Source organism: Miniopterus natalensis, chromosome 8 (assembly GCF_054644295.1).
Source record: "Miniopterus natalensis isolate mMinNat1 chromosome 8, mMinNat1.hap1, whole genome shotgun sequence".
Classification (NCBI taxonomy): Eukaryota; Metazoa; Chordata; class Mammalia; order Chiroptera; family Miniopteridae; genus Miniopterus; species Miniopterus natalensis.
In genome coordinates, this window is record NC_142088.1 from 82,194,483 (window position 1) to 82,317,130 (window position 122,648).

The window sequence follows — 122,648 nt, forward strand, 5'->3', positions numbered from 1 at the left end:
GCATGTATCTATCTTCCCTGTGGTTCCCTCCCCGTGATTTGCAGGGAACATGCCTATGCTTGGCCCTCCCTTTGCTCCTTTCCTATTATTAACTAGTTAATTACAACAGTACCAGTCTTCCCATTGTTGGCTGCAAGATGATTTCTCTAGGATGTGTCCTAGCGGGGAATTATTGTCGATGGAATTAAATCTATAAAAAATTTTATAGCTCCAGTTATTTTCATGTTGCTTTCCATAACAGGTAGTACAAACTTCTGTTACTAGGAGTGTGACCATGCCAATTTCACCAGAAATTTCCCAGCAGTGTGTTATGATTGTGATTTTTGTTTTACAAATCTTTTAGGTATAAAAATGGTAGAGGAAAGTTGAAATTCCATGATTACTAGGAAGCATGAACATTTTCTCAAGCTTACATTTATATTTTCTCTTATGCTGACCAGTTTCTTTTAGGATCTTTTGAGAGAAGTCCTTTTGTCTTTTGGAACTTCTGCTTGTCAAAGGATGTATTCCATGGTCTCTGGGAGGTTTAGATGCCACTCCTTTAAGGGGGTGGGATGGGGATCAGTTCCTGAGTTGGAATTAAAGGTTTTCCTGAAATGGCCAGTAAAGTTTTAAATTTATTTTGGTTAAGTTGGCCCATTTTATTAAAAAGGCTCAAGAGGAAGAACCAAAATGTTTGTATATATAACTAGCTAGGGTTCCCAAGGAAGGAACTTTTTTGAGGAACTTGGAGAGTGAGGGCCCCATATTGCTGGCATGGGACAACACCCCCCCCCCCCACACACACACACACCCTTGAGGGGAAAACCCCTATAGATCTTAAAGGCATTTAACTTCAACCCAAAGGAGCAGAGTCTTAACCAAAGTGGACTTCATGTGCAGTATGTGGAAACAGTGAGCACAAAACAGGCTCTTGTAGGTACTGTACCCAGTTCCAGGGGATGCAGTTCATGAAGGTGAGGGCATTTTACACCCACATGAGACCCAGATATGTTAACCTAAAAACAAAAGACCAAAGTGAGACTCAACAAGCATTTCTTTGAGATCCAAAGAATGGCTATTTGGGAAGCACTGATTTGGGCAGAATCACAAGGCCTTTATGAGAAAAGAAACAATTATACCAAATACATCAATAGAAGGAAGGCATTTTTATTGGTGCAGATAAGCTAACACAGTGGTGCTAAGGTAGTCTAATATCCCGTTCTTACCATCTTTGAAACAGTTCCTTGGAATACAATGTTGCCTAGGCCCAGTCCAAAGGATATTTTGCCATTTGAACATCCAAAGGTTTGAGGAGTATGACATGCGAGGCAGTTCCTCTGGGATGGCAGCTCCAACTCCATTTTAAAGTGGCTCCATTTATAGTATTCTTTGTAGTGCCAAGAAAAAAAGAGACTGAGAGATGCCCTGGGAGTTAGGAGAAAGAGCAAAGGAGATTTGAGATGGTACAACTGGTTCTAGGTACTGTCCTGGAAGCCATGTGTTGGATTTTAAAAGGGAGTGAGCAACTGAGTGGAATATTCCTGTAAATTTAAGGAGCCTAAGGACTGAAATTTTCACTGGACTTGGCAAAAGAAGTATTTGGTGGCTCTGTCACGAACACTTTTGCTGACGTGATGGAACGAGCAGGTTCAAGGCACAATGGAGGCAGGTGGCAACCCCACGCTCTCAGGCTGCTGGATGAGCTGTTGCAGCAGCTGGGGGATAGGGTTGGGAAAGGGTTTTACTGTGTCCTTTCAGGGCAGGAACCAAAACAGAGCAGGTTTCTGGCTTTATAATTCTATCCCAGGGAAGTGTTCTGTAATATAAAGGGAAGCTCACAAGGTTAAAAACTGAAACTCACAACCCTGCCCTCTCACCAGTTTTTTGGGTGACCTTGGGTAGGTCATTTAACTTCTTAGTAGTTCAGTCTTCCTCATCTGTACAATGAAAAAAACAACCCGTTTTCCATCTCGCAGCTGTGTCAATGATTAGGTAACATCATTTACGTACCACCATTCTACTTTCTGTCTCTATGCTCTGAACTAGGTGTTCACCTCTGTCCCTAACCTGTTTCACTTAGTATCCTATGTCCTCAAGGTGCATTCATGTTGTATGTCAGAATTTCTTTCATTTTTAACACTGAATAATATTCCGTTCTCTGTATATACCACTATTAAATCATTGGTAGGCAGACTCTTGGGTTGATTCCACTTTCTGGCTACCGTTAATAATGCTGCTATGAACATGGTGTACAAGTACCTCAAGACCTTGCTTTAAATTGTTTTGAATATATACCCAGTAGAATTACCGAGTCATATGGTAATTCTATCTTTAATTTTTTTAGAAACTGCCATACTATTTACCATAGCAGCAGTACCATTTTTTATTCCTAGCAATAGCGTTCCAATTTCTCCCCATCTGGCCAAAACTTTTTTGGGGGGCTTTAAACTTTTCTTTATAGTAGCCATCTTAATGACTTTTGCCCACAGTAAGCGATGATCACTATTATCAAGTGTCAAAGGATTCCAATCTAAAATGGAACCAGAGGATATGAAACGGGGACTTTCAAACCAGCACCCTCAGGAAAACAAAACTTTAAAACAGGGAAAGTGACTTCCCCAAGTGTCTGATTGAGAGACTGAAACTTACTTCGTACCAATGGACATCCGTCAAGAATCCCCTCCCTCCGCAAGCCAAGGAACGCGCCGCTCGGCCTCCGGCCGCCCGCTCCGCGCCCGCGACACGTCTCACCCCCAACCCTCAGGAGACTCGCCCCCCGCTTGTGACACTTTGAGTTTTAAGTCGTGCATGTCTGAACTTCTACAAAAACTTACCGAGATACTGCAGGTTAGCCTACGACGCTAGGAACAGGTCCCCGCGTACCCCTGACCAGGTTCCCCGGTAACACCCGCAGGGCCGCGGGGCCGCCGGAGGGGGGCAGCCTCCCTCCCTCCGCTTTCCCTCCGCTAGCTACGCCCTGCCCAACTCACAAACGGTCAGAGGCCAACCAGGTCTTCGCATTTATATGAAAAAGCAAAACACCGCCCTCGGGCCAAAGGGTACCGGGTTGACTCCCGGCAAGGGCGCTACCTGGGTCGCTGGGTCGCCCGCCAGCCGCAGCCCGCGCGGGAGGCCTGCTGCCCCGCCCCCTGGACGGCAATGACACGGCCCCGGCGAGGGGGACCAGGGAACCTGGAGGCAGCTCCCCAGGCTCCACCTCCGCCCCGGCGGCCGTGCGGGGGGGCCACGGCCGCGTCTCTCGTGCTTCTGTCCCCCTCCCACTCTCTGGAAAGCAACGGGGGAAAAATAAAATAAAAAAGATACCAACGGTTCATCACAGAGTCCTTCCCGTGACCTCTTGCGGCCACACCAACCCACACCTTCAATCTGATTCCGACGCGACTTACCAGGCCCAGGGCGCCTGGCGCCCGAGAACGAGGCGCGGCGCCGGGAGGGAAGACGCAGAAGGGCCCGCCCCCGGCGCCCAGCCGACCAACAGCCGTCCGCGGGAGCGCGCCTCCGTCAGAGGACCGAGGGGACGGGGCGGGCGACGGCGCGGCCCGCGATGGCGGACATCCACCGCGAGCTGCAGGAGTACCTGGCGCAGGGGACAGCCGGCGGGCCGGCGGCCGCAGAGCCGCTGCTCGCCGCAGGCAAGGCGGACGAAGCCGGCGCGGGCGCGTGGCTGGACCGCGCGGGCCTGCGCTGGGCGTGGGCGCGGAGCCCCGCGGAGCCGGAGGCGGGCCCGGCGTGCCTGCCGAGCGCGACGCGCACGCAGCAGCTGGCGGCGGGCGGCGTGTGCCTGCTGCTGGCCGCCCTCTGCTTCGGCCTGGCCGCGCTCTACGCGCCGCTGCTGCTGCTGCGCGCCCGCAAGTTCGCGCTGCTCTGGTCGCTGGGCTCGGCGCTGGCGCTCGCGGGAGGCGCGCTCCTGCGGGGCGGCGCGGCGTGCAAGCGTCTGCTGCGCGGCGAGGAGGCGCCCTCGCGGCCCGCGCTGCTCTACGCCGCGGCGCTGGCCGCCACGCTGTACGCGGCGCTGGGCTTGCGCAGTACGTTCCTCACGGCGCTCGGCGCCTGCGCGCAGGTGGCCGCGCTGGCGGCCGCGCTGGTGGGCCTGCTCCCGCGAGGCGCCGGCGCCGCGCTCCGCCTGGCGCTCGGGCGCTGGCGCCCCCCCGGCGGCCTGGCCAGGGCGCTGCCCGTGTGAGGGGCGCGGGGCTCGCCGCCGGGCAGGACGCCGCCGCGCCGCCTGTGACTTGGAGCGCCGTTTAAAACTGAGACAAGCCGTTTGGAAGAGCCTCCGTCCCAACTTCTGTTCCGCCCTCGGGGGCCTGTGCGCTGAGCGGGGCTCGGTCGTTGGGCGGACGCGCTGCGAAACATGGACGAGTTGTGTTGGCGTTGACCGTGGGCCGTGACCTTAGTAAAAGCAAAAACTCTTAATTAGCTGCCCTGCGACTGTTCTTGGACCTGGCGCTCCCCTTCCGGGAGCCCCGCCGGGGGCCCTGAGGCGCGCGGGGAGCCCCCGGGCGAGGGCTGCGGGGCGGGGCCGCCGGGCTCGCGCGCCTCCTCCGGCTCTTGGAGGCGGTTTCCCTTCCTCCGATGTGAGTGGATCCATGAGGGTAGCTATTTAAATTTACCCACCAGACTTTTTAAAAGTACTTAAGAGGGTTTATCTCACTTTTTTAAGTGAAATTATAAATGTGCCTTATAAAGTCAGAGGAAAACTTCACTGAAGAGGAAACAGTGGACCTAGAAGTCTGCACTGACGCCCGGCGCACGCCAGTGACCTCGGGGACCCGCCGCCCGCGCCCCCCCGCCGCCCGCCCCGGGAGCGCCCCGCGCCCGCCCGGACGCGACGGAGACGCTTCTCAGCTGGCGGCCCCGTCCCCCTCCCAGGACTCGCCTGCGCGCCAAACCCACGGACAGCATGGGCTGAATATTCGGATGAGTCTGTGAAACTACATGTTTGTCCCCAGTTATATGTGAACTAGAATGTAAAGCGTACTTAGGATTTTAAAATTCGATTTCCATGGTTCTCAGGGCACAAAGAGCCAAACTTCAGGTCGGTTCCGTCCGCGTCCGGGCGCAGAGCTCGGGAGGCCTCGCTCGGGGCGGGCCGGGAGCCGCTCTTCCGCTCGGCATTTGGGGGCTGGGTTCCAGTGTCCCCTACACAGGTGCGTCCCGCACCGCCTCTTGTCCAGCTCAGCACGTGTGTCCTTGGGTCCTGAGGAACGTCCCCGCGGCGAGCAGCAACCCCGAAGCGCGGCGCCCGCCCAGCCCCGGGGAGAACACGCGCGGCGCTGGCGGTTTGGCCCCGTGGTTGGAGCGCTGGCTGCCGGCCGCAGGGTCCCGAGTTCGACTCCAGCCAGGGCGTGTGCCGCGGTTGCAGGCTCGGTCAGGTGCAGGAGGCAACCCATCCGTGCTTCTCCCCCACATCAATGTTTCTCTCCCTTTAAAGCAATGGAAAAAATATCCTCAGGTGAGAAATAAAAAATAATTTAAAAAGAATAATGCCTTGTTCCTGGACCAGTAAATAGGGTTACCTACCTTAAGAGGAAAAACCAGGAGGGTGTTTGTAAAAGCAAATGCAGTTTTCAGGGAGTGATTTATTTTTTTAACTGGGAAATCTTGTGCCCTTGGCTGCTCTTTCTACACCCTAGTTAAATCTCTGTTCTAATTCTCAATTTCTCTAGAATTTTCACAACTGGAGATTATACCATGTTCAGCACATTTTTATGTTGATGTTATTTCTAAATACTGTTTTCCCATTTTCTCAAGAACTCAACACTGAAAATCTAGCTTTTATGAAATTCAAAGCACTATGTATTCTGTCAGTGATGTTTTAAAATGTATATATGTACCTCCTAAGTATTTCATAAGTATATAATGTAGAGATTTTACTTTTTTCTAAATGAATTCATACTCAAAATGCGATCTGGCTATCTGCTTACTGGGGTACTATGTTTTAAAGGTAAAGCCTAAAATGTTAGGACGATAAAGTTTCTTACCACATGAATCTCAGAAAAAGGAGCCTGATCTTGATAGAATCCCTTTTCAGCTTCTCAGAATTGATTACAACTTCTTTTTAAGATACACCAATGGAGGGCAAATAAAGAATATCCACAAACCTGAAGCAGTCTCAAGCCACCTAATCATGTTCAGTGAGGTGCCAATAAATGTTTTTAATTTCAGAGTAAAGTGAAAGTTATTCACTTACAGTTTATAGGTTCTAATACCCTGAAAAGCAATGTGAGTGACTGCCATTTTCTCACTCTGCAGAAATAACAGCTTTTACCATTTTTTACATTAATAGGGAGGCAGTTAAGAATTTTTTTACATGTACTATCCAGCCTTAGAAATGGGATTTTCTAAACAACTACTGAGACTTCCAGCACCAAGTTTGCCCAGCACACTTGTCTCCAATGCCAAACTGAAGCTTTGAATAAGAAAAACTTTCTTCTTCTCAAAACAAAGTAAGGGTCAATATAGAAACTATTACGGAGTCATCTCAAACTGAACTTTTGGCATCCATTCAAATGGGATCAAATGTTACATTTAAAACTAAAGGAATTTGTTGTAGACAATAACTTCTGGCTTACTGTGAGTTAGGACTATCCTCGGCCTTATAAACACTATGTATTTCCACATAACTAGTGTAGAAGAGAAAGAAATTACTGAAGTTTTGCAAGATTGTTGCAGACATTTTGGTCCATTCTTGTCAACTTAAACAATTTGTGAAATGATTTACAATAATCAAAGAGTACATATAAGTTAATTTCTGGCTTACATCAAGTTCCTCTAGTCAGAAACAAGGCAATTCAAGTCTAAGGTGATTACTAGAAGATGCACTCAAGGGGAAACCCCTAGTTGCTTGGATAATGAGAATATTTTTTTTTTCCAGAGTATAATTTTCGATCTGCCAGAACACATCTAAGACTTTGACTCTACAAACTGTGTTATGGTTTTAAGGTATTTCTCACTCTATTACAAAAATAAGTATGACAGAATAACGGTTGGATGAGAATTTGTTTAAAAACAAAGTTCACAGGTGAAATTAATTTAGATGACTTATAGAGGTTCCATCAAGTGTGCTTACAAGTATAAGCACTAACTGTACACCCCTCAGCAGACTGGACGCAATGGGAACTAAGGGTTTCCTTAAGGCAAGCACGTCACAACTGGTTGTTTTCTGAATTCTTGCATAAATCACATTCTGTATTCATACAAAAACAACTTAATGTTTTTTCTCTGACAAACTGTACATATAGAAACAAATTCCCAATTGAACATGAGCTTAATTTTGCAGAGGTACTCCTTGTCTTGTGACACTTAAAAACCTCCAGCTTTTATCTTCACAAAACAGTGTAGGAGCTGGCAGTGAGGGTGTGCAGGACAAGACCAGGAAGCTACTCTGGGCAGCCAGCAGCAGTCTCCATCCCGAAGACCTCACGGGGCTCGCGGAATTCAGCTGCCCCAGAAAAAGAGTTCAGGGCTACAAGGTGCAGGCTTCCTTTTGTTTCTCTTGGTAAGTTCACAAGAAGTTCTTAAATACTGTCCAGAGAGGCCAAGGGATACTCAACCCCAACTTCTACCGACCCCTTCCACCACCCCTTGAAGCTCCCCGCCTTGGTGGACCAGAGTTCATGGTACTCCCTCTACCCCAGTTACTGCCACTCCGGACCCCTCTAGAAGGCGTGCCACTGCCCGGAGGGCCCCCAAAAGGTTCATCTCTGTGGTATCCGTCATGGTGATCTCCATCCAAGGAACTGGAACGCCCGGATTTTGGCACTCTTTGGGAAGGTCCTGGGCCCCCTCGGCCTGAAATAAAACATTGATTTCACATGTGACTTTTTTATATCAGACTACTGATAACTCCTGGTACAAACTTGTACTCTGTGATGACAGTACAACACTTCTGGGTCTTTTAATCTTTAGAACAGTTCTAAGGACAGCATTCAGGGCACTAAAAGTTGTGCCTCCACCCTCTTCATGATCACTGTCTCATTCTCAACGTGGCTTGTGACTGTGCCTGTGCACACCAACTAGACATGTTCCCCAAGGCTGTGTTGCAGAGACAATGGGAGGGCGAGAGGAAAACACAGAGCACCTCTGGGAGTCATGGACACGGTAGGCCATGTCTCCAGGGTACAGGAAGTGTACCCTCACCCATCTGTGCCACCAGGGATATGCTGAGGGAAGTTCTGCACAGCACTGCCTTAACTCTGGAGCGCCTGTGAGGGCAATGACAAGTGCTTCACCAGAATAAGCGCTTACTGGCATTACCTCACAACCATGTGGCACTTTTCATTTCACTTTAAATAGTGAAATTATTTCTTGAAAAACAGAAGCATAGAAAGAAAAACACTAGCTTTTACAATTATTTCTCCCAGGGACAGTTTTATTTGTTCCAGTATTGGACACACAAATTTTAGGTATCACTAAAATTCCGACTTAAAATTTTTTTTCTCGTGAGAGTATAGGATTTGGCCACCTCTCCCATAATGCATTAGCAGAAGATTATTTACAGCTTTATTTTGTCTTAAATTTTTAAATGGAAATGAGTCCAGTTAAGACAGAGGTTAGGAAAGCTAGCTAAAGAAATAATTTTAGCTTCTTTTCTTACAAAGCACAGCCTAGACCCACCAGAAGGTGCAAGGGCAAAGAAGCTGTCAGCTGGGACATCACTTTCACACTAGCCATGTGGCCTTGACCAATGACCCTAAAAGATGTCCTGAGTGCCCATACTGACCAGCAACAAAATGTGTGCTTGGATGGGGAGATCTGGTGACATGATGTAATTTCTGAGGGGTTTTCTCTGAGAAGAACCAAACAACTGTCAAGAACAAAAGCCAGAGATTCCAAAATGGCGGCAGACTGAATGGAAGCTACACTGACCTCCCAGGACCAAATTGGAATTACAACTAAAATATAGGAAAGTCATCCTGCATAATCAACTGAAGACTAGCTGGAGACCCTCATAACCAAGGATGTAAAGCAGAGACCACACAGAGACTGGTAAGAAGTGCGGAGGTGTGAGAGGGCTGGCTGGGCTCCCACAGGCAGCAGCTGAAGGTCCAGAGGGATATCTCAGCCCTGCCACCAGGCTTCCTCTCTGGGTGTGATCAAAAGTTAGGGTGACAACTCAAGAGACAGGGTGGCCTGCTCCCTGTCCCGGCTGCCCCACCTTCACCTCCAGGCGCCATAGGGAGCTGCTGTTGGCTAGAGTGTCCTTTTCAGTCACTCTGCTGGGAGTTTCTTTTTCAGAGGCTGAGAGGGACAAAGAAAGGGGAAGCACAAGGTAGACACCCCCAAAAACAAAGGCCTCTCCTTTCAGGGCAAGAACAGGAAGGAAAAGAAACTCCCTTTGAGTCCTGGAAGGTTCAGATCAAGGACTGAGTTTTTTGTTCACACAAACTAATTTGGCTCCTGAACGCCCTCCACCCAGAATCATGACATCCGTAGCAGCATTTCCAAACAGCCAGGAGCATCCAGCTGAGCAGGAGGCTGCCTTCTGGTGAGGTCACAGCCACATGCCCCCAAGGTTCCTGTGTGCCCCAAAATATCCTACCACTGGCCATCTGGCCTCAAATCCCACTCATATACAGGATTCCTGGGGTGAACACCTTATCTGGAGGAGAAGGGAGGATGGGATTCTGGTCTCAGCCTACAAAACTCCCAGGGCATCCCCTTTGGCCCCGGGCCACTCCTCACCCCAGTGGCATACGGGTGGGCGGGCTTTATTTACACAAGTCAGCTCTCTTGGTAGCAGCAATCTCCTTGAGGCAGACTCCACCTTGTCTCGTGTGTGGCTGATAGTAAATATAATAAACCACAAATAAAATTGACCATTTTAGCCATTTTCAAGCCTACCAAGTCATAGGCATTGAGAACATACACAATGTTGTACAAACGTCACCACCATCCATTTCCACAACTTTTCATCATCCCTAATAGAAACTTGTCAAGTGATGGCTTCCCATTCCTCCCTCTTCACAGCCCTTGCTAAACTCTATTCTACTTTCTGTCTCTATGACTTTGCTTATCCTAGGTACTTTATACAAAGAGAATCATGCATTTTTTGTTCTATTTTGTCTGGCTTATTTCACTTGCCATAATGTTTTCAAGGTTCCCCCATGTTGTAACATGTGTCAGAATTTCCTTCCTTTTAAGGCTGAATAATATTACATAGTATATAAATACATTGTTTATCCATCTTAAAAAAAAAAAAAAAAGAATACATTGGAAGGGATATACAGCAGGTTAATGGAAGCTGAGGATCAGATCAGCGATTAGAGGACTGGGTAGAAAAAAAACATTCAATCAGAGATCCAAAAAGAAAAAACAGGAGGACAGTTTAAGGGAGCTGTGGGACAACATGAAGGGTAACAATATTCACATCATAGGAGTGCCAGAGGAGGTCAAAAGTAAGCAAGGGTAAAGGAACCTGTTTGAAGAAATAATAGCAGAAAACTTCCCTAACCTGGTGAAGGAAAAAAAAAAATCACACAAGTTCAGGAGGCACAGAGTCCCAAGCAAGAAGAACCCAAAGAGGCCCACGCCTAGAAACATCATACTTAATATATCAAAAATTCAAGACAGCGCATCTTAAAGGCAGCAACAGAAAAGCAATCTGTTACCTACAAAGGAGTTCCCATAAGGCTGTCAACTGACTTCTCATCAGAGTCTCTACAGGCCAGAAGGGAATGGCATGAAGTATTCAAGGTAATGCAAAACAAGGATCTGACACCAAGACTACTCTATCCAGCAAAGCTATCATTCAAAATAGATGGTGAAATAAAGAGCTTCCCAGCCCAGCCAGCGTGGCTTAGCAGCTGAGCATCGAACTATGATCCAGGAGATTTTGGTTCAATTCCCAGTCAGGGCACACGCCTGGGTTGGGGGCTCAATCCCCAGTAGGGGCATGCATGCAGGAGGCAGCCACTTAATGTCTCTCTCTTCATTGATGTTCCTTTCTCTCTCTCTCCCTCTGCCTTCCTCTGTCTGAAATCAATAAAGATGTATATTTTTTTAAAAAGAGCTTCCCAGACAAAAATAGGCTAAAGGAGTTTATCACCACCAAACCAGCACTGCAAGAAACATTAAAGGGACTGCTGTAGTAAGAAGTAGAATGCTTGGTAGAGTACCCCTGTGAAGCCATCTGGACCAGGGCTTTTGTTTGCTGGGAGTTTTTTATTGCTGCTTCGATTTCATCAGTTGTTATTAGCCTATTCAGGTTTTCTGATTCTTCCTGATTCAGTTTTACATGATCTCACTCATATGTTGGATCTAATGAACAAAATAAACTGATGAATAAAATAGATCCAGAGACATAGAAGCATGGAACAGACTGACAAATCTCAAAGGGAAGGCAGGGGTGGTGGAGTGGGAGGGGAGAGACTAATCAAAGAACTTATATACATATATGCATGACCCATGGACACAGACAATAGTGAGGTGAATGACTGGGGCAGGTGAAGTATAGTAGGGGTCAAGGGGGGGAAATGGGATATCTGTAATACTTTCAACAATAAAGATAAATTTTTTAAAAAAAGAACAACAACAAAAGCCAGAACTTTGTCAGGGAGGCCAAAGCCTCCCTGACAGAAGCCCCCAAACCACACCACATATGCAACAGCACAGCCTAACCTTGAGACCACAGTTGTAGTTAGCATTTAGTGGCTACTAACCCTGGCTAAAAGTTAGTGCTGCACCAAAAATAAAGATCCAAAAGTTGTAGAAATACTCTTATTGCCCCCACTTAAAAACAACCCCTTCCAGACTGTGTTCCCCAAAGTCTTTGTAACTATGGGCACAAGTAGCATTCCTTCTGGGCCCACACTAAAAGAAACCCAGATCCTGGGAGAGGACAATTCCACCAGCCACTCACTGAAGAGACCCTCCAGGGCTCAGATGAGTCATCAGTGGAGAACAATCTGCCACTTAGAGCAGGAAGTACCATCAGCAGAGACAGTGCTGGGCACACTGACAAAAAGCTAAACTTGAGCAAAGCAGAGAGTGAGAGAGAAAACAACATTGATGCGAGAGCAAAACATCCATTGGCTGCCTCCTGCACACCCTTTACTGGGGATCAAGCCCATAACCCTGCATGTGCCCTGACCGGGAATCAAAACGGCCACCTCCTGGCGCACAGGACGATGCCCAACCAACTGAGCCACACCAGCCAGGGCAAAGCAGAGATTCTTGAAAGCAAGTGGAGGAGACTTGTGCCGAAGGCAAACTTGCAGTCCTGAGTGAGAGCTCCGACTGGCTGTGGGGTGAGCCCAAGAAAACTGCATCTGTACCACATTTGGGACCATGTACCTTCCCACAGCCTAGGCCCTGGAGGGTAGAATGGTGCCCTAGCAGGGGAGAGATAGAACAGGCATTCCCTGGGATGGGGCTGGCCTGGAGATGAGGCCTCCAGAGGCCCCTGCAGCCTTCTTGGCAGGGCTGTGGCAACAACAGCTCCCAGAACTGGAATCACTGGCCTCCACTTACCTTTGCCTCCTCGATCCTCAGAAGGACCCCCTGGGGTTTCCATTTCTCTGTGCTCAGAGGCCCCTGGCCCATCATGCCAGGGGCGCTTTCGGGGTGGCAGGGATGCCATGTCCATGCCTTGGAGAGAAGAGGAACGTTCTCTGCTAGCTGGGGAATGACCATCATGAGGGGGATGGTCAGGGCGGGGAGCATCACGGAAATGTTCATGACCTGGCCCTGAAATGGAAACACAGATGGGCAAGGCTGAGGATCTGACAATCCCATTACATTACAATGCAGCCAACAGCAGGCGGCAATTATACTGTTAAGAGTAAGGAGCAATGTGAGAAACAACATTCACTCGTGCAGGAAACACACCACGAGTACGTTTAAAAAAGGTCAAGACTAGAAGTCGACCTAGCATCTAAATTAAGGGGAAGGTAAAGTCCAGAAAAGTGGACCTCTAGCTTTTTAGTCTCAGGATATCTTAACGCTCTTAAAAATTACTGAGGACTCCAAAGAGAGATCATTTATGAGAGTTATAACTAATAATATTTGTCCGTTTTAGCAATTAAGACTGAGAAAACTTTAATTCATTTAACTGTCTGGCTCAATAGAACAAAGCCAGTGGATCCTGTCACCCGTTTCTGCGCTCCACCTCTCATCTCCTGCGATAGGGCGCTGTTGTTGGCTGAAGGATGTGAAAACAATCCGACCCCCAGTGGAGAGTAGGCTGGAAAAGAGAGCACCTGGTGGACCTTCGGGCCCAGGGGTCCTTGGCCAGCTGTCTGAGTCCCCATAAGCCACAGGCAGCCCCTCCCTACCTGGCTCTCGGCCTCCGTCCCAGGAGTCCGGTTTGCGTCCTCCTTCAAACCGAGGGAACTCGTCAGGGGTGGGCAGCAAACCCTTCCTTCCTCCTGCACAAGGGAGCAGAACACCACCACAGGCAGGCTATTTCAGGGGTGTTCCCAAACAGGTCCCTCTCCACCCGCCCTTCACAGAGCCCAGTGTCCTCAGCACATACCTCGTGGGGCCCCCCGACCTCGTCCCCGGAGATCTCTTCCTCGGGCAGCTTCATCAGAAGCATCAAAACTCTCCTCTGGACCAAAGTCTTCAGGACCAGGAAAGCCATCCCTTCCTCTTGGGGGAGCCCGGCCTTCATGTCTCGGCGGGGCTCCTCTCCTGAAGCTGTGAGGGAAAACAGCAGAACGTCCGCCTATGAAACACCTTACAGCTCTTAGTTCATGTTTCAGAGAAGCACATGATGTAAGAAAACATGATACAACGTTAAATGGGAGAAAAACAGTGAAATTGTGCATTTTTAAAAGTACATATTTTACAATCCCAATATTACAGGCAAAAACAGGCAGGAAGTAAACATATCAGAACGTAGAATTGAGGAATAATCATCGCAGTGAGCATTTTTAACTGCTTCTATCAATGCCAAGTGCTTGACATCCTTCACTCCATCCATCCTCATAACCACATGAAGCTGGCACTATGGTTAACTCTATTCTACCCATGAGCACACAGAGGCAGAGAGAGAGGAAGTCGTCAATTTTAGGATACACATAAGTGTTCACATTTGAACTCAGCCAGTCTCGCCCCTCATCCCAGGCTCTTTACTACTGCCTCCCAAAGACTTTTTATTATCATTTAAATATTTATAATGAATATTTAATACTTATATAATCACAAAAAAGGAGTGTGTGGATTCCTGCCTGCCAACTGTCACAGAGCTGTTTGGGGGCATCCGCTCTGCCATCTGCCCTGGCCCACCCGGTCTCTACTCAGGGTGGCTATTAACTTCACCAGTGGCCTCGTTCCATGGCTGGCTGGCGCCCTGGCTGGTGAAAAATTTCACTGCCTCTAGGAATTCTGGAACTGAGAAACTGGGTCAGCCGGGAGTGTCGCTGAAGCCGAGCCGTTATGAGGGAGGACCAGCACTGTGGTGGAAGCCTGTGAAGAAGCAGGATGCGGGGCCTGCAAGCAGGAAAGGTGCATGCACCAGAGAGGCCACAGGAGGTGAGAGATGTCAGAAGGCAGCACGGTCATGGGGCTCATCTGTGGGAGTCACCTGCCCATGGCTTCCGTCAGGACAAGACTTGCTTTTTCTTCAGTCTTTTCAATTTTCTTTTGCTCCATTTTATTTAGAAATATTTCCAATTTACAGTAAAGTTAAAAAAATAGAACAAGCCCATACATCCATCACCTGGAGTAATCAGTTCTTAAGATTTTACCTTTTTAATAAATATGTTATCATTGATTTTTTTAGGAAGAGAAGGAGAGGGAGGGAGAGAGGGAGAGAGAAAGAGACATCAACATGGACGGGCTGCCTCCTGCATGCCCCCGACTGGGGACCAAGCCTGCAACCCAGGCCTGTGCCCTGACCGGGAACTGAACCACAATCTCCTGGTGCATAGGCCAATGCTCAACCGCTGAGCCACATCAGCTGGGCAATGTTGTCTTCTCTCTATCCACCTGCTCCCAAATTCATTTTCTAAATCCTTCTACAATCAGCTGCCGTTGCATGCATCACCCCTGAATACTTCAGTATGTTTCTTCTAAGAACACTATTTCTCCTATAAAATACTATTATACTCTAACATGTAATATTATTTATTCTATAGTCTCATTCAACTTTCTTCATTTGTCCTCAAAATGTCCTTTATAGTTGTTTTAAAATATGAATTTCAGTTCTAATCACACACTGTTACTCAGTAGCCATGTGTCTGTGTTCTACTTTAATCCAGAACAGTACCCCTCCTATATTTTATCTTTTGTGATCTTGACTTTTTGGAAGGTCCACCCAGGTGTTTATAGAATGTACCACAATTTGAATTTTTCTGATTGTTTCCTCATGATTAGATTCAGGTAAACATTCTTGGCTGAACAATTTATACCTTCTCAGTGACACCACTTTGTCCCATTGTTTATGATGCAAAGTGGTGTGGTGACCAGATTTCACTGCTGCAAAGGTACATCTTCTCCTTTGCAGTTAAGTGATCTGGGGGTGGTTCTGTGGCACTATGAGACTATCCTGTTTCCCCACAATCTCTTACCCAATGGTTTTAGCACTCAGTGATGATCCTTGCCTGAGGTAACTTATGAATCATGTCCCTGCAAACAAAGGGGTGTGTGACCAGCACACTGGCTGAAATAACATAAGGGTAGAACTGGCCAGGAGGAGGAGATGAGGGGGACAGGCAGAGTAAAGCAGAGAGACAGACTCAAGGGAGAATCTGCACACACAGCAGGACTCTTGTCCAGGCATCCGCCATACGAATGCCCTAGCTATAAGAGAACAGAGAGAATCTAAGTTGCCCAAATTAGAAAACAGCGACTGTTATGGTCTACACATTTGTGTCCCCCAACAAAATTTATATGTCAAAGCCCTAACCCCAATGTGACGATATCTGGAGATGGGCCTTTAAGAGATAATTACAGTTAGATGGGGCATGGGGGTAGGGCCCTCATGATGGAATTAGTGTCCTTATAAGAAGAGGCACCAGGGAGAGCTTGCTCACGCTCTCTTCCTGCAAGCCAGGAAGTCTCACCAGACACCCATCGTGCTAGATGTTGACCTTGGACTTCCAGCCTCCAGAACTGTGAGAGAATAGATTTCTGTTGTTTAAGCCACTCAGTGTGGTTTGCGGTTATGGTGGCCTGAGCTCCTAATAAGCTGACCTCTGTGAAACCCCTCTCCTTCCTTATTTAACAGGTTCCCTTAATCAAGCTACTGAGCGCCTGCTGTGACACCACTACTGCTCCAGGTAATGAGGACACAGAGGTGGGTAAACACAGCCCCTGCCCTCAGGAAGCTGTCCTGCTTCTAGAAATACAGGTGATAAAAAAATAAACACAGTGCCCTGCCCAGTGTGTCTCAGTGGTTAGAGCACTGGCCCTCGCACCAAAGGGTCACGGGTTTGATCCCTGGTAGAGAGCATGTCCCTCAGTTGCCAGTCAATCCCAGGCCCCTGTTGGGGCTCATGCAGGAGGCCACCAATCGATGTGTCTCTTTCACATCAATGTTTCTCTCTCTCCTCCCCCCATCCACTCTCTCTAAAAAGCAATGGGAAAAAATTTCCTTAGGTGAGGGTTGAAGAAAAACAAAGAACACATTACTAGAGTCGCACAACGCTGAGTGCTGCGAGCTGTAAAGCAGAGTAAGGGAGCTGGTGTAACAGGAGGAGGTCCAACTGACGGGAGCCCAGGCATTTGGGAAACTGAGTCCCGGGCAGAGGAAACAGCAAGCACAACAGGAACAGGAGCCTGCTGGGCATATCTGAGGAGCGGCACAAAGCTGTAAGCAGCACGAGAGTTAGGCTGTGAGTCTGTCACTGACAGATGAAATATAGTACAAAGTGAGGGTTAGTAAAATCTGAAACTTTGCACAAGATGCAGAGATTCAAGAAATCAATGAAAGTCACGTTGATGCCAAAGCCACTGGATATGAGGCACTTGCAGATATAAAAAGCCACTTCAGAGTGAAGACTTGGATACCATAAAGACAGACCCTTCTGAAAACTTGGAGCCCTTAAATCTTTTTTCCCCCCAAAACTCCCTTCTGATAGCTACTTTCCTTAACCATCTATTTCACCCTCTATGGCCCCTTTGCTAGCCAATCTTTTCTAACCCATCCCGTGGGTTAACTCAATCACCTACTAGCAACACCAGTGAGAACTGTGATGGGAAAAGACATGGGAGACTGATGTGGTGCAGGCAGGAGTGCGGACAGCTCGGCTCTGCAGCCTCCAAGGTCAAGAGCTGCTGGTTCTCAGTGTGCCCCTATCTGTGAAAGGCTGCACTGTAACGACTAAATGAGGCTACCGTCATTAATTATTCTGCGTCTCACTTGAAATCTCATTAATTCTTGTTTTTTCCTCCATATTTTTAATTTTTTCTTCTGTTCTTTTTATCCCCTCCATATTTCTCGTGTTCTTTTTTACCCAAGCAAGCTGAGTGTTCAAGCCTGACCTAGACCTTGTTTAACAGGAAGATTACTTTTCAGCTTTGATTTGGTTTTGTTAGGATCTTTAGGCAATTTTACAAAAACTACTTAACAATTCCTTTATTTTTAATCTATAGATCTGTCTCTTATTTCATCACTCTAATCCAGAGAACCTGGAGATTTCTTATCAGATCCAAGAAACTTTATAGTATACAGATCCTCCCATCACTTTAAAACAACCAAAAAATTAAGCAAAAAGAAAATTATTTCTAAATTGTAAAGATAAGAAGAAACATATGAAGGTTAAAAAGCATAATTTTTCTAAGTCTAAATTCAAAATGTGGAGAATGTGGGGCTACAAATAAAAAAGAAAAGAGACTTTGTGGGGAAAAACAGACAAAAGCTCCCGGGAAGAAACAGACCTACAGAGTATCTGCCCCACCTTTCTTCTCTGCGCCCTCGAAAACGTGGGTCCTCAGGATCCCGAGGGAACCGCTCGTCTCCAGGTCTGCGGCCTTCCCATGCCCCTGGAGGACCCCGGGCTGAGCCTCGGCCATCCCCCTCACTGAATTCCCTGTGATCAGGAGGAAACGGAGGCCCAGGCCCCCCTCGCCTCCACTTCTCTTCTTGTGGTAAAGGTCCTCCTCGCCCCTCGAATTCACGTAATCGGTGGCCAAAGCGCTTGTCAGGATGGAAGTCATCTGGTCTGCTGAAGTCGTCAGGAAAGTCAGGGTGAGGGCCACGCCTATCAGGGGGACCCCTGCAGTCCTGGCCGCCCCGGAAAGGTCCCCTGTCTGGACCATGCTCAGGGCCGCTGCTCTGCTCATGCCGCCTCTCAGACATTGGGCCCAGGTGGTGGTTTGGAGGGCCCCGGGAGTCACCTACAGGAAACAAAGCTGCTTTTATCAGGATTTCCAGGAATCCTGCCAACACAGGTCTGATTTTCAGCATCACAATATTTCAGAATGCATTCTTTTATTTAGAATGTGTTCCCTCCTTGGTTCTCATCCTCCTTAAGAGATAAATATCTCGAAGGCACCATGTAAAGAACTAGGGTCTTGTGGTACAGACTTCAACTTCATCTCCCACTGGCTAAGCAACCCGACATAAGGCAAACTGCTCACCTCAAATGGCATTAGCAACACCCACCTTCCAGGACAGAGATTCATTCAGAAAACGTAAGAAAGCCTCACGAGAATAAGACTGAGCTTCCTTCCCCACCCCTATTCTCTCAGTGACACGCAGGGAGGGGACAGGACAAAACCCACGCTGCAGGTCAGGCAGCCCAGCACAGGCACTCACCTCTGCACCTGTTTAAGGGCTGGCAAAGCCCATCAGAGGGCACTGAAGCTACCTCCCCCCGTCTATGATATCACTCCTTTAACCCCTACTTCATTTAACTTGATTTGTTAACTCACACTTTGATTCTTAACAAAATCTTCTGTAAGGCATAGGAACCATGGGCTTCTCTTTAACTGCTTGGTGACCAAACAGCCTCGTTGTTCCTCAGGGTCAAGGTTTATACGAACACTTTTTCCACCCTCTCTAGGAATGATGTCCCTCTTCTATAATATTATCACCACTCTTTGCAAAGAGTATTTAGAAACCCACTAAAGAATTTTTAAAATATTTGAACATGTAATATATTTAGAGTACTGAGTAAAAATGGAAAGAGACCAATTAAATTTATGCTGGTTAACTTAGTTCATCTCCTAACTCTTTCCCGGCTACTGAACTACTGTGGCCATTATAAATGAATACTTATTTTCTGTCAACATACAATTTAAATCACATTTCTGAAAAGTGGATAGCAAAGGGACATTCCTTTCTCTAAAACAACTGTTTAAATGAAATTCCTCCATCGCCCAGCTCATGCCTTTACTCTTTATCCTGGCAATAAAGATGAATCACATTTGTCCCCGGGCATCACACACAGGCAGCCGCAATTCTCCCCTTCCAGTGCCCTTCCTCTTTCATTTGTGCTCATTTCTCTTGGCCATGCCAACCCCTCCTCGCTATTCAAACGTGCCTTAAAAACTGGGAAGTCTCGAGATAGAAACACACCACTTGAAGGGTTCTCCCTTTCCTCCATGAACCAGTCCTCTCCGTGCTCAGGAAAGCACCTTCTGCGTTGTCTCTGTTCAGTTTGCAACTATCACAGACCCGTTTCCGCCTCTCAGCGTATAACTGTACCTAATGGCTTCTCTCTGACATGCTGCTTGAACTCAGTGTGACCTCAGCCACAGCAGACCTCTGACCTGAGGAGCTGAACATATTCCATTTGGGCTTACCTATGAATATTTATCCTACCATTACCTCTATCTGTTTAAAATAACCCTGTTTACCCAAGGAAAGAAACCCACCACTACAAATTAGAAGGGATGTGGCCACCGGTGATGGGGCGGCAGCGCTGGTAAATCCAGTAGGGGATGGCAGGGCCCCTTTCTCGGCTCTCCCTTCTCCCTTTGGTCCCTGGGAGGAAAAAGAGAGGAAGAAAGAAAGAGAAAAAGAGAAGGGGGGAGAGAAAGATGGGGGGGGAGGGAGGGGAGGAGGAAAGGAGGGGAGGGGAGGGGAGGGGAGGGGAGGGGAGGGGAGGGGAGGGGAGGGGAGGGGAGGGGAGGGGAGGGGAGGGGAGGGGAGGGGAGGGGAGGGGGACAGGGGAGGGGAGGGGAGGGGGACAGGGGAGGGAAGTAGGCGGAGAGACAGGGCAGGGGAGAGCAAGAGAGGCAGGCTCTCAGTTTGCTGACAGCTATACCTCGTGGATAAAAGGCTCTTCTTTCTTAGGGTTGCCAAACCCAAAGATTGGCTCTTGATGCTTGCTTTTTTTTTTTCCCCTGCAGGCCACCACCACTTCCATAGGATGGGATTAAAATAAATGTTCTCCTAATTCCTTTATTCCTTCCTTTATGGCTACCTCTAATGTCTCACATACATTCAAGACTAAGCTTTACATTCCCAAAGTCCTAGGGCTGTAAATGCTGACAAGGACTTTTCTTAATCTGATAAAACCGTAAGAACCCTTAACATTTACAACAGGGTGCTGTTGGCTCAGCCAATCAAAATGAAAAGGAGTGAAGTTCTTTGAAATGCAATCTCCACAGTACTCACAGTTCTCTGGTGTGTGACCACCAACCTCCTAACTTTCCTCCATCCACGCACCCGCAGGCCTCCCCTAACTCTCCAACTGCCTACAGCCCACTTGACCCTGTTCCAACTCTTCACAGGCTGTTTGAGAGCTCAACCCTCAGGGAACAGGGGACTCAGGCTCCCAGCATGTGCTCTTTCAATTCCTAAGATTAACTCTTAATTTCTAAATAGCCTCACATCTAACTAAATACTGAAAATTCTCATCTCTGTGCTTTCCATAACTATCACCCTGAGGCATGACACAGCAGTGCACGGCTCTCTTCTTTTCAAATAGTGCAGAACAATGTAACCAGCTAAATTCAATACTAGACACAATTTGAAGGGAGAAGGGGTGGCATTAAAAACACTGCTAACATCTCTGAATTCTTTATCCCATCAGAACATTTGAAATGAACCAGTTCAGCTCTCCAGCTGCTAACAGATACATTTGCACCGGATGGGCACAGGCCATGCTCCCATCCTCACAGACGGACGGGCCTGCGGTCCAAATGGTCTCACCCCCAGGTTCAGGCAGTGAGGAGCTTACTTCCTCCAGGCAGCATTTTTGGCTACCTAAAGCAAATCTATGAATGAAAGCAACATAAGACAAAGCTATTCCCTGAAACAACTATGCTCCTATTTTTTCTAGAGGTTCAAATGACCATTCTATCAATTACTTACCAATAAAACTATTTATTGCAAGATTTACCCAAAGGTGGTAAAATACAGTGTCTTATTCAGCCAAGCAGATATTTACCTTTGTTTGGGCCAGGTCCTTGTCCAGGGTTAAGAGGGGGGATGCGACCTTGTGCTCCCTGCTGTCCTAGGCCTGGTATCAGGGGCGGGGGACCTGTGCTCTGTCCTTCCTGAAAAGATGTTTTTAAAGAGGGGGTGTGAAACCATAGGCTTGTGCTTCATTAATAGCAATTTTATTACAATGTGACAAGATAAACACCTCCAGTAGTAAATGTATAGCTAGTGACCTCATAGCAAAACTGTCCTTAAATTGGGGGAAAGGAGATACTTCTCTTACCATAATAAGAGGAAACACAAATATTTTAAACCTGCTGATAGGTTTTATTTAAAGCTAGATCTTTACTTGTTATGCTAAGCGAGAACTTCAATGGAAAGCCAGAAATCGTGACATAATGAGGGCACTTGCACAGAGGAACTCCTGCCAAAAGGAAGGCAGGCAACTCCCAGGACAGGTCACCTCTCCTCTGGCATCCGCAACTCCTTTCCAGCTGCAGGAAGGCAGCAGGGCTGGGTTTGAAAGGGGGAGTGGGAGAATGAGAAAGGACTGGGCTCTTGATGAGTGAGGTGCTCACACGAGCTTTCTCCTTTCACCTCCCTCTCATCTCTACCTTCCAGACTCCTCTGTCCTTAGCATCCTACTGCTCAGTTACCTGGCATCTTGTTGGATTCATTTGGTTCTTGCAGCTTCTGTCTCATACAAACCTGCTGCTCTGACGCTCTCAATCTCCTTGCTCTGGACCCCACGCTTGTCCCTAGTTCTCATATTCTGTATTTTTATCTAGCCATGTATAAATTCTGATTCCCCACACTGTCCAGGGAACTTGGATCAGGTCTGTTGTCAAACACACACACACACACACACCCCGACTACAGGAATAGCACAGCTTAAAAAATCAATAGCAAAGTTGTTTTCACATTCCAAACTAGCTTACATAAAAGAGCAGTCTTATAGGAGGGATGGCACTACAGCTACAAACATAATACCAGTCATTTCTATACTCTTGTTTTCCGTACATTTCACCCAAAAACTACTCTTATCAGCATCTTTCATGCTGTTAATTTAACACCTAAAAGCAATTCCAGTAAATTAAAACAATTGGTTTAAATAATTTGCCTGATCAAAGTGAAGAAAGTCAGATTTCAGCATGTAAGAAATATGAGCAAAGATTTTCATTAGGCAACCTTTGAGATATGAAATGCCCTATTTCAAACCTTCACATTCATTCTACCAATATTTCTGTCATTTAAATCTTTACAGCCACTATGCTTTTCATTTATAAAATCTTTTACAAGAGAAAATAAAAACTCTTAATAGCCAGGCTAGCGTGGCTCAGCGGTTGAGCATTGACCTAGGATCCAGAAGATCAAGGTTTGATTCCTGGTCAGGGCACATGCCTGGGTTGCGGGCTCAATCTCAAGTAGGGGGTGTTCAGGAGGCAGCCGATCAATGACGCTTTCATCATTGATGTTTCTCTCTCTCTCTCCCTTTCCCTTCTTCTCCCTGAAATCAATAAAGACTTTTTTTTTTTTTTAATAGTGCACAATAAATTCTGGAAATAAACTCAAATGCCATCAGATTCTTCATTGCTATGACATTTTTAAGTTCTGGAAGATCTACTGAAGAGTAACACATAATCTACTTATTTAGCTAGTTATTTTAATTCCATAAATCCAATGGTCATCTTCACATTACAAACTCCCAGAGCTGTTAACAAAGTGTTTTCTACACACAGTACCCGAAGCATAGCCTCCCCAAGTGAATGGCGTGCCAGGGAGTCGACGTTGGCTCACTCTCTCTGAAATTTACAAGAGCATAAAAAACGCAGAGCCCAGCAGTGTTAAACCCATCCATGCTCATGCAATCCTTTCTCCCCAAGTGATCTGAACTCTCCTCACACCGCCTCTCCAAAACAAGTTCAGGAAATGGGCAATATAACTTGGTTGATAAAAGCAGAACTGTCAAAAAGGTCAAGAAAATTTCTGTAGAAATACTCCCTCCTGTAAATATTTTTGTAAGTAAACTGAAAACAACTTGGACAGAATTCCAGCCACAGGGTCCCCATCTGAGAATGCAGAATTCTGGCCTGAGAGAGCTCTGAAAGCATTCACTGAAATGAAAACAGTGAGATCATGGGCTACAACGGACTTAAACACCTATACTATCTTAAAAAGTAGAGCTGGCAGGCCCATGAAACACCATGCTACAAAGTAAAGGACCCAGAAAAGGGAGCACGACAGGCTCAGCAGCCTGCGAGCTTCCTCCCCAGGGACACAGCTCTTTTGCAGTCCTGGAACAATTATGAACTGGATTCAGTTGAAATCTTTTCTGGAAGAACACCTATTAAAAAATAGGTTGAGAAGTAAAGATTCAATACTGTGACACGTTTAATGGTCTATTTAATTATTCTTATCACCCTCTTTAGCTGTGATTCTACTCTCAGGCCACTATCACCACTAGAGACATTTCTATTGGCTGTGACTGCTTTGCACAGCATTCAGTGCAGCGTCAGTCAAAGCATTATTTTCCCCATGTGTAATGCCCACAAATTGGAAATAAATACCTGATTGAAGGGGGCCCGGGGCCCATCACCTAGCAGAGCTGTTTTCTGCTGCTGAAATGGTATTTGCCCTTGAGATGGATGTGGCCCTCTTGCTGGGTTCTGCTGTCCCTGAGGTCCAGGGGGCCCTTGCATGCCACCCTGGGGTGGAGGTCCCAAAGAGCCCTGGGGCGGCCCCTGCTGTCCTTGTGAGCCTGGAGGCCCACGCAATTCCTGGGGAGGGCCCAGCATTGATCCTTGAGGTGGAGGCCCCTGCATGCCTCGCATCTCCTGAGGACCTCTCATTTCCTGAGGGCCATGTCCCAATAGTCCACTTGGAGGGTGAGGTCTCATCTCTTGAGGTGGGTGGCCCATCATCATGCCTTGGGGACTAGGACCTTGATTCTCTCGAGGGCCTGGAGGACCCTGCATTCCTCTTGGGTTTAATCCCATCAGAGGTCCCTGAGACACAGGACCTTGGATCCCCTGAGACCCTGGCCCACCTTGTATCCCATGAGGATGAGGAGGTCCTTGCATTCCTCTGGGACCCGCTGGCCCCTGCATACCTTGAGTACCAGGAGGTCCCTGAGGGCCCATGTGCCCCTGGGGACCAGGTGGGCCTTGGGGGCCAATGTGACCTTGTGGGCCAGGTAGACCTTGGGGACCCATATGACCTTGAGGACCAGAATTACCCTGTGGCCCAGGTGGTCCTTGAAGTCCCAAAGGGCCATGAGGTCCAGGATGCCTTTGCATTCCTTGGGGCCCATGTATGTCCTGAGGCCTTGGCAACCCTTGGGGTGGGCCCTGGGGCCCTTGTGGTCCCATAAATCCTTGTGGCCCTCCGCCTCCCTGATGCAATGGAGGACCTTGCGGTCCCATTTGTCCCTGGGGTCCAGGGGGTCTAAACTGTCCCTGTGGCCCTGGAGGCCCAATCTGAGCCATGTTCATTGGCATCTGCTGAGATGAATGGGGCTGTTGAAAACCTTGAGGAATCTGAGACATTGGACCTTGTCCTGGGAAGGGCTGGGGTCCAAGAAGAGGAGTGCCAGATGAAGGAGGAGGTGGAATTTGTTCAGCCTGTTTCTGTGCAAGCCTTTCAATTTTAAGTTGCTAGAAAGAAAAAAAAACAAAAAACAAAAAAACACACTGAAAAATGAGTCAGAAGATGACAATGCTGCTGTCACTTATTTTGCTGGGGGAGTCTCAAAACAAACACAAGGCATCAACCTCTTAATACTCCCAGCAGTAACTAGAGTCCATGTAGCATTCAGACATTCGGAGGGCATTCCAGCCTCCAGACTCACTCTAGACTACTTCTGAGCAGCTGGGAAATGACAGTCATCCTGACCAGAAAAAGCCCAGTATTTACCAGAGTTTTCTCCTTCTTGGTAGCTGTCAAAGGTAGGAAAACTAAGAACTACCTGCTTTAGAGCTGACAGGAAAAGAAAAATTACCTTATCTGTAGATAAATAAGTTAATTCAAATTTAAATGATGTTGGCTTTATTTTTTCTATTAAAAATATATATTTAACTTAGGTCTACTCACTACTTGACTGATCCAGTTAGAAACTAGCTCCCTACCACAGCAGTAAGAAGTGGTGGTGCCCATGAGACCCATCCGAGAGCCCACCCCTTCTCCCTATGAGCATACCAACCAACAGTGTTACCACTGCCTTCTCAGAGCACCCCGACTCCCCCAAGCGCCCTCACACCTCCAGAAGCTGGGGGTTAGTATACTGCAGTGTGGCCATCTCTTGCTCGATTTCTGCTTGTGTTTTTTTCTTCTCTTCCAACTTAATGTCCTCTTTTCTGTCATTCAGTACCTCGTTTGGGGCAGGAATTGGAACTTTATTTTGCATCCAAGCCTTGGGAAAGAAGAGAATATTAAAACATACCTCAGTGTGTAAATTATGACAGAATGAAAAAACCGTTCTGTAGTATCATTGGCTCATTCCAAGCTCCCGAATACAAGTTGGCTCACCTGGTGTACTGTCTTTATTTCTAAGGAGTGGAATTTGGCAAGCACACTACTAATTAATAAAAGCTGTAAGATCTTGCATGTTATTAAGAATGTGAAGCTTGCCTGCCTCTTCAAAAGGGCACACATACTTTGTGCCAAGGGCACAAATAAAGCAGAAGACAGACAATGTAGGAGAGTCAACATATACTCTCTCTGCTCCATGCCTCTTTTCCCTCCTTCCTCCAATAGCATCAATGATAATAAGTAGGTGAGAGTAAAAGATCTAGAGAAGATTCATGACAAACTCAGCACTAACTGCAAAGCAGCAGACGGGAACTACGTCTAGGAATGCCCAAAAATGTGAAAAATGCTCCAAAAGCTCTATAGTACAGAAATATATTCAACAGACGAGCTAATCCAGACTCACCAAGCAGAATCTCCAAAGCGCAAATGAGATGGGGCCACTCACCTGCTGGAACTGAGCAGGAATAGGTTTTGCATACGGAACTTTCTTCTGAGGCACTTTTTTCTGATCCTTCTGCATCACCTCCTCCATTCCCCAGTCTAAACCTGGAATTGTCATCTCGATCTCGTTTGACTCATCTTTCCCTGTAACCATCCAGGTAAGTATTTAGTCAAGGAAGTGAAAGGAAATAACCACTTCATCAATGGACACATTTTTCAAAGAACAGATTAAATGTTATGCAGTTTACATGTATCAACATTTCTCAAAATAAATTATTTCAGAATTTTCAAAATAACTTAGTATCATGAAGATAAGAAACAGAGCTATAAACATTTTATAAAAAACAAACGTGAGGCACGGCCCCTCTTACCCATCTGCTCTTGTTCCATGGCTAGCTTGAGCTGTTCCGGGATTCCCATTCCCGGGATCACCGCCAGGCTATTAGGTTCAAGGTCATCTGTAAGTAGGAATACACTCACTATCAACAGAGATTTAAAATTAGCACTTTTATAAAAATGAAACCTATCGTGATTTACAAATCAATAACCTATAAAACTAAAATTCGTTTTGTAAAATCTTTTCAAAACCTAACACTTTTATGACAGAACATCTAATTTCAAAGGACAAGACGCAGAGCCTCACCATACTCTACGCCATCTTCAGACATTCCTGGCAGTAGGTTTAGATTGTATCGGTCTCGCATTTTATCGCCTGGTCGGTTTCGGGTCCAGAATTTGCTGCAAAATAAAAGTAATGGGATAGGGAAGGGAGGAGCATGATTTTAGTGTATTTCTGGGCACTTAACAGGATTAAACAGCCTCCTGGTAAACATAACAATTTTATAATGAGTCTCTTCCAAAAATTTAAAATGTAGATAGATTTTTTTCTAAATCAGAAGGCAAAACAAAATTTGAATAACAAAGTCATAATCAATCTCCTTCTTATAATATATGTGCTTATAAAACATCACAAAAATGTTCCTAAGCCCAACATAGAATACAAATTAAAACATCAACCTATCAATAAAAAATGTATATGTTTATTTCTATCTGCTCCATGAATACAGTAATTCCTTGTGTTTGTTTTTTTTTTAATATAAAACTTACCTAGTATGGTCATTTGAGCCTGAGCAGAGAATATGTCCAAGAGGATGCCAAGCCAGACTCCAGATCATCCCTTCGTGCGCCATCTCCATCCCACCCACTTCCTTCTCTACCCTATAACAGCACCACAGAAAGAAGTCTTTTTCACAAAAGTTATATGCATATTAAAAAAAAAAAAAAAAGACAGTTTAGTATGACATAAAGCTACCAAAGCCTGTTACTTTGAGTCTGTCAATTCCACATGATCCAGTGGTAAAATATGTTATTTTACCCAAAGAGGGGGAAATGCTTCAAGAATGATTTCACCAATAAGAAACAAGAAAATCTATTTTATTTGCTCTTAATGACTTCCACATCCAAAAATAAATGTGCTAAGTTTTCTATTCTGAGCTGGGTTTCCAGAATTGAAAACTGCAGGAAGTCTCTGATATAGGACATAGGAACACTTGGAGAAAATACAAACGGCATCATGTTTTACACTTTCAGGTGCTCTCTTCATAAAATATACAACTTCTTTACATAATAAATGTTCCATACCCAACATGCCAGAAGAGTAAAGAGCCATCAGACCCTCCACTGGCAAAGAGTCCTTCATGAACAGGATGCCAGGCCACAGCTGTAAACAAAAACACAGGGAAAGACAAAATTGTTAGGACCTCAGAATGCCACAGGCAAGTCAGAATGAGTGTATCTGACAGCCACTGACCTGTGGCTTCTTTCTTATGACCTCGGAAGACTTGAAGCTCTTCTTTCAGGTTTCGGATATCAAAAAGTTTACAGAGATGGTCACGTGATGCTGTGAGTAGCCAATTGCCGTTGAGATTTAATTTTACTTCCATCACTGTGTTTTTATGGGCATGACTAGAAACAAAGTACCAAGAAAATAAACTAAGAATTAAAAACCAATCCAAATCCACACAATGGCCAATTCTGTTGAAAAGCACATTGGTCAAGATGGCAAGAGGTTTAGCCTGGAAGTAATAAAGCATGAAGAAATAACATTACAGGACCACCGTTAAAAGTACATTTAAAATAAATAGGTCTGCCCTGGCTGGTTTGGCTCAGTGGTGAGCGTCAGCCGGCTGACAGAAGGGTGCCGGGTTCAATTCCAAGCAAGGATATGTATCTTGGTTGCAGGCTCCATCCCGATCCCTAGCCCTGGGCAGGGCCCATGTGGAGGCAACCCATCGATGTCTCTCTCACATTGATGTTTCTCTCTCTCTCTCCCTTCCACTATCTGAAAAAGCAATGGAAAAAATATCCTCAGGCAAGGATTTAGAAAGTAAGTAAAACAAATTGGTCAGTGACAGAAATAGTGTCCATTATCTAAGCACTGCTTTCTTTAACCAGTTAAAATAGCAGCAGAGCTTCAACTGCATATAAAAGTTTATCTTTGAAGCAGGGGAAGCATCTGAGCATATAAATTACTATTCAATAAAGCTCATTAAAATTTTTTAAATTCAATGAACCTCCTCTCATTAAGACACAGCATAAAAAAGAGCATGAGATAGTTCAAGGGTTAATTTGAACTCAAGACACTGCCAAGGGCCAAGGCATGCACAGTGCACATCTCCAAGCAGCAGCGCTCCCAAGGCATTCGGGTTGACTGCAGCCCCTGGGGTGTGCACCATGGAGGCCTGCTCCAACCAGCTCACTCTGGGTGTGGCTCACTTCCCAACCAGAAGGACCAGATACAGCTGCTCAGTCAAAAAAAACATTAACAACATCTTTGTATCACTGTGCATGTTTACAGATAATTAAGAGAGAATTTTATTATGTAGCTGCATCATAAGCAAGCACCTCAGACAAAAAGAAAGAGAACTGATTCAAAGGTGGAGGAAAAACTTCTCTAAAATAGACATAGTAAGATGGAGAAAGCTGGGCTGTATGTCTGGTAAGGGGCATACACATCAACTCCATATAGTGCCAAATGTATTATAATGAGGAGAGACAGTAAGTCAGGACAGTAATAACCACCTCATTCTCAATCTCTTCCTCACCCTCCACTCCTTTGATACCCACATTAAATTTAGATAGATGTGGCAGAACAAATGAAAAATTATTTCATTGAGAATTCAGAGATAAATCATAATTAATAAGAAAGTTATTGATACACGTCCATCTGTTGTCTATACTACTTTTTCAAAAATACATGAGGAGAGAAAGCTAAAAGTAAAGAATACAGGCAGCTTCGTTCCCCTGTGTTTGGGGACCAAGGTGGGGTTCCTATCACTTACAGTGTTGCAAGACTCTGCCCAGTCTTGGGATCCCAGAACTTGATTGGCTGTTGGCTATCTTTACTTCCTGAAACAACTAACCCTTTTGTTGGATGCCAGTCTACACACTTCACATCAGCACCATGCCCTGTCGGAAACAAGTTAAGATAAAAACCTAATCAGTCATATAGATTTAAAGCAAAACTCCATTCTAATTTGAAACAAAGTAGAGACACCTATTAAATGTTTTGATCCTGGCGCTCTTAAACTTTTTAAGGACTCTGGCCTTTGTGTCTGGGGGCCTAATGGATCCATGGCAGCCCCTCTTTCCAGGCAAGACGCACAGGAGCCTTCCTCTTCTGGAATTACGTGCACCTTCCTGCCCACTTGCTGGTGGTCTAGTCAAGGCTCTTTGGAGCTGTGCCTCTCAAGCCCAGTGTTTAAAGCTTTTGAAACTTTTCATGCTGTTCACATATTATCCTAATTATTAGGCACAATTCTTGCCCTTCACTTTAGTTTTCCCACCTGACAGTAGTCCTTAAGACAAAAGTCCTAAATTCAGGTTCAGACACCACTCTCTAGGTGTGATGGAAGGAAGAGTATTCCACCTTTCTGACCCCATCCATTCAGATGCAGAATGACAAAAATAACCCCTGCTTCATTCACATCTGTCAGATGAGATGCTAATAAAATATACCCTATTAATTATTAAATGCTGGGCAACGTACTGAGCACTTGTAAGTTAGGATCACCTCTTGAAATCCTAACAAAATGCTGAGAAGACTATCATGACCTCCATTTTATAAGTGAAAAGAGGAGGACTGGAAGGGTTAAGTAATGTCCCAGGTTCCAAAGCCAGTCAATGGGAACAGGAGCTGGGATCGGAGCCTAGTCTATAGAATTCCAGAGACAGTTCTCCTAACCACTGTGCTAGAACATGAGGTCCAATGTGATAGATTAACTGTGATTAAGAATCACAAAAGTGAAAATCAGAATCTATAAAACTGAAAGAAATGACCTTTGAAAAATTGAGTGCTGTCCAAAGAGAGTTCCCAGAATATGTTATACAGCAAAATGCACTAAGCAGCAGGTAAGAAAGAGGTAAAAGCAATGGGAACAGCTTCTTCTCCAACCTGGGTCAAGTCCAGCTCCTATGAAGGTTTAGATGGGAAAGAGGGAGGGTGCAGGAAAACAGAAAGCGGAGGAGAAGGAAGAGGCGGTTCCAGAGGCGATGGAAAGTGAGCATGTACTAACTCAGAGGGGAGTGATTCCCATCTCAAATAGGCACAGGCTCTCTGAAGACAGCACCCCACGCTGGCAAGCACGCAGGGAGGTACCAACTATCTGGAAAATAGTTTAGCAATGTGTACCAAAAGCAAGAAAAAAGTATATAGCCTATAACTCTATAATCCCATTATTTCAGAAAGTATCATAAAAGAATGGATGTCCAAAAAACAGTTGTGTACAGGATATTTACGATACTTATTTTTTTAAAATATGTCTTTATTGATTTCAGAGAAAGGAAGAGAGAGAGAGAGAAACATTAATGATGAGTCATTGATCGGCTGCCTCCTACACACCCCCTACTAGGGATAGAGCCCGAAACCCAGGCATGTGCCCTGACTGGGAATCGAACTACAACCTCCTGGATCATAGGTCGACAATCAACCACCGAGCCACACCGGCTGGGCTATAATATTTAATTTTAGGTGATAATGGTCCATTAAGTTTTAAAATTTCCTAGCCATGTCTTTTTAGGATCAAATCGTTGGTAGCATCAAAAGTTCTTTTTTAAAATATTTTTTAAAATTTTATTTCAGGGAGAGGGAGAGAGAGAGAAACATCAATGATGAGAGTCATTGATCAGCTGCCTCCTGCACACCCCCTACTGGAGATGGAGCCCACAACCCTGGGTATGTGCCCTGACAGGGACTGAAACCATGATCTCCAGGTTCATGGGTCAATGCTCAAACACTGAGCCACGCTGGCCAGGCACAGTAAAAGTTCTTAAGGCAAGCAGTAGGCTGGAGGCCTGAATTGTATTTCTATTTAATTTGTTCATCCTCAGTTCTTTTAAAAGAAAAGAACCACGAACTCTCTCTTCCCCTTTCCCTCCTTCAGATCCCCATTTCAAAATAATGTACGTTCATTGTAGAAAATGTAAAATCAGAAAACACACAGAGAAGAATTACCTTAATTCCACTCCTCGGCTTAATATTGTTTCTGTTAACAGTCTGATATCTAGACAACTTGCTTTTTTTCTGTCTGTAGAAATATGTACAGTCACTCATGTTAATTGTCTTTTACAGTGATGTCATCAGGAATGCTGTACACACAGGTGTTTTTTGTTTTGGTTTTTTTAAAAAAAAAATTAGTATCATGAACGTTGTAATGCCATTTAATTATCTATAGTATCATTTATAATAGGTGCACCATATTCCATTGAGCAGATGTGCCATAGTGAAACTTATTTTGTACTGTATTTGTTATTGCCTATTCAAAAAGCAGGCTGTATCATCAGGATGGTGTGGCTCTGTGGTTGAACATCGACCTAGGATCCAGGAGATTGAGGTTCAATTCCCGGTCAGGGCACGTGCCCAGGTTACGGGCTTGATCCCCAGTTGGGGGCGTGCAGGAGGCAGCCGATCAATGGATCTCTCATCACTGATGTTTCTTTCTCTCCCCCTTCCCCTCTCTGAAATCAATAAAGACATTTTTTTAAATTAAGTATTATACATAGATATGTATCTATTTTTACCAAATTTTAGGGGGAAAAGCATACGAAAGCACTTTTAAAATGTGACATACTATGCAAAAAAAGCTCATATTCTTAGCAGCCATCTCTACACTCACCTTCTCTGGGATACTTTCATTACATAACAAAAGCATGTCTGTTTAGTTTAAACAAATATATGCAAAAACATAAAAACTATCAATTCATAAAAAGGAACAACAAAATATTTTTTAGTTGCTTTAGTTGTGTTTTGTGACGTTTTCTAAAGTGTATTTAAGCAGAATTCAAGCAAGTGATGAATCCTGTCCATCGTTTTGTTAAATGAATTTACCCACATCCACATACACCACTAATAGAAGTCAAATTACACTGATTCTTGGATAGTATTTTATTAGTCACTGTCCTTAATAATAAAAATACTACTACTAGCAGCTGGCTGCTGTGGCTCAGCAGCTGAGTTGACCTAGTATCCAGGAGATCAGAGTTCGATTCCCGGTCAGGGCACATGCCCGGGTTGCTGGTTCAGTCCCCAGCAGGGGGCGTGCAGGAGGCAGCCGATCAATGACTCTCATCATTGATGTTTCTCTCTCTCTCTCCCTCTCCCTTCCTCTCTCTGAAATCAATAAAGATATATGTTTTTTTAAAATACTACTAACAAACATATATACTTCTTATTTATGGTACTATTCTAAGCAAAGTATACATAGACTCACCATCTTACGTAAGAAGAGTACAAAGTACAGAGAGGTTAAATAGCTTGCCCACAATCACACAGGTGGTACGTGGCAGAGTAGACATCCTAATGCAAGGAGCTAGCCCTGAGCCACTGCCCTCACATGTACCCCACACTGCCCTCATGTTTGCCCTACACTGCCTTATTAGATGTGAACAGGTTATTTGAAGACTTACAGGAGGAAAGGAAATCAAAACCATACACCATCTCATTTGCTTCGATAATGCACAGACTTGATGAAAGACAGTGTGTAGCAGACAGGGAACTAGGATAGGAGGGGAAGTAAGTATTCAAGCGTTTATATTATTTCATTTTTGAACCATGAGCATATTATTATATACTTTTTAAAAATTAAATACAAAACATTAAGAAAATATGTGCAAAAAAATATATGCAGCATGTTAACATTTGTGGCTTAATGAGACACACATCCAAACAGCACACACATACATTTGCTCAAAAATGCACAAAGTGTGTCTTGAAAAGTACACAAAAATCTGACAATACTAATTGCCTCCAAGAAGGGGAACTAAGTAGTGGAGGAAAAAGGGTAAGGTGTTTTCACGGTAAATTGTTTGATAATTTTAAAATATTGAAAAATGGGAATAATCTATTGAGAAAAATAATTTACTAAATAACAGTAGATTAATTACGTCTGGAATGTGAGTAGGAAATCTTTATAGGTAGCATATAATATTTTTATAAATTTTTTTAAAAATGAAAAAAGAGGCTGCATGGATCTAGAGGATATTATGCTAAGAGAATTCAGTCAGAGAGAAAAAGACAAATACTGTATCATTTCACTTATACATATAATCTAAAAAACAAAATAAATGAACAAAACAGAAACAAACTCACAGGTGCAGAGAACTCATGATCACCAGATGGAGGGTGAAGGGGGCGAGGAAATGAGCCAAAAAGGTGAAGGGATTAAGTAGTACAATTGCCAGTTATAAAAATAGTTGGGGGATGTGAAGTGCAGCACAGGAGCAACAGCGGCTAGTCTGGTAACAGTGCGCACGGTGTCAGGTGGGCACTGGACCTACCGAGGTGATCACTTCGTAAGGTATACAAATTTCTAGCCACTGGGCTATCCAACTGAAACTAATATCATATTGTATGTCAACTATAATTTAAAATAAATTTTTTAAAAGGAAAAAAATTTAAAAGGAAAAATAAATTGAGCACAGATGCAGATGGATATGCAACTGCTCCGTTCCTCAGAGGAAAAAGTCACTGAATCCCCAATGAGGTAACAAAAACTACTTGAAATGACAGAATTCTACGCAGTCATGTCAATGTCGATATATTTAAATCCACAAGGATCAGACCAGTAAAAACTTATCCTAAGAAAATAATTTTAAAGGGTTTTAAAAAAAACTTTTATATTTAAAAGATTGTATTTGAAAGCTTGTTCATAATTGTGGAAAAGTAGAAACAAATTTTAGAAGGGAAATGATTGAGCTCTACCAGCCAAAAAATGGGAGAAACATACAACGATAGAGATGAAGACTCTGGGAACAACAACAAATACTCAGGAAATAATGTCTTTTAAAAAGCAAAACAAAGTAAGACATGCACAAACTATGCATATGGCACGAGGGCGATTAAAATGCATATATACAATTACAAAAATGTAGATACAGATAAGCAGGAAATGAAAATTATATTGGGATAGTAGGAAAAAAGTAAAGTTTTCCTGTTCACATGTACTCTGTCATATTGTGGTTTTAAGCATAAACAACATGGATTACGTTTCTTCTGTGTGTGAACTTCTTGATATGGTTTTAAAATGAGAAAAAACAACAACACTGAATGTAAGTTACTTTGCTAGGTAATATTTTCTTTACCAAATTAGCACAAATTGAATTTGGTGACACCCACTGTTAATAAGAGAGTAATGGACCCTCTCATCCATAATCGGTTGAAAAGTAAATTAGTCCCCCTTTGGGGGAGACCATTTGCCATTCGTTACAGAAGGGAGGGCTACAGTGCACAGCCTCTCCTCCTGTAACTCCTCTCCTAGGAATTTACCCCATGTCTGTAGCTATACATACACCAAGATTTATGTACAAAGATATTTATTACACCTCTTTTGAATTTCAAGACTGGAAAGAACCTAAAAATGAAGCTCTGAGGGGTGATTTAGGAAAACTTAAGTAAACCCATATATTGAATTCAATACAGCTGTTAAAACCGACGCAGAAAGAGGAAACTTTTGGGGGTGACAGAAACGTTCTGTACCTTGAGTATAATGGTGGTTACAGAATGAAGCGGAGAAAAGGGACCTTTGGGAGGGAATGAAATGTTATATATCTCGATTATGATGTATATATTTGTCAAGGGTCATAAAACTGTACACCTAAAAAGGGTGAATGTAATCATGGGTAAATTATACCTCAATAACTGACTTTTTAAAATTATAAGCAAATAGCAAGGTGTAATTCAGTCCCATGTGTGAAAAGGAAACTTAACCTGGTAATGGTTTTTTCAGGGAGAAATGCTATGGGAATGAGAAGGCATTTATTCTTCTGCACTATGGGATATTTCCTTTCTACTGGTTTCTAACATGTGCTTTTATTACTTTACTTGATGGAAACTGCCCTTAGTTTCCCTCTATTATATCAATTATCGCCCCCATCTTCCAACACAGAACTGGCCAGTGCGTTGGTCTGGGAGACGTGCTGCAGAGCCTCCGTGGGGCGTTGTGTTACCACTGAGAGTTCTTGGACTCAGTATGGCTGAGTTAAGTTTCAAGGATACCATGGGTTTTGTGGTCTAGTATGCCAATACATACAAACTTAAATTTAAATAAATTATTATGTCATAGAAATAAGATCACATGTCAAACACATGGCTTATCAGTTTCGACCACTAACCCTTAAGAATGCCTCTGCACTTTTATCATTTCAAAGGTCCAGAACTTCAGGACAAAATCAAAGTTCTTTGTGATGCTCACACACAGAATATCCAGGAATGTAGTATTTGCAATACTGAAGCAAGGAGACTTAATGATAAATATATTTAAGTAACAACTGGTTTTATAGTCTAGTGACCTAGTTTTTTTTTCTTCCTTCCTTTATTGATTGATTTTAGAGAGAGAGGAAGGGAAAGAAACATTGATTTGTTGCTCCACCTATCCATGCATTCATTGGTGTATGGGAGGACACTCCAACCGAGCCACCCAGTTAGGGCCTAAAAAGATCTTGCTCAAGATTTTAAGACTTAAAACTTTAGGACTAAAAACTTCAAGTACTTAAAAAAGTGGAATGTAACTAAACTTTTCAGAATCAAGCTTGTAAAAGATAGGAAGATAAAACTCTCACCACCACCAAACCTGCTCTGGATCGTGTAATGCCTCCTACAGGAACTGATGTGGCCCTGTGTGGACTGACAGTAACCTACAGGTTGAGTAGGAGAAGCACAGTCCTCAGCAGGACGGCAGAGCTTTCAAGAAGCCAGTGAGATAGGCATGGGGTTACCAAGTGGACTGTGGTGTCCTGGGGAAAGGTCACAGTGCCTTATCTATACCTGACAGCAATTAGAAATAGAGGGCGTGCTTAAAGAAAGATTTCAATGTTGAGGCCTGCCAAATTCTAAATTAAGAGATTCCAGCTGCAAATCACTAAAGAACAAGATTGTCATATTAAATCAACGTGAGGAATTTCCTTTGAATACTTATACTTAAGAATTTAACCTGCACTGCCCAATACAGTAGCTATTTAGCCACATGTGGCTATTTAAATTTAATTAAAGTTAAAATTAGGCTCCTCAGTGACACTAGTGACATTTCACAGCTCAACAGCCATATATGACTAGCAGCTAGCATATCAGAAAGCACAGATACAGAATATTTCCATCAAAAAGCCCTATTGGACAAGACTGATTCAAAGTATAGTTAGCTATTTTAAAGAAAGTGTCTCCTTAAATTCCCATAATCGTGTTACTTTTATTCACTATCTCAGCTACACAATAAACAGCAATAACAAAAAAAAAATTATCTGCAGTTGACTAGAGCTAGGCAGGACTGCAGTTATCCTGCCCTGTAACTGACACACTTCCGTACACCTTGCCATGTCTCAGAACCATACAAGAAAAAATCAGGGGTAAAATCTAAAAACACACATAACTAAGAAGTACTTCTTTTAACCATCCGAGAAATAATCAGATTGCTTCTGAAAACCAGGGTCTTGAACCTAACTCCAAAGAAATTCCAAATTAACCTAAACAGAGTGGGTCTATCTTTAGAGGTTAAGCCGGGAGGGCAATGAATTTTGCATCATTTCTTAGCTAAATATTCCCTCAGAGTCTGAGCGAAATTATAGTGACAGGACTAGCACCTCTTGAAGACAGGTGGCATTGCTTTGTGGATTAACCTGTGCCTGATATAGCGGAACTGTTTAACTTATTTCATAATAACTATTTGTAAAAAAACAGATATTAACTGTACATTATAATTTATTCCAAACGGAAGATAAATAATTTTATTGATTCTACATGATCATTCTTTCACTCATTAATTTAAAACAAGTGTGCACGACATATACTGGGCTCTACCGTGGGTGCTCAATCTCTAAAATATGTGATTACACAAAATGAGGATTGGACACTGGAGAAGTATTTGTAGAATCACACAGTCCAGTTATAATCACTTTTAAGAAATTTAACACTTAGAATAAAAAAGATGTCTGAAAAAGACTGAAATTAAGCTAACAAAATAACTAATGCAGGTTTTGGAGAGACCTCCACAAAGTAAAAACAGAAAAATCTTTTTTTCAAATGTTACATAACTGCCTGAAATAGCAAGGTACAGAATACAAAAAAAAGATTGTCCTAACTAATGAAAAAATACTTAATGGGTATGTTTTTTAAAGGAGATCCTAAAAATACAGAAACTCCTTAATAAACCCTAAATTCTAAAACTAACAGGGTAGATGGGGTAGTCTTTAGCTACTTGGTGAACAAACAGTCCTAGACTTACTTTCTACTCCAGAAAGTGGAGCCTTCCCTGTCATTTCCTCTCAGGCCCGTGAGTGTGCAGTGCAATGAAGGACAGGAGCCGGTAAGGAAGGACTGGTTCTGAACGCTTCCCTGGCTTCTGTGGAACTGTATGTAAACTTTGTGTCCCTCAGCAGACCCTGCGCAGGGAAACAACCCTGCCTCAAGACAATGATTTGACCCCAAGGCTGGGTGAACAGTCTGAAAACCAATATACAGAGTTTTATTTGAAGGTCAGAAATAGTGTCCATTTTCCCGTTTTATTTTTCCTGGATCAGACCATTATATGAACAAATCTTAAGAAAAATTTCTTTTATACATAAATTACAAACAGCACCAAGATTTTCTAATACAGGAAGAAAAAAAGTAAACAATTCAAGTACCATGTTGTACAACATTAACAGCTGAGTAACTTATTCAAGAAAATGTGTAAAACATTAAGAACAAACTCAGGCTACTTCTAGCCACAGAACGTAAAATGTTAACAGGTCAGTTTAAGGCAAAGGGTATGTGTAGCCATGGTCCACAGCCAGACACCTCAGTAGATCAGGGAACTCATGAATTTAAAAATTTAAGGAGCATAAGTAACTTGTATGCTGGTCAATTTATTAGCACTTTACCTGTCTTTTTTGTAAAATTACTTTAAACTTGACCCAACAGTTAACATGAACTGGAAGTGATTACTACCAGTAACTTTGTCATCTAAATCTAGAAAGTTACATTAGTAAGAAACTATAAAGTTAATTAGAAAGTCAGTTCTGGAAAGAGTACACCTCTAGGCAGTGTTTTCACAGAGCATGTTCCAAGGAGTAATAGAGCACAGATTGATGGGGAAAGGGGTTCTGTGGTCAAATAATTGGACAATGCTTAAATTCAAAAACTGACAAGTTTCTTTCCATGTCTGAGAGCCCCTTCAGTGCTTTCAAAATAGACTGCAAATCTGTAGGTGAGAGTGGCCATGGGCTTCTTTTCTCAGACCACCTCCAAGTCCCTCAGGAGACGAACCTGGGAAATTTTGAAATGCTAGCTTATTATGTTGTCTGGCAACAAGCCTAAATTCAGGAGAGTGGAAACCTCTGAGGAAGGAGAGGAAGGCATTCGGGAGGAACCTGTAAAGGGACCTTTAACCATACCTGTAATGTTTACTTCTTTTAAAAATATCAGAGGTATCGCAAAATGTAAGGATATCATAGCCGAGTGGCAGCACAAAAGTGTTTATCAGGTTATAAAAAACTGGGACATGTACAGTGTCAGACGAGCACCCAAATAAACTCAAATGGAATAAGGAGACAGGTACATGATAAGTTTCCAATCTCTTACTCAAGTCACACATTTAATTTGCAAATGCAAGTAAAATGGCTTCTATTTATTTGTATTATGTTTTTACATGGGAGACTAACAAAGGCTGCCCGAAAAGAAATTGTCAAGCAGGTTAACAATTAAAATAAGCATACATCTTGCCCAGTCAGAGGGGCTCAGCGGTTGAGCCTCGACCTAGGATCCAGGAGATTGAGGTTTGATTCCCGGCTGGGGCACATGCCCAGGTTTTGGGCTCGATCCCCAGCTGGGTGCCTGCAGGAGGAAGCCGATCAATGACTCTCTCATCATTGATGTTTCTCTCTCTCTCTCTCCCTCTCCCTTCCTCTCTCTGAAACCAATAAAGATATATTTATTAATAATGAAATAAAATAAACACACATCTTGTAAGATCAATGCCATATAACTACTTCCGGCATCAAAGTGAAAATTTTTTATAAACATATGACTAAATATGTAATTCCTGAGTCCAATAAAAACATATATAGGCATAAGTTTTGCTGAAACTCACTCGTGAGAATTCTGTCAAACATACATTACGTGGGGGAGGTGCATAAACAGAGGAAAGCACTATTTCCGCCCTGGCCAGTGTGGTTCTGTGGTTGAGCGAAGGCCATTGGTTAGATTCCTAGTCAGGGCACATGCCTGGGTTGTGGGTTCAGTCCCCAATTGGGATTTGTACTGGGGGCAACCAATTAATGTTTCTCTCTCACATCAATGTTTCTCTCTCTCCCTCTCCCTTCTTCTCTCTCTAAAATCAGTAACTTTTTTTTTAAGAAAAATGGAAAGTGTTTTTTTAAAAAAGTACTATTTCCAAGTTTAAATATTATATTTAGAAAACTCTTGAGGCGTATGAAAGGGAGAAAAACAATCAGGAAATGATTGACATGACATTTCTTTCCCAAGTCAATCCTTGATAGTCTTCAGTTACAATAATCAGAAAGCAGCAACTCTGCGGCATGGTTTGTGCCAACCAGCAAATTCCTCTTTGTTGGCTTTTTTTTTTTAAGTATTTAAAAAATTATAAGACTGTTTTGGATAATATTCATCAAAGAAGCTTAAAGGGAAGGAATGCAACAAACCAATATTCCTTGAACCTCATTGCTGTTGTACTCTCCAACTGCTTATAGTAACAACCAGTATGACAAAGCACTTCAGGCATCTGCCGGGGCTGGAAGACACCGGAACCCCATGTGTAATGCAGAAACCAGCAGCAAAGTCCTTTGTAAGAGGGTATGCTGGGGGGGGGGGGGGGGAGGGGGGTCAGGTGATTAAAGGTTCTCTAGTAACCCTTTCTGTACACACTCATGACCCAATAGGAATATAGAGCTGATATAAAATTCTTCTAAAGGGTTAAGAAAAGCAGCATATAGTCCTGACTTGAAAAACTGAAGATATGTTAAAACCAAAAACACTGTCAAAGAATGCTGGGAGTCTGACAGTGCCAAGACCGCTAGAAAGAGCAGTGCCTACGCCCCCTCAACAGTGGAGTCACTGGTGACAGCAGATACGCTGGCCAACAGTGAAGAGAAGCCGTGACTGAAACCCCTACAAGAAACTTTAAATGATCCTTTAGGGAACTTCTAGGGTGGACTTTCCTTCTGAAAATGATGTAAAGAAGTAAACTGATTCACCCTCAGCTGGATTAAGGACAATTTTTTAAATGTGAAAATTAAGATACATAAGAGTATCAAACAACTCTGCCAAAGATCCTACAGTCTTCATAGCCATGCAGGCACACCACCAACTGGACTTGGACTCTCAGTGTTGCCACAGTCCTTTTGGCTACAATTGCACCATTTTGGTAAATGTGGGTCCCTGTAATCCTGTCCATCTACTACCGCTCACCTCTTGGAAGGATGGTAACAATGGCAACATTATGGAAATTTACCTGTATCTAAACAAAGTTATGTGAATCCCTAAATTCTGCTAGGGGTGGGTGTCTATCACATGATGCCCAGCAGACTGTGTAATTCCAGCTATAACTAAGAATTTTTTCTATATATGAATAAATTGAGATGGCATTATACTCCAATTAGATTTTTGTTATTAATCCTCACACATTTTTAGAGAGTAGAAGGGAGGGAGGGAGAGGGAGAGGGAGACAGAGGGAGGGGGAGAGAGGCGGAGACTCGGGGAGGGGGGGAGAGAGAGAGAGAGAGCGAAAGAGAGAAACATTGATGTGAGAGATACATATTGATTGGTTGCCTCCTGCATGTGCCCTGACTAGGGCAGGGGATTGAACCTGCAACCCAAGTACGTGCCCTTGACCAGGAATCGAACCTGTGACTCTTTGGTCAATGCAAACGGCTGAGCCACACTGGTCAGGGCTCCCATTAGATCTTGATAATTATCTCTGTCTCAAAGAAGAAATCAGATAACTGAGAAAACTTGAACTGGGAGCTAGTTATATAACCTAGTTTCCATCATAGTACCAATAAAATATCTACGAGTCCATGATCATATCAATCATTGAATAAATAAGAGGGAGAGAAGAGTTGAATCTCTAATTCATGAAAATACCAAGTAACTTTAGTTACTCAACCCTCAGGGATATAAAACCTAAATCCCTACCTCTTCAGTGTGAACTGTGCACCATGACTTCCTTCCACAGACTACAGTATGGAAAGGGGTTGGGGGAGAACTAGCCTTACACTGGAGAACTCTGGGAAACACTGGCTCAACCTGGTATCAAGGTCAACATCAAGGCATGCTGATAATCTACACCCTTCTTCTGAGGCGATGAAAATGGCACTTCACCTCTGATCTTCCTCCCAAAATCCCATAAAAACAAACCCATCATGAGAAGAAAAAAAATCAGCTAAATTCCAATCGAGGAGCATCTCAAATTACCACAAACTTCTCGTCAAGACAGCAGGTAGACAACAGTGGGACAAGTTCTTGACAGCGCTCAAGTAGGGGGAAAACTTTGAGGCTAGAATTCTCTATCCAAGAAAGCCTCACTGTAAATGTAAACATGAAATAAAGACTTTTTTTTTTTTTTTTTTAATTTTGCCCATAGACCTCAGAAAGGAAAAAAATGAAATGTGAAAAACAAGTAATGCTTATTAGGAAATGTGAAAATCCAAACCACTTCAAATTAAACATAAAAAATACCAGTATTTCCTTGTGGAGGTGTTTAAAATCTGCCATCTTCTTTACCTTATTGAATGAATGGATGAATGAAAAAATATCGAGAGAAGAAATACATTTATACACATAGTATTAAAAACTACAATTGTGTTCTTAGGGAAAACAAATCAATGTTTTATTCTCCCCTCCACACTGAGAGTTCCAAGAATAAATTACGAAAATTCTTATTTCCATGTGCAATCTGCTATCCTTCCCTCCATAAGACGTAACCAAGAAGCAAAATCAGCTTTCTTCAAGAGGAGCACAGGTGCAGTGTCAAAACACTTTTATTTGGAATTAAGGATATGTTAAATATGATTTAATTCATATATGGACTATGTTTAGTGCTCATATGTGATACAGTGGTTGATAGTAAATCTGGAGTGAACCTGATTCGTTTAAATCTCAGATCTCACCCCGACCGGTGTGGCTCAGTGGCTGAGCACTGACGCAGGATCCAGGAGATCACAGTTCGATTCCCAGTCAGGGCACATGCCAGGGTTGCAGGCTCCATTCCCAGTCGGGGAGGGGGGGGGGGAAGCAGCCGATCAGTGACTCTCTCATCATTGATGTTTCTCTCTCTCTCCCCCTTCCTCTCTGAAATCAATAAAGACTGAGGGAGGCAGAGGGGGAGGGGGGAGGGAGGGGGGACCACTAAATCTCAGATGTCACTTACCATTTATGGCCTTGTGCAACGTACTTAACCCTTGTTACGCCTTAATACTCTCATGTGTAAATTGAAGGTTACTCAATGATTGCATTATTTCAGGAATCACTAGCATCATGCCTAGCACACATTTTGAACATGAATAAAAGCTCTTATTTTGAAATAATCTCTGCCCTGAAAAAGCTCATCATGAGGATAGTTATTTCCATACACTCAGTTATCCAGAAAGAGCTGTTGAACAGAGTATGGGAAAGCAGAAAATGGCTCAATTTAAGAGTACTTTCCCAAAGTGAGACTTCCTAAGACTTCGCTTAATTTTAGTTTTCAAGTGACCCATGAAAAAAAACACTGTTCTAATTAACATCCAATCCAAGTATTACACTTGATCTAGTGCCATCCCTCCTCAGAACTGGAAAACCTAAAAAGGGGGCCATCATTGTCTTAATTATGTTTTAAGTAACTAAGGAAAACAGATAATACTTTTGATATAACAATATTGATTCCACTAAATTAAAATGTAGTCTCCAATAGTAAGATAATACCAATCACTTCCTTTTATATTTATGGAGTCAATGTTTGAAGATTCCCTCTACAGCACCGGCCCTCACACCGAAGGTTGCAGGTTCAGTCCCTGGCCCTGGTCAGGGCACGTGCGGGAGGTAACCAATCAATGTCTCTCTCACATAGATGTTTCTTTCTTTCTCTTTGTCTTTCTTCCTCCCTCTCTGCCTCTCCCCCCAGCTTCTACTCTCCCTAAAGATCAACGGAAAAATATCCTTGGGTGAGGATTAATGAAATATTAACTCATTTCTAGGGAAAAAGAAACCTATAGGAAAAATACTAGGTTTAACTCAAGTATCTCTCTCAATTATTTTACTTGATCACTTACCTCTAAATCCCCCAGTGCCGTGGATTATCTTAAGCTTCAAATACATGATTAAAAATTTAAATAGATACCCTGGTCGGCGTGGCTCAATTAGTTGGGCGTCGTCCCATGCACCAAAAAGGTCACTGGTTCCATTCCCGGTCAGGGCACATGCCCAGGTTGCAGGCTCAATCCCCAATAAGGGGCATGCAGGAGGCAGTCAATGGATGTTCTGCTCTTACACTGATGTTTCTCTCTCCCTCTCCCTCCCTCTCTCTAAAAATCAATAAAAATATTTTTAAGAATTTAAATATGTACTATTTCTTGAGAAATGGAGTAAGAAGACTACCAGGAGAGAAGAGAAATTGTGTGCCTGGGAATAAGTCATGACTTCAGTACTCAGTGAGATGATATATGTAAGTTCCTTCCCAAATTACTGTCAAAGAATTACAGTGATGCACTTATTTCCCAAGACTGATAATGATGCCAAATTTTATCAAAATTTGAAAAAACTTCAACCCAAATGTGAGCATAGCTCAAACACAGATGGGGTCATTCTGATGAATAAACCAGAACAGAGAAAAATAAAAACCCAAAATACAAAGAAGGTTGTTAGGGCCTTAAAAAGACTCTAGACTCTGTCACAGCTCAATGACACAGGCTATAACACTGGAATGAGGGTAATTACAGAACTCTCCACAGAGCAACTTGCCAGGCCCCTCCTGACTTCCCATTTATATAGAACAGCTTCCCTTAGCTAAAGCCAGACAACTAAATCTAAACAAAGCAAAGTAAAAGTTTGGGAAGAAACCCCATAACTGGATTTAAGGTTGGAAAGGAAAGTAGTACACTATGCCCCTGAAGGAAGGAAAGGACAGGAGAGAACCAGAGAAAGGAAGAAGAGACAGGAGAAGGAAGGAGGAAAGGGAAGAGGCAGAGAAGAGCATGAAAGGCAAGTCCACCCAAGAGTTGGGCGCACAGGAAGCAGCCTTTTTAAAAAAAACTACACCTATACATACAGTTAAAAAACCACATTCAGAGAGAAAAAACAGGTTACATACAAAATAATGAGACTCAGAATTATATCTGACTTCTGATCAGCAAAACTGACAGAAGATAGCAGAGGCCTTTAAAATTCTGAGAAGAAAAGATATGCTGTTTACAAGAGACCCATCTAAGAACAAAAGACTCAGGCTGGAAAAAAACCTTCTGGAGAACTTTGAGAGATTGACAGCAATCCAGTCACAGTAGGGGGCTTTAACACCCCACTGGCTTTACTGGATAGATCTTCCAGACAAAAACTCAACAAAGATATAGTGACTCTAAATGACACACTAGGTAAGATGGATTTAATTGAGATTTACAGAACATTCAACCCCAAAGCTGCTGAATATACATTCTCAAGTGCACATGGGACATTCTCAAAGACAGACCACATGTTAGGGCACAAAACAATTCTCTACAAGTTCAAGAAGACTGAAATCGTATCAAGCATCTTCTCGGACATTCACACCATGGAATACTATGCAGCTGTGAAAATGATGGATCCCTTACCCTGAGACAGCATGGTGGGACCTGGAGAGTATTATGCTAAGTGAAATAAGCCAGTCAGAGAAAGACAAGTGTCACATGATCTTATTCATATGAGGATTCTAATGAACAAAACAGATCCAGAGACATAAAAGCATAGAACAGACTGATGAATCTCAGAGGGAAGGTGAAGATAGGGGGTGGGTAGAGAGAGACTGACCTAAGAACTTACATGCATGTAAGTATAACCCATGGACACAGACAATAGTTTGGTGAAGGCCTGGCCAGGAGGGTGGTGCAGGGTGGAGGGAACATCTGTAATACTTTTAACAATAAAGATAAATTAACAATATAAATAAATAATAAATAAATAAAATTACACAGGAAGCCCTGGCCGGTGTGGCTCAGTTGGTTGAGTGTTGTCCTGGGCACCAAAAGGGTGTGGTGTGGGTGCAATTACTGGTCAGGGCCCATGCCTGGGTTTTAGGCTCAACCCCCGGTAGGAGGCATGCTAGAGGCAGCGGATTGATGTTTGGCTCTCACATCAATGTTTTTCTCTCTCCCTCTCCTTTCCTCTGTCTCTCTAAAACTCAATTTAAAAAAAAAAGAAATCTTTCAAAAAAATTCTGAGGGAAAAGCATTCTGAACCAAGAATTCTCAACCTAGACAAACTGTGAGTCAAGTATAACGGCAAAACTGAAGATCCACACAAGACTTTTTAAATTAACCTCTGAAGCACTAAAAAGATTGTGAAAAAAAATTTTTTCCACTAAACTGGAGAGGAGAAAAAAAATGAGTGGCCTTAACAGGGGAAGGCAAAGAAATTCCTGTATGACTGCAGTCACGAGCACAGGACACAATTAGTCCAAATAAGAGTGGACATCATCAAAGAACCTGGTCAAGAATGTCTTTGAAAGTAAAAAAAATCCATTTACTATATTGCAAAATTAAAAAACTTACTTTTAGTAACATTAAGAAAAAATAATTAAAGCTTGCAAGAAAAACTACAGCAAACTAAATTGTGGCATTATTTTCAACAGCTTATAGGATGACAGATTTAAGAAAACAATCTCACGTGATCTGTACATTCTTCAAGTAGAACTTTTTTTAAAATTTATTTTTATTGTTGAAAGTATTACAGATGTCCCTCTTCTTTCCCCCATTGATCCCCTCCACCCCACCTATAAGTTCTTTGATTAATCTCTCCCCACCCCCACCTTCCCTCTCAGAATCCTCAGTCTGTTCCATGCTTCCATGCCAAGGAGAACAACTTTTAACTACCACGGCATTTATTATTATAAACACAATTATACTAATTGGCTCTGCAATCAACAGTATCATTCCTAGTAGTAATACGATTTATTGGTTTTCTCTTTCTTAGAATTTTAAACAGTTAAAAAATCCAAAACAATATTTAAAGTAAAGAGAGATAAAGGGAGAGAAGTAGAAAGACACTGAGGGGCACTGAATTCCTTAAGTAACATAATAGTGGTCAAGGAATGTTGCATAAAGTTGGTGGCCCCAAAAATAAAGAACTTAAAAATATTTAAAGCTATAAAAGAAAATCCATCAGCACAACTACAATTCGTAGTAACAAATCCACAAAGTAGAAAAAACAGTTGGTAGTGTAGGTACATGAACTTCCTCAACTTTCATGACAGAGTAAGAGACACTGTGAGACACACCAAGAAATATAAGTGTATTATTTTAAATTCCAATGGTAATAATAGGAATAAATTTTTTAAATTAGTTTTAAAAGATTATCTCTGGGGAAAGGTAAAAGATGGGCAGGTTTTTGCATTTCAAGTTCCATGCTCTATGGTGTTAGAGAAAACATTTTACCATGTGTGCTTATCACTTAATGATTTTAAAAAGTAATGTTACATTTTAAAATGGTGGAAATTTCCTAAAATGTCAAATTCTATGTTACCTCTAGTTTTTGGCTAGACCACAACATTCTTAAACTTTATCATAAATGACTCTAGACAGCGAGGATAACTCTGAAGTATCTTCCAAAAGTTTAAATGTTCATATTCTTTGATCCACCAAGTTTATTGTTAGGAGATTATCCAAAAGGAAAATTTACCAGTGGTAACAACTATAAAGGTACAAGGGAGCTTGACGCACAACTGTGACTTAGCAAAACCCTCTTGCAAAGCCTAAGTGTCCATCAGTGAGGATGGCTAAGTGAGCGATGGCAGACACTCCAGAGCAGTGATCTAAAAAGACCAGGGCAGCAACAATACGGGAAGATGGCCATGATATACGGTGTCATGACAGAAGTCAAGAGCAAAAGAATGTATGTAGTATAATCCCATTTTGTGTAGTTTAAAAAAAAAAAATCCTTTTGTATATGCATAAGAACTGTGAAAACACAAACACCAAACTATTAACAGAATTGTGATGACCTCTGGATGTGAGACTGAAAAAGTGGAAAAGACGACACTGGCTGTTTACTTCTAATTGTTTGAACTTTTCATGAATATTACCTTTGTAAAAGGCCAAAAATTCTTGAGAAAACAGCTTCGACATTAATCCCACCACGTTCTCTCCTTACTGTCCCAACCCTCCACTCCCCCAGCACTGTCCACCACGGCCCTCAGCCTTCCTGTGCAGAGTGGAGGTGTGTAACCCAGACCCTAAAGTTCCCTCCACACCTTATTTCCATGCGATACACAGTACTCTGGACACCCTGTGTGACTGACGGAAAAATGCCTCTTAACGTTGCCTTTGGTCTTCGGCCTGTTGGTTAGGGAAGGCACTGCTAGTGCAGCCAAGGTGTGCATGGTGCCCCCACCTAGAGGTCATTAACTGATAATGCAGTCAGCCTGGTTTTTATTCACCATCTGTCATCTTCCTGGTGACAGGACAAGGTGTAGAAAGATCAAAGTAAATCCACTGTAACTAGTGGAAACACTTCCTAAAAGATGCACACTGACAGGAGGCTTTACTCATGGTGGTATTCTGACGAAGACATTTGTGTATGTGTATGACCACAGTTTACACATTTCTTTGCCAGTCACCCACATGTAAGTCCCTAAATCATGTCCTCAGTGTTTCCCAGAGCGAGAGTGTTGGTCAGCCAGGTCCTGCAGCAACACTGCCAGGTTGCTCTGCAGGAGCAGTGTGATTTCAGGGCGTGAGAGGCCCAAAGTTCTGTTCTGGTCTTTAATTCTCATCTTCAGCCACCACACTGAACACAAAATCAAAGTAAAGCAGTAGAGGGAAGGCTTCTGAAGATATTGTAAACCTAGTAAAAGTAGCAGTGAAGAGAATATTCTGCTATAAATTTAGAGAATACTTCAGTATATACTATACACATCAGATATGAATTTACCTAACTAGAAGTGGAAAAAAACACAAACCCCAACAAAACAAAAAACCAGCTAGTGGTTCTCAGGAAAGATTCAAATATATTATCTGTTCAAAAAGCAAAGAAGCAAGCACTCAAAGGAAAAGAACAGAACTTTGGGAGCCGAGCATGGGGAGTGTGGAGGAAAGTACTGCCTTAAGGTGACACTGTGGTTCTGGGGTGACAGTGGAAGTGAAGCAGTGTGACTTATATAAAGTTTTAAAAATAAGTCCTAGTTCCATTTTGAATGTTATTTATTTAAATATCGCTTATAATACAATTAATTTTATTCTTAGGTTTATTCTAAACTTGGGAATCACTACTGGAAGCAGGTTAGTTATATATGATACGCCATCCTGACTCCTGATCTAGCAAACAAGCTCCTCTTAAGGAAACCCTTTGTAACACCTTTCCTAATCAACTCCACCTCCTCTTGAATCAAATTACTTCCATACGATACTGTCTCTACACCCGCCATGCTTTCTAGCATCTTTCCTTGCACAGAATTACAGACTTAAGCAACAAACATTTACTTTATGCCTGCAACATGAGTAGCACCTTCTGTGTACTTCTGGGACCCTCACAACAACCCTGTGAGGTAGGTATCATTCGCCGCATGTTACAGAGGAGGAAACACAAACTGAGACTGACTTGCCCAGTGAGTGGCAGAGCTGGGATTCAAAGCCAGACCAGCTCACTCTCAGATGAGTAACGTTTAAAGTAGCCCAGAGGAAAAACAAAGACTTCCCCAAACAAAAGCTAGGACTGTACCTATAATTTTGGAGCAACTGGAGCAGAGGTTCAATAATAATTTCTTCTTCATTGTCACTTAACCACTGTGAACAGAAATTACACTATATTCCGCAATCATTAAAATTTAAAGGTAACAAACAATACACAAGCCATAATTTACCTCACCCTTTTTACAGAAAAAAAAATGACATATTACAGACTCACACTCATTGACTCTGAAAAGACACAGTAAACTGGTACTATTCTACATAACTCCCCGGGTGAGTGGAAGTTATAAAGAAGACATAAATGGAAACCTAGTGGTTGTCGTAAATAACAGTAAGAGTGAATTTTGAGAGGATTATGAAAGTTGACTCCTGCCTAGACAGATTTAGTTTAAAAATATGAAACTTTATCCAGGGACTTTAACCAAGATAATGTACCACAAATCTATACACCTTAATTATACGATGATACATTCTGACACATAATTTAGTCACAGTAAAAAATGGTTACATAATAACTTCCCTACCAATCTTGAAAACTGGGGTAACTCTAGAAAGTCTTTCCCATGCAAAAGTATGTACTGTATTTAGTAAATAAAATCTAAATGATAGGGTGTTTAAAATCTAACATGAACACGTTTTTCTGTGAAATGGTCTTCAGAAGAAAAGCCTTACTTTGAGAAGTTATCACCCTTAGCTTGGTCCAAATCAACAAGACTCGAATGCTACTGCTGCCCATCAAAAGCACCAAGATGTATGAAGTTATGCCATCTACATCCTTAAGAGGTTTTTCAAGGTTCTCAAAAAACACTCAAAGCGATCATGAAGCTATGAAGATTTAAATGACAGGCCATGATGACATTGATTTCTACATGAGAGTTCTGCAGACCAATGGCAGAAACTAGTGCCACAGGAAGAGACCGTTCCTGTCACGTGTCTTGTCTAACGAACGAGACATTTTGAACCCTCTCTTCACGTGACACTACACAAATGTGCTGGGCTTCAGTAAGTACTCACAGTAAGTCTTAACTACAGGCCCTACTTTTCTGGTTTTAAAACGTACTCAGTTTTTACCAAATGATAAAAAGAATTATTAAGTATTATTCAGTATTAAGGAGAATACCCACCATTTATTAATCAAGGTGAAGATACAATAGAAGCCTACGTTGCAGTTTCCTAAGGGACACATTTTGTTCTGAAGGCCTCTGTATTTTATAGGTATCTTCAGATTGGCATGAGTAGAAGCTCCAAAAATATCTGATTTTAAAGTTACCGTTTTGCCCTGGCCAGTGTGTCTCAGTGGTGTCAGCCCATGGACCCAAGGGTTGCAGGTTCAATTCCCGGCCAGGTCCGCGCGTGTACAGGAGGCAACCAATCAATGTCTCTCTCACATCGATGTTTTTCTCTCTCTCCCCCCACCTTCCCCCTCCCTCCCTCCCTCTCTAAATAATATCAATGGAAAAACTATCCTCCAGTGAGGTGATTTATTTTTTTGATTAACAAAACAATAAATTAAAAAGTTACCAATTTTAAAGCAACAAAACTATAAAAACTACCTCATGAATCACAGATATTCTTCTATGTACTATAATACAATCCCTTGTACTGCTCATGAGGAAAGGAATGACTGACCCCGTCCACCACACCCAAGGCCAGGCCCCTATCCGGCACATAGCACACAGAAATTATTTGAATAAATGAAATGAATACAAATTTCCTTTCTGTGATCGTTGATGTATGCACCTAAGCTGGAATGCAGCTGTGAAAACATGGTCCTTTTGCCTCAGGTCAACCTGACAGTTCATAAGGAATTTTACAATTATAATTTTTAATTGTAAGGTATGTAACAGTTCATAAGTATTAAAAACTAAAAATCCCTTTGGTATTTACTGCTTTGTATTAAAATAAACATTAAAGAAAATGAACAGCTGACTCTTCCCAGATGTAAAAATAACTCCTGAAGCACTAAAAACTAATTCCTGGACAGTAAATTTAGTGGAGTAAACCCCAGGCTCCTCCAGAGAGATTAATGCAGGAAAACTCAATCATCTTGTTTCTTAAAAAGAACATGTTCATATTTTACCCACAAACTACTGCCAGTCAGTTGAAAACGTGTGTGTAACATGTTTCCCAACTGCCTGCTCTATAAGTGTGACTGCTGGTGGTTCCAGTGGCATGCCCTATGTCACCACTTCTAAACCCTGGCCGCCTCGGCAGGTCCCTACATGGTAAGAAGCCAGTTGAATTTAAATACTTTTACGGGGGGGGGGGGGGGGGGGACGGACCAGCCCTTGACCTCTGAGAACTAATTTGATGCTCACAGCTAAGCCTCAATTATTATGTATGAAAAACCGATTTGACACTTACAGCTGAACTTTTACATTTTGCTCTCCTGTTGGACAATCTCACTAAACAGCTATATCAAATTAAGTCATCCTGAGACCATGCAGAAGACAAAAACAAGGTCACGGCACAGCTCACAAAATACCAAAGAGCACTTTTATGCTAAGTCAGTGACAGCTCTTTCTTCCTTGAACCCTCACCTTACCCAAAGCCCAAGTCCTGTAACACAAGCTTTAGAACCTACTCTTCCTGAGACACCCCATGGTTCCCCATGATCTGTGTTCTTTCCTACGAGTAATAAATGGAAACTGTTCAACTGAAAGTGTGTTCCTGGTGGTCTTTGCCTGAAGGGTGCTGACCCTTGTGAATACTAACTGTGGAGTAAGACTAAGACTGAATGTCCTAGGGTTACAAGGTGACTCTGATGCACGATGTATTAACACACACCTCACAGTCCATGAGGAGGGCGGCTGGGAGTGACTCTGGAGTAAGACATATGCCATTTTTCATTCAAGGTCAAGACCGTACTTAAAACATGAAAATTCAGATAAAGTAAAAAGCATTTCTCTCCCTCTCACCCTTTTTCTAAGCGTGCTCTCAGATGAGAATTTAAAAAAATTATCTATTTAAAAAAAAAGATCTCTCTGGCCAAGCTGAGTAGACTGAGCAAGAGTTCATCAGGAGTCACTTTCACTGGCGATGTGCTCAAGTGTCTGGGCTACACTAGATTCACAAGGATTTTAAAACGAAAACTTCAGGAAAATACCCAATAATAATAAAACCAAAGGTATAAGGAAAAGGTAGAAGAGGGTTTTTTGTTTTTTTTAAACAACAGTGCTTACTGTAACTATTGGAAAATCTGAATAGGTTAGTTGTAAGAAGAAAATGAAGGAAAATTTTCACATATACTCTGTCACGGAAAGACTTGGTTTAATGTGCAAAGTCTCCCACTTTAAAGCTCAATGTCGCCCGGCCAGGTGTGGCTCAGCGGCTGAGCTTCGACCTAGGATCCAGGCGATCAGGGTTCGATTCCTGGTCAGGGCACATGCCCGGGTTGTGGGCTCAATCAATGACTCTCTCATCATTGATGTTTCTATCTCTCTCCCTCTTTTTTCCTCTCTCTGAAATCAATAAAGATATATTTTTTAAAAAATTAAAATTAAAAATTAAAAAATAAATAAAGCTCGATGTCATTTTTGTAATATTGATCACATCCAGACAAAGGGAGAAAAACAAGAAGGCCAATTTAGACACAACACATTTCTGTAACAGACAAATCTACTGTAGACAGTAAAATGAGCATTTTGTCAAAAAAATATTTTAAAACTAATCTGTTCATAATTATATATGTTTAACACAAAAGTTAAAAACTGGAAGTCTTCAAGAATCTGAGGGGAGTAATAAAAAGCCCCTCTCTGCCCCAAGCAAAAGGTAGAAATACCTTTTTAATTGTAAACTATAAAATCAGCTTTTAAAGTAACCTTTCAAAAAAAAACAAAAAACCACCCATCACCTACTTTCCAGATAAAACTGGATTTTTTTTTAAATTAATCCTCACCTGAGGATATTTTTTCCATTGCTTTCAGAGAGAGTGGAAGAGAGAGGGAAATAAACATCGATGTGAGAGAGGCAGATTGGTTGCCTCCCGCACGCACCAAGACCTGAGTGGGGGATGGAGCCTGCGACAGAGGTACGTGCCATTGGCGGGAATCGAACCCAGGATCCTTCAGTCCACAGGACAACGTTCTAACTGCTGAGCCAAACTGGCCAGGGCAAAACTGGAAGATTTTAATGTAAAGGGGTGAGGGCACAGGGAAAGCTTATGCCAATTTCCCAAGTGCATACTCTGTCCTTCCTGGCCCTGGGAGATGTATGTTTGGAGCTTTATTCTGAGATCCCAAACACGAAGGTCACTGTCTTCAAAGGCACATCATTACTTAGGAACCTGCCTGTGTGGAAGCTTGGTTGAGAGAACAGGTTTTCACTACCACTGCCCTCTATTTTGTGTGACAACCTGATCTCCCGTTAGACACACATCACCACTTCTTTTGTGGGCCATGAAAACTGGTTACTCAAGGAGTAGGAGGAGCAACTCTCAGCTCACCTTCTCCACCATGCATCAAAAAGCATGACTTCAGCATAACCACGAGAACCCTTTTTTAAAAAAATATTTAAAAACTTATTCAGACAATATGTACTATACAAGTCAGTCTGTGTAACCTACAGGAGGGACAGGAGGTTTGAGGTCACCCTGAGTCCATGTGATGAGTGAGGTATTAAGAGATATTTTAGGGAAAAAGGAGCTCAATATTCATACATTACATTTATAGGTTTATTTCCTTTCACCTGATTTTGTATTAGGGTATTGAAAGCAATCCAATAAGCCGGCCAGTGTAGCACGGTGATCGAGCATCGACTCAGGAACATGGAGGTCACGGTTCGATTCCAGGTTCCGGGCTTGATCCCAGTGGGGGGCGTGCAGGAGGCAGCGTGAGAGAGAGCTGTTTCTCTCTCATCAATGTTCCTTCTTTCTATCCCTTTCTTCCTCTCCATAAATCAATAATTTTTAAAAAGTCATCCAATAAGAAGGTTGAGCTTTTCGAGTAAATGTGACCTCCTCTGTAAATCTCTTCTAAATTTTTTAAAGAAATGCAGATTTATTGCACATGTTTAATTCCAATGTGATTCCAAAATAATGATAAAGGAAATCCACAATGCTGACCAAGCTCTCTTTACAGTCTAGACCTCAGTAACAGCGCCACGCCTTATCCTTTACATGATCTGTCCTCGGCATGCCTCCAAAGGACTGAAATTCTCCTCCACCATTCTGAGTCTTTCAAATACCTATCATCTCACCAGCTTCACTCTACTCTCTAGTTCCTAAATCAGAACTGTGTCATCATCTTATTTCCTCACTGTGGGAAGACAGCAGATGTTTTTGCACATTTTTTTCCTTACAGAGGTCCAAAACAGAAAGGAAAAAACTACAGTTAAAACAGTTAATTCAATAACTTAAAGTATTTTATAGTAGCTGATTTACTGATTTCTCTGCTAGTATTTAATAAACCAAATAAAAAGCCTAACAAATACTCTTAAAAGGTTTTTGTTTTAATGAACATCTTATTTTCACCCAAAGGCTCTTGGTAATGTACATTTGGATGGCAAATTAAAACATTAAATCTGTAAAACTAAAAATGTTCTCAAAAATCAGGATAATATACTTGTAGATGTAAATGGAATAGTTTACATAAATTTCTGAAAACTAAAAGATCTGATTTGACCATTACAAAAAATATGTAAAATATTAATAACACCCAATTTTTGAAGTATTTAATATCCAGGGCCTACAAAAAGAACATTAAAACTGGGCAAAGTACTATATGACATCAAGAAAGAAGCAGGATTTAAGTTCAGAAATCACTCAACTTACAATGCTCTTTAATTCCTAACATCTCCTTTAATACCGGCCTGTTTGCTCTTAGAATCACTTCACCAGTTGGGCCCATATGTGCTACACCCTAGTAAGGATTTAGCTCCCATTCTGCAACAAATTCCACGAGAGACGTTGGGGAGAGAAGAGTTTACACCCAGCCAGTCTGCTGTCAGCTGGCCAGTTTGATGGGGTGGGGATAGAGGGTTTTTATAAGGCCCAAACATGTAAGATCTTAAAAAGGCCAATTATAAGTGCTAAATTTTTTACATTTATGACAACTTTGTTTAGTAAGTGGTCATATTTACGGACTACCTATAAATATAAACCTGTACTGAAGTAATTACTAGTGATAATGGCTGAAAACATTTAAATAAGTAACACGCACTTCTAAAATAACCATTTTTATCCTTTAATAGCCAAGATGAAAGCAGCTCTGAAATTAGCTTTGAAAATGACATAATAATAGGTAAAATCAAATGCTCTTTAAGGCCCTAGTTGAGTGCGTCTCATGCATTACCCCATTTAACTCTCGAGGCCACTCAGTAAGGTCAGTACTATTATTAATCCCCCTTCTTCAGATACAGACACGGACACAGCGATGTGACTTGCCTCCATGTCACATGGCTGCTAAGGACTAGACCTGCGACTAACACCTAGGTTCCAGGGCCCATTACTGTAAAATATACAATACTATCTCTTGACATACTGACTTGTGTTGCTTTTAGTAGCAGAAAACAAGTAAATGAAGCTAATCACAAAAAAATGGCCCTGGCCAGTGTGGCTCAGTGGAGAGCTTCAACTTGTGTACTGGAGGGTCATGGGTTCAATTCCCAGTCAAGGGCACAAACCTAGGTTGCAGGTTCAATCCCCAGCCACAGATGGAGAGTATGCAGGAGGCAACCAATCAATGTGCCTCTCTTGATGTTTCTCCCACCCCCCACCCCGCCTCTCTCTCCCCCCCTCCTTTCCTCCTTCCCTCCCTTCTACTCTCTAAAAAAAAAAAAAAAAAAAATCAATTCAAAAAATATTGAGTCAGGATTAACAAAAAAGAAAAATATAAAACATTTTTTGTCCAAAGAGGACAGAGGCAAATCAAAAAAAGAAAATTAAGACAGCTCTACTGAACACACATGATAGAAAGCATAAAACAACAAAATAAGCTTGAAGAACAGTAGAGAAAAAGAAAAACTAATTTAACAAAAATACTATTGAAAGTCTAAACTACTGAATAAAAGGCTTAGGTTGGAAAGAGGCATGAAGAAATCTTTTGAGCATTGAAAACATTCTGTGTCTTGATCTAAAAGTTCATTAGTTACATGGGTGTGTAACTATGTAAATGTACATCATACTGCACACTTGAGATTTGTGCACTTTACTGTGTATATATATGCATGTGCATGTAATTTAAAAGTATGAATAAATGTTTAAAAATAGGTGGTTTTGAGGCTACTTCAAGCAATAGGGCTAATATTTTGTCTCAACAACAAAATAATTTGGAGCAGAAGTTGGCAATTTTCCTCCTGGGATATATCCCATCCACTTAACCCTTTTGTGTCTATCCTACAACATGAAATTATAGTTAACAGACAATCTAATCTAGGTTAATTATTATGAAATCAAACCATCCCTCTGGAAAAGCAATGTCTTCTACAGTCTCCCTCACAGGTGGCAAGCTAACGATGAAGTTTCAGTAAAGGAAAGCCTAACAGCTCTCACAACAGCCTCATTCTCTTCCTACAGGAACAAGTTTTCATAATTAAATCCAAATATGAAGTCCCAGATCCTCCCCACCCCTATATTCTAGACCTATATACAATAAACATAACCCTACGTTCACACAAAGTCCATTAAGTGTCTGCAAATGACTCTTCAGCCCCCCTTATCCACTGAGCGCTACACATCCCTTCACTCTTCGCATGACTTCCAGACGCTTCCCTATACTGACCATTTCCCTTCAGTAACTAAGGGCCCTCATTCTAAACATCCATTTTTACTGAACCAGGGAGGGCATGGCACTTCAAGGACTCACACTAATCACCTAAAGCCCACCAGTGTTTTTATATGAACTCTCATAAACCAGTCTATCAACTCTAGAATTGAGGTTGAAACCTAAGTACAGGCCGGCCACTGTGGCTAAGTGGCTGAGCGCTGACCCATGAAACAAGAGGTCACAGGTTTGATTCCCCATCAGGGCACATGCCGGGGGTTGCAGGCTCAACCCCCAGCAGGGGGCGTGCAGGAGGCAGCCGATCAGTGACTCTCATAATGGATATTTCTATCTCTTCCTCTCCCTTCCTCTCTCTGAAATCAATAAAGACATATTTTAAAAAAATAAAAATAAAACCACAGAAGAGGTTAAAATATATTTAAGGGGGAAAAACACAAAGAAGTCTCAGCAAATGGGCTTTGAGAGACTTTATAGTGCACTGTGGAAAAATTAAGATTATTTTGTGAAACAATCTGTAAAAAACAACAAATGACCTAGAAACTAACATTTCTTCCTTCAAACAGAAATTCTTATTCTGGTCTCTTTATAACTAAAGTGATTAGAGCACTGTAGATGCTTCTCAGAAATTCCTGAAATGATTTAAATCAAACTTTAAAATGGTTTTTTGGTATATCATAAAAAGGTGAGTTAAAAAGTGAATAAAACAAGATAGTATCTTTTGTGGTACTTAACCACTGACAATTCTTTTTATACCATATTTTAATCATATACTTTATTATTAAATACCTACCTTCTAACAAGTCAAAAGCCTATTATATACTTACCTAATTTTATCACCTCTTCCCAAAGCTCTGAATTTAAACTTAAAAAACTATCAAAGGCCTAATTAGCTGGGAAGCTCTACAATATAACAGGGTAGCTAAATCATCAGCAAATGGAAATTTAAGTCTCATCAGTCAAAATTAACTGAAGCAGGCAACTACAGTATATTTAATAAATGCAAAGGTTCTTTTTGAAAATTGGCTTCCTACATTTTTAATCATAGTAATTTGTCATTGTCAAAAAACTGGAATCTTTATATACAAGTGTCTGGGAACTGCTCTCGCCTCAGGTGAAACCCTGGATAGGACTGCAGCAACATGAAGCTCCGCAATCCCCTAGAGAGCCACAGATCTCTTTCCAACAAGTTTTTGCCATGGTATGTGCAATATTTAAAACAATGAAAGCAAAGTATAAAAATCTAAAACAACTCCTGTGAAACTTAATGCATCACATAAAGTATTTTAGGACCTTACTGTCTTCAAATAACGTGCTCAGAAGTAAATAGCAGGTCCCCTTTCCTCTCACAATACACTCAGGTAGTTACTTATATCCGAGAAACAACCACAGTCCAGTCTTTTCAGGAGAGCAGAGGGAAAAGACCCCTAAATCCACTCTTCCTCAAAATAAGGAAACACAGATAGAGAAAATAGGTGTTCCTATATAAAATGCAACCACATGGTTGGTTGGATAATTCAGTAAGATGTGCCTGAAGTGCTTTTAATATTAAAACACACTCTGTTATAGAAGGAGCTACTCTGCTACCAGCTATTGCAAAGGAAGACGGGTGTCTGTTTTTCATCGTGGGGAGAACTGGATTCTGTGGAATGTTTTGTGAAAAAAACAACTAAGGTCCTTTAAATCATAAAGTACGTGGTTTGTCAATTTTACTTTAATAAGTTAAATTACTTCCAATAAAAAATATCAGAGTCTTTTGAAACACTCAAGACACTGTCAACATGTCTTCACACAATTCAAAAACACACTGCTAAACCAAAAAAACTTTGCAGAAGGGTTGGTCTTGTTTATTAAAAATCAGAGTCAAATGCAACCAGGAAGGAATACACAGGAACTTCTCAAAAGTACTCATAATATTATTTTTCTTAAGTGGTATATACTCGCGGGTTTGTTTCCTCTCCATGAGTGCCACACTTAAAAACTGAAAACAGATCTTACACCTCCTGAGTAAGTCTCAGTATAACTCCTTATGTCCATGTTCTATTTATATAACCCAGGTATGTATCTTCTGCTTTAATTGATTCAGAGAGAGGAAGGGAGAGGGTAAGAGAGAAACATCAATGATGAGAGAGTCATTGATCGGCTGCCTCCTGCATGCCCCCTACTGGAGATCGAGCCCGCAACCCAGGCATGTGTCCTGACTGGGAATCAAACCATGATCTCCTGGATCCTAGGTTGACGCTCAACCACTGAGCCATGCCGGCCAGGCACTAGTATGTACCTTATAACCCATATCTGCAGCTTGAACAATTCATTGTGATTCAATTTTTTTGTTGTTGCTAAACATATTATACACTGAAAATATGTAACCTCTATAAATAGTTTTTTAAAAGAATAGTAAAACAAACTTGAGTACCTCAATGAGTTCCCTGTACCCACACCCCTCTAATCTTCAAAAAACTCTACGATTCTGTCATCACAGCTCAGGAAAACATTATTGTTGTTACTTTTAAAACATAAAAGAGGCAGTTTAACATAGTGGTTAAGAGTATGAACTCTGGAGCTAAGCAACCTGGGTTCAAATATGACCTTGGGCAGGTTTACTTAACTTTTCCTACCTTGGTCACTTATTTGCAAAATGTGGATGAAAGTATTTATCTCATAGGGTTATTAGAAAGGTTAAATGAAATACTTAGAACATGCCTGATACAAAGGAAGTGTAATGTGTCAGCTATTATTGTTAAAATCAGGAAGGTGAAACAAGATTCAAGCATGCAAAACTTGCAGCCTGAATTCTTTTTAAGAGTATTACGACTTTTACTGAAATTCACTTCAGTATTCTTACTGATTCCATTTTTTCAACCCTTCTCATTGACATTTTAGCTGGTCCTAAGTGCTCTGACTCTGACTCTACACTGATAAAACTACACTTCTAACACTATCATGACTCTTCTCAGGTACTTTCCATCATCTGAAATTTGTGAAATGCTACCTTCCCTACTGAACTTTAAGCAGCACAATAGGGGTCACAACTTGTAAAGAAACTTCTACGTAGTGTATATAGTATATACTAATTAAATAAATCCATTTTAATAGGTCTATTTCACTTGGAGTCAAATGCATAAATGTCAGTAACCTAGAAGTTCCTGACTCCTGGTGCTGAAATGTTACTTTAACCAAGTCCACACACCGAGAGCTGTAGCCCACTAGAAAAGGGTACGCGGGTACGAGTGCTACTGACTTGCTGTGGGGGAACATACACATGGTAGTTTTCAATGCTGCACTACACTCAATTTTATAAGTGTCTGTTTGTTATCCCTACCTATGGACTAATCATCAAAACCTTTTGAGTAGCAAGTCTCCTGACAACAGAACTATGTTCATCATAACCTTAAAAATACCGATTTTTCTTATGTAAGTTCTTCCTTTTCCAAGAAGCCTTAGAAAAATCTCAGAAAGGACACCAAAAAGCAACTGCAAATTCTGTATTTGACAGTATGGTATCGTAGCTTCTGCCAGGCACAGGGAGCCGTGCATGCTTACAGCGGGAAGGCTACACTGAGAACACACGACAGCAGTCTTCAAATACTCCAAAAAGTGCCATAGACAAGAGAGTACAGACTTAATTTTTCATGTTCCAGAGGCAGGACAAGTTGTAAAGAAGCAGATTCCTGGTAGAACGAAAGAACTCTCTGAAAATGAAGAGTTATGTAAAGCAGGAAAAAGCAAGCATGTAAAGCACTGAATACTATTATCACTAAAAACATCTCCATAGAAGGCCAACATTGAGGAATGATGTGGAAAAGATAATATTTACAATGAAGAGTTGGACCACATGAAAAATGTTCTTGAATTTTCTTAATACTTAATCCTAAGCAAGGGCCTAATGTACAGCACTAACCTGTGCTTACCTGCCTGAGGTTGCAGAGTGTATGTGGGACACATGAACACACCACTTTCACACAGGGCAACTGACATTTTAGAAGTTGGAAGATCCTATCTCTATTTGTTTGACTTAGTGAACTGGAGTTCCATCATCCCATGATCCCCAACCCACCAAGTGAAAGACAGAAAAATTATAAGAGCATTGATTTCAGTATTTTATAATCATCTCTAATATTCAGAAAAGTTACAAAAATGAGGAATGACAGAAAATGGGTATTTGGAGTCTAATAACTTATTCACTATACCAGACTTGCTATTATATTAAAACCACTACTTGGGTGGTATAATTAACTTGGTTTAAAACAGTCATATTTATCCCATATACTCACTGAGATACTAAGAAAAAAATCATAAATATACAGTAAAATATATATACTTTTTAAAGCACAAAACATGGCCCTGGCCAGTGTGGCTCAGTTGGCTGGAGCATTATCCCATACATCGAAAGGTGGTGGGTTCAATTCCCGGTCAGGGCACATACTCAAGTTGAGGGTTCAATCCCCAGTTGGGGCACATTCCAGAGAGAACTGATTGGTATTTCTTTCTCACATCACTCTCTGTCATCTGTCTCTTTTTCTCTGTCTCTCCTCCTCCCTCCTACTCTTCCTCTCTCTAAAATTATTTTATTTAAAAAAAGGGGAAAAATATGAATACACTAGAACATATATCCTATAAGAACATGAAGGTACATTATACTTTTCTGCATGTCTGAAATTTCCATAGTCAAAACTTAAAATAAAAAGAGTGCCCACATAAAAAACAAAATTCAATACTCCAATCAATATAAACAAAATAGTGGGGTATTTTTTAAGCGATAGGAAGAACAGGAAATGAGTCTACATCCACTTCACTATATCCAAATTCACCTGGACTCAAATCTGAAACTATTTAACTGCTATTTAATATCTCATATACACTCTAAATTTTAGAGGAAAGGTTGTTAAGAGCTATTCAGAAATAGTTTCATTGCCAAAGTTGAATAGCACTTCATTAGAACTTGAGATTGAAAAATGTTACCATATAATAACAGGTTTTCTTCTTTTTTTTTAAATTCAAATTGCACAGCAGTTTTGTATCTGACTTTAGGTATTACAGTCTTAGACAACTGTAAAATTGTTTTTGATAATTTAGAATTGCTTTTAATAAATAATTTTGTTTCCTCTATATTTTTTAGAATTTTCAAAGCCTAGAAAAAGTTGTTTATCTTATTTCTGTTGAACAGCTAAGACTTGTACTAACAATGAAGAAAGAAGAAAGAAGAACAGTGCAGCATTAGGCTAGGAGTCAAGTGGTAAGATTCTAGTCCTAGCTCTGGACTTATTTTACACTGAACATGTCACTTAAGCCTTCCAGGTCATAGTACTCACCCATAAAACAACTCAAACCTGATGACTTCAGAGACTACATCCAGTTCTGAAGTTGTACAATATTATGACCTTCATAGCAAGTGCACTCCTTCATTATGATAGGAACTATATCCTTAAACTAGCTGTCGCCACATACGACTATGGATGAACCCACATAAAATGTGTAAGGCCAGGAATGTTTAAGCAAATGTGATTTTTAAAAAATACTGTATTGAAATATGGGTTAAATATCAAAAGCATTTATTTTCTTGTCTAGAATGCACTGATGCTACATGCGGCAAATAAAGCTCTGAAAAGTTGTAAGAAACTTACAGTTCAACCAAGACAACTCTGCTGACTCTTAAACAAAAAGGGAAATCTCTGAATAGTAATTTCTTGACACCCAATACCTGTGGCATCCACACCCACGGAAGCTGTTCCTTTTGTGGCACATTGACATCAAGAGTGCAAAGGAGAATGCACTCCTGGTTAAGTCAGTGTGGGTTCAAATTAAGCACTTGAGAAAACTACCGTCCTAGTTAGTAATAAACTCATGAGATTTTGCTAGAAGTGTAAATGTTTGTGTTTAAATGTGTATATTGCATATATAAAACACAAAGTTAGTTCCCTACCTCTAACACCACTCAAGTCACATCACTGGTGTTCATGTACTGATAGCACTTCAACAACCCACTTTATGAAGTCTAAAACTAAGCTATTCCAAGTGAAAATACAGACTTCTCTTGTAAAATGGGGTAATTAATAGATGTTAGGTTGTAACTACGAAATCAATAAAAGTAAACAAGGACCTTCCAAAATTTAGTAACAAATGGCCCATGTACTACAAATATGATATAATGAAAAACCACCAGCTTTCAGAAATAGCAATACTAAGAAGTATAGCTATGGACACACGAGTTAATTCATATTGCAGAAAGAGTGCCAGGAGAATGTGAGACATCTAAATAAAATTATAGTGTCAGCATGTTGAACAAAGGTATCCTAGGTACCAGACAGGAAAAGCCCTAAAAGATGCATACAGATAAGCAAGTAACTGGGGGGAAGGGATCAAAGGGAAACACCTGTATTTAATTTATACCTCAAAGAATTCAAAGATGATGTTAATAGTAAAAATCTACAAAATGACTGTGAACCAAAGTGAGAGTTCAGGTTCTTTAAAGAGCCTAAGACAGTGTATATGGAAGAAAACTGAATGGAGATGTAAGCTAATATTGTGGTGCTGTGATTTAACCACAAATGCCTTCCTATTTAAATATTCCAATGAGTACTTTTAGTACACGTACCTCGGAGAATTCTTTCCTCATGGCAACGAAGAAAGTCCCAGATTCTAACAGTGCCGTCATCAGAGCATGTAGCAAATTTATTATCCGTGGGTGAGAAACTGTTACATGAAGACACACAGCAGGGGAAAGAAGTCAGCATTTAACAGATTATCTGTGCTTCTCAGACAGGGAAAAATAAACACGCTGTGCTGCTTTATAAATAGAAGAGGGAAGTATCCACCCGTGAAGGCGCCTTAAAGAGAATGTTGTCACCTAACCATCGCATCCCACCAAAACAAGAATTTAATACAGTAGTTGCTTCTTAGTTTCCGATCGTCCATACTACTACTGCTCTTCATGTTCCCCACAGGACAGGATTTCCTGTTGTACCAACAGAAAAACATGGAGCTAATCTAAGTGTAGAAACTAAGTGAATTCCATTTCTGCAATATTCCTGTAGACAATCTTAAATCACAAAGGAACACTGCTCAAAAGTTAGCATCAGCTTCTACCTCAGACACTTCATGAACAATGATAAACTGAAAAAATCTGGGCAGGCTTTTTAAAGACTGGTTGCTAAATATTCCTACACATGATGTCTCCCATTTGTTTAAAAGGTCTACAGAAAACTTTTAAACCTTCTTCCTGGCAGGCTATCTCATGAAGGTTGCACCTTTTGACGAAAATGTTAACATAGGGACATTCAGACTTGTGTTTAAAGCCCAAGAATCTGCTGCAAAGGAGAGAGCCATGTTTTCCTCTCTGTGGTGGAAGACCATAGAGTTTCTCATCTAACCCTAAGAACTCCCTTGAATTTTTTAATCCTATGACTAAGAAATGACCAATTGTGCAAACTCAATGTATGGGGAGGACACTATAGCAAAGTCTTTGCAGAGGCATGTTTATCCACCAATTTTTGTTAAGATTCTGAAAGTAGAAACAATGACTGCAGTGGATGATGATTCTATAAAGATGTCCACCTCTCACCACATGTGTGCGGCACAGCCACAGAGAATGCTGCTCAGCTTTATTCTGAGGCTGCAGCAACTCTTCAGGCTGGTTTCTGAAACTTCCTTTTTCCAGTTTTACTGTACATATCTCATTGATATGCGCAAATATATACAACTCACTGAAAATATTTTAAACTGCACTTATTACACATTTGCATAACTGATGATATCAACAGTGAATTGGAAGAAAAGTCCTAGAGTCTTCTTGACAATGACCTGCTTACAGTTTCAAAGCTTGAAGAACCCATTCATTAATCCATTAATGTTTGCCACATCCAGAGTTACTTGTGAGAGTTTTTAGACCTACTGTACTTTCCTTTGAAGTCGTGGCATAACCAAGCCAACCAGGTCTTCACTTAAGCCTTTTTTCTTGTATTTTGTGTGAACTATGAAAGTGTTTTCTGTAGGCTTTAGATTTTATTCAGTTGTATAATTAAAGACTGAATTCTTTATTTGGAATGAAATATTCTTGTCTTACACAGTAGGTAATAAAAAGGAGTAACGTATACACATTATTAACCATAAATGAAAAGAGAAAACCAGTGCAAAATGCGGCAGACAATACATCTCTAACATATTGTAAAGGCAGATACCAGGACAACACTACTTCAGAAAGGCGCCAGCAAAATGGTGAATGTGTGAAAACAAAGAAAAGTATTGTGTTTATAGGGTGCAGAAAGTTTCCTGGAATCCCATGCATCTCTGCACCCAGAATACACTTAGAGAATAATTTAACCATGACAATAGGGACTACAGAAAATGGTATATTGTGTATAAACCTGGCCTCTCTAATCGCCTCCTTATGTGCCTGGAACATCTTGACGTTGTTCATGTTCGACTGCCAGTATTTCACGTATCCTCCGTGGTCTGCTGTCAACATCCACATGTCATTATGTGACCAAGTCATGGCCCTCACTGGGCTATCGTGAGCCTGTGAAAACAAAACATTTGTAACATTACATACAAGAATATATGATGGAAGGCTTTAGAGGAGCATATATCAACTCACAACAATGATTTGTCTAACTGTAAGATTAAAATGCCAATAAAGTTACTAATCTCAACTTCTTTACAGTACCGCAGAATGAGGCTACCATCTGATGATTACTGTTACCTGTAATATTGTTTCAAAATTAAAAGTCAGTCCATTCCACAAGGTGAACTCTCCGCTAGAAGCTCCAGTGACCAACCGTCTTCCTTCTGGAGTCCACTGGGAAAGGAAAAAAACAGATTACACAAGGCCACAAATCCTCAACCTTAATTAATTTTCAAAACACTTAGAAAGTCTTTATTTACAAAATACCCAATAATCAACATTAAGTAGACAATACTGACTTTCACTTAAGTGTAGCTCAGATTTATAAGCAAGTATTTTGTCAGAAAAAAACTTTATTAACACAGTGCAGGGAAAGCTATAGCACTTTAGCTCATTAACTAAATTAACAACAGTTAAGTGCATTATGAGGATGTTGCTAAGTTACACAGGCCTAAGCACTTTAAAGTGTAAACAAAATCTGCATAGGCTTCATCTTCCTGGGATACATGGCAGACTAACATAGTAAGATGGTCAGCCATCAAACAAATTCAAAGACTCAAGGAAGGATTTCAACAGCTAGTAGACCAATTCAAGCAGAAAAGTTACCATTGTTTTATGAAAAAATAGCATTAACAGTAAGTACCAATTTAAGGACATCAAGGCTATCAAATTTTTACTGGCAAATAAATGTACTAACAAAAAAAACAACAGCAGCTCTTCAAAGTTCTTCTTCGTTCACAGTATCAAGCAGTAACAAGTCTTATGATGATGTTCTCTCAAAAAAAATACAGCAGATTCATGACAAACACTACACCAATATTTTAATGCTACAATTTTCATATTGAAGAAAATCTGTGATATTTATCAACTCAAAACATGTATTTTTTTCAGTCCTGGCTGGTGTGGCTCAGTTGGTTGGGGAGTCATCTAGTGCACCAAAAGGTGGTAGGTTTGGTTCCCGGTCAGGGCACATACCTAGGTTTTGGGTTTGATGCCCGTCGGGGCATGGACAGAGGCAACTGACCGACGCTCCTCTCTCACATCCATGTTTTTCTCTTTCCCTTTCCCTTTCTGTCTGTCTCTCCCTCCCCCCATTTCTCTCTGTCAGATCAATAAAAACATATCCTCAGGTGAGGATTAAAATATATATATCTTTTAAAACACGTATTTTTTCTTTTTATTTTCAAGTTTCTATACTAGGTTACAAATTCATTTTCCTTAGAAAATACAAATACACAAAATGGCAACACAACCATCCCATTTTCCAAACTAAAAACTGTGACACAGATTTGAAAAATACAAGTGTGCTTATAGAAATAGCAGGATGAGATACATAAAATGAAGACTATTTGGTAAATTATAAAGACATATATGACAACCTGGCTTTTCACTGCTTACCTAAAGATTATGATTTGGATTATTATGAATAAAATCCTCCTATTTTCCTAGTTTCTGTTATCTGCTATGGATCCCAACCCAGTAAATACTACAGGCAACCAAACTTTAGACACAGAACCCACAGTTTCTATGTCTTAATACCTTGCAATTTGGACTATGCCTCTATGTGCAAATTTTTCATAGGATCTCACAGGTTGATCCCAAAATGAGAAATTTACCCATGCAACAAGATATAGGATATAGAATGCTCAGATTTTATTCCTTTCAAAAAAGATTTCTGTGTTATGCTAAGAGGATATTAAAATAGCAGCATATTATGCTCCTTTCCCCAAATTCCCTGGCAAACAAAATTATCCTATACACTAGTTGGCTCTACTAACACATAAACCATTGAAATGTTTCTTTACTAATGTTTCTACTGATTTAGAAGCAAATAGGAGGCCTTAGACCAACTACGACATTTTTATGGAGCTCCAACCAGCCCCCTCGGTTCTCCATGCTGTCCTTATCATGCTTCCCTAATACTAGAAGACTAACTTATTTTGCTCATTTGCCACATTTGCTATGACTGTCTTTTCTCTGTCCCATGTTTTGTTTTCAATTCTTACTTGCTCAACTTTGACTATTAACTAGCTTAGGAGACAGAAAATGGGAAGACTTTTTTTTATTGCAAACCCCTTCAAATTTTAATATTTTGAACCACATCAATGTACTATGTATTTTTAAATTATATTTTAAAAATTTCAGTGAAAATGTATTGAGAACCTACTATATACCTTTGGAACTGACAATTATGGTCTACCATTTGTCTCCAGCTTTTCTCAGGTATCTTCCTTCCTAGTAACACCTAAGAGTTTTCATTCACCTTGAGTTGCTGCTTTCTAAACAACAAAACTATTCCTATTCAAGAGCAAGTCTGAGACCTACTGCAGCATATATTCATGGCCATCTCAGAAAGAATTCTATGGAAATTGCAGTAAGAAAATAATCCAAAAGTAATACTTCACTAAATGTGGATATAGTGGATAACTGGGTATTCCAAAATAAAATTATTAACACACTGATTTTTATCCCAGATATACATTTAAAATAATGTTTAATTTCCTTTGTCCTGTTAAATGTATTTACAGACTAACTCAGGATCAATTTTTCCAAAAATTTCCAACAGAATACTTACCCTAACAACAAATACTGGACACTTTACTTTATTTGTTGATGTTCGAACAAATTTTGTTGTTACTGCATTCATAGGATTATTCAACATCCCTATAGGTGGAACCAGCTATAAAAAAAATACATATATTGGATTTTTAAAGCTCCTGATTATACACAGGACATAAACCAGAGGCATGCAAAGTTATTATTTCAACATTTAAAGACAAATTCAAGAATATAAAGGACTTTCAAAAATATTATAACTAGATTATAATTAGTCTATATTAATTAAATGAGGAAAAGTGAAATACAGAAAAGTTAAATGCCAATTATTACTAGACAAACAACAAAATCTAGTACCAGATTTCCCCAATTACTTCTCAAAGTCAACAATAAGCCAAATTTAACTTTTCTATTACAGGCTTTGAGGCAGTGTAATCTTTTGTTGAACACTGCTTTAAGCCCCAAATCAAAAGTTCACCGATCACCAGATTAAAAAAAAATTTAAGTTTGAATGAGAAAAATCCATGTTTGAATTTGAGATCACAAGTTTTTAGGGTTATATGTCAAGCAAAGAGGTTTACATTAAGAAAGTATGACATATCTTATACTTACATCATTGTAATAACCTGCATCAGGCTGAATTGCTCGCATATCTCTCTGGTCTCTTTGCCATATTCTATTCTATAAAAAGAGATTAATTAATAAATTAATCAACTGCTATGTGATCTCACTGCACTCAATATGAAACTAACAAAACATAAGCTATTATTAAATGGGGGAAAACAGGATTAAGTATTTTTCATTATGTTCTGAAACATACATAATAGTTGGTATCTTATCCTACTGACATTGATTAGAATTTCCCTCCTCCCCTTATTCACATTATCCCCAACCAACCATCCAAGATTCTCTTAGCCCCAACACATTCTCACTGACCATACATACCTTAATAATAAGGGAAGGAGGGAGAGATAGAAAGACATTCCCAATTCCTTCAAAATCCTCAGCACAAAAACAACTCCTCATATCTTGCCCTTAGTTTCTTTTTAAAAAATATATCTTTATTGATTTCAGAGAGAGGAAGGGAGAAGGGGAGAGAGAGATAGAAACATCAATGGTGAGAGAGTCGTCACTGATCAGATGCCTCCTGCAGGCCCCAGACTGGGGATCGAGCCCACAACCTGGGCATGTGCCCCTACGTGGGAATTGAACTGCGATCTCCTGGATCCTAGGTCAACACCCAACCACTGAACCATGCCTGGCCGGGCACCCTCAGTTTTCTTAATTCCTCTCAAACTCCCGTTTTCCAACTGAAATACATGGAAAAACCTGAATCTGTCTTTACCTCTGAATGAATCTTTTTCTCCTATGTGCCTGCAACACACCAATTCCTATGTTGGGAGTCTTAACTTTCATGTACTCTGTGGGTTTAACAAGTATTTCAAGGCTGGCCTAGAAATTAAAGTACCCTCTTCTGAGATTTATTGTGAACCTTCAGAACAAAGCCTATTTCTAAACTGGAGTCCAATTTTAATAATTTTTGTGAAGATAACTGATGTAGATTTTTTTTTTAAAAGTACTAGTGATGCCCAGTTGGGCGTGGCTCAGCAGCTGAGAATTGACCTAGGATCCAGGAGGTCGCGGTTTGATTCCCGGTAGGGGCACATGCCCGGGTTGCGGGCTTGATCCCCAGTCGGGGGTGTGCGGGAGGCAACTCTCTCATTGATGTTTCAACTCTCTCTCCCCATTTCCCTTCCTCTCTCTGAAATCAATAAAGATATATATATTTTAAATTAATCAATTAATTAATTAAATTTAAATTAAAAAAAAAAATAAAAAGTACTAGTGACTGGCTTCATTTAAAGCCCCACTTCTTCAAGAACTATATAGCCCTAGGCAGTGTAGCACAGTGGCTACAGCGTTGGCCCACGGACTGAAGGGTTCCGGGTTTGATTTCGGCCAAGGGCACCACCTTGGTTCGGGCTCCATCCCTGGCCCCGGTTAGGGCAAGTGTGGGAGGCAACCAATTGATGTGTGTCTCTCTCTTACTCTCTCCCTTCCACTCTCTCTAAAAAGCAACAGAAAAAAATATCCTCCAGTGAGGATTTTAAAAAGAAAAGAAAAAGAAATATAGCTACAATTATTACCCTGCATTTTAAAAACTTTCTCCTTTTGAAAAAAAACAAAGTTTGGTCATCTGAAGCACATGACCTGGACTTACCTCCAAATACTTAATTACAGATGGATTATAGTCTATAGTTTTTCGGTTTACTGCTTTTCTCATTCGTTTTCCATCAAAGGTAAGCTGTTGCATTGCTTGCTGCTGTGCAAAATCAGGTCGCTTGTAAAATAGCTGTCGAGGTGCCTGGTGTTGGAACCTTGGCATATGGAAAAAACGAGGAGGAGAACCAATTTCTGTAGCCATGGTGATGTTTTCGTTCTAGGACACTGGGGTATGGAAAAAGTACTTTCACCACAAGTATCAGCACTGAAAACATTTTCAAATGAACATTTTTACACTTCTCTTCCTATTTCTAATATGCTTCATTTCTAGCTTTTAGTTAACCTATTTACAAAATGAACTATTAGATTTAATAGCAGAGACCAACCAGTCACACATTTGAAAAGGGCCAATTCATAGAATAAGTGCTAATACTAAGCACCTGCTCTAAAACTCAGCCTGAGGGAAGGAAAACCACAATTTATAACAGCTTGGGCTGAGGAAGGGTGACTGTGTGTTTCTCAAGTGTGGGGTGGGCAAATGGGGTGGGGGCAGGATAGCTGAGAAATGTTCACTTTTTTAAAACCAAGTTTTCATTCGATGTTTGATAGTAAACCAAATCATTTTAAGAACCCATTTTAATAACTAAAACATTTTAAAACCTGCCTTTTTTCCTTTTAAGTTTCCTAAGAACAGTGTAGAAAGAGGACTGAACTGTCCTATTTCGTAGGAATACAGTCAGTATGTACATCAAATTTCAGACTCCAAGGATCCACCACACAAACTTCTCAGATGTGTATTTACTTACTTATACAGGCAGCGTTGAGCTAACACCTCAATAGAAAAACTGTTAAGAGCTCATAGATTTTCAACTTTAATGCTCTCCAGTTAAACATGTCAATAATACAAATATCCATGATTTAAAAACACATTTTAAATGTTTTTATTGATTTTAGAGGGAGAGGGAGAAGGAGAGAGAAAGAGGGAGAAGGAGGGAGAGGGAGGGAGAAGGAGAAAGAAACACTGATCATTTGCCTCCTGCATGCCCCGCACCAGGGAATCAAGCCCGCAACCTGGGCATGTGTCCTCACTGGGAATCAAACTGGCGACCTCTTGGTGCATGCGATGACGCTTAACCAACTAAGCCACACCAGCCAGGGCTAAAAACACATCTTAAGCGTATTTTTTAAATTAGACCATGAAAAACACATAAAGAATATTGGCAGGGGGGCGGATTAGAGATCTTACTGAAAGTGGCCAGAGGTGGCCTCTGAAAACGGTTTGCTATTCACTTGACCCAGAAAGTCCCACAAGATCATGAAAATCAACAGGTTTACTTTAAGAACACTTGTGAAACTGCCCAAGGCACCAAGGGTATGCATATTCGAAAAGCCACCAAGTATCTGATGAATGTTACTTTACAGAAGCAATGTGTGCCATTCTGTCATTACAATGTTGGAGTTAGTTGGTAGGTGTGCCCAGGCCAAACAGTGGGGTTGGACACAGGGTAGGTGGCCCAAAAAGAGGGCTGAACTTTTGCTGCATGTGCTTAAAAATGCAGAGAGTAATGCTGAACTTAAGGGTGGGAATGTAGACTCTCCAGTCATTGAGCACACGCAGGTGACCAAAGCTCCCAAGATACAGTGCAGAATTTACTGACCTCATGGTCAGATTACCCCACACGACCTATCCCTGTCACATGGAGAGGATCCTACTGAAAAAGAGATTATTTCTAAAACAGAACAGGAGACTGACTACACACAAGAAAAAGATATCCCAGAGGAAACTGAAGAAACAAAAACTTACGGCCCGGGCGAGAGTAAATTCAACATAAAATAAAAACTAATAAAAGTTTTGAAAAAATTACAAACTCATTATAATAACTATTTCCCCCATGTCTAGCTTAATTAAGAACAGATGGATCCTCATATCTGCTTCTTTTACTCATATATTTTCATTGATCTGAGAGAGAGAGAGAGAGAGAGAGAGAGAGAGAGAGAGAGAGGAAAATAGAAACATCAATGATGAAAGTCATTGATCAGCTGCCTCCTGCACACCCCCCGCTGGGGATCTAGCTGGCACACCGGGCATGTGCCCTGACCGGGAATCGAACCTCAATCTCCTGGATCATAGGTTGATACTCAACCACTGAACCATGCTGGCTGGGCTCATATGTCTACTTCTGTATTCAATCTGTTACACTGTTATTTGGGATGAAGTATATGAAAAATATCTGACCCACACAGATATGTATTTGGAAAAAGAATGAGTATTTTAATAGCCTCCTCAGATAATGTGAATACTCTTTGATATTCCAACAAAATTTGATAAGTGGTGGTTATGTGACATCTGAAAGCCATCAATAAGCTCTGAGAACATTTAAAGGCACTGGTTTATTTGGCACTTTGGAACATTTACCCATTTTACATCATTCACTGACCATTTGGAAAACACTGGTTCCACAGAATTACACATATCTGTTACATTACTTATAAAACATAAAATAATCACTTTTATTAAAAATCATCACTGGTCTTATCATAAAAACTATTAATTATTGGGAAATTCAATCTCACGTGGCAGATACAAGTTTTCCAAAACTCTAATTTTGGCTTGAAAACTTAACTTTTTTAAATCACTGGCAACAAACACAGCGGTTTTCCTTGAAACAATAGTCTACCTACATTGATCTTCCAGAAAAATATCTGCCATATACTCAAGTCTGTATCCACAGCTTGTCATTCTTTTTTTAATTTAATATTTTTATATAGACTTTACTTTTTAAAGCAGTTTTACATCCACAGCAAAACTGATCAAGATACACACACACACACACACACACACACACACACACACACACACGGGGCCCCTTTCTCCATAACCAATATCAGAGTGGTACATTTGTTTTTCTGGGTACATGTGTTTTATGGTACATTTTTAAAAATCAGTGTACCAACACTAATGCCTCATTATCACCCAAAGTCCGTAATTTACATGAGGGTTCCCTCTTGTTATTGTACATCTATGGGTTTGACAAATGTATTCAGATTGACTTCTTTTACTTAATCACGCGTATTTAAGGTTCCTCTGTGTCTTTCCTGGATTCAATATCTCATTTCTTTTTAAAGACAAATATGATTTCATTGTCTTGATGTACCACTGTTTGTTTATCCATTAACCTATAGAAGGCCATCTTGGCTGCTTCTAAGTTTTGGCAATTATGAATAAAGCACTATAACACTCACGTGGTTTTATATGGACATATTTTCAATTTATTTGGGTAAATACCAAGGAGCATGACTGTGGGATCCTCTGGTAAAAGTATGCTTGGTTTTCTGGAAACTGACAAACTGCCCTAAGTGGCTGTACCATTCTGCATTCATTCCCACCAGCAATGAATGAGAGTTACTGTTGCTCCACATCCTCACCAGCAGTCAGTATTGTCAATGTCTGGGATTTTAGGCATCCTAACAGGTATGTAGTGGTACGTGATTTGAGCATCTTTTCATATGCTTATGTAACATATGTATATCTTCTCTGGCAATGTGTCTATTCAGATCTTATCCTCATTTCTTTATTAAATACATCTTTATTGATTTCAGAGAGGAAGGGAGGGGGAGAGAGAGAAAAAAATATCAATGATGAGAGAGAGTCACTGATCGGCTGCCTCCTGCACGCCCCCAACTGGGGATCGAGCCGCAACCCAGGCATGTGCCCTGACAAGGGAATCAAACCGCGATCTCCGGGATCCTAGGCCGACACTCAACCGCTGAGCCACGCGCAGCTGGGCTTATCTTCATTTTTAAGTCAAGTTTTTCATTTTCTTACTGTTAACCTTTAAAAAGTTCTTTACATATTTTGGATAACAGTTCTTTATCAGATATATTGTCTACAAAAATATTTTCCCCAGTCTGTGGCCTGTCTTCTCATGCTCGTTTTTAAAGTTTCATGCAGCCCGGCCGGGCGTGGCTCAGCGGCTGAGCGTCGACCTAGGATCCAGGCGATCGGGGTTCGATTCCAGGTCAGAGCACATGCCCGGGTTGCGGGCTCAATCAACGGCTCTCTCATCATTGATGTTTCTCTCTCCCTCCCCCTCCTTTCCTCTCTCTGAAATCAATAAAGATATATTTAATAAATAAATAAGTAAATAAATAAATAAATAAAGTTTCATGCAATGAAATGCACTTACTGGTGTACATTTCTAAGTTTTGACAAATGCATAGAATTACAGAACAAGCACAATCAAGATACAGAACAGTTCCATCACCTCCATATATATTCCTTCATACTGACACTCTGCCAACAATAGCCCTGGCAATCACTGATCTTCAAACTGACAGTCAACAATACATTTTAGGTATCAGATCATAGAGCCTAGAAATTTGGTTATAGGCTTTAACTAAATGTTTGAACTGCTTTGGTTGTCACATAGCTTATAGTCAAAGATTAAGAAAAGTTCATCAAGCCTATAAAGCAAGTTCCAGGAGAAACATTTAAGAGAGCATTTTGTTTATGAGAATAGGAAAATGTAGCCAGTTGAGCACAAAAAGATTAGGCCTTTGTTCACATACACATTAGAACTGCTCACTTCCTGCCCAGGACACACTGATCTCACAATTTAGTGATAAGGTGCTGATGTGGTCTCTTTGTCAAGCAGGAGGAGATAACTTCAGGGTCCTGAGGAGAATTTGAGTTTGTTTTGCAGAAGGAATAAATGCCTTTAGGAGAGCTGCAACCAGCTGCTGACATCTAGAAATCTGGTTGCACAAAAAATGTTATCTGAAACTAAAGAAACAAAATTTTCCCTCAGTTCACCGAAACTCCCCTCCTTTATGTTCGAGCCACCTAAAAATCTCCCTGCTTTTGCTTTTAGAAGATGGATTTGAGAAATCTTGCTCTCCCAGCTTCTTGCTTTGGCCAAATAGAATAAACCTTTCTCTATCCCCAAGCACTGGTGTCTCCGTGTTTGGCTCACTACTGCATCAGGTACATGAAACTGAATTTTGGGAGGTGGTTCAGTAGCAATGTTTCCCATCATTGTAGCTTTCGTCTTTTCCAGAATATCATACAATTAAATTCATATATTGTGTAGCCTTTTGAGTCTGGTATTTTCTCATATTTAGCATAACAGTTCTGAGATTCATTAACGTTATTGCAAGTATCAAGAATTTTTTTTTAGCTGAATTCTATGGATATGCCACAGTTGGTTTATCCACTCACCAATTCAGGGAAATTTAGATTGTTTGCAGTGCTTGGCAATTTGAACAAAATTACTATAAACATTTTTGTGCAATTTGTGTGTGAACATACGTTTTCATTTTTCTTGGATAAATATCTAGGATTGAAACTGCTGGCTCATGTAAGTTTACACTTAACTTTTTTTTTATTTAAGAGAGAAAGAAAGGGAGGGAGGGAGGGAGGGAGGGAGGGAGGGAGGGAGGGAGGGAGGGAGGGAGGGAGGGAGGGAGGGAGGGAGGGAGGGAGGGAAAGATTGATGTGGGAGAGATACACCAATTGGCTGCCTCCTGCACGCACGGACTGGGCTGAGGATTGAACCTGCAACCCAGGTATATGCCCCTGACTGGAAATTGAACCTGAGACTGGGCTGACACTCTAATCACAGAGGAACACCAGCAGTTTACGTTTAACTTTAATGGGAAATTGTCATACTGTTTCCAAAGTGGCTATACTATTTTGCATTCCCACCAGCAATATATTAAAGTTCCGGTTGCTCTACTTTCTCACCAATACTTGATATTGCCGGCTAGGGGCAAGGGAAGGATTGTTGGTTTTCTTAGTCATTCTAATGGGTGAACAGTAGTATTCTCACTGTAGTTTTAATTTGCATTTCACTAATGATGTAGACCATGTTTTCAAGTGCTATTTGCCACCAATATATCTTTTCCAGCAAAGCTTTTGCCTATTTTTTAATTGTGTTGTTTACTTATTGTTGAGTTTTGAGAGTTCTTTACATAATCTACATACAAATCCTTTGTCAGATATGTGATTTGCAAATATTTTCCCTCAGTCTGCCACTTTTCATTCACTTCTCAGTCTCTTTCAAAGACAGAAGTTTTTAACTATACTGAAATCTTATTTATCAATTTATTTTGGGTTTTTTTGTTTGTTTTTTAAATATATCTTTATTGATTTCAGAGAGAGGAAAGGAGAGGGAGAGAGAGATAGAAACATCAATAATGAGAGAGTCATTGATCAGCTAGCCTGCAACCTGGGCATGTGCCCCAACTGGGAATCGAACCCCTATCGCCTGGATCCTAGGTCGACACTCAACCGCTGGGCTACTCCCGGCTGGGCTATTTTGTTTTTAATCTTACCTAAGCCACAGTTACAAAGATTTTCCTGTGCTCTCTTCTACCAGTTGTTTCACAGTTTACATTTAGATCCATGATCTATTGTGAGTTCATTTCTGCATTAGGTATTAGGGAGAGGCTGAGACTCTAGGCTTTTTACTCACATGTCTAATTGTTCTGAAACTATGTGCTAGAAAAAAGACTATATTTTTTCTTCTAAGTCCCCTTTACACCTCTGTTAAAATCAACTGACTGTATTTTGTCCAGGTCTACCTCAGTATCTTGATTACTGTAACTTTACAGAATGTTTTGAAATCAGCTAAATTTCAGATCAAATTCTCCAACTATGTTGTTCTTTATCAAAAGTGTTTTAGCAATTTATATACCTTTGCCATTCCATAATTTAAAAGAGCAGCTATCATTATCTACAAAAGGTATTGACAAAATTCTGATCTGGGTCAATCAATTTGAGGAGAAATTATATCTTAATAATACTGAGTCTTCAAAATCACAAGAAGGTGACGACTCTCTACAATTATTAAGGCCTTCTTTGATTTCTTTCATCAGTGTTTTATAGTATTCCGCACACAAATCCTGTACACATTTCTGTCAGACTGCTATCTTTTTGGAAGTGCTATTTAACTGGTAGTTTGCTGATTTCCGCAATTTTTATACACTGCCCATATATCCTGCGATCTTGTTAAACTACTTCTAGAAATATTTTTGTAGATTCCTTGAGGTTTTCTGCATAGACAATCATGTCATCCACAAATAGGAGCAATATTATTTCTTCTTTTATGTTCCAAAAGCCCTTTTATTTCTTTTTCTTGCCTTACTGCACTGTTCTCAATCTTAGAGGAAAAGCAGTCTGTCTTTCACTACTAGTACTCACTATTATGTCTAACATGAGCTGCAGATATTTGCAGGTGCCCTTTATCAGGCAAGAGAAAACCACTTCTATTCCTAGTATTAAGAACTTTTACCATGAAGGATGAAGAATTTTGTCCAACGCTTATTATCCACTGAAATAGATGATCACTTGGTTTTCCTTAGTCTATTACTAAATTAATCCAACTGATTTTCAAATGTTGAACAGCCATGCATTCCCAGAATAAATCCTGTTTGATCACAATGCATTACCCCTTTTATATATTGCTGGATTTAAATTACTAAAATTTTGTTGTGAATTTTGCATCTGTGTTCATGAGGGATACTGCTATAGTTCCCATGTAATATCTTCATGAGGTTTTGTATCAAAACTCATATGAGATGGGAAGTGTTCCTTCTAATACTTCCTGGAAGAGGCTGCATAGACATTGTAAGTAGCAAACATACTTTATTCACACTTCCCATTTCCTCCTTAAATATTTGAGAGTTTACCTGTGAAACCATCGGGACCCAAAGTTTCCTTTGTTGGAAGGTTTTTAATTATGAGTTCAGTTTCTTTAACAAATATAGGACGGTGGTGAGACAAGAAGATGGTGGCGTAGGTAACCGTGGTACCCGCCACCTCCCACAACCACAATAAAATTACCACTAAAATACAGAACCACCATCATTCAAAACCTCCTGTAATCTAGCTGAACAGAAGTCCTACAACTAGGGAATTAAAGAAGGAGGACATGGAGACCAGTAGAAGGGGCAGAGACATGAGGTGGAATCTGGGAGGAATCATGGAGATGTGGCCTTGGACCCACACCCAGGTGCTGCAGTTTAAAACCGGGAGGGATATCTCTACCTGAAGGTTTCCCAGAGGAGGGGTCCCAAACCCACATCAGGCCCCCTACCCCAGAGTTCCAGTGCCGGGAAGAGAAGTCTCCACCACTTCTGGTTGTAAAAACAAGCATGGATTGTGGCAAAGTGAGCAGAGGCTGCTGGAGCCCCAGGCAGCTCCTCTTAAAGGGCCCGCACACGGACTTACTCAGACACACTCCCTCTAAGCTCCAGCACTGGGCAGCAGCCTGAAAGGAACCTGGGACATTTGGGGAGAAACTAACTTGCCTGGAATCAGGTGAGAGCTGGAGGGGAAGCTTTCTCCCACAAAGAAGAGCTGGCAGAGACCACTGCTCCTTTGATGAGCCTTCCCCCAACAGAGCCTCTTCTGAATCTCCATCAACCTGACTCACATCTTCCGCCCTGTCCTGGTGATTCCCAGAGACCCTGCCCCTCCCTACTTGCAGGCTCATCCAAGCCATTTCCAGTGGCTTTTCTATGCAAGTGGCCTCTCGAGCCTCATGTTTAGGACTTGCCTAAAATCTCTCAAATAAGCATCAGCTGGTTTCAGCGTGCCCCATACCTATCAATAAGTAGCCTCAGGCCTGGCAGTAGCAACAGCCTGCACTGGTTCACAGCTTGACCTCTCCTGGGAACTCCAAGCCCAGGACAAGTAGCAGCCATCTACGGACTGCTGTGTAGCTCATGCTGGGTGACCCTGGGAAGGCACAGGCAGAGGTCAGCTTCAACTACACTGGATTACAACCCTACCACATACACAAGTGATATACTCAAGGGGTGCACTTGGTGAACACCAAAGCTCCGCTGAAGTAAATCTTGCTCCACAGAGGTGTCTCCAGCACAGCAGCTCTTAGCTGCAGCTGGAGTTGGTCCTCACAGCAGAATGGCCTGGGGGTCAATTCCTCCCAGGCCAACAACAACAAAGGCTCAACTACAACAGGACAGTGCACACAGCCCACACAGGGGAGCACCTAGGAGGCCCAGCTCAGGTGACTGGGGAGGCTGAGCCACTGGACCTACAGGACACCTACTACACAAAGCCACTCTACAAATTCCAGGAGACACAGCAGATCTACCTAATACATAGAAAAAAACACCTGGAAGCAGCCAAAATGCGGAGGCAAAGAAACATATCACAAAGGAAAGAACAGAAGAAATCTCTAGAAAAGGAACTAAATGAAATAGATACGAGAAAGCTAACAGCTACAGAGTTCAGAATAATGGTTTTAAGGATGCTCAAGGACATTAGTAAGAATATGATGAAAATAACTGAGAAAACCGATGACATAATAAAGGACCAATTTGAAATGAAGGCCACATGAACTGAAATGAAGAATAATTTACAGAGAATCAACAGTAGAGTAGAGGATGCTGAGAATCAAATCAGCAATTGGGAACATGAAGAAACAAAAAACACCCAACCAGAAGAGCAAAAAGAAAAAAGAATCCAGAAATATGAAGATAGTATAAGGAGCCTCTGGAAAACTTCAAGCGGCCCAACATTCATATTATTGGAGTGCCAGGAGGGGAAGAAAGAGAGCAAGAAATAGAAAACCTATTTGAAAAAATAATTACAGAAAACTTCCCCTACCTGGGGAAAGAAATAGACTTACAAGTCCAGGAAGAACAGAGAGGCCCAAACAAGAAGAACCCAAAGAAGCCCACACTAAGACACATCATAATTAAATTACCTAAGGTTAAAGACAAAGAGAGAATCTTAAAACCAGCAAGAGAAAAGCAATTAGTTACCTACAACGGAGCTCCCATATGACTGTCAGCTGATTTCTCAACAGAAACTTTGCAGGCCAGAAGGGAGTGGCAAGAAATATTCAAAGTGATGAAAAGCAAGGACCTATAACCAAGATGACTCTACCCAGCAAAGCTATCATTTAGAGTTGAAGGTCAAATAAAGAGCTTCACAGAGAAGAAAAAGCTAAAGGAGTTCATCACCACCAAACCACTATTACATGAAACGTTGTAGGGTCTTCAAGAAGAAGCTAATGAACAAAAGAAACTAACAAGCAAAACAGACCCAGAGACACTGAAACATGCAACAGACTGTCGTATCTCAGAGGGAAGAAGGAAGAGGTGGGAGGTGGGAAGAGGTTAACCAAAGAATTTATATGCATAACCCATGGACACAGACAATAATGGAGTGAAGGCCTGGGGAGGGGGAGGGAGTCAATGGGGGGGGGGGGATTAGATACCTGTAATACTTTCAACAATAAAGATTAATTTTAGTTATTTATTTATTTATTTTTAAATATATCTTTATTGATTTCAGAGAGAGGAAAGGAGAGGGAGGGAGAGACAAAAACATCAATGATGAGAGAGTCATTGATCAAGCCCACAACCCGGGCATGTGCCCTGACCGGGAATCGAACCCTGATCACCTGGATCCTAGGTCGATGCTAAACCACTGAGCTACACCCGGCCGGGCAACAATAAAGATTAATTTTAAAAATATATACACAAAATTTTTACAAATTGCAAAGACTGTTAGCAATTTAACGTATTATTACAAATTATTCAAGAGATATAACCAATACTAAAAAACTGAGCCATTCCTAGCTTTTTAAATTCACTGATAAAAATTATCCAGCTACACTTTCACTTGATGAAATAAACCTTAGAAGGAAATATAAATGATGGGATCTATAAATTAAATCAATCAATCAATCAATAAATAAACAATCTTGGTTGGCTACCTTGGTTGTGATAAAACAAAGCAGGCCAGTATTATGTTATCAGCACATGTTTGTATATGCTTACAGCACTTATGAATAGATACAGCAAAAACATTACTATACAGTGACAGCTTCTGGGAAAGAGATTTAGATGACTTGTAAGAATGAGGAGAAATTTAGTCAACACTATTTGAATTTTAGACCATCTATCTGTACTACCCTCAAAAGTTAATTTTGTTTCACAGATAATATCTAATGACTTGATACATTAAAAACTCAATTTAAAACACTATAAAATGTCACCCTCTCGCCCGTCCAGGTATGGCTCAACGGTTGAGAGTCGACCTAGGATCCAGGCGATCGGGGTTTGATTCCCGGTCAGGGCACATGCCCGGGTTGCGGGCTCGATCCATGACTCTCTCATCATTGATGTTTCTATCTCTCTCTCCCTATCCTTTCCTCTCTGAAATCAATAAAGATATATTTAAAAAAAAAAAATGTCACCCTCTCTCTCAACTTGTTAAATAAAAGTCAGAATTCTTCTTCTCAACTTTGTTAAATAGAAGTCAGAAGTCTTTGTTCTTAAAACAGTATTTTTCCATTCAAGTATATAGTATATGTATAATCTTCCTAAAGCAATAGAGGTCCTACTCAATCTCCTTTACTGACTAGATAGTATTAATTTTATAAATATAAATTGAATTGCTTATTCTATGTTGAATTAAGTTTTCAACCAAAAATCTGGGATAGTTTTTAACTGGAAGCTCCCTAAGACTGAAAGAAAACCTGCATTATATGTGGGATCTAATGAACAAAATAAACTAACAAACAAGATCCAGAGACACTGAAGCATGCAAAAGACTGAAGTATTTCAGAGGGAAGAGGGGAGGAGGTGCGGGAAGAGATAAACCAATGAATTTATATACAAACATGCATAGCCCACTGACAGACAATGTTGGTGGGTAGGCCTGGGGAGGGGGTGGGAATCAGCTGAGAGGGGACTGGGGGGGAGACATCTGTAATACTTTCAACAATAAAGACAATTTTTTTTAAAAAAAGACAATGTGCATGCTATATATGTGAGAAATGGAGAATTCGATCCAATATAATATTTCTAGTGAACTGACATCAGCTTATCATTACATTATTACAAATAAACAAGGCACAAGTCTAATATTTGTGTCTATTTGAAATACTTTTAACCTCCAGAGGCTTCTAAAAATCATTAGTACAGCCCTGGCCACTGTGGCTCAGTTGGTTAGAGTGTCATCCTGTGCACTGAAAAGTCACGGGTTTGATCCTGTTCCAGGTTCAGGTGCGTACTGGGTGGGGGGGCGTTGTTTATTTGGTTTATTTTAAATAAAATATTACTTTATACCCATTATATTGTCAAGTTTTTTTTTTTTTTAATCCTCACCTAAGAATGTGGTTTTCTACTGATTTTAGAGAGAAAGGGTGAGGGAGGGAGAAACATTGATCACCACCACCCCCCATCACTCAGCACGCACTCAAACTTGGAGCAGGATCAAACCCTTGACTTTTCAGTGCACAGGATGACACTCTAACCAACCGAGCCACACTGGCCAGGGCTCTACTAATGATTTAGAAGCCTCTGGAGGTTGATGGTACCTCTATACAACGAGGACTTCTAATGTCAAAGGCTCTGATGGGCTCAATCTCTAGAACAAGACTATACCTATCACAGGTAGACAGAACTGCATTTTTTAATCCATGAAACTTCGACAATTTAGTTAGGTCTCTAGAGCTAGAGGATAGGAAACACAGAGAAAACAAGAATCTTATAGTATAGGTTTATGTATGCAATTGTTTTGTTAACTTCTTTTTCCTTTATTTCCTATCCTCTAGCTCTAGGAACTTCAAAAAGTTCATGAAACGAGAAGAAAAAAAGGAGGGAAGACCAAAAAGGCATTAACCTTGATGGAAGCTTGATTTAAAAAAAATAAAGTTAAACGACAAGAGTTCACAAGGACTTGAAGAAAAGGGAACCCTTGTGCATGCTGGTTGGACTATAAATTGATGCAACCACTATGGAAAACAATGTAGAGATGAAAATTACTAAAATTATCATATAACCCAGCAATTCCACTTCTGTTTATCGGAAGAATACAAAAATACTAACTCAAAAAGATTTATGGTCATTGCAGAAAACAAGCTATCCATCAATGGCTAAAGAAAATATGGCATACACATACATATACATACATACACACACAATGAAGTAGTACTCAACCATAAAAATGGAATTTTTGCTATTTGCAACAACATGAGCAAAGCTTGAGGGCATTATGCTAAGTGAAGTGAGTCAGAGAAAGACAAATGCTGTTCGATTTCATGTATATGGAGAATCTCAAAAAATGAAATCATAGATACAGAGGTGCATGAGGAGGGGTGGAGGGAGGTGGGGGACATGAGTGAAGGAGTGAAGCTTTTGTTAACTATGAAAACAGTACACAGTAACGATAAAATACCTGGGGAAAGAGTTTGAGGAAGAGGAAAGAAGGAAATATACCACCATTAGTTAATTATGCCTAATTGTGGATTATATGTAAATTTTTACTTTTCCTCCGAATAATTACAGCTTAAAAGTTTTCCATATTAAAAACTCTTTGCTGCCCAGCCACATGGCTCAGCGGTTAGCATCAATCTATGATCTAAGAGATTGCCATCAAGGCATGTGCCCAGGTTTTGGGCTCAATACCCAGCAGGGCGCGTGCAGGAGGGAGGCGATCAATGAGACTCTCATCATTGATGCTTCTCTCTCTCTCCCCCTCTCTCCCTCCCACTCTCTCTGAAAAGCAATGGATAAAATATTCTCTGGCGAGGATTATCAAAACAAAATTTATTTTTTAATCAATAAAATTTTTTTTTTAATTTAAAACAACTTTTGCAAATGTTTACCGATTTTCTAAATGATTTTCTAAATGTAACATGATTTGCCGAAAAGTCTCATTGTTGGACCAAGCATTTGTTTAAAAATATATGCTACTAAAATTCAAATTGCAGTGATTATCTTTATGCACAAAGCTTTTTTCCTTAGAACAATTTATTTCCCTCATAGCCAAGAGGGATTACTGATGTCAAGTAATCTTTGATACTTCAGAGTTTAAAAAAAAAAAAAAAAAAATCACTTTCTCTTGGCTGTTTCTATATATTTCATTTTCTTGATTATTAATAAGGCTGAGTACTTCTTTTCCATTTTATTAAGCAATTTTATTCCCATCCCCAGGTATACTGTCCTTTCATGTCTTATGCATCTTGCTTTTGGGAATAAATCTATATTTAGGTCTTTGTCACTTGCCTTCCATATGACTAGGTTCAGGGAAAAAATTTCCCTACACGTTTTTGTTTGAATTTTGAATTAAAAAGCATACTTCTTGCCCAGCCGGAGTAACTCGGCGGTTAAGCCTGGATTGACCTGTGATCCAGGAGATCGAGGTCTGGTTCCCAGTCAGGGCACATCCCAGGTTGCGGGCTGGATCCCCAGTAGGGGGCATGCAGGTGCCAATCCATGACTCTCTCTCCCCCTCTCCCTTCCTCTCTCTGAAATCAATAAAAACATATTTAACAAAAAAAAGAGCATACTTCTTATATCCCAGGAGTTAACAACAAAGCTTAATAGGAAAAGCACTGTTTCCCTGTGCTCAAACTACAATATATCCTCCTTAATCAAGATTCCACATTTGCAAATTTGCCTACTCACTAAAATTTATCTGTAGCCCCAAAATCAATACTTGCAGTCTTTGTAGACATGCAAGGGCAGCAAAAATCTGAATCACCCCAAGCTCTTTTCAGGCTAAGGACTAATCAGCTGGCACTCTGCCTTCTTGTTTCCGCTCTCATACTGTAAACAAGTGTCCTTTTGCAGTCTATCGTCATGTTTTAGACAAATTTGTGCTTTTCATTGATGACTTTGCTGCTTAAAATGGCACCCAAATGTGCAGTGCTGTCTAGTGTTTCCTAAGCACAAGAAGGTTGTGATGTGCCTTATGGAAATAAAAATAAGGTTAGACAGGCTTGGTTCAGGCATGAAGTGTAACTACTGCTGTTGGCCACGAGCTCAAAGTTAATGAATCATTAATATACATTAAATAAGTTATCTTTAAACTGAAACACACATAAAACAAGCCTATGTTTTGATTGGTTGATGCAAATGTTGTCACGAGAGGCTCCCAAGAAACTAACCCTGTATTTCTCTAGGAGGAACAGTTCAGTGTTTGCAGTAACTTTATAGAACATAACTACCATGAGTAACTAGGATTAACTGGGGTTGGCAGCACTAACTAGTCACAAGAAAAAATAATAGAATTGGATGGTACACACAGTACAAGGATATTCTCATTCTCTTTTTAAATTTCCTTCAACTGTAGAAGCCCTTCCTCAAGTCACATCTAAGAAGCAAATTCAAAATATACAGCCAAGTTGTACCACTCTAATACCATTCATAACTCCTCCACAGAATCCCTGAACCTTGAGCAATGGAGTACAATACCATCAAAGTGCAAAGAACAATGAACTAGGGAAGCCAGGATTCTGTTTAAGGCTCTGGCAACTTCCTTCGCTACCTTGAAGAAATTCTGACACCTCTGGGTCTTATTTGCTCGATCTTAAAATGATGGAGCCCGGCCGGGAGTAGCTGAGCGGTTGAGTGTCGACCTAGGATCCAGGCGATCGGGGTTCGATTCCCGCATGCCCGGGTTGCAGGCTGCAGCTGATCAATGACTCTCTCATCACTGATGTTTCTATATCTCTCTCTCCATCTCCTTTCCTCTCTCTGAAATCAATAAAGATATATATATTTTTTTTAAATGAAGGAACGGGATTAAGGACTATTAACATCACTCAATACTTAAAATTTGGAAAGCACAAAAAGATTATGACTTATAATCTTGTATGTGACATTCAAAAAAACTATTGCTACTTTCAAACCACATTGCAATTGGCTGTGATTTCCAGAAAGCACCTTTTATATATTTATATATTTATAAATTTCAGAAAAGTATTCTAACTTTAATAGAGATCCATGTAGACAACTAAAAAAATTCTGTCTTGCAAAAAAATCAATTCAGTTCAAAGGCACAGGCAATCAGAGAAAAGACAAAATAAATTACTTCTGCCTATTTTATATCATGAACTTTTATACAATCATTAAAATGTCTCTGAAGTAGTTTAAACAAAAAACTTTACATGATCTAAAGCTATGTGAAAAATTAGACTGTAAAATAAAAATTACATTTTAAAAGAACCGTGTACTTTAATGTAAAAGTCAAAAAATGGAAAGGAACACATAAAAAGGTAACAAAGTGTGGAATTATGGCAAAATCTTGCCATTTTCTTTATACCTTGGGTTTTTCCAAGTTGTCCATAACAGATATGGATTACTTTTATAAAGACGCATAAGTGTTTTTTTTTAAATGTTCTTCTAAAATCGCTAGCTTTGCCAAATACAGTCATGTGCCATATAGCACATTATTATTCAATAAATAATGGACCATATAAAAGACGGTGATCTCCTAAGATTATAACATATGAAACTTGTAATAGATATATGTTAAAATATATGCTAACAGAAAATCACCAATCGAACACCCAGCAACACCTGCTGCAGACAGGCTCCACTAATGGATGCTAAAATTAGTGAGCAACAGTTTGAGAAGAAACAGTGTATTTACATAGTTTCAAAGTATCTCCTCCAAGATACATATTAATTACAAAGGAAAAAACAGTAAACATACAGAGAAAAGGTCCAGCAGACACAGTATTTACTCAGAACGAAAAATTTTGTTTCTGTATCACAGGCCATGAGCTAGAAGTTTCACCATACTGGAAGGATATGTTTAGGACAGCCTAACTTAAAATACAAAATAAACATTTTGATGTGGGAGAACAACCACAAAGATGCACGAAGAGCCCCGCCAGCATGGCTCAGTGGTTGAGCATCGACCTAGGATCCAGGAGATCGCTGTTCGATTCCTGGTCAGGGTACATGCCGGCGTTGCAGGCTCCATCCACAGTGGGGGGCATACAGGAGGCAGCCGATCAATGACTATCATTGACGTTTCTCCCTCTCTCTCTCCCCCCCTTCCTCTCTCTGAAATCAATAAAGATATATTTTTTAAAAAGAATCACAAAATGATGTGGTCCATTCTCCAGAATAACTATCACAGAGAGCATTAATCTAACAGCCCTCTAAGCTGTCCATCAAGAGACATGCCTCAAGACTCTTGGACAAAGTGATGGTTTCAACCAGCCCTAAATTAGGTTTGCAGAGCACAGAGGCTTGATTTGCAATTGAGATACTTACGTAAGCAAGTCTTAAAAAAAAAAAAAGTATACGTATGAAAAATAAAAAATGAGGAAGACTGCTGTAGTTAAACAAGACCAAAGAGACAACCAGATGAAACATGTGAACCTTGATTAGGCTCTGGTTTGAGCTATCAAAGACCGTTTGAATGTGAACCAATTATTACATAATATTAGGGAATTATGGCTAATTTTCTCTGATGTGATACTGCATACTAATATTGCATGCTGAAGCATTATGTGTCATGATGTCTGCTACTCTCAAATAGACAAAACTACGTATATGCGTATATGCATTTATGTAGGTAAAGACAGAATGTATTAGAAATTTTGTTTATCAATATCCATAAAATAACCTACTGGGATTTTCATAACCTACTGGGATTTTCACTGCACTTTAAATCTACAGATTAAGCTGGGAAGAATTCACATCTTGACAATATTGAATCTTTCTACCCATGTACAAAACATATTTTTCCATTTATTTAGATCTTCTTTGACTTTTTCATTAAAGTTGTGTAGTTTTCCTCATGTAGATCTTGTACATTTGGGCAGATTTAAAGTACATTTTTTGGTGCGAATATAGATGGCACTGTTTTTAATTCCAAATTCCAACTGTTCACTGTGGCTATATAAGTAAGCAATTGACTTCTGTGTATTTGTCTTGTATCCTGAAACCTTGCCGTAATTAGAGTTTGATTCTTAAGATTTTCTACATAGACAATCACATCTTCTGTGAATAGACAATTTTAGTTCTTCCTTCCCAATATGTATACTTTTATTCCAATTTCTTGTCTTACTGAATTAGCTATGACTTCCAGGACAATGCTGAAAAGGAGTGGTGAGTGAGGACATCCCTAACTTGTTCCTGAGCTTAGCATCTAGTTTCTCACTATTAAGTATATTAACTGCAGGAAGTTGGAGATGTTCTGTATCAACTTGGGGAAGGTTCCCATCTATGTATGTCCAGTTTGCTGAGCATTTTTATCAAGAATGGGTCTTGAATTCTGTCAAATGTTCTTTTGCATTCATTGATATAATCATGATTTTTCTTCTTCACCCTGTCGGTGTGATATCCATCAAATCAATTCATTATTGAATTCTGAACCAGCCTTGCACGCCTGAAATAAATCCCACTTGGTCGTAATGTATATAATTCTTTTTATTTATGGTTACATTAGGTTTGCCAATATTTTGTTAAAGAATTCTGTATTAATGTTCTAGATATACTGATCTATAGTTTTCCTCCTATGTCTCTTTCTGGTTTTGGTATTAGAGTAATGCTGGCCTCAAGAATGAATTAGGAAGTGTTCCCTCTACTTCGGTTTTCTGGAAGAGACTGTCGAGAACTGGTATAATTTCTTTCTGAACTGTTTGGTAAAATTCACCAATGAACCCATCTGGGTCTGGTGCTTTCTGTTTTGGAAGGTTATTAATCATTGATTCAATTTCATTATCTCTCAAACTTCCCCATCATAAGCCTTGCTTAAAATCTTAAGATATACAAATATTGAGAACACAACAGGACAAAGGGCTATAAATGTATCTGCAAAATACTATGGAATTATGGGTATATACCCAAAGAATTGAATGCAGATACACAAACAGGTATCTGTAAACCCATGTTCATAGTAATATTCATTATTCACACATTAGTTAAAAGATGAAAAACCACCCAAATGCCCATCAACAGATGAATGGGTAAAAAAAAAAAAAGTGTCCTGTATTCAATATTATTCAGCCTTAAAGGAGAAGAAAATTTTAATACATGCTACATGGATGAACCTTGAAGACATGATGCTAAGCCACAAAAAGATAAACATAGTATAATTCCTCTTATGTAAGGTTCCTAGGGAAGAAAGATACACTGACACAGAAAGCAGAATGGTGGTTGTCATGGGCAGGGGGAGGGAGGAATGGGCAGTTAGTGTTTAATAAATATAGACTTTCAGTTGGGAAAGTTGAAAGATTCTGGAGATGGATGGTGGTGATGGTTACACAACAATGTGAATGTAAATAATGTTACAGAAGTACATACACTTAAAGTGGTTAAGGTGCCCTGGCTGGTGTGGCTCAAATGGTTGAGCACCATCCCATGAACCAAGAGGTTGCTGGTTCAATTACAGGTCAGGACACATGCCCGGGATGTGGAATCAATCCCCAGCAGGGGGCATGCAGGAGGCAGCTAATCAATGTTTCTCACATTGATGTTTCTCGTTCTTTCATCCTTCCTCTTTCTAAAATCAATAAAAACATTTTTTAAATTATTTTTTAGAAAGACTATAAAAATAAAATTAAAATAAAATGGTTAAAGTGGTAAATTTTATGTTAAGCATATTTTACCACAATTTTTTTCTGAAAGCTGTGAAATCCAGCAGGCACTCAGTAATATGTAATTGAACAAGTGGCTTTAAAAAATGCATACTGAAGGATTATTTTTTAAATGCTGCCTGGCCAGTGTGGGTCAGTGGCTGAGCACTGGCCCATGCACCAAGAGATCTCAGGTTCCATTCCCAGTCAGGGCACATGCCCAGGTAGCAGTTTACACCCTAGTGGAGGTTGTGAAGGAAGCACCCAATTGATGTTGATGTTTATCTCTCATCAACGTTTCTATCTCTTCCTCTCGCTTCCCCTCTCTGAAATCAATAAAATATATTTTTTAAAACTATACGCTATGGGAGTGAATGCTATGGGAAGAAACAAGAAGTAACAACTGGGGTTGCACAAATGTAAAACAAAAAAGTTTCAGATGAAGTAACCTATGAAATTATAAAAGAAGGGGTATGTATACCAGATGGAGAAGTGGAAGAGGGCAATTCCAGACAAAGAAAACAGCAAGTAGGAGTAAAAGGCAAATATTTTTTCTTTTTATTTTAGTTGAGGTATAATTGACATGCAACATTGCATTGGTTTTAGGTGTACTTGAGTTTTTATTTTTATATTATTTTTAACATATCTTTATTAAAGATTAATTAATAATCTTTATTAATATATCTTGATTCCAAAGAGAGGAAGGGAGAGGGGGAGAGAGAGAGAGACAGAAACATGAATGATGAGTCATTGATCGGCTGCCTCCTTCACACCCCCAACTGTGGATCAAGCACATTGCCCTGACCGGAAATTGAACCATGATCTCCTGGATCCTAGGTTGATGCTCAACCGCTGAGCCACGCCCGGCCCGGCTACTTGAGTTTTTAAAAGTGGTTCATGAACAGAGTAGGATGAAGAGGAAACAGCAATGGAAAAAATTGGAAACCTAAGTTCATATACCAGAACTGGATTCTGAAATTCTTATTAGGCCAACCTAGACATAAATCTATCAAATACAGCAAGAAGCCTTAACTGAGGTCTCTGGGTACACAAATGGGTAAAAGGAATTCAATGACATCCCCCACCTTGCAGTTGCATGCAGAATTCTAACATGGACATTTACATTTTTTTCTGGGGAAAAAGCAGGGACATGGACTTTTGCACCAGATTCCCAAGGGGACCAAAAAGTATAAAAAGCACTGTTGTAGGTAATGATGAATCAATCATCCCAGAAATGTAGATAAAATCTGAATTTTAGGAAGATAAATTACCCTATGCAAGGTACAGGAGAGATTAAGGCAAGAAAACAATTTAAACAACAATAATACTCCAGGTACACTTGAGAATTTTTTTTTTACTACTATCTTTCATTACGTTTTTTACAATCTTTTTAATTTTTTACTAAAATCTGAAATTTTGACCTACCATGACTCTTCATGAACTGCCTTTCAAGATCTATCTTGCATAATGTATGCAACAAGCTATTTAACATTTCACTGTATAAAAATATATCACATGAAAATTATCAAAAAGGGACAAATTATCGACTTTAAAGTCCCTTTGTTACTTATGCTTAAGAATGACGCACCATCACTTACTGAGAAGCAAATTCACTCAAAAAAGCAAAAACAATACAAACGTTGGTTTGGTGTGAGAACAACCATCATAGTTATACATTGATAGTGCATAATACTCTGATAAAGCAACTCCACTTTCCATGAATTTATCCCTACATATATGCTCATATATAGGCACAAACATATATGTGTAAAGTTATCCAATGGCGCACTGTTTGCAATAACACACTGGAAACTGCCTGGCCTGGCGCAGTGATTAGAGTGTTGGCCCGGGCACCCGAAGGGTGGTGGGTTTGATTCCTGATGAAGGGCACGTACCTGGGTTGCGGGTCCTTCCTGACCCAGGTCAGGACATGCAGGAGGCAACCAATCGATGTGTCTCTCTCACATCAATGTTTCTCTCTCTCTCCCTACTCCCTCCCCCTCCTCTAGTCTCTAAAATATAATCCTTGAATGAGAATTAACAAATAAACAAAAAAGAACAGAAAACACCCATATCCATCAAACAGGAAGCTAACATAAATCATGAAACATCTACACAACATATAGTATGCAACAATCCTAAAGGAGGTAGTTCTACTTAGTATCTCCAAGATATACTGTTAAGTCAAAAAAGCAAAATACAAAGCAGTGTATAGAATACTACTGTGCATGTGAAAGGGAATAAAAAGGGACAGACACACCTGTAAAAAATGTTTGCTATATATATGCCAAACTATCTCAAACAAACTAACAGCAATGATGCTACTAAACAGACGAAAGGGGACCAGAGGAAAGCCACAGAAAGGAGACAGATCACTGTGAATCCTCTTGTGCCTTTATTGTTTTTACATACGCATATACTGAAAGAAGGAAGGAGGGATGGGGGAAGGGAATGGGGAAGGGAAGGGGGAGAAGGGCAGGGAGGACTTATAAAAGTAATGCTAATGACAGGAACTCAAGAGAGAAACCCATCTGACAAGAAAGGAAGAGATTGGAGCAATATACCTTCAAGCCATGGATTGCCTGCAGTCCCCACAAACTAAAAGAGAGGCATGAAATGGCTTTGCCATCACAGTCTCAGGATAGAATCAACTCTGACCACACCTGGATTTCAGATTCCTGACCTCCTGACCTATGAGAGAATATATTTCTGTTGTTATAAGCCAAGAAAAATTAACAACAAAAAACAAACCAACAAACAAAAAGTACTGCTTCTAACTTTAGTGTTATGGACATGGTCAGACACAGAACTGAAAATGTCTATTCTAGACACAAAGTTGATATAAAAAAAGTTGGATTCAAGCACTGTGGTTAGAAAATGTGGGTGAAAAAAACTCACTAATATCAACTACAATGAGTACCTGAAACACATGAGGGAGGCATTGGGCTACACACTTCGGCGTGTGTGTAAAATCTACCAAGAAACATTCTACCAAACGCTATGATTTAAAGGCAGGTTTAGATGCTGAAAATCATTATATTACAAAAATTAAAATATATAAAAGTATTAGTTGTATTAATTTTGAACAAAGTTAGAAGTGACAACCTAAGACCATAAAATAATGTGACCACTTAATCCCTGATGGAAAATTTTCCTGAATTAGGCTTTATTACCTATGAAACCATCATAATATTACCTCTCCCTAAAACAATGAACCAAAAATCCTTTTAAATTTATACTATGAAAAGATCTGGCTTTTGTTTTGGGCATTAAAAATTTTTTTAATATCTTTACTGATTTCAGAGAGAGGAAGGGGGGAGAGAGGTAGAAACATCGATGATGAGAAAGTCACTGATCAGATCGCTCCTTCAAAACCCTCACTGGGGATAGAGCCGGCAATCCAGGCATGTGCCCTGACTGGGAATCAAACCACAATCTCCTGGATCATAGGTTGATACTCAACAGCTCAGCATGCCGACCAGCTTGGGCATTTTTTTACATTTATTTTTATTGTTAAAAGTATTACAGATGTCCCCTTTTTCCCCCTTGACCCCTTCTACCCTGCCCACACACACACCCCAGGCCCTCAACACATTATTATCCGTATCCAGGGGTTAGGCATAATATGCATATAAACTCTTTGGTAATCTCTTCCCACCTACATACCTATACCTATCCCACCTTCTCTCTGAGATTTCTCAGTCTGTCCCATGCTCCTACCTCTCTGGATCTATTTTGTTCATTATTCATTGTTTATTTTGTTCATTAGATTCCACATATGAGTGAGAGCATGGAAAACTGAATCAGTAAGAATCAGAAAACCTGAATAGGCTTATAACAACTGATGAAATCAAAGGAGTAATAAAAAAAAAACAACCTCCCAGCAAACAAAAGCCCTGGTACGACGGCTTGAGGGGAGCTTTACCAAGCACACTACTTCTTAATACAGCAGTCTCTTTAACATTTCTTACAGTGCTGGGTTTGTGGTGATAAACTCCTTTAGCCTTTTTTTGGTCTGAGAAGCTCTTTATTTCACCACTCATTCTGAACGATAGCCTTGCTGGATAGAGTAGTCTTGGTTTCAGATCCTTGTTTTGCATTACCTTGAATACTTCATGTCATTCTCTTCTGGTCTATAGAGCTTCTGATGAGAAGTCAACCGACAGCCTTATGGGAGCTCCTTTGTAGGTAACAGATTGCATTTCTCTTGCTGCCTTTAAGATGCTCTGTCTTGAATTTATGGCATTTTAATTATGATGTGTCTGGGTGTGGGCCTCTTTGGATTCTTCTTGCTTGGGACTCTGTGCCTCCTGAACTTGTGTCTTTTTCCTTCACCAGGTTAGAGAAGTTTTCTGCCATTATTTCTTTAGACAGGTTCTCTGCTCCTTGCTTTCTTTCGACCTCCTCTGGCACTCCTATGATGTGAATGTTATGTTTCATGTTGACCCACAACTCCCTTAAACTGTCCTGTTTTTTAATTGTTTTTTCTTTTTGGTTCTCTGATTATTTTTCCTACCCTGTCTTCTAATTCGCTGACCTGATCCTCAGCTTCCCCTAATCTGTTTATTACTTCCAATGTATTCTTTATTACTGCTATGTCATTTTAAATTCCTTCATAGTTTCCATATCTTTTCTCATGCTATTGAGCACCCTTACAAATCATTCCTCTGTATCTGATAAATCTTTTTTTTTTTTAAATATATCTTTATTGATTCCAGAGAGAGGAAAGTAGAGGGAGAGAGAGAGAAACATCAATGATGAGAGAGTCATTGATCGGCTGCAGCCCGCAACCTGGGCATGTGCCCTGACCGGGAATCGAACCCTGATCGCCTGGATCCTAGGTGGATGCTTTAACTGCTGAGCCACGCCCAGCCAGGCTGTATCTGATAAATTTCTTATCTCCATTTCATTTAGCTCTTCTTCTGGAGAATTCTCTTGTTCTATCATTTGGGGCTTGGTTTTTGTCTCCCCAATTGGCTGCCTGTTTGGATTTGTTTCTATGTATTAGGTAGGTCTGCTACAACTCCCACTCTTTTTGGAGGGTCTCAGGTGCAGGATAATGTCAGATGCTGTTTGTAACTGGCCCTGAGTACCCTGTTTGGATCTTTCAGCAATAAACTGCTTGTGGCTCCCTCTGCTGGGGGTGTGGGTGTTTGGAAAGGACTAACATGTACACCAAGGTCTGCTTCTCCAAGCCTAAGGTACAGAAGCAGATTAAGGAAAGATTCAAAGCATGCCGAGGTCCACATTCGCTTGCAGGTTGTTATTCTCCGTCACTTAATGAGCCTCAGGCTGTAGACCACAGCAAGGCTTAAACTCCACAGGGTGGGGTGAGAGGTTTTCCAATGGGTGGGGCATTTGCTTCCCCCTCAGGCAAAAGCTTCCTGGATGAGAAAGTTGTCCTATGGGGGAACGACTCAGTACAGAAATCTAAGCTCTATCCCCAGAGCCACCAACCCTGGATTCTCCTCAGACAACTCTAGTCCATTCTGCACTCCCTCTGCAGGAGCCCAAGGTGAGTGGCTGCACATGAAACTTTGTGCACTGGCCTTTTAAGAGGGCGCCCGCATTTCCAGCCATCTCTCTCTGGCAGACAGAAATCCAGCTGCTTTTCACAGCCAGATGTTATGTGGGCACCTTTCTCAGTTCTGGTTCTCTGGGCTGGGGAGCCCGGCTTGGAGGTTAGGCCCCAGAGTCCTCAGTGGGAATCCCCCACAGCTAAGATAGCCCTGCAGACTTTAAGCTGCTGCCTGTGGGAGCCCAGCCAGCCCTTGCACGCCTCCACACTTCCTACCAGTCTCTATGTGGTCTCCACTTTTCTTCCCTGATTATGAGGGTGCTCTCAAGCTAGTCTTCAGTTGATTATTCAGGATGTTTTTTCTGCATTTTAGTTGTAATTCCACTTTGGTACTGGGAGAGTGTCAGTGTGGCTTCCACTTAAGCTGCCACCATCTTGGAATTTCCTGATTTTTTCCCTTGGTTTTGTTTGTTTTTAAATAACAAATACTAAACTGGTATGCAAGTGACCTGGATTTTGCAATAACTGTGTGACTACGAACAAAATTTTTTTCATTTTATAAAGAACATTAAACTGGTATCAGGTGACCTGGATTCTGCCAGAACTACGTAACCATGAACTAGTTTAATCTCCTCAATCCTGTTACCTTAAATTCAAACTAAGGGATCTAGATTTAGTGATCTCAAGAAACTGTAGTCAGTTTGGTTCAGTGATTAGAGCATCAGCCCCTGGACTAAAGAGCTCTGGGTTCAATTCCAGCCAAGGGCACAAACCCTGGTTGCAGGCTTGATCCCCGGCCCTGGTGTTTGCAGGAGGCAAACAACCAATGTGCCTCTCTCACATCAATGTTTCTCTGTCTCTCTCTCACCCCTTCCACTCTCTTTGAAAAAGGAATGGAAAAAATATTCTCGGGTAAGCATTAAAAAAAAAAGTCGATTCTATAATTTCAAGATTACACAGGGGGCAATGAAGAATTTTTCAGTTTCATTCAGCTTTTTTTATTTTAATATACCTTTAATGATTTCAGAGAGAGGAAGGGAGAGGGAGAGAAATATCGATGATGAAAGAGTCATCATTGATCAGCTGCCTCCTGCACACTCCCTGCTGTGGATTGAGCCCACAACCCGGGCATTACCAGGAATCAAACCACAGTCTCCTGGATCCTAGGTCAATGCTCAACCACTGAGCCACAACTGGCTGAGCCAGCTTTTTTTTATTCTTATTTTTTTTAATGCTCACCCTAGAATATTTTTTACATTGCTTTCAGAAAGAGAAACATCAATGTGACAGAGACATCTACTGGCTGCCTCCCACACAGTAAGGGCAAAGCCTGCAACCAAAGTATATGCCTTTGGCTGGAATCAAACGCAGGACCCTCTAATCAGTGAGCCAAAGCTGTACCCACTGCACGAAACCAGCTATGGCCAGCTCACTTTATTTAGATTTATGTTATACCCTTTTTTTTTTTTTACAATAATTTTATATTTTTTTACTCCTCTGGGCAGGTTAAGTGACTGGGTGGTGGGAAGGATCTGGTCTCATTTGTTCAGTGGCTTCCCCCCAGCTTGCAGTCCTGGATCCATGCCTCGTTTCATCAGCCATGGATCCTGTCTCGGCTACCTCTGGCCCCGCTACCATAATAAAGGTTGGTTTTGCGAGATGCGCTGCCTGTGGCTGGGCCAGGCCCTGTGGCCACAGGTGGAGCAGCTGCTACACCATCAGCACCCATGGTACCAGGATATTCTTGTCTCCCGCAGTAAGAGCTGTGGCAACGAGCTGGTGCTGGACAGGATGTTCCCAGCGCAGGGAAAGGGACAAGATCTCCTACCAAGAGATGATTGCCTTCCTGCCGCTCTGCAGCCAGCCCAACCCACACAAAGTGCCGATCATGAGGAGTGGGGACAGGGATGACCTGCGGGAGGTGGTAAAGCATTCCTCTGTGGAGTATGTGGTCCAGTGCAAGATTCACAAGGATGTCATTCAAGTCTCTAAGAAGTTCATGGGAGGCATGGCCATTGGGTACTCCAGCTCAAAGCTGACCCTCCATGTAGGCGATGGTTTTGACCTCATGAAACAGAACCAAGATGTTCAGTGGACATATCATCACTGACTTCTCAGACCCTGTGGGCCCTGCTAAGAGCCTGTTCAAAGTCTTCTTAATAGCTCATGAAGACGACCCACAAGGAGGACAGAATCCTCAAGCGCCAAGCAGTGCACCAGTGGCTGTACCTGGACTTCATCAAGGACATGCAGCACTTCAGGTTGCTCGTCTGGTTGTAGGCTATCCCCACCTACCCCAGCGACCAGATCAGCTTCACACTGTGTAGCAAAAACACAAGCACTAACTTACAGGAGCCCTGCAGCAGCTGCCGTAGTAGGTCAACAAATGCAGCTGTGATACCATAACTCTGACCTGCACCCAGCAGTCTTCATCCTGCCTGAGTGTGCCTGCCAGGCCTTGAATTATGTGAGCTAAGCCCAGGTGCCATTGCCTACATTGCCCAGTACCTCAAGCCAGGGAGCCCTGGACAAGACACCTGCCAACACACCCACTAACCAAGTGTTACAGGCGCAGAATGCTGCCCAGTCTGCCCTGCTGGCCTGATTGTCTTTCTCTCACTGTGGTATTCAGCCTCTGAGCCTATACCAGCAGTGTACAGTACCATCTCTGCCCTCTGTCACCCATCACTCAAATACATGTATTTATTTAAAAAATTAAAAATTTTGTTTTTCAATTACAGTTGATATAGAATTACATGTTAGTTTCAGCTGTACAATATGATTAGACATTTATATAACTTACAAAGTGATCATCCCAATAAATCTAGTACCCATCTGACACCACATATAGTTTTAACAATATTATTGACTATATTCCTATGCTGTACTTTACATCCCCATGACTGTTCCATAACTAACAATTTATACTTCTTAATCCCTTCACCTTCTTCACCCATTCTTCTAACCCCCCTGCTATATGGCAATCAACAAAGTGTTCTCTTACCTATGAGACTGTTTCTGGTCTGCTTATTCATTTATTTTTTTAGATTCCACATTTAAGTGAAATCACATGGCATTTGTCTTTCTCTGTCTGACTTATTTCACTCAGCACAGTATCCACTAGGTCCATCCATGTTGTTGCAGATGGCAAGATTTCATTCTTTTTTATGGCTGAGTCATACTCCATTGTATATATGCACAACTTCTTTTTTTTTAAAGATTCTTTATTGATTTTTAGAGAAGGGAAGGGAGAGAAAACATCGAAGTGAGTGAAACATCAATCGGCTGTCTCCTGCACACCCCCTACCAGGGATTGAGCCAACAACCTGGGCATGTGCCCTGACCAAAAATCAAACCAGCAACCATTTGGTGCAACAGACAATACCCAACCAATTGAGCCACACGAGACAGGGCTATGTACCACTCCATTACCCGTTCATTTATTCATGGACATTTACGCTGCTTCCAAATCTCGCCTTTTATAACATGCTGCAGTGCACATAGGGATGCACCTATCTTTTCAACTTAGTGTTTTGAGTTTTTTCAGATAGATACCCAGAAGTGGAACTGCTAGGTACTTCTTTTGTCTCTCAATAAAATCCTCCACTTTATCTTATTTAACTTGGTGTAAGTATTGATACCCCAGCGGTTCTGTTTCATCTTCCATGAAATACCTTTTTCCAACCCTTTACCATCAGTATGTATGTGTCTTTCAATCTGATGTGAGTCTCTTGTAGGCAGCATATGTAAGGGTCTTGTTTTGTTATCCATTCATGTCTTTTGATTAAACAACTTAATCCATTTGCTTTAAAGTAATTTGAGTGCTAGGCAGTCTGACTCAGCAGTTAGAGTGTCAGCATGCAGACTGAAGAGTCCCAGGTTTGATTCGGACCAAAGGCACATACCTCGGTGGCAGGCTCAACCCTCAGCCCCAGTAGGGGCACGAGGGAGACAACCAATTGATGTGTCTCTTACACACAGATGTTTCTATCTTTGCCTCTCTCCCCTTTCCACTCTCTCTGAAAAGCAATGGAAAAAATATCCTCAGGTGAGAATTTTTTAAAAAAGTAATTTGATACATATTTATTACCATTTTTCTACTCATGTCTCTCTTAAATGAGTCACTGGTCAGCTGCCTACTGCACGCCCCCTACTAGGGATTGAGCCTGCAAACCAGGCATGTGCCCAGATCGAGAATCGAAACTCTATCTCCTGGATCATAGGTCAATGCTGAACCGTTGAGCCACGCCAGCTAGGCTATTATTCATACTTTATACCTCTTTTTTTCCTTCTTCTAAATAAAGGCCCTTTAACATTTCTTAGAATACTGGTTTGGTGGTAATGAGCTCCTTTAGCTTTCTTTTGTCTGGGAAGCTATCTGTTTTTTGATTCAAAATTATAGCTAGGTAGAGAATCTTGGTTGCAAGTCCTTGCTTTTCATCAGGTTGAATATTTCTCGCCAATCCATTATGGCCTGCAAAGTTGAGAAACCAGCTGACAGAATTATGAGAGCTACTTTTAGATAACTGCTTTTCTCTGGCTGCCTTTTGTTTAGTTCTCACTCAGCCATAGTCCTCACTGGTTTTTACAGCCTGAAGTTATGAGAACGTCTCTTTGGGGCACTGGAACCCTGGGCTGGGGAGCCTGGTATGGGCCTGGGACCTCTAGCTCCTCAGGTAGACCACCACAGCTGAGTTATTCCTTCTGATATTTACCCACTACACCTAGGTGTGGGACCAGCCCTTTCCACATCTCTGCCCCTCCTACCAGTCTCAATGTTGCTTCGTCTATATATCCTTAGTAATAAATGATGCTTGTTCTGTAATTTAATTGTAATTTTGATGTGATTCTGAGAGAATTCAAGTACCACATTTACCTGCACCACCATCTTGACTGAAACCCACTGAAATGAAGTCTTGAAATTCCTCACTCCTGTCTTTTTTGTTGATGGCACCAAATATTCACAGTAGGGTAGGAGCTGCAATAGAGACTTCGCAATGTGAAGAACATTTTGTGGAAACACTGTAATGATACTCACAAAATCTCACCGAAAGGTTTTCTCTTTATTTGTGACTTGATTCTGTGTATAGTCACATTCCAGATTTTAACATTGTGAAGAAGTCAGTAAAAGCTGATGAGACCAGAGAAGATGTGACTTTAGGTGGTGGACACAAAGCAATATAGAGATCTTGTAACAAGAAATCCACACCTGAAACCTGGAGGTTCATATAAACCACTGTCACCCCAATAAATTAAATTAAAAAAAGAAAAAAAGCTGCTGCTAAGATGTGAAAAGAAAGTAATTATCTTAAGTACCCATGGGGTTACTAAGGGGCCATGCCATTAATGGGGAAGGGAGAACCTGCTGGTCATCAAAGTTCCATGAGAGAAAAAAGCTTAGACCTTGCTGGTCTGTAACCATATGATCCTGGAGCAAATGCTTGCATTTACACGGGACACAGTTTCCTTATTTGCACAATGACTGTGTGGTCAAGTCTACAGAAATATTTTTATCATACTAATGTTCTTATCATTACATTCTTGTTACAACACTGGTATATATAGAGAAGAAATAAAACGATCATGAAAATTTCTGATAATCATGGACAACTGTTAAAAAATAAAGTATTTAATGACCCTTATTAGAGATGGTAAGAAGACCTTATTCTGGACCATCGCAATAGATCTAGAGACCCTATGAATGGATTTCACAGTGGGAGCCAGAGACAGGGTTCAACTCTGAATACAGCATGAGCAAGTGGGACTTTATAGCTAAAGAAAAGGATAGGAGACAGTGAATAAAAATTACTAAGAGGAAACATCTTAGTCTCCTAAGGGGAGTTATGGCTAAACTGACCTAACACAATTTTGCTGAAAACACGTCAGGGTGATCAGACTTTTTATTTGTGGGATCTGAAGGATGAGGAGCCTGATCAGATCTTGAGAGTGGGGGTTCAGGTTAAACTGCTTTAGCAGGGTTCTTGCTAAAACTGGATTTTTACAACGAAGTGCCCAAATGTGCTGAGGAGAAGATGGCTCTGACTAAAATTTGTTTCAGCAAAGAATGTTTGTAAAAACCTATACTATAAGCAGTAGTGGTGCAAGGGGTACCCAAAGCAAAAGAATTGGAACTTCACTAGGCTGGCATGACTCAGTGGCTGCACATCAACCTATGATCCAGATCACGGTTCGTTTCCCAGTCAGGGCACATGCCTGGGTTGCAGGCTCGATCCCTAATAAAGGGTGCAAAGGAGGAAGCCAAACAATGACTATCTCATCACTAATGTCTCTCTCTCTCAACCCCATTCTTCCTTTCTCTGAAATCAATAAAGACATATATTTTTAAAAATAATTGGATCTTCAATCCGGTTGGTCTTCTGCCTCCAACCATTCCATGGTAACTATTCTTGGCATTGTACTTCTAATCCGCTATTGTGCTGTACTGTTTGTTTCAACAGTCAGTCGTCTTTGGATATTGATCTGTCTTGAAAATCCTCTACTCTATCAGCTTTGGCAACATGCAAAATGCAAAATGAGGTCATTCAGCTTCCATGCTGGGTCTCCTTTTCTGCCTTCATCACTGTCATTTACAGAGTCTGTTTGTCCAGCCCTGGTGATTCTGAGATGCTGCCTCACCCAACTAGGAGACCACACAAACCATTTCCAGTGGCTTTTCGATACAAACAGCCTGTGCTGGTTCTTGTTTCGGGCTTTCCTCAAATCTCTCAAAGGTTCACAAACTCCAATCAAGCAGCATCTGGTTTTGGTATGCCCCATACCTCTTGATAAGTGGCCCTAGGCCAGGCACTAGGGGTAGCTTGCCTTGGTTTGCAGACTGGCCTCTCCTGGGCACCACCAAGCCCAGCACAAGTAGCAGCTATCTGCATATTGCTTTGTAGCTTATGCTGGGTGGCCACTGACAGGAAACAAGTGTCAGCTGATCTTGACCTGCAACTCGCAAGAGGCCTAGAGCTAGCATAGCAAGTGGCCAGCTTCAGACTACACCTGAGCACTACCCAACCGCCTAACCACCTCCACCAGAGACATACTCAAAGGGCAGAATTACTGGGAACCAGAACCCTGCTGAAGTGAGTCTTGCTCTGTGGGGTATGACAGCTCCTCCCCTGTCGTCACCGTCATTCCTTGCAGCCAATCGGACTGAGAGGTAAATCTCTCCCAGTGATGTCCTGACAGTAATCAAGACTCAACTACAACAGATGGGCGCACCTGGAGCACCCAGATCAGGTGACTGGGGAGGCGATGCTGTGCCACTGGGCTCTATAGAACACCTACTACATGAGATCACTCTACCAACACTGGGAGACGTAGCGGTGCTGCATGATACATAAAATAAACAAAGGGAGGCAGCCAAAATGAGACAACAAAGAAACAAGTTCCAAATCAAAGAACAGAACATAAATTTAGAATAAAAAAAAAGATTGACTAAATGGAAACAGAAAAAATACCAGATGCAGAGTTCAAAACACTGGTTATAAGGATACTCAATGATCTCAGTAAGAACTTCAATAAAGAGACATAAACAGAAAAAATAGAGATAGAAAACAAAAAAGAACCAATCAGAAATGAAGACTATGATAACTGAAATGAAGAGTACATTACAGAAAATCAACAGTAAATGAAGCAGAGTATGAAATCAGTGATTTGGGAGATAAGGGAGCAGAAAACAATCAGAAAAGGAAACATAAGTAAAGAATCCCACCCAAAAATGAGGATAGTTTAAGGAGCCTCTGAAACAACTTCAAGCATACCAACATTCTCATCATGTGGCTCTCAGAAGGAGAAGAAAAAGAGCAAGAAATTGAAAACCAATTTGAAAAGACAACAGAAAACTTCCCTAACCTGGTGAAAATAAACTTACAAGTCCAGGAAGCGCAGAGAGTCTCAAACAAAATGAACCCAAAGAGGTTCACACCCACACACATCATAACTAAAATGCCAAAGGTTAAAGACAAAGAGAGAATCTTAAAAGCAGCAAGAAAAAGCAGTTAGTTACCTACAAGAAAGCACCCATACGACTGTCAGCTGATTGCTCAACAGAAACTCTGCAGGCCAGAAGGGATGGGCATGGGCACAAAATACTCAAAGTAATGAAAAGCCATGACCTACAACCAAAATTACCCAGCAAGGCTATCATTTAGAATTGAAGGTCAAATAAACAGATTCCCAAGCAAGAAAAAGCTAAAGGAGTTCATAACCACCAAACAAGTATTACAGGAAATGTTAAAGGGTCTTCTTGAAGAAGAAAAAAGAAAGAAAAAGATCAAGAACAGAAACAATAAAATGGCAATAAATACATATCTATCAACAATTGAATCTAAAAATGAAAATAAAAGAAAGCAGAACAGAAACAGACTCATACATAACTGAGAACATTTTGATGGTTGCCAGATGGGAGGCAGGTTGCAGGGATGAGTGAAAAAGGTGAAGGAATTTAAAGTACAAATTATTCATAGCCCATGAACAGACAATAGACAGGTAAAGGCCTGGTATGGGGTGGGATATGGGTGGAGGGTGGTAGAGGGGGACAAAAGGGGTGAAATGTAGGACATCTGAAATGCTTTCAACAATAAAATAAATTTAAAGTAAATAAAAATTAAATTTTTTAAAAGATCAAAAATAGGAATGAAATGGCAATAAATATATATCTATCAACAATTATTTTAAATGTAAATGGATTAAATGCTGCAATCAAAAGACTTACGGTGGCTGAGTGGATAATAAAACAAGACCCTTACATATGCTGTCTACTAGAAATTCCCTAGTCCAGTCAGCATGGCTCAGCGATTGAGCATCAATCTACGATCCAGGATATTGAGGTTCAATTCCCAATCACGGCACATGCCTGAGTTTTGGGCTTGATCCCCAATAGGAGGCATGCAGGAGGCAGTCCATCAATGACTCTCTCATCATTGATGTTTCTTTCTCTCTTCCTCTCTCTGAAATCAATAAAGACATATTAAAAAAAAATCCCTTTAGATCAAAAGAGAAACACAGACTGAAAGTAAAGGGATAGAAAAAGATATTTCATAGAAATGGAACAAACAAAAACGCTGGGGTAGCAACACTTATACCAGACACAATAAACTTTAAACAGAGGCTTTAACAAGAGACAAGGAAGGACCCAGCAATTCCACTTCTTGGTATTTATCTGAAAAACCCAAAACTTAGTACTAAATCCCTATGTACACTGTAGCATTATTTACAATATGCAAGATATGGAAGCAATGTAAGTGTCCATCAATAGATGAGTGGATAAAGAAGTGGGGCATATATACAGTGGAGTATGACTCAGTCATAAAAAAGAACAAAATATCATCATCTGCAACATGGATGGGCCTAGAGGATACTGTGCTGAGTGAAATAAGTCAGAGAGAGGAAGACAAATGCCATGTGATTTCACTTAAATGTGGAATCTAAAGAAAAAAAATAAATGAAGCAACCACAAACAGACTCAGATACAGAGAACATTTTAATAGTTGCCAGGCAGGAGGGAGGTTTACAGGGATGGGTGAAAAAGGTGAAGGGATTAAGAAGTATAAATTGTTAGTTACGGAATAGTCATGGGGATTTAAATTTAAAGTACAGCATAGGGAAATAGTCAATTATATTGTTATAACCATGTATGATGTCAGATGGGTACTAGATTTATCAGAGTAATGACTTGAGAAGTTACATTAATGCTTCATCACTGGGTTGTAAACCTAAAATATAAAATTCTGAATCAACTGTAATTGAAAAATAAAAATATATTAAAAATGTATATGGAGAACAAAAAAATTATGCTGTACACCTAAAACTAGTAAAATGTTATGTCAATTATACCACAATTTAAAAATCTAAAAGTGATGTCACCAATTAAATTCAAATCACTAACAGAAAAAATATCAAAATTTCTGAACACTTACTATATATTAGACACTTCCTTTCACTTTTGAGATAAGTATAATAATTAACAGTTTTATATGAAAGGAAACTGAAGCTGAGAAGTTTAATTAACTGACCCAGTATAAGAAAGCTAGTTACTGGTGAGCCTGGCATTCAAATCTACGTATGTCTCCTACTGAAACCTATGTCCTTTCCAATACTACCAAGCTCTGAGAATTTATAGGCACTCAAATTATGAATATAAGGTACAATACAAACATTATGAAGTTAGTCACTCTACCAGAAGATAATAAAATGTTCAAGGCCCAGAAAAGATGAGAGTATTATGGGTATGGTTTTTCTTAAACGCATAAAATTTCCTGTATCTAGGACTAGTGTCAATTTTTTGCAATGAGGAGAGAAATGTTACCAAAGAGAAAATGTGTTCAATTAGCAAAGTTTTCAACCTGTAGCTCTGCCAAAGACAAAAGACAAAATACTTTTTCGTAAAATTTATTGTCAGTTGACTTACTTGTCACACAACACATTACAGCAACAGAGAAACTTTCCCCATTGGGGGAAAAAAATTAACATGTCTTATCAGCAAGTTTCGACACAAATAAAATCCTGGAATAACATTTGGCAGAAAAGTAGGGCAATTTGGAATCTTAAACAACAAATCTGGAATACTTAAACAACAACTGGTAATTTTTGTTGTTGTTGTTAATATTCACTTGAGGATATTTTTTCCATTGATTTTTAGAGAGAGAGTGAAAGGGAGAAGGGGAGAGGGAGAGAGAGAAATATGGATGTGAGAGAGACACATCAATTGGTTACCTCCCACTAGCACCTCCACCGGTACTGGGAGCGAACCTGCAACCCACGCACTTGCCCTTGACCAGGAATCAAACCCTCCGCCCTTTGGTGGGCCTGCCAATGCTCTAAACACTGAACAACGGTGGCCAGGGTAACTACTGGTAATTTTTTGGCATTTAATAAATATTTTGAGCCCAGCCGGGCGTGGCTCAGCGGTTGAGTGTTGACCTAGAATCCAGGTGATCGGGGTTCGATTACCGGTCAGGGCACATGCCCGGGTTTCGGGTTCGATCCCCAGTCGGGGGCGTGCAGGAGGCAGCCAATCAATGACTCTCCTCATTGATGTTTCTATCACTCTCCCTCTCCCTTCCTCTCTCTGGAATCAATAAAGATATGTTTAAAGAGAATGAGTGAATGAATGAATGAATGAATATTTTTGACAGCAAAGATTTGCAAACTAATTAACACTACTTTATCTGAAAACACTTATAAAAGTCTTAATTTTTTCCTAAGCAACCTCACAGGAATTATGTAAATACCTTCATAAGTGAATGATTTTCACTAATATCTTTGTCAATGTATTTGTTGTAGTTATAAAGCTTTACTGTAACCTTATTTTCTTATTCTGAAATATGAGACATTTCAAATTTCAGCAACAGATAACATGTTTTTCTCAAAATAATACGAAAACGAAAAATATGGTCTTAATACTTAGGAAGAAGAGTTCAAAAAAGCACATGAAGTCATTATTAAAAGTGTAATTAAAGCCTTAGGTTAAGTTAAAATTGTGATGGCAAAATCTGTCCTTTCAATATTTTTCACCAACCAAAAAATGCAAGATAAGTCATCACCTTCATAAATAAGAATTTATTTTTTTCCTAAAGCACTGTGACATAAGGCCACCTTTCTACCAAAACCCTTCCCACGAGTATAGAAAGATAAATTTTTCAGGAAAATTGGCAGAATACGAAACGTCAAGCCTCAGCAAAACTCAAATCCACACAGCACTTTTATCTTCTTCTAGGCAAGGAGACCAATTAAAAAATGCGAAAGTAGCCCAGCCTGCGGGGCTCAGTGGTTGAGCATCAACCTGCGAGCCAGGAGATCGAGGTTAGGTTTCCAGTCAGGGCACATGCCCGGGCTGCAGGCTCCATCCCCAGCAGGGGGCGTGCAGGAGGCAGCCGATCAAAGACTTCATCAGTGATATTTCTATTTCTCTCCCCCTCTCCCTCTCTGAAATCAATAAACGTGGGTTTTTTTTAAAAGTGTGAAAGTATGGTAATAAAAGATCTATGTTAAGTGCAATTTAAAGTAGGGGGAAAATGCTGCCAGGGGAACAAGTAACATGTTTCCTTTCAACTACGAGTTTTGTTTGAATTAAACAGATCTACCACTGCACGTTAACAGGCAAAAAGGACAGCGTGCACTAGTGTACTTCAGTCAACACAGCGCTCCCAAGAGGTGTTCCTTCTAACACAGGCATTCTGTTCAGGCTCAAATGTCTTCCAAAGTTCCTCAACAGTTAACTTAATGTCATCTGTGCAGAAATTACTTCAAAATATTCTTGCCAGGCTTTCTTCAAGTAATCCGTACTTTCCTAATTTGATTTACACAGACCCAACTACGGAATTCCCTATCCACTCGCCGCCACCTCCTTTCTCCGGATGGGCCACTAACCACAAGAGCTACAACCAATTATCAACATTTTTTCCTTTTTTTCTTTTGTTAAAGAATGCTTTCTAAGAGCCTAAATTATCTAGCTGCCAGAAGGCAACTTAAAATCGGAGATATGGAGGGAGTTATAAAGGGCCTCTTGTAGGGAGCATGATTTAAAGCAAACAAAATAGGAATGTAACTATTCCGAAGGAGCAGGCTTTTGGCCTGTCAGTCTACCTTATTCCTGTTAAAAACACTAATTACAAGCCACGATAATATCGAGGCTAAACCTTCCGCTTTTACAGGTTTCGCATTAACTTCCCGTGACCCCTTAAACCAACCACTCAAAGCCACACTCCGTTCAACTCTCGGCCCAACCCCTTCCACTCCGCCCCCAACCTCAGTTTCTCGCGCCTCCCTCCTCCAGGCCCCGCGTCTCACCGGGGCCCACCCTCCGCCGGTGTCGGGTCGCCACCGTCCCCACCCGGGCCTTCCTCCCACCGTGCCTTTCCTTCCCGGGCGGCCTCCAGCCTCCAGCCACCTCCCCTACGGCTCCGACCTGCCGGCCGACGCTTCCCCGCGCTTCCAACATGTCCCCAAGCGCCCCTCCAGGCCCCCCCAGAGCACGCAACGGCCGAGCCTGAAAATGGCGGAAAGGCCCCCGCCAGCTGCGGCGAGCTGTCCCGCGCTGCCCCGCACTCACCTTCGGCGCAGAGCAGAGCCCTTGACGAATGGCGAGCCAAGGTGGCCTGCTCACCGCGGGGAAGGTCTCTCCTGCCGGCCTCCTCTCTCCACCCCTCTCAATCCCTCTCCTCCAGAAGAGCAGCCGCCATCTCCCCGGATTAGCCACCAAGCGCACGCCGAGCGTCAGCACGCACCGGCGTACGGCTTACGTCACGCGCGCCTGGGCCCCAGGCTCTAGGCCTGGACCTGCGCATGTGCGGAGGCGAGGCGGGGCCTGGCCGGCCCGCGCGGCCCGTGGAGCGCTCCCTTTGTTCCGGCGGGGGGGCGGGCTCGCCGGGGGGCGGGGGGCCCCGGTCTGGCCCTGCTGGCTATCTCCGCGCGTGGGCCAGCCTTGCTGTCGAAAGTGCCGTTCTCCAAAATTTGAATGAGAACTTTGTTCTGGCCCGGCGGGCGTGGCTCAGCGGTGGAGCGTTGCCCTGCGGTCCGGGGACTCGCGGCTGGGCCCCGGGTCACGTGCCCGGTTGCCCCGGTTGCGGCTGGGTCCCCAGGGCGGGGCGTGGGGGGCGGTGGATGGGTCACTCGCTCTTCGTTAATGTTTCTCCTTCTTCCTCTCCCTTCCCCCCTCTCTGAAATCAATATATATGAAGAGGTTTTTGGTCTGAAATAATGTTTTTTTAGTAATTTTGTTCCGTATTAGGTTATGTGGACAACCATGCTGGAGAGTCAAGTTGTGGACAAGGCACTTGACCTTGCACAGTCTGCGTTCATCTGAAATGGTGGCTCCTACCAGAAACTTAAAGCACCTGGGTCCAGCGCGCAGTTGCCGGGAAGGGGCCTCCAGGGTGGAGTCTGCTCCCGGACCGAGCCCCGTGCAGCCCTCATGGAAAGTCCCACAGGCGCGGGGAAGCCACGCCGCGGCCACGCTCCCGGGAGGGTACGCCCACCAAAGGCTGGTGCAGGAACAGTCACGGCAGCCCTCTGCGTGCGACCGAACGACGATCGCCAAATCCCCATCGGCAGCTGTGCAGGTCGCCTGCGGTGTGGCCCTAGGAGGACCGTCCCCACAGCCACAGGAAAGTTACCACCAGCGCCGCCGCCTGGGCGAGAGCACGGCCGCTGTCAAGTCACAGTCGAGCAAAACTGTCACCAAATGCCAGAGGACGCCGGGTCAGCCCACTTACAGGCACATGCAGCTCAGAGCACAGCTTCAAAACAAGCAAGCTGTCTTCTGACTTCTGGGAGATGCCTTGGCAACATGAATCCAAGAACCTTAGTACAGCCCTGCCGGCCGCCGGCATCCAGCACCAGCCTAGGACCCGGGCGGCGGGCAGCCGGCGGGCTCCGCCCCCTGCGCCCCGCCGCCTGAGCCCCGCCCCCTGAGCTCCACCCCCTGCGCCCCGCCGCCTGAGCTCCGCCCCCTGCGCCCTGCCGTCTGTGCCCCTCCGCCTGAGCGCTGCCGCCTGCTCTCCGCCTCGCAGGGGCTGCAGGGGACGCCTATGGCTCCTCACCCATGTTTCTCTCCCCCCTTCAGCTCTCTGAAAATAATGCATTTTTTAAATCTTAATATAATTGTCTTAACTGCTATACTGTACAGCAGAAACTAATACAAAATAATGAATGTAAAAAGTTTAAGAGTCTTAAAAATACATGTTACTTTTTACTCTAATCCTTCTAAAAATCTATCCTAAGAATAGTCTCTGAAATGTGAAAAAGATTTGTGAACAAACCTGTCAGTAAGGTAGTATTAATGATAGGAGAGGCAAAAAAAGGGAAGCAACTTAAATGTCCAACATCAGAGAATAGTTACGTAATAGCACATTGTTAATGTAAGAAACATTCAAATCTGTGAAGAATTTTTGTGTTTATTTGAGCAAAACTGTCACCAAATGCCAGGAAACAGAATCTAACCAGGTTGAGAGACTGCTCCAGAGAATGGCAGTTTTGTACACTGTTTTATACATTACAATCAAGAGAGGTAAGTGGGTTACATGAAATCCTCTGGTGATAGATTAGGGAGGCGGGAGAAAGCAAAGCAGGAAACCTCTGGGATTGGATGAAAAGTAAAACGATAGACACACACTTCTTTTACTTACAAGGGTGCAGGACAGTTAACAGTCAACAATTAACTCAGTAACAATGAGGGGATTTGTGGTCCCTGCAGAGCGGTGGCTGTGCTTTGAGGGGTCTGGAAAAAGGAAATTTCTTGGACATTCCAAAGATATGTTATCACAGATGCAAAAAGACAATAGACAGGCTCAGTTAAGGTAAAGATTGACCTTTGTCAGGGAAGATGCCAGCCTAGGACATGACTACCCACCATAAACTGCTTTTAGTTAAAATGTTTTCATTTCAGACCATCCTTTGTGGTTACTTTAAGTCTCTGAGTTTACAAGGCCGCCATGCAGGCCTTTTCTAAGCTAGTCAGGTTAGCATGTGGCCCCTTTTGTCCATATCATACAACAATACTATGCAGACATTAGTATCTAGTACAAAATAGTTATGACATCACAAATGCTTATAATCTAGCTTTAGTGGGGCATGAATGTGAGCAAATGTAAATATCTACACGTAATGAGTAATAACTAAAGAAATAAAATGGTGGGATTAAGGATAACTTTTCTTCAAAAATGTTTTACTTTTGTAATCACTAAGGGGGAAAGAGTGTTGTTGTTTTTTAATATATTGTTATTGGTTTCAGAGAGAGAGGAAGGAAGAGGGAGAGAGAGAAATATCAGTGATGAGTCATTGATCAGCTTCCTCCTGCACAACCCCTGCTGGGAATCAAGCCTGCAACCTGGGCATGTGCCCTGACCGGGAATCCAACTTCGATCTCCTGGATCATAAGGTCAATGCTTAACCACTAAGCCACGCTGGCCAGGCTATTTTTTTAAAGAAGTAACAGGTTACTGACATTGTATGCTGTTATTATTAAATGCATTTCTATTTGTTACCAGTTACAATATCCAATTTCATGTCCATTGCTTAACATCACACATCACTTGGGGAATCTTTCCATTTTTCCTTTTGTTTGTATTAGACTTGGAAACCACTGGGTGTTATTAATAAATATTAGGATCCTACAACTCCCCAGGAGACAGGAGTTTAGTCTTCCTTCCCCCAATTCCAGGAAGGCAGGGATTACCATAAACTTGAAAACAACAGCAAAGATTTGGGAAAGCAAGAATCTTACTCCAGGCTAGTATTAAAAACAAAATTTAACTGAGTAAACTTTAAAGATCTTATTGGCTTTACTCAATGATTCATAAATTTGGCAGCATCCAATCTAGCAGACAGAAAGGAGCTTCAAGGAGCTATACAAAATGAAAGACTTGTAGGCAGACGTGAGTAGAAACAAGAAATTATACCAGGCAAAAAAGCAGGTTGGTTAATGGCATAGGCACTTTCCTTCAGACAGGGGTAGCGAACGTCTTGGCCCTGCCAAACAAAAGCAGTACCTGCCACCACATTAAAGTTGAGTTAATTGACCAAATGTAGAAGGCTAATTTTTAAGTTGATAATTTTGTATGGCCCTCAAATGATGTTATAGACATACAAGGATGGTGACTGCAGCATTATTTGTATTAGCAAAAATTAAAAGTAACCTAAGTACTACCAACAGAGGACTCATTAAATAAATGACTGTTCAACCATACAGCAGAAAACTGAGAAGCTATTAAAAAGACAAAGGTTATGTCTATATGTGGACTAAAAAGGAAAAGTGTCAAGATATATTGTCACAAGAGAAGAAAGATAAAAGTTTGCATGGTATCCTACTTGTACAGGAATAAAAAAAGTGCATGGACGTATTATTTCACATATGTATCTTTGGAAGGACACACAGGGAACCTGTAAGAGTGGCTGCCTCCAAAGAGGTGATAGGGTGAGAGAGTATCTTTTCACTGTTTTCCCTTTTGTAACTTGAGACAGAAGAGCTGTGGTTTCCCCAGCCCTGAATTTGCTATAAAAGGTAAGTTTGTAACTAGGAGGGACAATAGCAGGTTGGTACTGCAAGAGTAGGCATTGAAACTATGCTGAAGGGAAGCCAGCAGGTGAGCATCCAGAGTCCACATGTCTGTAAGTGGAAGGCACTTTCTTATCCAAGTTGAAGTAAACTGACCTGAATTAGAAGGCAAGTTGAGTTCTCAAATGTCCCTTTAGGTAGTACAATGCTTACCTCTTTTGTGTCTGTTTACTCAAGTATCTAATTTTGACTTTAAGTCAAATTTTTAAAAAATTAAGTGTTACACATTGATAGAATTTTTTTATTGCTTTTGGGAGAGGGGGGAGAGAAGCATCGATCTGTTGTTCCACTTATTGGTGCATCATTGGTTGATTCTTGTATGTGCCCTGACTGGAGACTGAACCTGCAACCTTGGTGTACTGGGATAAGGCTCTAACCAACTGAGCTACCTGGCCAGGGCTTATACATTTTTTTTTCCAGTTTATATTTTATATATTTTACATATACAGTCTTATATAATTGTCCAGATTTAAATATAACACTTTATAATTTTTCCAGTGGTGTGAACTTTTAAGATCTACTCTCTTAGCAAATTTCAAGTGTACAGTATAGTGTTTAGTATAGTCACCATGCTATAAATTACTTCCCCAGGACTTATAACTGGAAGTTTGTACATCTGACCACCTTCACCCATTTTCCCCCATCCCCTACCCCCTAATTTCTCACCTCCAGCAACCACCCATCTGTTCTGTCCTTGGGACTTGTTTTTTAATATATTTTCATTGATTTCAGATAGAGGGAAAGGGAGAGAAACATCAATGATGAGAGAGTGATTGATCAGCTGCCTCCTGCACGCCCCCTGCTGGGGATCAAGCCTGAAACCTGGGCATGTGCCCTGACAGGGAATCGAACCTCCATCTCCTGGATCATAGGTCGATGACCAACTGCTGAGCCACACCAGCTGGGCTAGGAGTTTGGTTTTTTTTAAGATTCAACATATAACTGAGATCATAAGGTGTACTGTAGGAGCTCCAACTCCAGGAATGCCATGCTGTACTTTGCTAGCCTAAAAAACACACATGGAGGACCAGAGAGTAAAGACATAGCCTTTATTGCCTACACAATGGGGAAGACCTGATGGCAGCTGGTCTGGTGAGTTTCTGAGCTTGGCCAGGGTCAGACAGGGGCTTAACTAGCAGAGGGGAGGAGGAGGGAACCATGCTGGGGACAGCCTGTGTGCCAGACAAGGGCAGAGAGAGAGTCCGCTGAAGCTTGTTAGCTGTCAAGAACATGGGAACCACCCAGATCTGTGCTGCTTTTCTCCTTGTGACCACTGGCCAAGCAGACAACTTTCCAGTGACTGGGACGGGGAATTGGGCTATATCCTTGCCTGATCCCACATACAGTACTTGTCTTTCTCTAACTTATTTCACTTATCATAATGCCCTCAAGGTCCATCCAAACCAAGATTTTTTGTAAGCCATTTAATTCCTGAACAAAGCTCACTAGTTTTAATAGGCAATATTCCATTAACACATAACCGTAACATGCTGAGCCATTTCTCTACCGGAAAGAGTGAGAATCAGCTCTGGATGGAGAGCTTTTTCTGTATTCAAGATATTTGGTATAGGAGTTTTCAGGAATGGAATCACTGGGTCAGAGTATAAACATTTTGATGGTGTGTGGTCCATTTGGGGGATGCCAGGAGCCTCTTCTCTCATCTGGGACACCACTTCCACCAGCTTGCCCCTCCAACCACGTGGTTCCTCAGGGAGCTGCAATGATTTTATCGCTCCTATTTCTAGAGCCACATCCAGAAGTGGGCAGCAGACACAAAACAGGTTGTTCAAAGTCCTTCCCTGGGATTTCTGAATCTGGGTCCAAGAGAGCCCGATGCAATCTTTTAGGTGGTGGGATGTCAAGATAATGAAATCCAGAGCAAAGCCTATTCTTTGCTCTGTGGAAGGAGGCGGCAGTAATGAGTGAAATTAGCATAAAGAGTGAAGTTGATATAGACAAGTAGAGACTAAGAGAAGACACATGGCATTTTAGTGCCTGGTTCCAATTGCTGCTGCATTCCTGCCCTAAGGTTTGGAAGTTCAACTGTCTTTCAATAATTCCCTTTTTGTACTGTTGTTGGGTTTCTAGCACTTGTAAGAGACTTATATAGATAGCCTCCTGACCTTGCAATCTGACTGCATTTCCCTGTTCTTTGAACATTCCTCTCTCCACAATGACTATATCATACCTCACTTCTCAAATTGCACTTTCCAGTAATGACCTGTTTACTGCAACAGCACTGTCAAGATTATGAAATGTTCCGTACTAAAGCTTAAAGACACATATTTGATCAAATGAGCATGTGCTCTGTGGATAAAAGATAGTTGGGCCCACTGGACATAAGGGACATCTGTACTTAAATGAGCTTAGTGCCACTTGTCTGTGCAAAGCCGGTCTCATTAGCCTACGCACATGCCCTTGGTGCCCATTCTCTACCTTCTCTCCTACTGAAGCAGCCTCTGCTCCTATCCCACTCCTCCACTTAGCCACTGGACTCCATTTCTTTCCTTTGTGGCCTTTGTTCCTGTAATTTCTCAGCCTCCTAGTGATTCCCATTAACAGATGAACATTCATAAGTATCTTCCATCTCACAGCCTGTCCTGACCCCTACCACCTTCCATATACAGCTATACACTAACCTCCAGGCCCCGCTATCCTGTTTCTCTCAGCTCTTTCCCCCCTTAAGGACATTACATTTCCTATTCTCTGTCCCAAGGTTCTGCCCCAGACGTCACAAGGCTGTGGCTCACTCAGGTCTCCTCAGAGAAGCCACCCTAAAGTAGTTCTCCCCATCACTCAGGTATTACCTGTTTTCTCCATGCATTCATCACTACTGGAAATTTTCTTGTTTATTTCATTATCTCCCCTTATTAGACTATAAGCTTCCTGAAAGAATTTTATTAGCCTTGCTCATCCCAGTATCCTTAGAGCCTAGAACAATGTCTATTAGTATTCAATATATATTTATCCAACTAATGAAAGCCATGTGAAATGCAGCTGAGATGCAAGTGGAGAGCATAAGCAATTAAACATGCAGGGAGTTTAAAAGAGTTTTGACAAAGGAAAGGTCAAGCAGAGTCTAGAAGGATGAGAAGCCACGTACCAGGTGGAGAAGCGGGAAGGGCACTGTAAACAGGAGCAGCATGCTGTGCTCAGCATACAGAGGCAGTGCCACTTGAACACGGGAACTTCAAGAAGGTCACTAAGGCAGGATGTGGGTCAGAGTATAAACAGGCAGGACAGGAAATTTTTTACCTAGGTTTGTACTCCTATGCATGCGGTCTAGAGCACCACTGCAGACTCCACTACTTATGATACAAAAACCTAGCAAAACTGTATTGATAGAATATGCCTGTTACCACCATGACAACCATCACACACACACACGCTTGTGCACATACACACACACCACGCTAATGTACAATTGAGCTTCCAGGAGAGCAAGGGAAATCTCCAAGGACAAAAAAAAATTTGAGAGCTAAAAGCCAGAGTGGTCGAGGTCAAAGTGATACCACAGCAGCCGTCGCTGGCGTCGAAGAGGTGCTGTCAGGCCTCATGGCTAGAGGCTTCAGTTTATCCCCCGTATGAGGCTCTAGGGCTGAGAACACAGGAAATTAGCACTGAGCCCCCAGATGAAGCCAGAAACCTGCAAGGCTGTTCCTTCAGTAAAAGGTAGGCTCCCTGCCCACAGCCCAGGAAGACAAAGAAGCTGGTCACTATCCATAGCTCTGAGTTTAAAAAAAAAAAAAAAAAAAGTCTCCTCTGAGAAATCAAAGCCTGAAACTTGTGCCACACATGGGTTTGACTTCAAATTTACATGCCTGTATGGTGTAGATATCCCTCTGCTGGTAAATTATTGTAAGAAATATTCCCAGGCCACTGATACTACCAGCCTGTGAGAAGTGCAAACCCCTTTGCAGAAACACTTCTACAACACAGGCACATTCCACAGGAAGGGCAATCCCCACTGGAGATCAAAATACTTACAAAACAAATGAAGAACATATACCATGAACTTGAGATAACCAAACAGTCTGAAAAAGATTATAAAAATATATTTGAAAGTATAAAAGCAACAGAAACCATGATAAAGATACTATGGAAAAAGAACAGACTGATTTGGAAAACACCAAATTGAAAATCATGAAATAGAAAACTAGTTATTTATTATTATTTTTTTAATCCTCACCTGAGAATATTTTTCCATGATTTTCAGAGAGAGTGGAGAGGGAAGAAGAGAGAAAAACTGTCCCAAATCGTAAAAGACGTGAATTCACATAGAAGCAGCACAGAGAATAAAAATGAATTCATCCCTAGCTACCTTGTAGTAAAATTAGAAAACACAAAAACCAAGAAAATCCAAAATCAATCAGAAATAGCAGATTGCCCAGCCGCCACGGCTCAGTGGTTGAGTGTCCACCTATGATCCAGGAGATCACAGTTCAATTCCTGGTCAGTCTTCCTCTCTCTAAAATCAATAAAAACATGTGTGTGTGTATGAAATAGATTATTTACAAAGGACCAACATTAAGACCGTCCTTATCAGCAAGAGACCATAGGACAATGGAATAATATTATCTTCAAAGAACTCTGGAAAGTTAATGTCTATGTAGAATATGGACTTCTATAACTACTATTCAAAATGAGGGTGAAAGACATATTTGACCAAAGAAACGATGAGAATATTTACCCTCACACTTTAATTCAAAGAATTACCAAAGGAGGATCTTTTAAAAAAAAAAAAAAAAAATATATATATATATATATATATATATATTCTAGTGATTTCAGAGAGAGAGGGAGATAGAAACATCAAAGATGAGTCACGGACCGGCTGCTTCCTGCGTGCCCCCTGCTGAGGACTGAGCCGGCAACCAGGGCATGTGCCCTGACTGGAAATCGAACCTCAGTCTCCTGGGTCATAGGTTGATGCTCAACTGCTGAGCCACGCGGGCCAGGCCCAAAGGAGGACCTTTGTGAAGAAGAAAACTAAGCTGAGGAGGAAGGAGGGATAGAAAGAGCAATGAGCAAAGAAGTTGGTAAAAATGTGGGTAAATGTATTCATTGACTGTAAAAATAACTAATATCCATGTATGTGTGTGTTGGAAGTAAATAAAAACAGGGTCAAACTAAAATCCTGGACAAAAATAGTATGAAAGAGGGGTGGGGCTTGGAAATTGACATCTGATTAGAATTAAAGCATGCTACAGTCCTTGTATTAGACTTTAAGACAATTGAGTATTAAATTTCAAGGGAAACTTCTAAAAATATGTAGAAGCTATAACTTCCAAAATTGTACAAGGAAGACAAAGGCAAAATAACACTCACTCAATTCCACTGGAAGACTGAACAAAGAAAACAGTTAATACAGAAAAGATAAACAGGAAGCATGTTTTCTTTTCTCTGTAGCACGGAGACTACAGACTCAGAGAGCTTGCACCCTATCTTGTATCTGTCTTCAAGTGTACAGAACAAATCTATGCAAAAAAACCTGCTCGTTAAATGGCAATATGCTCATTAAATTTTGTACATTTTTAATAAGAAAAATATCAATTAAATCTTCGAAAACTAGGTTCAACATTTACCCGTTAACTTGCTAACTGGATGTAATTTATGTCCATATCCTATGGCCTTTTTAAAATTGAGGTCAATATTTTAAAATTTACTTTCAAAGTTTTTTTTTAATAAAATAAACATCTTTGGGTGGGGGCAGGCAAGAGGAGGTAAAGGGAGGGTAAATGGTGAAGGAAAGAAACTTGACTTGGGGTGAATACAATGTACAAACGATATATTATAGAATTGCACACTTGAAACCTACATAATTTTATTAACCAATGTAACCCCAATAAATTCAATTTAAAAAAAGAAAAAAGAAACATCTTCACCTTTTGCCTGTCTTCTTTATTCCAAATTTTATCAGTCTGTTGTTTGCCTTTTTAGTGATTTTTACAGGTGTTTTTTTTTAAAGAATTTTATTTATTTTTTTTGTAATCCTTACCCAAAGATATTTTTTCCATTGCTTTTCAGAGAGTGGAAGGGAGGGAGAGAGAAACATCGATGTGAGAGAGACTGAGGTATGTGCCCTTGGCTGGAATCGAACCTAGGACCCTTCAGTCTGTAGGCTGACACTCTAACTACTGAGCCAAACCAGCCAGGGCTACAGTTTTTAATTTTCACATAATCATGTCTTTCCATCATTTTTTTTTCTTTCATCACTAAGCTTAGAAAGTATTGTTTATCAAATATCTCACAACTTCAGTTACCTTTGAACATGGAGAACTGGTAAGTTCTCTATTAACAAGTAGACTATTTAGGACATGCATGGCCACAGGCTGGTGTTAATATGGCTCAAGAGATAGAGGTTAGTCTGAATTTAAAAGGACATCAGGCCAGCTGGGCGTGGCTCAGCAGTTGAGCTTCGACCTCGGATCCCGGCTATCGGGGCTGATTCCCGGTCAGGGCACATGCCCGGGTTGCGGGCTCAATCTCCAGTCAGGGGCGTGCAGGAGGCAGCTGATCAATGACTCTCTCACCACTGATGTTTCTCTCTCTCTCTTTCTCTTCTGCCTTCTTCTCTCTGAAATCAATAAAGATATATTTAAATAAATAAATAAATAAGGACATCAGTCCTTGAATCTGAAAGTATCCTGTGCCTGGGCCATGTTTATCAGAGTTACAAAATATGAATATTGGAAGCCTTAGAAAGTGATAAATCTTGGGTTTTTGTTTTTTAAATTCAACATACAAGTATCAGCTTACAGAAAAGGCAAAATTAATTAGGAAAGTGTTTCTCACCAAAAGATGAGGTATTCATTTTTTCCACTGTTCGCCAAATGTTTCCTTAAAACAGCTTTCAAAATTTTGTCTATGAGCATTAGTAGAGAAGAGGTAGATTTTTAAAAACAGAACTTGTATTAGGAAAGTTGAACTCAGAGATGTATAGAAATTGATATACAACTGCAGACTTCAGACATTTGGGCACCAAATTTTGATGAATGGTTGTTATTACTGCTGCTCTTGTGAACAGTTAATCTTGCTGAAATTCTCTTTGATTTCAATGGCCTCCAGGACATTTGGGAGTTAAGAGCTGTGCTGTCGAATACAGTAGCCAATAGGTACATATGGTTACTTGAAAATTTCAATTAAAAAATCTTTCACTTTAGTTCCTGTCATACTAGCCTCAAGTATTCAAGTTACATGTGGCTAGCAGCTCCCATACTGAACAGTGCAGATACAGAATGCCTGACCCTTACAAAAGCTTCTGTTGGGCAGCTTTGACTTATCTTTCAAAATATCTTCCGGACTGTTTCGCCACCACCTCAGCCCTATCTCACTGAGCCCTCTCCTCCAATTTTATTATTTCAGGTACATCCTTGCTCTCCTTGCAGCTCCACATTGACCCTTCTGAAAATGGGGCTTTTTACTCAACGTTTACTAAGTACAATGCACAGGAAAATGAGGCACGTAACTCAAGTCTGAATGTCACAGTTGGTGACATACGCAGCTCTGCCTTCACTCTGCTGTCACCATGCACCCATTCTGCCTACTGAGTCCCAAACTGCCCTGCCATTGATGATGAAGAGAGACCCAGAGCCACACGCAGACACATTGGTGATCAAGGTCTACTTTGGGCCTGCAACTTACCTAGGCCCATTTTTCATTGTGGAGTTGCATATAGGTATTTTTGTCCAGTCAGAGCTCCTTACAGCAACTCGAGGGCAGCAGCCACATTTTTCTTCAATATATTTCACAAGTTAAATGCCCTTTTAGTTCCATACTGATAACTGCTTTTATATAATACTAAATTACACCAACATGGGGACGGATCTTTGGCCCAAAACTCTCCCTAAGGGAAATTTGAATATGAACTAAATATTCAGTATCAGGAAATTCTTGTCGATGTTCCTAAGTCCAATACTGCTTACAGAGGAAAGTCAATTATGAAAAACACATGCTTAACTCTTTCAATAGTGTCACACTATCTGCTTTCAAATGCTTCATAGCAAATATATATTACAGATAAAGCAAATATTACAAATGTTGTTAAATGTAAGTAATGAACATATAGATGATCAATGTACTAGTCTTTCAGCTTTTCTGTATGTTTAAAATTTTTCATAATTAAAAGTTGAAAATATATATATCATATTTTATTTACCTATTCACCAGTTTGTGGGCATTTGGATTGTTTTTGGCTACTATGTTTTTGGCTACATTGATTATTCATATACAAGTCTATGTAGGCTTCAATGGTTTTATAAATAAGCTTAAAACATTAATAATGTTAAAAGAAATGACTTGTAGTCAGGTTGCATCTGGTAATGCCATTTTTCAAGCCTCAAGTTTAACAAATTTCAATAAAACCAGAATGACTAGAATTTTCAGAAAAGGTTCTTCTGCTAGCTTTCTGGTGAAGTGAGGGCTAGACATGATACCTTTTTGTTTTGTTTCATGTGTCCCCGAATTCTGCTTTTGCATAGTACACAATAAACCTAAAAATGTTTCACAGATAATTGAAGATTTTGCAGGGTCTCCTGCTGCCCAGACTGCAGAGAACAATGCCCAGCAGAATGTGCTCACTAGGTTCTGGATCTAGAACATAGCATGAGGTGGCTTTTACAAGTAATTCCCTAGATTGAGTTATTTTTTAAAGTCTGCTTCTAGTCATCTTACAATTAATTAGTGCCTAACTATACTCCGGGCACTTTACATCCTTTCTTACTGTCATGTAGCTCACAGACTCCTGGCACACAAGTGGACACACCAGTGAAGATGGTGGCACTGCACTGCTCTAGCCAGGTAGCACACGTACCTGGACTGTAACTCAGGCCTGCTTTCCAGGTCTGTTCTTTCTATGCTGCTGCTAGGTGCCATGTAACTGCCTCTCTTAAAAGGAAATTCTGGAGACTTAAGGAACAAGCAATTTGGTTTTCATAGTCTGTTACTAGTACCAGTTGATATGCTACCAAATTCTTGCACGAATTTCTATGAAGCTGATTTATCACCTTTGTATACCTGCTCACCTACTGAGCATAATAATAACTAACATTTATTGGGACATAATATATATGTCAGATACCAATAGGCTGCTTTTAATATTTTCTCTTTCGATTTTCTCAACATTATGATTAGATAGATACTAATATTATCCACATTTCACAACTGAGAACACTGATGAGTCTCAAAGAGTAAAGTTGCCCAAGGATGAAAACATTATTTCCTTCATTTTTTTTAAATTGAGGAGTAACTGTCATTTCCTTCTAAAATAAGTTTTTATTGATTTTAGAGACAGGAGGGAAAAGGGAGAAACATAGAAACATCGATTGGCTGCCTCCTCCACGCCCCCTACTGGGGGTCAAGCATGGACCCAGGGCATGTCCCCTGGGTTGCCAGCTCAATCCCAGGCAGGGGGCCCGCAAGAGGCAGCCAATAGATGATGTTTCTCTCTCATTGATGTTTCTCTCTCTACCCCCCTTCCTCACTCTAAAATCAATAAAAACATTAAAAAATAACATGATTTTTTTTTTTTCTTAGCAGCTAATATAAAACTATCTTGACCTTTAAAGCCAACTTTGTTCTTTCCTTAACCTCCTCCTTGGATCATGAATTCATTCAGAGCCAACAAGTGTTAAACAAAAAACAAATTGTGAAGAAAACAGGCATATTCTTCTTCATAAAAATCAAAACTAAAATGTTTTCCCCAACTGGTGTCAGACTGAGTGATTTCACTGCAGTGACTCAGGAAGGGGTGGGCTCCCTCCTTCCAAATCACTCCCATCAGATAACACCTGTTGCCAAGCAGCAAGCCAGAGTTTGGATGGGATGCCACATACAAGGAGATTTCAAAGTGTTCAGACCTTCACATCTGACATGAAGGGAAGTGACAAAGTACTTTAATTTGGGAGTGACAAAGTACTTTAGGATCACTTACTCCAAAACTACACCCTACAACAA

The 122,648-nt window shown here is 41.1% G+C and overlaps 2 protein-coding genes and 1 pseudogene across 2 annotated transcripts; 2 read left to right on the forward strand and 1 right to left on the reverse strand.

The window, feature by feature from the left end:
- The first annotated feature begins 3,547 nt into the window (after nucleotides 1–3,547).
- SFT2D3 (SFT2 domain containing 3) lies at nucleotides 3,548–4,779 on the forward strand. The gene has a single exon (XM_087819447.1). The coding sequence runs from the start codon at nucleotides 3,548–3,550 to the stop codon at nucleotides 4,181–4,183; it is 636 nt and encodes a 211-aa protein (XP_087675573.1). The 3' UTR covers nucleotides 4,184–4,779.
- A 1,887-nt stretch (nucleotides 4,780–6,666) lies between these two features.
- Nucleotides 6,667–108,841, reverse strand: WDR33 (WD repeat domain 33). The gene is made up of 22 exons (XM_016201703.2): nucleotides 108,693–108,841; nucleotides 70,752–70,978; nucleotides 69,143–69,211; nucleotides 68,550–68,654; nucleotides 66,053–66,148; nucleotides 65,718–65,869; nucleotides 63,950–64,047; nucleotides 29,590–29,716; nucleotides 28,059–28,213; nucleotides 27,890–27,968; nucleotides 27,356–27,466; nucleotides 26,892–26,986; nucleotides 26,620–26,706; nucleotides 26,253–26,392; nucleotides 25,536–25,688; nucleotides 23,848–24,933; nucleotides 21,288–21,396; nucleotides 17,847–18,285; nucleotides 13,478–13,641; nucleotides 13,278–13,370; nucleotides 12,475–12,690; nucleotides 6,667–7,794 (listed from the first exon to the last, which is right to left on the reverse strand). Exons 2-22 carry the CDS (start codon nucleotides 70,953–70,955, stop codon nucleotides 7,565–7,567), a joined length of 4,008 nt encoding a protein of 1,335 aa, XP_016057189.2. The 5' UTR covers nucleotides 70,956–70,978; nucleotides 108,693–108,841; the 3' UTR covers nucleotides 6,667–7,564.
- LOC107528564 (spermidine synthase pseudogene) lies at nucleotides 97,233–98,108 on the forward strand (annotated as a pseudogene).
- Nucleotides 108,842–122,648: the final 13,807 nt, after the last annotated feature.

Coding starts and splice junctions, on each gene's coding strand:
- SFT2D3 (XM_087819447.1), top strand. CDS start 3,548: ATGGCGGACATCCACCGCGAGCTGCAGGAGTACCTGGCGCAGGGGACA.
- WDR33 (XM_016201703.2), bottom strand. CDS start 70,955: ATGGCTACAGAAATTGGTTCTCCTCCTCGTTTTTTCCATATGCCAAGG. Junction 68,655..69,142: donor ATGCAGGTTATTACAATGAT/GTAAGTATAAGA, acceptor TTTTTTTTATAG/CTGGTTCCACCTATAGGGAT. Junction 12,691..13,277: donor GGACGGAGGCCGAGAGCCAG/GTAGGGAGGGGC, acceptor TTTCCATTTCAG/GGCCAGGTCATGAACATTTC.